At 41.9% G+C, this 121896-nt stretch overlaps 7 protein-coding genes across 9 annotated transcripts in view; 6 read left to right on the forward strand and 1 right to left on the reverse strand.

The window, feature by feature from the left end:
- Positions 1–3504, reverse strand: part of s1pr2 (sphingosine-1-phosphate receptor 2) — a 23290-nt gene extending 19786 nt beyond the window's left edge. Inside the window, exon 1 of the mRNA XM_077559130.1 lies at positions 3077–3504. The gene's annotated coding sequence lies outside the window, so the exon portion shown is untranslated. The remainder of the gene's footprint in view (positions 1–3076) is intronic.
- Positions 3505–40203: 36699 nt separating this feature from the next.
- On the forward strand, positions 40204–56371 carry icam3 (intercellular adhesion molecule 3). The gene is made up of 11 exons (XM_077556995.1): positions 40204–40610; positions 42087–42356; positions 44565–44894; positions 45347–45586; positions 45702–45965; positions 48078–48185; positions 49192–49452; positions 49647–49805; positions 51318–51536; positions 54776–55018; positions 55407–56371. Exons 1-11 carry the CDS (start codon positions 40553–40555, stop codon positions 55607–55609), a joined length of 2355 nt encoding a protein of 784 aa, XP_077413121.1. The 5' UTR covers positions 40204–40552; the 3' UTR covers positions 55610–56371.
- Positions 56372–57814: 1443 nt separating this feature from the next.
- LOC144042727 (vascular cell adhesion protein 1-like) lies at positions 57815–73029 on the forward strand. Its single transcript, XM_077555634.1, has 9 exons — positions 57815–58194; positions 59199–59471; positions 59556–59885; positions 60646–60897; positions 62086–62239; positions 68613–68767; positions 69590–69856; positions 70745–71077; positions 72282–73029. Exons 1-9 carry the CDS (start codon positions 58155–58157, stop codon positions 72551–72553), a joined length of 2076 nt encoding a protein of 691 aa, XP_077411760.1. The 5' UTR covers positions 57815–58154; the 3' UTR covers positions 72554–73029.
- Positions 73030–73163: 134 nt separating this feature from the next.
- On the forward strand, positions 73164–73753 carry cmc4 (C-x(9)-C motif containing 4 homolog (S. cerevisiae)). Its single transcript, XM_077556999.1, has 2 exons — positions 73164–73313; positions 73399–73753. The coding sequence occupies exons 1-2, from the start codon at positions 73256–73258 to the stop codon at positions 73533–73535; spliced, it is 195 nt and encodes a 64-aa protein (XP_077413125.1). The 5' UTR covers positions 73164–73255; the 3' UTR covers positions 73536–73753.
- A 195-nt stretch (positions 73754–73948) lies between these two features.
- Positions 73949–80888, forward strand: LOC144043398 (hsp90 co-chaperone Cdc37-like). The gene is made up of 8 exons (XM_077556998.1): positions 73949–74312; positions 74883–75164; positions 77003–77108; positions 77198–77313; positions 79396–79518; positions 79607–79789; positions 79863–79934; positions 80068–80888. The coding sequence occupies exons 1-8, from the start codon at positions 74205–74207 to the stop codon at positions 80206–80208; spliced, it is 1131 nt and encodes a 376-aa protein (XP_077413124.1). The 5' UTR covers positions 73949–74204; the 3' UTR covers positions 80209–80888.
- Positions 80889–81042: 154 nt separating this feature from the next.
- On the forward strand, positions 81043–100437 carry tyk2 (tyrosine kinase 2). Of its 2 annotated transcripts, none has more exons than XM_077556993.1 (25): positions 81043–82522; positions 85819–86017; positions 86109–86232; positions 86302–86406; positions 86705–86828; positions 86897–87060; positions 88881–89235; positions 89320–89490; positions 90280–90437; positions 90521–90638; positions 90721–90907; positions 92088–92203; positions 92283–92444; positions 92520–92607; positions 95255–95382; positions 96411–96546; positions 97161–97312; positions 97395–97545; positions 97623–97714; positions 97789–97978; positions 99068–99186; positions 99390–99562; positions 99678–99795; positions 99883–99993; positions 100065–100437. In XM_077556993.1, the coding sequence occupies exons 2-25, from the start codon at positions 85831–85833 to the stop codon at positions 100200–100202; spliced, it is 3567 nt and encodes a 1188-aa protein (XP_077413119.1). In that variant the 5' UTR covers positions 81043–82522; positions 85819–85830; the 3' UTR covers positions 100203–100437. The 2 variants fall into 2 exon arrangements, with proteins under 2 accessions (XP_077413119.1, XP_077413120.1); XM_077556994.1 differs by having other exon boundaries at positions 90724–90907.
- On the forward strand, positions 100174–121275 carry raver1 (ribonucleoprotein, PTB-binding 1). 2 transcript variants are annotated; one of them, XM_077556996.1, is made up of 15 exons: positions 100174–100322; positions 100498–101645; positions 102544–102610; positions 103755–104224; positions 106252–106443; positions 108567–108687; positions 108752–108852; positions 113731–113809; positions 113897–114054; positions 114434–114515; positions 114602–114738; positions 115253–115324; positions 115418–115540; positions 115725–115790; positions 120055–121275. In XM_077556996.1, the coding sequence occupies exons 2-15, from the start codon at positions 101268–101270 to the stop codon at positions 120199–120201; spliced, it is 2193 nt and encodes a 730-aa protein (XP_077413122.1). In that variant the 5' UTR covers positions 100174–100322; positions 100498–101267; the 3' UTR covers positions 120202–121275. The 2 variants fall into 2 exon arrangements, with proteins under 2 accessions (XP_077413122.1, XP_077413123.1); XM_077556997.1 differs by having other exon boundaries at positions 100178–100322; positions 101287–101645.
- The last annotated feature ends 621 nt before the right edge of the window (positions 121276–121896 follow it).

Here is a 121896-nt window from a genome sequence, read left to right on the forward strand (position 1 = left end):
TCTCAGACGGGCGACACTCCCTGCTCTTGGCTGTGAATCAGAAAGCAACATGCTGCCGGTGTTGTGTTGTGACTTGTGAGAGGAGAAGACTTTTTTTGCCTGCTGCATCTGACACACCCTAAAAAAAAGTTTTTCAGGCTGTGAATGGGGGCAAACCGGTCAGAACTGTCAGAACACTAACCCGGAAAAAAACTGCATAAACTGCTGCATTGTCTCCTGTGATCTGTCACTCTTGTTTTTTGCCCTCACATCTTGAGCGATGGTTTCACTTAACCAGGTAGATGCCTCTGGCAGTGCAATCCTCAGATCTTACGCTGTTGTTAGCCCTCCGATCTCGCTGCATAAAGTGGTGTGTGTCTACAACAAAAGAGGAGTCACCCTCCCAAAGGAAAAGCCGCCTCACTGCGTCCTGTTACGGACCGCTCCCAGGCTTCGGCTGAAACCCGAGCGTCCTACGAGGGGGGATCGACACCACCCACCCGCTCCGCGTCCCCGCCTTCGACCCCACTCCAGTGACCGGTTCCAGTAGGAAAAAGAAAGTCCCTCGCAAATCCAGTTCCCACCACTCAATTGTCATTTATTTATCCACGCACACACTTAAACATCTGCTTATTTGTTTGACAGATCTATGTGACGCCAATTCTCACGCTAATCCCTGTCTCCGGTTACCCATGAAATGCAGGCAACGCTCTGCAACACAAACATGCAGCATGCAGGCCTGCGCTTCCCTGAAATTGATTACGACTTCTGCCATGTGCTCTCAGACAACATGTGTGCCTTAAATTGACTGTTTTTACAGGTATAACCTTCACATTTGATTTCAGACTTTTGGCCTAGGGCTAGGTACAAAACTGGGTGAAAACTGTACCTTCAGGCTTGTGTCTGGAGTGAGTCTCTCATCTGTTTAACCCTTGACCTTTACAGCTTTGGAGCACACACGTACCATTTTGAGTTAAGACAAGGTACGACATGGCATCTCATACCCAGTCTTATAGGGTACAGACAGTAGATTAGATCTTTAACCGTACACAGGTTTGTCACTGGGGTATTGTACAGTATTGTTTACCATCCTGAAAATGACAGGATACAAAACTTGGGGTCCAACAATTAGGCCTAAGGGTTAAATTTAGGATTAAAATGGCTTGTGTCTGGGGTGTTCTTCAAGAGATACTTCTGTTTTGCCCTTTCACAACTGTCTGTGCTTTTTTCTTTTACCCCAAATGAGGTACAAAATTTGGAGTGTACCCTATATCAGTGGTTGGCAACCCTTAACCTCGAGAGCCACCAAAACACACCTGCTTCATGAACAAGATCGTTATCAGGCTTCTACAGAGCTTGCTGGTTAGCGGATCATTTCAGCCAGCTGTGTTGGAGGAGGGAGACATGGAAAACAGGCAGGACAGCGGCTCTCGAGGACCAGGGTTCCCTATATGGAGATTTTCCTTTTAATGATATATGGGAAATTGCATATTCTGTATATTTTATTACTCTGGAACATTTCTTCACCTTTTGGCTTTGGACCAGATGCTAAATTTCGAGGCTAATACTTTAAATGTACAGTGCTGGTTCAAGCTTTTGACTCATTCACTTTCACAGCTTAAGACCAAACCTCTACCTTTTGGACCCAAAACCAGATACAGAATTAGGAGTGCCTTACATGGAGATTCACTTTCAACTGATCAACACCTAACCTATCCCTTTATATCTCAGTGGGTTCTCTTAACATTACTGCTATTGTATTCTTCATGTTCACAGTTAAATTGAATTTTACACTTTCAAGCTTGGCACAGGATAAAATTAGTAGTTCCAAAAGGCAAAACTTGCGTAGATTTTAGCTAGGGACAGAAATTATTTATTATATTTCTGACAATCTGTTCATTAACATTGCAAGATCAAACACAAAAAGGACAAAGAAATCCCATATATATGAAGAAACCAAAACAGGCCCCGGTGGCACCTTATTGTTTGTTCTAGTGCAATGAGCCATGCAATGACACAAAACCAAAATGCAGAAGGACCATCGGTGTGTCAACTCCGTTCTGTCGGTGATATGTTGGGATTACCCAAGACGGGGAACCCAAAACAAACTGAGCAAGTCTGGCACGGCACTGCCATCAATGAACCTGTCGACAGAGCTTTCGACACTTGATAAGCCCTGGTGCGATGCTGCCGAGTGTGTTTCCTCCTCACCCACGGGCACTTGCGATGTTATCACAAGTGCATTTATTGTCTCATTCCATGCTTTTTTTTTTGGTAGAGTTGATTCTTCGCTCAGGCCACACTTGCTCCTGCTTTGCCTACCACAGCAGACCGAATGATGGATCAGCGCTTTTATCTGAGCAATAAACGTTATTTCCCCCGCCTTATCATCTTATCTCACAGTGATTTGGCGCCTCTCGCCACAGCACTGCCGACACCTCCAGGGCTGTTTTTAATCTTAGGAAACAACGTGCAGCAGTTCAGGCCTTTTTTTAGAGGCAGATACTAGTGATGCCTTTTTAAGAAAGTAGTGATGGTCTTTGTGTGCCATTTCCACAACAGGAGCGTGTTAAGTCTGCCATTGTTTGAGCTCTGAGTTGCCTTTCTCTGGGGAGGACATCTCTGACCCAAGAGATTTAGCCAGAACATGGGGGGGGCAGGGGGGCATGGTGCTGGTGATAATGGAGGCTTTTGTCTTATTAATACATCCTTTCAATACAATGCCTTCTTTAGAGTGACGGATGAACAAGCCTCAACAACATCGGAGGGGTCATAGCAGTAGGGGAGGGGGGGGGGGGGGGGGCACAGCAGGCTGCGCAACGGCTTTAAGGAGCCCCCCTTCACTCACCCTTCAACACCACCCCCATGTACGTGCATGCACAAGACAGATGCATTGAGCCCACTGTACACCCATCGCCATCTATTTAATGTTTAACGACACCGTGTTAGCCATTAAACACGCACAAAGACACACGCAATGACGCGCAATTGCAGTGGTCGCCACATCTGCGCTTCGACTTTCACTTTAGCGCCAAAGTTTAGGGGGAAAAAACTTTCTTTGTTAAGCAGCGTCACTCTTAAATGTTCTAAAACTCACCCCATGGGAGAGAAGAGATGACTTTGGTCCCAAGTGGCGCTCACGCGTAGTCATCAACTTGTAGATTAAAAAAAAAATAACAACACACAACTCAAAGTTCAGCTCTCCTGCTCCAATCCAGCGGATGACAATCACGACCGTTTTGGTGGCAAGACGCGCCGTCTGGTCCGTGCTGGTAGACGATCCATAGCGGACCGAAGTTCAGCGGACTCCGGTGCAAGTCCAATCAACTCTCGGGGAGCGTGTCCGGCAGCGGTCTCGCTTTCTCGGATCCAGCAGTACGTCTGCCGCAGCACGAGTGCACGTCCTCCTGCCGCCGCCGCTGTTGTTGCTGCTGCTGACTGAACACACGCACTCACACGCTGACACACACGCACACGCTCCAGAGGCAGGGAGGCGCGCGTATGACGCCATCTCCACGCACGCACGCGCACATACACACAAACGCAGATGCGTTCTCTTACGTACAAATACGTGATATATGAACACACACATGATGTAGATGTTGTTGTTGTTTTTTTTTTTAAACAGAAATTCTAATATTCCGCTCTACAGTCTACATTTGGGGCAGCCCTTGTTGCATGAACCGACGTACCCTTCTCGGATGAGAGGCAAAACGTTCTCTAAGACAAAAAGAGCAGTCCAGTTGCAATCAATACAGCCCAGAGAAAGCAATGACCTGGACGAATGGGAATATCCACAAGCATGTCAGCAACAATGTTAAAAAAAAAGTGACTGACTAAATAACTAAAGGTGCATGAGCACATGCATCCCTTCACCTTCACTGATAAAAAAGTACTTTACATTTATTTAATTTGAACATGATTAGAATGTGGTATAAATAACATTTATTATTTTGTACTCATTTGAGTTAAAGAGGAGTAAATTACACTTTACCACATGCAGGAAGGCATTGCTGTACAGATAAATGAGCAAAACGTTCTACTAAACAAAACAGGATGCTAAATATGTTGTACTTGAATGGAACAATCTCGGGCAGTGGCGTGGTGACCATTGGGAAATTCGAGAGAAGTTACGAACGACTGGTCCAAACCAGACCGTGTAACAATCCGTAGTATGGCACCGTGGTGGCGCCTCTTTGTTTTGTTTTTATATTGATGCAACTCTTTTTCATCTTGCCTTCAGTGTATTTTACCCCATGGACCTGAGTGGCGGTCGTGTTCACAATTGTCCACTTATTCATGACGCGTGATAATATCTTTTTTGGGCTTCTCAAGTGTGGACATTCAGCCCATTTTTGCTCTCTATTTTTGGCTAACCAGCAGCGCCGTTCATGGCGTTACAACTGACATGGCCCAGCGTTTATTATTTTTTTGTAAAGGTTTTAACAAAATGTAATTATGCTGCTGTTGAACAGTAACATTGCATTTTAAGCACTTAAGGGATATTTACATTGTATTTGATATATGTATTGCTTTTGATTATAGAACGTAACATATAATACATTATGCTTGTTGTTGTTGTTATTATTCACAGCAGCAACATCAGTGATGATTGTGACTACCAGAGAGGTTGCTGAGTGACCAGGTGACCCCAGTGAAGGCGGAGAAGGATGTGGTGGTCTTGGTGGAGAAGGAAGAGAATGAAGCAGGAACAAGCAATAACAAGACAGGTAGAGATGTGTGTCGGACTGCCCAACTGTAGACAGGTATGCGCTGTAGTGTAAAAAAAAAAATGAAATGTCAAATCACTGTTTCAAAGCTTATGGGATAGTATTTGGGGCTTTGTGATGCAGCAAGAGGGGAAAAAATGTTCGGCCCTTGGTCGCATACACCAGGGGTCTCTCCATCTCAAATTATTGGGCTGAATTTCGGGCCCAGTACGTCCCTGTTTGAAGATACACCAAAAGGTTATCCTTTACAAATTAGACAAGTAAAAAGTCACATTGCTATCAGATAAGATGATAACCACATTGCATGCTAAACCAAAGACATGCTTGGTCAATCACTAGTTTTATCAGTTCAATATCCGTTCCATAGTTTTTGCATAACGCTGCGAGTAATCAACTAACATGGTAAATAATTCATAGAATGGCGCCTCCGCCAAGACAAAATAATCCTTCACGCACTTTCATGGAGTCCCACATCTTAACTGATTGAAATTCCTCACTGTGAAATTGAGTCAAATTATTCTGTTTAAGGCCTCTAACTAACAAACAAATAAACATAGTGGAAGTATAACCTTGGCTGAGGTAATGTTTTTTACAGCCTATTTTTGGGGCTGTTTTCCTGGGTCGGATCGTAGCACAAATCAAGTCCAGATGTTCCACCTCCTCACTTCCTCTCCCCCTGATGTAGATCCCAGCGTGCCGCCGTGTCCGAGTCCTCGCTTTTCCCATCTAATCTTGCTTCCTCTGTGAGCAGCCCAAAGAAGCATCGGGGCTCTTTGCGCTTTCAAACTGTGACCCACAGCAGCGTTTCACATGTCAATTCAGTCCACTTACTGACCAAACATTATGAACATTAGTGTGTGACCCCTGTGATACCGTGCTATGTTCACCACTGGGCCTCCAGGGCTTGTCAGTCATCATCATTCGCTGGGGCAGGTGCTAATAACTTCTTCATAGTCATTACTAGGCAAGTCATCTCGTGCGGTTGTGATGTCATGTCTCAGGTGTATTGCGGTTATAGATTTTCACCACGCTCATAAGCAGAGTTCTGTCCAGTGAATTCATGTTACTTGAAGCCCTAATGATATTTGATTTTTAGTGATATTTTCACATTGAAACCAACAGGAATTTCTTCCCTTTCCTCCCTAAGGTGTTTGACTGGGCTGAGGTCAGGGGCTCTTGAGTCCTTCCGCATCCCAAGCATGTATTAATTTCTTGGCATGTAGATGGGTGCATTTTATTAGTGAGTAGACTAACAGGAGTAAGGATACAGAATCCATCAGATTAGTGATGAAGTGCTGCTGCCATGAGCGAAAATACAATCCAGAGTTTTACTGTATTTGTAGGGGGTATTGTACTTTTTTTTTTTTTGACTTGGTGCTCAATTCATAGTAGCCCCCCTATCTGTGCCCATAATTGCCACAGTGTTACATTGGTTCTACAGTAGAGAGGAACAGGGTGAGCAGTGGTTCATTTGCATGAGAGAGGACCACTCCCTCGAAACAGGCTAATTTTAGAAAAGCAAAAATAGGGGTGAAAATTGTGCTTGATTTCTTCATCTTTGGGGTATTTTGACAAAAAAATATGTCACAGACAGCTTATTAAGTCACTTCGGAGAAGGGGGGGGGGGGGTATTGCACATACAGTAAGTAACTCCACAAGCATCAATGCCAGGCAATGACAACACAAAAGTAAACAATACACAGTATGCAAATATTACAGAAATTAATCATTACACAGCATTTAGTTTAGTTGATTGTTATTTTGCTAGTTTAATTATTTACACATCTCTAATGTATCATATTCTATTTGTCTATCCTTTTACTGTACTTTATATTTAGAGTGGGATTTTATGTGATAATTTATGTTAGTTGGGCAGACAATCACTGACTGTTGCACGTAGATGACATCAAGTGTGTATTGAGTGCTATTTCTGATCTGTGGAGGAGCTATCTGATACGATAAGAGATTTTCATCCACATATTATTAGTTCACTGACCAAACGGTGTGTCTCTGCGTCTTTACTATAACTTATCATTTACAGTACAATTGACACTTGCCTTTTACAGTACCTTTTTGTTTCTGCATGGAAAAGGTGCAAATAGTGTAGTAATCACTTGGGTAGACTCCCTCTAATTATGACTGCATATGGAGTATTCCCTCTGAGACAGGTGGTTTTCTCATACCTGGCTGAGTGACATCACAACACTTACATTACGTCTGACAGCATCCACCTGCGGCGCTGAGCGAGAGTTCAGCAGTGCAAACAAAAAAGCAGACGAGTCTGTGCTGAGGCGTTTCGGCTACTTTGACTCATGTCGTGTCTGCCCGTGGTTGACTCGGGGGAGAACGGCAACCAGATTGTGCAACGCACACTTCCCGCCGCCCCCGCAGCAGCTGGTATGTGGAAAGTAGTCAGGCTGCAAAGAAGCTTGTTTTTAGGACTCTTTTTTTTTTTCACACGTTTTAGGTTGCAAGCACGGCAGGGGGTGTCACAGACGGCACTTTACCGAGTGTCGTTTTACGACGGCACGCTCTCAGGAGTTTGTCCACTGGAGTTGCCTGCTGCGGCACTTATAGTTTAAGGGAGGGGGCATGAGCCCTGACCTCACTTCCTGTCGGGGCTCCTCACAAGCATTCCATTGTCTGTGAGAATGTACACGGGCTCAAGGGACTCCGCACATCTGGCAGCTCTTATTAGCAGCCTTCTACAGCAACCAACCCAGCAGCACCAGCACACACTTCCCAACCTTGCCATGAGAGAAGATGGTGGTCGTGTACCTCGGATGTGCTAATGTTTCACAAGCGTGCATTTCACAAGACAGGTGGATCATCTTATGTCACCTGTGACTGCGAGGGCACATCTCGAGGGGAGAGAATTACAACAAACAGTAGTTTGACAGTCTGTTAGCGTAGCCAGATAGCTTATCTTAGCATTAGTTTGAGCATTTGAGCTACAGCCAGTTAGCTTACCTCTTTCTGTTAGCCTAGCCGGTAGTCTTGGATTAGCGTCATCTTGTGCGGGGCTCCCATCTAACGATATCTTAACTGTTTTTTACAAAGTGACATACGCCACACATGATGACGAAAAATTCAGTGTTTACTCACTGCTCTTACAGTTTGTGATGTACTTGAGATAACCAACACAGCACACCGCACAGATAACAACATCAACACTGACAATCATGAGTCTCCTCCCCCAAACCAGAAGTCTGGTGCAGTACCAGGACTAACCTGTGAGAGGCAGCACAGTGCCACAGGGCATCCTGTCTGCCATAAACTACAAAGAGGAAGATCGAGAAGCAGCTAAATTTGAGGAAGCGAGCTCTTTTCCTGATGAAATGAATTGTGAGGCGTGCTATACAGTACAAACACTCAACACAACTAATTGTTCCTCGATTGACAATTCCGAAATTACGTCACAAGTCAAAATGGCGGTCTTATGCTGCATTCAAGCAGGGTTTGAAGTCGGATTTATCGCACTCTTGAGTCAGTTAGCTGAGTTTAGCATTACCTTACTAGCATTTCTCATACAGTGCACCATTTGACGGTCAAAGAGTTTGGAATTTGACCTCAAATTTGAAGCAAGGTATGGTCCGAAACTCATAACAAAAACTCTTCTCCTTCCATTCAGTCCATCCATTTGCGCTTGTCCGAACACAAAATCAAAAGTCACGAGTGGGAAAACTTTTGACCTCAAGAGTTACATTTGATTTTCAAATTTGTCATTTGTAGATGTGATACCAAAAAAAGTGAAAATGGATGTTAAATAGTGGATTTTGATGGTAAATTAATTTATAAAACAATTAAATACAAATGTTAAACTTATGTTTTTTTATTTTTTATTTTGCTAATACTTTATTATTTGCAACAAATGATTTAACAAATTATCTATTTAGATAAATGAATGTGATAATTATTTAATGAATTAATTTTAGGAAAAGACATTCAGGCAACAATTATTACAGTACTCTTGATCATGTAATCCTCACTGGGCCAGATAAAACGGCATGGGCCTACTCAATACTTTGCTCACCCAAGGTGTGGGCACCTGAACCACATTTTCCTTGCTATTGCTTTAAAGCTTGCAAAATGGTTTCAAGGGAATTAATGAATACACTTGGGCAACAACATGGCTCAAGAGTGTCAAAAGTTGATGAGTCAGCGTCAACACCTAAAGGCCTCAGCAGGTTCTTCAACATGAGCGCTAAGGGAGGGGTGATAGATATTTACTCGGTAGCCATTCTACAGTGTAACTAATCCTTTCACTTGGGACATTCAAGGAATAGTTTGGCCCATGAAGACATTTCAGCATTTGTATACAGGAAGTTTGCAACGGCCTTAAGGCATCAGTCATGGGATGCATCTCAGCAAAACATAACTTTCATCACCAGCAACACATGATTTGGTTCTTACTTCAACTTCCCTGCAGAAATGCCGTAATGACCTATATTTAACTGATTACGTCGTAAAGCTGTAAAATTCACTTACGGCCGCTCATGTGAGTGGGCACAAGACGGAGGTGGGGTCTGTCACTGCCTTGCTTCTTGTGTGCAATAATCCACATAATGGACATAACAACTGGTTAGTGTGTGGAGAGAAGTGGGATCGGGGGTGGAGAAAAAAAAAAGTCCCAACTTTGGAGATGGTGATGTGTATCACAAAGACCCCTCGATAGTGTAAAGTTCTTGTGGCTTGGAGTCGGGCTGGCTTATCTCTGTCTGCACTCTAAACAGCGGGTTCAGAGCTGCCTGTGCCACATGTCTCTGCTGTTCACACGTTTTTGGAAGGAATCCGTGCACCCACGCACCGAGACTGCAGTGTTGTCTTACCGCTTATCTCTCTCTCTCTCTCTCTCTCTCTCTCTCTCTCTCTCTCTCTCTCTCTCTCTCTCTCTCTCTCTCTCTCTCTCTCTCTCTCATATATAGGAATACTTGAAATGTGCTAATTACTAAATGTGCGAGAGAAAATTATCTCACATAAACAAATTCATTCCAATTCAAAAGTGGAAATGTGTCAAAACAGAACAAAAAAGCATTAAAAAGCAGTCTTCTAGCATCTTTTTTTATGCACCCACATAGCTAAATATATGAGCCGCAAAAATATATCCCGGAATATATCTCACCAGGTTGTCTCAAGGTTTTCTACGCAGCCACGATGAGGCCTTCTACCACATTAGCACAAAGCCCCACCTGGGCTTTTTTTTATTTTTTTTTATTTTAAATCTCCATTATTTTCCACTCCCCTCATTTCCACCTTTCTCACTGTAATGTGCATACACTCATGGCCAACAATGAGGCGTTCTAAAGCAGCAATGCCAGAATACTATCTGACGGGAAGATGCATTTTCGTAGCCACTAGGATTTAACGCTAACGGCGCAATATCATATCATGATATTTAAACTGCCACGTTATTGTCGTCATCATGTTACAATATTAAAAGTAGTACATCTCCGTCCAAATAAACATTACTTTTCACACGCTTCAGTCAAAGCACTGAGCCAAGAGTTATTCAAGATGGCGGAGAACAGTGAACCTACTGGCAAAAAAAAACTCAGAGGTTGAGATACATAGCATCGTGAGCTTTTTTCGGTTACGGTTTTTGGCCAAGCATTTCTCATTTTCGGTTTCGGCCCAAAAAGTTTATTTCAGTGCATCCATAATTGTGACATTTGGATATTGTTGCATCCCTTACAGCCACTAATGTGAATAAAGGCTCTTAAGGGGAGGCACAAGTCATGCGGGAAGTCCAAGTATGTAATTGGCCATCATTTTAGTGACGCCCAAAGAATCAGGAAAATTGAAACAGCGAAGAACCGTTTAACACAACTGAATGACAGTACATAGCTCTCGTGTTAACAACAATTATTTTTTAAACATGAAGGCTATATTGTGTTTAGAAACAAATCTCTGAATTCACTTTATGGGTTCTTTACCACTCATATGTTCCATCCATTTTTACATGCATTTTTTTTATTTTGACAGAAACAGAAGAGTTTAACTTCTCCAGAATTTAAACAAATGGTCAAAATGACGATTGTCCATTAAAAATAGCTTTGTGTAGGCAGCCCCTCAATATGTTGCTTTTGCAACCCATATTACAACCCCCTTGGCAGGAGCATCCTGATTGAGTATTGGATGTCGGATGTGTTTATTGTATTGTGCTGCACTAAGGCAAAGGAGGGGGTCTGAGGGGATAGTAAAGTGGACCACATGGTTTGAAGTTGGCGGTGTGGAGGGGGAGAGTCATGACTTTTGCGGCTTCCTACAGATTAGGCCGTGTTTACAAGTGCCTCGCAGAAGTAGCCTTAGCAAAACACGTTCAAATCCGCACTTCCATCACAAGTCTAAACCATTATCATTGCCATAATGACGCTCTGTGTTTGCAGCGCAAGTCGTCGGAAAGAGCGCCTGTCGGCCCTGCGGTCCAACAGTCATTAGCTGGTTGGCTAGTTTGTCTTTCTTTTTTTTCTTTTAAAGAGGTGCAGAAACACTACAAAGGCTTCAGTGTCGTGACACAATCGCACACATGCAAGTCGCTCGGCATTTAATCTTCTCGGGCATCACCATATGGCTCCCATCAGCGGCCAGAAAGCCGAGCCTGACGTTTGTGACGCTAAATCACAGAGCAGAGGGGAAGTTCAAAAGGTGAGTCATCGCTTTGCGTCAAGCATTGCCGGACCTTCAAACGTAGCTCTGAAATTGCCATTTACGTGAACATTTTTGACTCCTGGCAAGGCAACGATGAAAATTTGACACTGAGGGGGAAAAAAAGCATTACCACAAGTAGACGGAAATTTTGGCTTACAGTAGCGTTAGCATGAATTCTTGTCTCATCATTCACACAATGTGAAGAAATGTTTTTTAAGGCATTGTTGCATTTGTCTTAGCAATGGACTCAGCATTTACTCAATAATAAAAATAAATAAAACTAATTAAAAATAAGAAGGAAAATCTTTCAATGCAAAATAGCATTTGTGTGAATGTCAACAGTACCTCAGAATTTTGTCACTTTGAATCAGTTACCACTCATTATTTTATTTTTTTAATGATTGAACAATTATGCAAATGCTTGTCTCTAAGCATTCACGCATTAATGAAACAATACTAAGATGCTCAATAGCCGTTATGTTCCATATTGAGATCATTCAGAGGTGCTTCGCCCTCTTTGTCAACATCTGTGAGCGCTCAGCAACATCTGTGCTCATGCTTTGGCCTCAGCGTGAATGAAATGCTTAATGCTAGTTGAGAAAATTATCCTTAAAGAAAAAAATGTAAGAGGTAATGATCGTACGAGAAACCAGAAAGAGGATGACGTGCGTAAGGCGGAGGAAGTGAAGTCGGTCAGTAGAGGGTAAAATAAGCTTTGGGTAAACAGGTCAAGCGTGTGCCCGATGGAATCTGGCCCGGAGAGGCCGGCATGCCGCCTGCCCGGAGGACTTTGTCCGTGTTGATCTTTGTGTATTTTTACTAGAGGCACGGTGCTCGCTATTTGTTTAAAAGCCGGCGAACAATAGGCAGTTTGTGCAAACACGTGCGTCAAAGGTGCACATTTCTCCTCTTCCGCTTACCAAAGCAACGCTGGCTGCCGCTTGGCTGCCGAGTGATGGGGTAGGGGGTGGTCAGTGTTTAGTGGGAGTGGGAGGTCATCAGATCAGAAGGATCAGGGTCAGGCCATTACTTTAATCCAAGGTGTGTGCATGTGTGTGTATGTTTCTTTTGTTAGCTGACCAGGAATCCTTGCCACTGTCTCACACTCAAACCACAAGGCACACACAGACATAGGCTTTGTGGTCAAAGCGGTGAAATGTAGCACGGAAATAGACAAAGAGTGTGAGGAGGGATGACAAGTGAACAGCAGGGGCCTAAAACACACATTGGTCTGATATAGCCTGGAGCACAAAACACAGCTAACACTGGAAGGGAAGCAATTAGATAGCTAGATCATAAGTTATATCACATTTAAAATAAGTGCTAGGATAGATAGATAGATAGATAGATAGATAGATAGATAGATAGATAGATAGATAGATAGATAGATAGATAGATAGATAGATAGATAGATAGATAGATAGATAGATAGATAGATAGATAGATAGATAGATAGATAGATAGATAGATAGAATGGAATGGTAGCTGACTGGCTAGCTAACTAGCATGCTATATGTCGCAAGTACTGTACTGTAGGTTGCTACAAGTGACACAGGAAGTACAACCAATAAACAGGAAGTGAGGCAGAGTTACAAAGAAACACATAGGTGAGCAGAGGGGGAAATAAACATCTGAACTGAAGACCTCATGGAGCAAAATGCATCAAACTCAGAGGCAGATGGTGAAACAAGCTTGAATTTGTAACATACCGGCTGATATATGGCACATGATGGGAATAACATTCTCCTCTCTCCTGCTTGGAAGCTGTTTCTTGATGGAGAATCATTCCTAAGAAAAGCTAAGTGATGTTCCTTCTGCCCTTGTTCCAGCACAAACCTGTTGTAAACTTCAACTCGATACTTTTTTACTGCATGACGCCCATTTTATGCCAAACGAGAACTTGTCTTCCCCACTGAGTTATTTAAAATGTTCTTCTTTTTTTTGTGAACTGATGGACTATACCTTGGGAAATTATTACATTTAATTTTATGACCATTTATGTAACCTTGCTCTTGGTGAAATAACAAACATTCTAATTGACTAGATGCCACGAACTTCCGACTTTCGTAAACCACACAGCAATATGTTGTTTCCGGTTACTGTTGGCCGCGTCCCAATACTGGCTTTCCACCTTCCTCATGCAATAAATCATATTAATGACAACTAATGTGGACATATACTGCACGCACATCATCGCGCCGCGCAACAAACGTGCCTACAGTAATTTCAACCGCCCGTTGGTACAAATGTCATTTCAGTATAAAAGGTTAGATTAAACTATTCGTGCGAGTATTGGGACGCGGCCAATTACGTCATAACCGGAAACGGAAACAAAGTTGATGGGTGAAAACCCTTAAGTCGGAAGTCCCGCCTCCTCCGCGGCATATAGTCCATAGCACTGTTATTTATCTATTGACAATTCTGAGCTTTCGCCACAAGTCAAAATGGCGGTCAACGCATTGAAAAACAATGGATTTTGGATTATTGTAATTTAATTTGTGAGGATTATATTGATTTGAAAATGTGATGAAATGTCATTTGACTACAATAACAAGTTGCCTGACTTGTATGATAGTCACAGGCAAAAGTAATAGCCTACAATATGCAGTTTGTTTTCACCGTGTAAAGGAAGCATTTGTATTATGTTGCATTGCGGAAATGCTGCCATATTTGATTTTACATGATGCTAGTCCAGCTAGGGTTGCATATAAACCAGAGTGCGGTTGACCGTCGCGCCCATGCGGTCAAGCTTAACACACCGCCCGGGAAGCGATGCTTTGATCCGCATCCTGCACGCATTCTTCGTCACAATTCCCCAGCCGGATTTTTTTTTTTATTGGCTGCAGCTGGAACACCTCTTGGTCCTTTGCTTCAACTAACTCCCATCCTAGCTCACCTCTGTTTGACTGAACCTGAAGTAATTATATGCAAGCACAGCAGCACAACGAGGGGAATATTATGTATGTGTGTGTGTATAATATAATATGTCATGACGCAATGGCAAGTCCGCTGTAGGCTAACCCGGCCAACGCACTGCATGCCGCGCTGGATCATTCCTCTCCTAAATGAGCTTTTAAAGAGGGTTCGCCTTCCTGCAGCTGCAATAAATCTTTTCCTTTTCCCGCGACCCTTAACCTCGGCATGAGAGGGGCACCAGTGATAAGGCCTCGCGCTGAACCTGAGCAGCCACACGGCTCTCTCGCAGGAATCAACTCGCATAAGGGAGGACAAGGAAAGAAAATAGACTGCAGCATGTCATGTTCTTGAAGGGACAGCATTGGTTCACCTGCAAATTCAGACCATGTGTCAGTGAAAATAAAGTGGCTCCTTATGAAGAGATAGCATATTCATTCATATTTCATATTCATATTCATACGTATGTATCCTTAATTGGAAATTTGCTAAATCATAACTGCTTCTTCGGCTGATTAAATTATTATTTCGGTAATGTGTCCAAAACCAGCATAATTATGTTAACGTCTTAGTTGAATAGCTGCTCTGTATTAATTATAAAACCTATGTTGGAACGAAAAACTAAACATTTTTGGTGACTTTAGAGCACAGTTCGTAGCTTTTACTATAGTAAGAAAAATGTGGTAGAAGGTGGTTTGGTGAAGTGATGGGAGTTTAGTATTATTGATTCAGCTGCCACAGTGACTGCATGCGCGTGATGACCTCATCGGCCACAGCCAATCAACTTGTGAATGCCATCTCAGCGCTGCCAGGCTGTAATAGCCTCTTCAATTAAAGGCCAGTTAGCATGTACCACAGATGGGTTTGCACTTATTCCTTTCATAAAAATAAAAAATGAGAACTGCTCCAGCAGAAACTCAATACGACATGATTATTATAATTGCTCAGCAACCGGCAACATCCGACGGCAAAATAATTCCAAATGAAATCCAGTCTTCCTTAAGAGCCACATTGACTCAAGAGCGCCGCCCTCTATTATGAAGAGTCTCGCTCGCCGTAACGTCAGCGCGGGAGCTTTTCACATGATGATGAGTGTGAGCGCACGCTGATGCTTGCCAGCTGGGGCTCGGCTCAGCTTCGACGTGTGCGTGAGTCACACTGTCCGAGCCTTGAGCGTCATTATCTCAGCCCTCGGAAGAAGCGCTATCCGCCTCTAAGGGAATATAAACAATTGTCAATTAAATGGGGAAAGTAAAAGCATCATTGCTAACATGTTAACGACAATGCAGCAACCAGATGCTAAACACTGTAAGAACCAAAGCAGTAAATTAATCAACGATCCATTGATTCATCCATCCATTCGTTTTCTACAGTGCTGTAGCCTCATTAGGGTCAAGGGTGAGCTGAAGTCTGTTCCAGCTGACTTTTGGGGGTCTTCAATAAAGAAAACATCATCTCCCATTTAGTTCCCCAATGTCCAGCCACTTGCTGTTCCAAAGCCGGGATGAAAATGGGTGGGTTGTATAAGAAAGAGTATCCGGCGTAAAAGATTGTACCAAACAAATCATGCAAGTGAATCAGTGCATGCGCTGCCCTTTGTCATTTCTTTCTCGCTAGTAGAAATTCGTGAGGAGTGTTGACATAAAATATTTCAAGGAGGCAAACGTCATGCATTGAATTAGTTCGTGCAGTGGTGCAAAAATATGTCATAAAAATATTTCCACTATTTTGACATTGCATATATAAAGTACCAAGGTACTGATTGTCACACCCACCTAAGTGGGGTGAAATTCATTGTCCGCATTTGACCCAGCCACTGAGGGAGCGGTGAGCAGCAGCAGGGGCTTTCGCTCAGGGATCATGTAACCCCCCCCCCCCCCCAATTCTAACCCGTAATGCTGAGTAACAAGCAGGTAGGCAAATGGGTCTCATTTTTAATAGTCTTTGGTATGACCCGGCCGGGGATTGAACCCACAACCGCACAGTCTCAGGGCGGTCACTCTACTAGGCCACTGGCTGGTACTAATGCATTAGCATAAGTTAGTGATTGTCACCGCCATAGGAACAGAACTCTCATAGTAAACCTGAGGATTCCCCTTTATTCCAAAATAAGCAGCTCCCTCAAGAGTGGGTGTCAAGATTGGAAGACACAAGAGACCGGGTTGACAAGCACAGATGGAAAGACGAACAGGACAAGACATGAATCACAAGAAAACAAATCTAAACAAAAACACGGATTATGACAGGTTGTAAATGGGAGGTCAAAAGGCGATGTAACTTTCATAATTGTTTTGGAATTCACTCGGTAAAGTAGGTGTACCTATTTTTGTCGCCAGAATATGCTTCCATTATGTGTTGCCAAGTATTGCTTTGTGGTGTCACCTGCTTGCCATGTTTTCATCTTTTTGCGTCTGGAAAACAGATCAAACACTTGACCTTGATTACTGTTTGGAACTCTTTACACCGTCTTGACATCCAGCTTTCTTCATCTCTTTCTTCAGCTGGCAATCACTAAATGGTTTGCACTACCTGCTCCAACAAGTTGAAATAACACTGTTAAAATTGTGTGACTCCCGCCTGGGCAAATAACCCTTTGACCATTAGTCAAAGTAAAAGAGTGCCGCAATAGGAAAAGTCAATTGGTTCCCGTTTTCCTTCCTGAAGTAGGTTGAGGTTGGAGGTCCTGGTGAAATATTGCTTCATTTCCAACTTTGGACCACTCTTGACCCCTGACCTCTTCCTCGGTCATCTGCCCCCTCCCTCAGAAAAGCCCAGATTCCTGGAAAAGTTGTAGTGAAGTTCTGGCTTCCACAAATCACCCTCCCCAGACCACTCCCTGCAGTGCATGAAGGGAAAAACATCATCCCCTTTCCTTTTGTTGAACCCCACCACCCTTCCTCCCCCACCTCTCTGTCTGTTATACTGCACTGGAAGTATTAGAACTTCCTCACTGTTTTACCACCTTCTTTTAGCAAATGTCTGTTTCACTTTGAGCCGCTCACCGGGCGTTCAGATCTTTACGACGCCGTCTGTCACACCACGTTGGCGTAAAGTGGCGCCGCTTTAGTCAGCCCCACCGTTGCATTTACCTGTCAGTGTTTTCAGCTTGTGGTCAGGGTGTTGTTTTGCTTTTATAGCCTGCAATACAAGGTGACGGTGCCAGTCAGTCAGTCAAGTCTAGGTGTCTACAGTCTGAAAAGCAACACAAAAACGTGACCACAAAATTGGTGCTCCCGCATTTTTGCAAATAATGTGCAAAGTGCAGACAACGGCGATGTGTCATTTGGTGGTGGGAAAGTCACCCATGACAAGCGATGTTATGTAAGAGCTGGGGGGTTTTTGTTTAGTTTTTTTGTACAAGGCCAGTGGAAAATCTTTTTATTGATTGGCCCATCCCGTGTGAGCAACAGGCATGTAAGCTCTTGCAAACCTCCTAGGACATGCAAAGGTTAGGTTTACATACTGTATAACTCTTCGTTTAGGGCAGCGGTAGGGAACCCTCATCCTTGAGAGCTACTCTCCTGCCTGTTTTCTGTCCCCCTCCTCCAACACAGCTGACTCAAATGATCTGCTGGTGGAGGGAGACATGAAAACAGGCAGGACAGTGGCTCTCGAGGACCAGGGTTCCCTACCCCTGTTTTAAGGGATCTTGTCACTGTAATGGTATCCTCAAAAGCCCTGCTTTTTCACCCATTCGAACATAATTGTACGTCTTTGGCCCTCTTGTTCACTACCTTTTGAATGGGAGAAACTGACATGTACTCTACATTCCACTACTGTAAGTATGTGATTGTGCCTGTTGGAGGTCGAGTGCATGTGATTGGGCAGTATCCTCAGAGGTTCTTCTTTTGTAACCTTTCCTTTTGCCATTTGGGGACCATACATCTGTTAGCTGTTTTGGCCCTGAAAAAGGTGCAAATGGTTAAACTTGGTGTCCACTAATTAGCAGTGTTTGTACAGATTACGTTACAAGGAAATGATCACACCATTCTTCCTCTGGAGGCACAATGTCTGGATGCCACTGGGGCAACACTCTCAAAGAGGTGGATTGCGTTTCGGGGTTGCAAACATGTACTCCTTCTATGCTCCCATTTTGTAAGTCTCTTCTGGAATCTTCACAGACAATCAACTTTTACAGCTCAAGAACATACCTTTTCAGTTCTGGGAAAGTATGTAATTGTGCCTTTTAGGGGAAAGATATCAGTCATTGAGGTGGTACTCTCAAAATTTCTGCTTCTGTACTTTGGCCTTATGGTGTGGTGGGGGGGAAAAAGCCATTTTGGCCCTGTAAAAGATATAAAAAATTAACTTTGGCTTCTGTTAGATATTATTAACATTTAAATTCTTTATTTTCATATATTAACCATTGTTATACATCATTAACATCTTAATTCTTTATATTAACCATGTTGAAAGGTTTTATAGACGTGTAAAGCAAGTAGTGTTGAACTCAGTATAATTTGACCTTAAGCTGGGACATATTATTTGGTCTAGAAGTTCCTTCTCTGTGGGAAAACACATTTGGTCCTTGAGAACAGAATCTGTTTCGAACACGCACCCCTGACTCTGTTTTCGCCATCGCTCATGGAAAAGTACCCAGTACCCAGAGTATGTTTTGTCTGCAAATGAAAGAGAGGCGGTCGGTTTTAACTATAAGAAGCCATTTTACACGCGGAAGAGGCACATTCGGCGCTCTGAATTCCACCTGTTAAGTGATGAATTGGAGTCTGTTACGATGTCCAGAGATCTCTGTTAGATTAAAAGTCATTTTTGCAAAGGTGTTTTTTCTTACATTAAATCTGTCTTCAAGTTTTGGAACACGCAAAGAGGACAAATATTTTGTATTCCTCTTTTACTTCCAGTAATTAGAGCTTTGTAAAGGTATATATTTTCATTAAAGGGAACTACTTAGACGCTGGGGGAGTATACTCAAAGATGTTGATTGTACCTTGTGGGACAGAGATGGTCTATGACTCTGCTTTCATTTATGTAATTCTCTTGTGTAATCTCTGTGAAGGATTTGTTTTTGCGCTAATGATGTTCATTTTTTACAGCTTGAGAACACTACTGTTTGTACTTTTGCATTGAATGTGTACATTGGAGTACATTCGTTTGAAGATAGATTATTCCTTGGGGGGGAGGGAATGAACTCTCACTGCATCCCGATTCCTGACAGTTGACAAATTTTGTATTGATCACACGGCTAACATTCATGAAGGCAAGGCCCAGAGCTCTGGCGGGAACTCCATCACATAAACAGAGAACATCCGTAAACAGTTCCAAAAAGGACCGTTTGGACTTCCAGAGGGGTGGTGGGTGGGAAGGAGGACTGGGACAAACTCAGGGGTGAGAGCGTGAAGCACTGCAGCTGATATTCCCTCCATGGCGGCCAAGTTGGGAGGAGCAACAGCAGGCCGCCTCTGCTTTCCCCCTTTGGGACTTGCTGCCTGTACAAACAAAGTGATCCAGGGCCTCTGGTCTAATGGGAACCAGACCTGCTCAAGGACCAAAGCTCTCGCCTTTGGTCCTCTCTCTTCTTCTCTTTCGCCCTTTTCCTTATGACCAAACTGAAGGACGCACTTCAATTATCCCAAACAGACCTGAAAATGTCACCCCCTCCCCTTTCCCAACCCGTGATCCTTTTCCAGGCGTTCCCACACGACAACAGTTGATGACGATCCTGTCTGAGCGCTGACATCCATAACATGCATTACAGCCAGACTCCACTGACCCACACTTATCTCCATTTTCTCTCATTTCTAAATGCTTTCTCTATCACTACTCCTCTCTCACACTTTCTATTAATAAAGCACTCATGTAAAGCTTTCAATTCGCTTCTGATCATGCTGATGACCTTTAGCCACCCAATCCATATCTTTCCAAAGAAGCATACGACAAGACCCTCAGACTTTGAATGACTCAGCACTCACACAAAATATGGTCCAAAAACATCACAAATATGTCCCTTCAGTTGACATGGTCTTTCTTCCCGGTTCGTAAAATGTGGGGGTGGGCGTCTAGTTTGTTATATGCTAAACAGATTGTACGTCAGTTCCCATGTAACAGATGACTGAAGTGCATCATCATTTACTGTTCCATGTCTCAAGGCTTCATGCTCTCCAGCCGACCGTTCATTGAGCTCATCCCGGGCTTCGTCTGAATGTTGTCATTGTGAGAGGGTTCAGAGTTTATCAGTCAATGTCCTCCCAGTCTTCAGTGCAGCCTCTATCTTGTTGAATGTTGTCTTTCACCCAGCTACGAATGCAGACGGAGGCTCTTGAAAAACACACACACGCAGCCCATTGTGATATTGCCTGGTGACAGTGGGCCTCTCTGACATGTGGTGCTGTTTAGATTTCACCATTTAATCTCTGCATTCTTTGTTGCTTTGTGATAAGTCAAATATTTTTTTTTTAAAGCATGTTAATGCTTCCTTATGTTGCTGGTTTTTAGTGTTGTTTTCCCAAGGGGTGCGCTAATGCTATCGCTAAGCTATTTGTGTGTGTTTATGCCTATATGCTCTTTTTAACAAGATTTTCTATAAAATAGTCGTCAATTTTTGTCTATCCCAGGGAAGCTTTTCAGCACGAACTGGCTTTTGCAAGCACGATTGTCAAATATGAGGAGGCACAACTAGGTAAGACATAAACTTGCTTAAACACAACAGCATTAGCTAAAGCCCGTATCGCATTAAGACTTGTTCAAAATTTCTTGGTGACAAGAAAAACTGTTTGCGGCCGTTAAAACTTTGGGAATGTCTGGTGATTGGCAAACGACCGTTTGCGACCTTGAACGAACCCTGACGCAAAACCAACATTCACTACTTTCGCAAACACTCGTAAACCTTCGCCGCTCAGTGAGATACAAGCTAAATATGCATTGCCTGAAGACGTAGCAGTATTATATTCCACAATCTCCAATTTGCTGCAGCACTCGGTTTTCTCTCAGCCTTCAGTTTCCTCTTGAATTAGTCTGGTTCTGGCTGATGGATTAAATTTGGTGGTTTTTTTTTGGTTTCCCACATGAAATGGAAAAGTAGCTTTACAGTTGGTACCGTGCAGTTGATTGATCAATTGATCAATAAGGTGTCTCATCACTTTTGTCCTTAGAAGTGCTTTAAACATCAGCAGTGACCAAAGCAGGCCATATGTTTTTCAGCTAAGTCATCAAAGAGCTATCAAACTTTCTCTTGGGTTTTTCACTGTGTGCGGTAGGTGAAATAAATTAGATGGGGAGCGTGTTTTCCTCTACAGCCAGTCATTGGACTGCAACATGAGTCTCTTGGACGCAGGAGGAGGTTGTGAGCGCTTTGGGATGGTGTTCGTCTGTGACCCCGTGCGTGATGTTGCCCGAGGTTACATCAAATTGTTGCTATTGATCCACTGTAAACAAGCGCTCGCAACTTTCTGGCCTGAATTGAAAATGGATCAATGCCTTAGCCACAGACTTACAACAAGGAACAGAACAAAGCAAATGTTTTCCCTAATTTACATTTCTTGACTTAAAGTCTACCACACAACTCCAAGACCAGGTGGGCGTGCTGAGTCCGTGTGGCTTTATATTCCCTCTGATGTCATTGGTGAAGACCACAGGAAGGGACAGACAAAGAGTCAAGGTCGTTGACCCATTGTAGCGAGAAAAAAAAAAAAAAAAAACTCCAATCGTTTGTGTGTCCCTGTTTCACATTAATGATTATTCCCTGATGTCATGCTGCAGAGGGGGGAGTAAGTGGGGGACGGCTTTTGTCTATGAACGGTCACATACATACAACATCTTTATCCGTTAATGGTTGAATATACTATTGTCAAAATGCCCCCATCCCCTCTCTTCTTCCCCTGTATTGTTCCACTGCCACGTTGGAACCGGGAAGTTGGAGACACCTGGATCCAGCTGGTTTCCCTCTGAGATTGTTCTCCTTCGTCCTCGCATTACGTAAGCCGTCGTCATGTGATGACAGTGATGATGTGGCAAGGTCTCTCTGCGAGCCCCCCAGCCCTTACCCCATGCACTCTCCCCTTCTGCGGGGCTGTGTGGGATCGCTCTCGCAAGAGGGGAACTTGAACCCTCTGACTTCCTGCCCGCTGATGAGGTCACTTGGTCTCAGTGGGAGCGTCTGTGAAATTCCTGCTCAATAACAGCAGACTTGACTGTAGGGCACAGTGGGAGGGAGGGGAGGCAAAGCAGATGATGGTTTGATGTGAGGGGGTGCAAGCATAGGGAGGGGGTTATGACCATGTAGTGTTTGTCTCTTGTGAGCCCCGGGGCACTTTGTGGAGCACAGCATGTGCTCTTGTTATGGAGGCTCACTCCTTTTTAAAGAATCAGTGGCAAGGGTGCGAAAACTACCTAGACTACAATCTCACACCACTGCAGAAAAATACTATACAAAAATTTACAGTTGATCTTGTATGAAGTTCAATAGTATATACTGTAGTTCAATAGGCAGCATGGTGTCCCAGGGGTTACAACACCTCACAATTCTCAGGTTCGGGATTTGAATCATAGCTCCGGCTTTCCTCTTTGAAGACTATAAATTGTCTACATGTGTGAATGTCAGTCTGAGTTGTCCATGTTTACCCTGCAGTTGGCTCGCGACCAATCTAGGGTGTACATTGCCTCTCGCCCAAAGTCATCTGGGAAAGGCTTCAAGTCACCTGTGACCATAATGTGGAAAAGTGCGGATTGAGATTTTCAGAGGAAGCAAGCTGTTTTTGTGGTTAGCACATCTGCCTCACAGTCCAGAGGTCTTGGGCTCAAATCTCTGTGGAGTTTGCATGTTCTCCCTGTGCTTGTGTGGGTTTCCAACGGGTATGCTGGCTTCCTCCAACATTTCCAAAATACTACCTGCATATGATGTTCATCGAAGACTCTTTATTAAGTCAATGGTCCCCTACCACCGGGCCGCGGCCCTGTGCCGGGCCATGGGCCACTGTGGACCGGGCCGTGGCGGGCCGCACAGTTGAAAAAGAATAAAATTACTGTACTTCCGGTTAATTGATTAGCCCAAATATTTTATTTTGAAAAGTGACCGGAGTCTCTCTGTTTACGATGGACTCTTGACGCACGTCAAGATGCTAATTATCTCACTCACGCTGAGTAGTGCTGATCGGCAAGTTAGCAAAACGAGTAAAAAACAGACATATTTGGAAAGTTTATTTGCAATGAAGAAAAAGCCCAGTGATGAGACAACACAGGAGCCTAGAAGAAGAAAAAGAAAGGTGCATGGACTTACAGCTATAGGTGATTCCCACGCATGATGGCCCGCTCTGTGGCGAGCGGCTCTTAATTTAGAGTTTTGGCAAATTAGTTACTCATAGACTTCTGTGGTGCCTGTTATGTTGGCGCTGCTAATATAGTTACATAAAAATGTGGCTTCACATTTATTGTTGTATCTACAAAATACCCCAGTTTTTGTATTGCTTGTATCATTCATAAGCATTACCTTAGTGACTTCAGCATATTAAAGCATTGTTGTTACCCTTGTTATGGTGTTTGTGCTGCTAGTACGGGTACATAAAAATACATAGTGGATTTGCGTTTGTTGTTGCAGCCTTTTATTAATCAGCCGCCGAACAGCCAAGCCCGAACATGCTGTAAATGCATGAATAATTGTAAATAGCGACAAGAGTCTTAAGCTGGGAATAGTAAAATTATTAAAACCCATCAAACTTAATGGGCAATAAAGATAAAAGACCACAAACAACAGCATCTGCAGTAAACTATTGATCGTATATCAGTAGTTCCCCAAATTGAACCCCAGATTAGAAATGTAGTTCCTCTTTGGGAGTCAAATTTATCCAAAACCAAAATATATCTGGCATTGCCACAACACTGACATACATGCAGATAAATTAATGATTACGACCATAACAGACATTCATTTATGACTACAAACATGAATCAAATAGACATTCGCCAAACAAAATGTAGCTGGAGATCAGTGAAAAATAATTTTCTAACTCTGACAACCAAATAAAATGTTTGGGACAATATCTTGTCTAGTAAATCACAAGACAAGCTGATTAATACATGCCAGCGAGGGCTGTGCAAGTCTCATGTGATGCAGTAATGTGCTTTAGCTAAGTATCAGGACTCCATATGCTCTCCTCTCCCCTGAGGCCCAGCTTCATTTATGACCAAGAAAATGAGGCTGTCAACAATCCAGATGATCGTCAGTGGAGTGTTTAGAGCGGTTGCAGCGTCTCATTAGGATGTTGTACACAAAGCTCCTCGTCAGTACATGCGGTACAAGGAACACATTTGTGGTATGCTGCGCTCCCTTGACTTTCTCCCACTAGCTTCTGGCGAGCTTCATGTCACACACATGAAGGCTTGCGTGAAGGTCAGATTGGGGCTGAGGTGACTTGTGGTTGTGAGGGCAAAGGGAGGTGAAGGCGGGGGTTCCGATCTAAGATGCCTGAGGTGGCGGCAGCGGAGCTCTAGGTAAGTCCAACAGGAGGAAGGGAGGGGCAGCGTTGAAGACTGCACATACAAAGACAGCTTGTTTTAGGCCGCCTGGTCCTCAAACAAAGAGCTGTACTGTATGAAGTGGCTTACAGTAGGGAGTCAATTTGTGTTCCCCCTACACTCAAATATCCCATTGGGAAAGTGATTGAACTCCGGAATGGCTGTTTAGGCCTTTCTCAGATCATTAGCAGTATACAGTATGTTCTGTAAGAGAGTTTGATTCTTTTTATACCACACTTAATAGGAAGGTATCCGTTGGCTCTCCGAAAAGCAAAGGTCAGTTTAACCAGTCAGAAGCCTGAAGAAAGTCCTTCCAGCCACCAATTTTCTACATTCCTTTTGGACAATTTAGAGTCTTCAATGAACCGAACATGCATCTAGTAACTTTGGAACGTGGGAAGAAAACTGGTACCTGAAGTCCCTAAAGAAAACCAACACAAGTAGAGGGAGAACAATGAAAGTCCACACAAGAGGGAATGAGATGAGATTTGAACCCAGGACCTCGCGACTTTGACGCAGATGTGCTAACCATTACTCCGCCATACTGCCCATGGAAAAAACTCCACCCATCTATTTTCTTTAACACTTTTCCTCGTTAGGATTTGGGGTGAGCGGAAGCCTATCTCAGCTGACTTTAGGAACACCGTCTGAACTGGTCCCACTCCACAGCCAATCGCAAAGTCCATACTGTATAGACAAACCAGCATTCACACTCACATTTACTTTAATGTACAATTTAGAGTCCTCAATAAGCCTAACATGCATATTTTGGGATTGTGGCAGCACGATTCAAATCAAGAACTTCACTTCCCTGAGCTGGACCTGCAAACCACTAGGACCACTGCGCTGCCTCTGAAAAAAGTAATTTCTTGGAAAATGGTGAATCGAGGAAAAGGGGAATCATAAACATCCTGGGATGACAGTCCCAGTTGTGTAGTTTTCCCATCCATGCACATGAAGACATAGTTTTGTGAAGTCCTCATCCTTGATGGGGTTTTCCCCCAAAAAATGTTTTTTAGAGACCTGAAATAGAGTAAGACGTAAGGCGTGACAAATGGACAGGCAGTATCACTAGCGGCATAATGACTCAAACTGTGAAATACTTCAATTTAATGGGTTCTGGAGTGAATAGATGGACACGACTGTAACATTTCCATTCGCCCTGCTGGACTGTACCATTTTCACCAACATCCCAGTGCCTCAGTCTTTTTTTTTTTTCAAGCCTTACCAAACTTTAATAGATGATTCCCTCAGTACCTTTTACACTACTTTACAACGTTCTGGAAATAGGTTGTAGTGTAGTGCTCCTCATAGCTGGCTATTATGCAATTGGCACGGTATCGGTTCCCACACAACATCCCATTATGCGATTGACTGGTGACCACTCAAGGACGCAGTCAGCTGGTGACGACCTCGGTCCCTCACGTCACGCTTGCTTAACAGGATATAACGCCATAAAATGTTTGTTGTGTAATCCTGCTAACTAACAAATCATCGGTAATCAAAAAAATACGTCCTGCTTTCGTGCGAAGGACGCCAGCATCTCCTTTTTTTCTAATGAATTGCAGATGCCAACCTCAATCGGCTGAATCTGTTAGGTTTCTTCCAGAAAGTCTCTGAGAAGCACACGCTCACACCCGCGTCATCATTCTGGAGTTTCACCTGCGGCCAACAACAGCTTGATGCCTTCCAGATGTGGACACGCTGTACTCTCCGCTCTTAGCAAACCTTGGAAGCTGGTCACCCTCTCTAGTGGTGTTTCTTTACAGTGCCCAGGAGGTTTCTCTGAATGGGCGGAGAGGGGGTTGGGGGTCTCCGTCCCTTTTTAAGCTCCTGCTGAGCCCACAATAAAAAGAAGTCCTTAGCATCCTTTCCCTTTCACACGTAAATGGCTCGCCGATCTTCAAGCAGAGTCAGGAATGAAAAGCCGCCCAAGGAAGCACGGGTGTGGTTTAAAAAGACATCCTGGTTCTGTCATAAGGAGAGGTGTGCTTCGGTCCAGATGGGTCAAGTTGGGTTGTGTTATTAGGTTTCAATTGTGTCCTCACGCTGGGCTTGTGAATTTCTTGTGTCAGCCTGTGACAGCCTCGCATGAATTTTCTTCTCTTCCTCTTCCCTAGCCAGCCGCTAACATATTAAATCAATGACCTGGTGTCCCATGGTCAGACTAACATGATCCCAAGTTTTGCGGGTCATGCGGACCCTGTTTGTTTCACAATACTGACTCTGGAATGTCACATGCTTGTGTTCAGCTTCTCCACTATGGCCGCTGTAGAATTTAAATAAGAGACTAAGGAGTTTTGCGTTGTTTGCATGATCCACGGCCATTTTCTGTGTAGCTTTTGTTTGTTACCAGGGTTGCACACAAAAAACTTTAACATTTAAATGCATGGTATTTACTTGCATTGTTGCAGATGAGATCAATGAATTTACTCTACTATGGCTCAAATGGTACCCAATTGACACTTTTCCACTTGCAAAACCAGGTACAATATCTAGTAACTCGTGTTGCCAGATAGCTGAGTTAAAACATTGCCGATTGCTCATTGGTAGGATGCAAATCTAGAAATGACTAAAATATAAATAAAATATATGATGGCTTACTATGTTACTCATTGCCTTATGTGTAAATGTTATCAGTTAGATTTTTTTTTTGGGGGGGGGGGGCTGTACTGTGTACAATTATTTTTTTTTTTTTTAAAGAAACACAAGTACAAACCTTTTGATCAATAATTTTACTAATTCTGTACCCTTGCTCATTCATTTGTTTGCTAGTCTAATGCCCAGCATATATTTTTCCATGGTTTCAGCAAAGTTTCTGAAGTACAGGTCAGAACGAGACCGCGGGGTTTCCCAACATGAGTGTTCCCGCGAGTGCATGACAAATGATTGACAGCTTGTCAGTTATGCTGTCTGTCCCTGATTGGTTGTTTTTAAAAATCAAAATAGACGCACACAATGGAGCCGGAATGGGCATGTTTTTTTTCACTGATTAATTTATTAATGTACCACTGTCAGGTCTTACAACAGTTTGAACAAATCTGAGGGTTTTTTTTTATACTCTAATCTCCGCCTCTATAAGTAAATAAAGAAGTTCTCGTTCTCCTCCATCATTGTTGTCTTGTTCCAACTGATATGTTCACTGTGTTTTTCTGGAATGCAGTTTTGAAGTGACCGATATCTTGTCATCCTCTGAACCAGAAAGAAGCCTGCTAACCAACAAACAGACAGACCAACAAACATAAATATTTGTTTCTGCTTTTGTTAACAGTTTGGTCTTGGCTGAGGTCAGCCTTCTACTACTTTAGGACAATTTTGTTGTTGTAGTTTGTTAATATTAGACAACAAACGGGACTACGACATTCTGGCTTCCCAGCAAGCCCGCTGAGACAGAACGTCAGTCCCCCCCTCCCCAATCTGACCCCGACAAAGACGCTGCGAGCTGGAAAAAGCTCCAGACCCCTGTGAGAAAGTGCCCATCTGCAGCACACGCTGGAGGCGGCCCAAAGCAAACAAGTTAAAATTAAACCACAGCGCAGACATCCAATAGTCTCCAAGTTTGAAGTCTTCGCAAACAGAGAATCGTTACCATTTCAAAGAGCGGAGAAATTGTCAGTTTTGTGGTTTGCTTTGCCACAAATGGACCGATAATGTGAGCAACAGCTGCAAGGTTGAGGCACAATGGCGCAAAACAGCTGATAGATGTTTGGAAGACATTAACTTGTCCACAGGTGGATGATAAGCTCCGTTTCTTGACGGACAATATTATTGCAGTTGTATTTTGCGCTGGTTTATTGGTTTATTAAACATACAAACACATTACAAAATATTAAAGTTGAAGAAAGAAAAGAATCATCAGTAATGTCATAATTTACGTCAAAGGGAGTAGGAAGAAGAACTAACGTGTCATTAAAATAGAAAAGAAAACAATGGAAAAAATAAAGATGAATAATTAAAAAATAAACAGAACATGCTTTTCTTAAATGCACAGATAATATTAGTGTGAGTTGTAAACCCTTATCCAGCATACACATATACATAAAAAATAAAGTAAAGCGCTACATTTTATACATACAATATATATTTTTGTAACAGTGTATTTTTTTTAACCTTTTTTTAACACAGCAGGAAGTGATTCACACTTTTTAAATTCAATTTCATATTATTTATGTTTGTTCCTGTCATTGTTTTTTATTTTTTATTTTTTTAAGTTGTTTCTTATATCTGATCCTTTTCTTGTAGATATATAAGGTGCATTTCGATGACTTAGAATATGGTAGTTTTTTCCCCTTTAGGCTACTGTAGAAGCCCACATTAAAAAGATTAATTAAACACAGGGAAATAGTTTTCAGAAGACCAATTTCTACCAAATTTCTTTGTTAAAGATTTATTTGATTGTTTCTTATCTAATACAGTGATATCGTAATTGATTGTTTTGAGAGTTAGTACATTCCATTATAGGGCGAGACCAAATAAAAAAACAAACATGATAGTTTAAGCCTTAACATACACCATGGACTTTAAACACATTAAGACATGTGAAATCACACTTTTAAAGCACATTATAAACACATTTGAGGACAACAAAAATGCAAGCATGAAATGTATAGAAAATAATACATAATGAAAGAATTGTTTACCTTAAAATACCCTGTCCACATACTGTAATCCCATTGAAACTAATTTAAACACACTGTTTAAATGCAACCACAAAAAAAAACTGTTTTTGTGAATTCAGCAACTCATGAAATGTTTCTATTTTTTAATTGGACCAATTAAATTAAAAAAAAAAAAAACTTCAAATATATTGAGGTGATATTTCTTAAAATATTAGAAATAACCTTTGCTATGATGCAGCACACCACTACAACCATACAACTCTTGTATTGGATCTTATAGATTATACATGTTGAGTAGAATGATTGACGCTTGTCAGGACATACATGCTTGGATTAAAAAAAAATGTCTGCATGCAAATATTGATTAGTTGTTGACGCCCAGTACTCTTTACCCTGCAGTATCTTACCACTCCAAGCTAAAAAGTCCCTTCAGGGGTAACTGAAACAGAAAGAAATGGGTCAATTCTAAAGTTGTCGGAAAAGGCCGCTCGAAAGTGTGACGCGAGTTCAAAGAGTGACACAATGTGTCGCACACATCGGCGCCTGACTCACATTTCCTGCTAAATGTAGTTTAGAAAGTTCATGGCAACCTTTCTAGTGCTTTCTGTGGTGGCCGTGTTTCCGTTCTTTCAAGATTGTCAACAAGGTCAAGTAAGCCTACTGCCAACATAACAAAGGCTACATTCATTTCTGATTTAGTCGATGTATATATGTCTAAAGCAACATTACAATTTATGCCTTTTGACATATATGGCTTCAAGTAACAGACTTCCAAGTTATAAGGCATAGGTCAGAACTTCCTGTGTAAGACAAAAAACACACACTTTCTCTTTTCCATTTTTAGCTAATACAAAAACAAAATTTGGATTTGTCTCATTTCATTTCAACACAGAGGCTTTTTGGGGCCTTTGTTAATTGAGCTGTCCCAGTAGCTCTGCTTAGCCGCAAAGCGAGTTTGTGGTCGCTGTGGTTACCAGCCCTCACCCATCTGCTACCTGTTTAAAGCAGACCTGACCACCACCCCTCGCCCCCACTTTATTTCTTCTACATAGGCAGGCACATGAGATGACATTCAGTTGAATGCTATGAGAGCATGTGCCTAGCTTTTGGCTTTTTCACGTGACGCCATGTTGCCATCTAGTGGTGACCAGGCATGTGCATTTGAGTCACACACATTGCCTTATTTATAAGGGCACCTGTATTGCTAACTCACGTGTGTGGTTTTCACATTAAAGCGAAAGCCAAAATTAATTAATTAATTAAATAAATACCTGAAATAAATGTTTTGTTTATTCCACTAAACTCAAATCAAACAAAATGCATCAAATGATATAAAAGATATAACGCCATGTTTGGAGGGGTGTTTTAATGTTGATTAATGATGCAATGTATGGGATTGGTTGGCGTGTGTAGCCATTCATTGGGCAATGAACCACGTTCACATGGTGCCACTGGGTATCCAGAAGAAAATAAACAAAGAAAAAGTAGTTAGAAAGTATGACGTTAAAATGGATGCACACTAAAAAGTCATAGAACCAACAGGATTACAAAATTGTACAATAAAGACCTGAGTTATCGCTGTATGTACTTGTTACAATTGTCCGTTATCACCCCAACACACGCAAGCACGCACGCACACACACGCGCGCGCACACACACACACACACACACACGCACACGCACACGCACACACACAGAGGAGAATATGTAAAACTGTATTCATTCAATATAAATTGTGTCAAAAAGGATGCCTCACTGCTGCAAGGTCACAGGTTTCATCAGCAATCAAAGATTGTAATTAAAATCTGAACTAACAATAGCAAAATAAAACAATTATTTGCATATGGAAAATACTAACAAAAAATAAGACGAACGGAAGATTGGTATTTCCAATTAAAAATAATAAGGAAAACATTTTGTCAAAATAGTTGGTTTTAAGGTGATAGACCCACCCAATCAGCGAAGAGAAATAAATTGTAATTGTATAATTTTAAAATGGGTATTTTAATAGTATATTTGTATTATAACTGTTTAAAAGGAAAAGTTAAGTAAATCAGCACTTTTAGAAGTATTTCTAAGGTCCTCGGAAAGGGGCTGTTGTCACAGTATCATCTGTACTGTTACATGTATTATATGTACTTCATTTATTGGACATTAAAGCAGTCGAGGTGTTCACCTCGCATTGTGCAGAAATGTTGTACTGTACACATGTATTTAGAATACAATCCTAGATTACATAAATGTGCTTAATATTAACATAAAATACTCTTAACCATGAAGTGCAATTTTTACAAATAACTCCTTAGGCCTGCCTCTCAAACTAACGAAATGTTCTTGTAATTTTTCTCAAGCTTTTGTTAGAGATTCTTCAACTGAACAGACGGTGGCACCATAGAGTCCAACATTACAACATGCAGTCCATGCAAACACATGAGATTCAAATCTTGTGAACAGATGTCATTGCATTAACAACCCCCCCCCCCCCCCCCCATCAGTCCAACTGAAAAACATTTACCATTTATGACTCCCAGAATGCATGACATCATCCATTGCTCAGTGCTTACCCCACCTTAACCCACATTTCTCACACATAATCGAACACAGAGATGAAAAGAAAAAATAATAATTGATGCACCCCAACCACCCACCCCACCTCGCCATTCTCTTCAAGTAATCTTAATTTCCATTGTGGACAGAGTGCTAAATATTCACATATGCTGATGATGTCATTACATTGTACTCCTCTCCAGCTACGATAGGACTTCAAGACATGTTAAATTCAAGCGTGCTGTTTAAAAATACCTGTTGAGATCCACTGCAATTCGGCCTTTACAAGGAGAATGGTGATGAGTTTTGAGGTTGAAGTTTAACAGCAAAGATGACTTTTGAATTACTTGTATACAAAGTTAGGCATCTGGACTGCTTGTCCACCCATCAAGTATGGAATTAAATAACCAAAGTTTTACTGACCTATTTCTGAAAATGTCTCTGTGAGGGAGCCATTCTGGAATTCCTAGGGAGAGAGAAGTAATAAAACAGGCCTACATGTTGTTTAATGGACTATATGCCACGGAGGAGGCGGGACTTCCGACTTCCGGGTTTTCACCCATCAACTTTGTTTCCGTTTCCAGTTTGCGACGTGTGGTCCGTGTCCCAATACTTGCGCTTCCGCCTTTGTGCCCCTCGGTTGCGCTTTCCCATCGACGGGTGCGAGGCTGCGAGTGTGTAGTGTCTGTCTCAGTGTCGGAAGCATCTCAGATAGCCGAGACGCCCTCGCGCCGAAATGGCCGGAAGTCCGTGGCACCTACCCCATTAAATGCAAGAGTATAAGTCTCAAGTCAAGATTTAAATACTTTTACTGAGGTATTGGCTCTAATCGAAGGCATTCCAGAGCACTGGAGCCCGCATAGAGAAGGACACCCATTATTTAATGTCAGCAAGGCGTGCCTCCAGATTACAGCAATCACGCAGGTACAGTAGGTTAGTTCTTAAGGCATATTCAGTCAGGTATCATCAGCTGATACAGTGGTGGGCAAACTCGGTCCTCAAGGGCCGGAGTCCTGCAGGTTTTGGAGGTTTCCCTGCTGCAACGCAGCTGATTCCAATCAACAGGATCATGACCAGGCTTATGCAGAGCTTGCTGATGAGCTGATCATATATCAAGCTGTGTTAGAGAAGGGAAACATCCAAAGCCTACAGGACTCCGGCTCTCGAGGACCGAGTGAGCCCACCCCTGAGCTAATGTGAAGTTTTTGTATAATATCGGCAAGCGGAAGCATGTAAATGCTAAATAATAGAGGGCCGAGTACTGATCCCTGTGGAACTCCACAGGTGACATTACAATACTTAGAGATCACATTACCATCCTCTCTGATAAGATCAAAACTAAGAAAGTGCTGAGCCACTAGGGTTGTGCTTGCTCTGTCTTGGCCAGGGTCGACGGCTCCCCTCTCTGGTGGAGGTTTTCATGCATGCCAGATCCACCACACCAGCATCTACCAAAATTCAAACACAATCTGCTTCTTCCTCTGGTCGTTGAATCGGTGGAGGCTGATGTCTGTGGATCTCACTTTGCTTCATCTGTCCTTCCTTCCTTTCCTCAGTCTTTCCTTTGGTCTCTTGAGGTCTCCCTAACTCTTTGACTGCCAAAAACGTTAAATAACGTTTAGTAAAATCCTATGAAGGAGTGCCAAAGACGTTAAAAGACGTTTTTTTCAAAACAGGTGAAACTAACCATTTTCTATTGTTGATTACTGAAAAACAGAATAAGGTAGAAACAAACTTTTTTTTCTGATGAAAGATGAGAGTCCAATCTTTCATTTGGTAGTAAGTGTGTTTCCATAGTCCAAACACATCATTTTCTGTGGACCTTGAAAGATCAGTCAAAAATGCTTAAATCGGTTGGCACCCACGGCATCCCTTTTCTGAAAACGTCTGGCAGTCAAAGTTAATTGGTTGGAATTTAGATGTTTCTGGGGTTGATGAAAGATTCTGGTTGGTAACCCAGTGGGTAGTGGATTTCACTTTCCTTTCTTTTCTTTGATCCTTCCTCGGGTCTCCTGACAACCTCACGACTATAGCTGGATTTTGACGTATTCGGGTTAGTTGAACGGTATGGGATTTTTAATAGGTTTTAGGTGAACTAATGAGTACACACTCACACCTCACGCACATGCACATTCTCAAGCACATACTCACGCACATAAAAAAGGGAAAAAAGAGAGAGAGAGAGAGAGAGAGAGAGAGAGAGAGAGAGCAATGATGATGACATGTTGAATCTGTAAGATTACCGAATGAACAATACTGAGCTTTTTCTAAAAAAAGAAGAAAGTGCTGAGCCCCATAATACAGGTGACACCTGCATTATTACCTTATGACACTTGCCTTCTAGGGGCACCTGCCTTGCAACATGTTGCTACTGTATGCAAACAGCACTATCCAGAACTGCTGAATCGTCCTTCTAGAAGACATTGGCCTCATCCCCCGAGAGCCAACAAGACAAGGGAGTCCTGAAGAAAGAAAACAAAACAATTCAATTACAGTGAAATGACCTCTTTCTGAATCTCGGGACAAACTCTGGCTCATTTCCACGTCAAGAGGGTGTTTGCATGAGAAAAGGAAATTAGTAGAAAGGAGCAGACAGAAAGTGAAAGAGAGGAAAGGGAAGATGTGGTGTCCAAAAAAGCGGGGGAGTTGGGAGCAGGGTGAGCTGGGACAACAACAATTGAACTAACTTCACCCTGGCGCCACAGGAAGTCTCTGCAAATAAGCAGCGTCGCAAGCCCGAGTTTGCAAGTAGAACACGTTTGGATTACTTCAAGTTAAATCCTTTTAATCATTCAGGAAGCGAGAGCAGAGGAGGAACGGGGGTTGGGGGCGGTTTCGGTTGTCTGCTGGACGGAGTGCGTGTCCAGTGAGCAGGTCAGGAGGTCATCAGATAGCAAGAAGTAACACCAGGAAGTCCAGCTCTCACCTCGGAACACACTTCCTGCTCTTTTGTGTGTGTCATTATTTCCAGAGGAAATCTGCACACTTTCAGAACGGAGACTGGATAAACGGTCTTCTGGATGAATGGACAAAAATCTGGTGCAAAGTCTTCCCATAAGAGTGGAAGCTATAAAAGCTGTGTCCTCCTCCGTTTTTATTTCCTGTGGATGTAAAAGCTGTGGTTCACAGCGGGGAGGTATTGTCAGGAAAGAAAGATGAGGGGGAGCTGCACCTGCATGTCAAGAGCTAAAAATAATAATAATAATTACTTAAAATTATTTTTATTTTAGCGCTCTGTTCTGTGCTTTATCTTGATTTGATTTTTTAATTCATTAATAACCATGATACCTTTTTCTATTTCCTGTTTAATTACATGTGAAAGATGGACGTGTGGCAGCGAACAGCCAGCCTCACTTCAGATTGCATAATGCTACAGTACATAAAAAAACAGAAAGTAACAGCTCCATTTATTGCCCAAAATGTCTACTCTTACTACAGAAGAGGAGGCTATTGACAAGTACCTGTTTTGTCTCTATTCATGTCTCCTTGATAAGTTAAGTTTTCAGACCCTTATAATATAGGCTACATTCAGATTTTTCATTGTCAGGCTAGCACATTTAATATTTTTATGTTATATATGTTTTGCTGCTGATGGCATAAAACCACAGATAAAAATCCGAGGTGAGGCAGGCGGGATTCTGCCTCTGCACTGTGGAAGACAGCCTCCACTTATTTGGCTGAGAAAGATTTGATCCAGACTCTAGTGGAGGTGACAAAGTTACTCCACCTTGTGAAGAGATCATTTGGGCCACTCAAAACATTTATTTGGAATAGAAGCGATGCTGCTGATTTAAATGAGACAACTAAATATAAGAAAACATTACATTTCCAATTTAACGTAAAATGAGAACGGACTATGAAACAAATGATCACGATTTAAAATGAAAGACTAGATTTTAATCTTAAATATTTGTTGTTATTCTTTTGTTGAACAGTCTGTCTTTTAAGATATTTCAGCCCAATAGTGGACGGAATATTTTATCATAGCTCCTAAGTTAAAGTGGTTTTGCAACTCTTAGTAATTTAATGGATTGCCTTTTAAATATTGTAAGTAAAAATTGCGATGCCTTATGCAATCCAACAAACACTGAAAATAATTTGTAGAAAGCCTTTATATATATATATATATATATATATGTGTGTGTGTGTGTGTGTATATATATATATATGTATGTGTATATATATATATATATATGTATGTGTATATATGTCTATGTATATATATATTGGTTGGGTTGTAATACTCATCTCACCCCATCTCCAGTTTATTATATTCATAATGCTATTTAGAACACACATGGGAGAGATGATATGCAACAAACGGATTTTTGTTCTTCTGGACGAAAATTACAAACCCTATTTTCTTTACTTCTTCGTTCCTGTGAGTGTAATAGCCATTTCACCCAATACTAACCTTTCCATATGGCTGTTTTCATATTGCGACATTAGAAAGCTGTAAAGTATGGAATGGGACCTTTCCTAAAAGCATACATGCATTCCAGTAAAGGTTCCTCCCTGCTTTAATGATGGACAGCAGCAACAATGGAATCATTTTGGCAGATGTGCTTAAGTCATCTTTAATCTTTTGAAATGTTGACCAGGAAGTGTTAGACCCGAAGGCTCTGCAAAGAATCACAGGAAATGCGCTGAATTAAACAAACGAAAGGTGGTTTGGTTTCAAATAGCATTACGAAACTATTTTAGTGACTCAACTGGTTGTACGTTCCCTAAACATGTCAAAAGAAATGATTTATAGGCCACAATGTTGTTTACAACTAAGTGGAAGCATTAAAACACACACACACAACAAAAGGTTGCCTCTAAAGTGACACAAAAAACATCATATTTCATGAGTCTTCTACTTAAGATGACCAATCGGAAAATTGGGACTATGGAACAGGAATGATTCAACTTGACATATAAACACAACACGCCTCTCTTTACAGGCTGCTCAGTACAACATCGACATATCGTAAACTGAGGATTTCCCAAGTTCCAATCAAAGTCAACAAAGGTCCAATTATCAGATGTTCCCAAAGATGGACCTGAGAAGCCTTTGGTGTGAGATGCAATGAAAGGGATTTGTCTTTCCTTTTCTGTTTGGAAAAAGGTCTATTAACCTGATAAATGCTTACAATAGGAAATCATTGTGTGCGCGTGTATGTGGTCCGACCCATCCACAGTGATTGTGTTGTGAAACGTCTTACTGCTTTTTCTTTATCTATTTTCTTCTGATTACCCTGTGGCACCATGCTGCCTCTCACAGGTCAGTCTTGGTACTACAACAGAATTTTTTTTTTTGTAGGAGATTGTGGAGATATCGTTGTAATACAGAACACACTAAAGAAACAGGAAGCACATCCATGGCAATTCTTACTGCAATTGACTTTGATTATCTGAAGTTCTCTGCACACCCTGGTGTACATTTCTTGTTTTTGTTTTTTTATTGACAAGGAAAGAAGAAAAATGCCTGTATGCGTTAGTCAAAGTTTGTGATGGCAGCATTTTGAGCCTTTAATTATTTTTTCATATTTTTGCATTATATGTGGTACTTACACTTTATGTAGTGGTATATCAATCACTGCCTATAGTTCAGTTGTATTTAACTTTTGTGTTCAGTAAATTTTCATTCAGTCTTTAAAAACTGTTTGTTTGTTTTTTACATGTAGGTCGCAGTTTTATTTAACTTTATGTATAATGCATTTTAATTGAGAAGTCAGGCCAACGAGGTTTTTTTAAGTTGGCAATCTCACACTTCCTGATATCGCAGTTTGGATGAGGTGGCAGTATATATATTTAGCTGATATTTGAGCCATCCCGCTTTTGAAAAGCTGATGAGTAATGAGAAGCGTACACTATGATTTATCGTTCAGTTTTTACAGTATTTTGGATAGCATTTGAAGGAAAAAGGGAGTCAAGAAAGACACTTGGATGATTTCCTCCCTGTTGCACAAGAGGCTCAACAGACACGCAACAATGTGCGCACACAGAAGGACCACTGTTGCTACGATCACATTACACTCTGCCTTGTTTCACTAAGTCACTAATGTTCTGGATTTTTTTCTTCTTTTTTTTTTAAAGAGGGGGGTAGGGGGTGATATTGGAGCAAGGCATCTGGCCACCAAATGCTGACGTCAGTCTGAAACATACAAGTGGCTTGGATTCAGGGCCGCGCTATCTGGCAACACATTCCTCATTACTCATTCGGGGTCTGCATTCTGTTTTGCTTGCAATCTTGCTTGCAAGCCTGTTCCATTGTTAATCTTTCACAACTCTTTCCAAAGAAAATGTTTGTTCCTTGACAACACTTTCACAACAATATCTTGGTGACATGGCATGTGCATAAGCACAAAACATGTCATTTTTATTTGAATATTTTTATTATTATTACTGTTAGTCACCTCTTAGAGTTTTTGAAAATTTGGGTCTCCAGTTAAGAGAATGTTATTATGATTTCTGGTAAATATTTACTCTCTCTTTACTATGAAACTCTGCCTAGCAACAACCCAGCAACAAGTGACTGTTACTGGGAAAATGAATCACTTCCATGTTTTTGTGTCCAATATGAGTATAATTTGTCGAGTTTTACAATGAATGTCTTCTCCAATAGCCAGTCATTAGACAAGATGGCAATTCTTTAGTTTCACATGCACACAGAAATGGTGGATGGTTAACGCTCATTAATGTGGACATTTTCAGTATCTTATCGAAAAGCTTGTATAAACCATCTTGCAGCTAAAGGGCAGGGTGGAGAAAAGGGCACGCAATGTGATGTGATGGAGTGAGAAGGTTTCAGCAACATGGCCGAGATTTCAACATTTTCTCACAGTAACGACTGCACCTCTAGCCTGGGCCTCCCCTTGTTGCACATGTTTGGCTTTAATTTAAAATAAATAAATAAATAAATGTTTTCATGCTGAGTTTGTTTGACGCTGACAGAGAGCTTTGTGGAACTTGTGATCCAGCGGGTATTGGATCTCATGATGTCCCCCCAAATTCATCCAAAGGTGACTCATCAAAAGCGCCCAAAACCCACACCCCTCACCCCCCCCCCCACCCCCGTCCCCCTTCCCGAACTTCCATTAATGGCAAACATATCCTGCGTTTCCTGGAAATTCCTGTCCTTTTTCTTTTTCTACTGGTGAATGCGCTACAAACAGGAAGTGAATGGACTAGGTGGGGGTGCGCAAAGTACACATTTTATGCTGGCGCCATCCTCAAAGCAACACAATAGGCTTTTACTTTCATTATAAACCCACTTATTTCAAAAGTACTCTCATATCTTGTTATCATAAGTGTTCTCCCATAGGAAATGCTGATAACAGAAACATCCAGTTCCAGTTTCTGTCACCATTATTAATTGTACAAGATATTTATTATGTGGCAAATATATAGGTGTAAAACTGAGCAACTACTGTAAATTTGGGCAATAAAACACATTCTACCAACCTTAAATGAGGCATATGAATTTTTTTTCCCACACACAAATATTCCAACTCATTGAAGCAGCAGTCGGTGACTGTGTTGTATGAGCACATCACCAAACACAAATAACACCAACATGTCCTTGCATACAAATGTATGTGCTTCTGCCAGACTTCTTCCCTTCTATTTCTATTATTCCTACTTTTTAATCTATTCTAATCTTATTTTTTATTTTTATGTGTATTTAAGTGTTCCTTATTTGATTTATGATGCCTGTCTACCTGTGTGGTTACTGGGGTGGTTTACACTGGATGGATGGTGGTACAAAGAAGCTCTTTAAAGTCATTTTTTTAAATGTGGGGAAAAATAAACACTAACATTAATTTCAGCGACGAATCAGGAGTGTGTAATTCAAAAGACGCATTGATTTTTTTTCTTATGGCAAAGTCATGTACAATTAATTGTAAAGTAAAATGTTCTAAACATAAAACACTCAAGACTCCAAGATCTACAAGTACAAGAACTAAAATTTCCTAAAACTTTCAGTGGAATAGTAGCTGTGCCAGAAAAATAAACAAACAAACAAAAAGAAAAAAGAAAACAAGCTCCCCCTGTCAATTTACCGTGGTCAGCAGAGCTCTATGATCTTTTATTGTAAATATTTCTGAATAATCAAAATAGCAACACTCTCCTTGGTACAACTTTTTTTTAAAGAACCAAATACATTACAATACAATATTTAACAGAAAATAATTAATAGTCTTGAGGTTGTAATCTCAAACAACCCTTACATAGCCAGGGAAACAGGGAAACCCTAATGTACAGCTATAGCTTCTTCCACCCATCGAGAAAAACTGATTGCGTTATTAGTGTCATTAAGAAGTTTGATTGGATATGTTTGCCTTCAGTGTGTCTACAAACAATACATTTGACATTTAACAACTGCGTGTTTGTGACATGGGTGGTCATTTTGATGTCCCAATCTGCACGCGAATGCAGCTGGCGTGTTGGCTTTGCAGCGTAAGACTCATTGGAGACAGGAATCTCTCGCTCTCTCACACACACATATCAAGTGAAAGCACCTCCTTTTCTCTCTCTCTTTCTGTTGCTCCTTCTCCTGTACTTGACATTTGTGCAAGGCAGTAAGTAGAGTGGTACACAAGTGGAGCTGAGCCGGCCGGGAAAGGAATCACTCAAGAAGGAACTTTTTTTTGCCATCGTAAAATGGGCAAAAGGACAACATTTGTGCGGCTCTTGGTGGGACTTCTGCTCAGTGCCACAGGTAGGCACACCTCTTTGCTTTTTAGTTTAGCATGCTCTTCTTAACAATTGCCCCAAATATTCAATAAAGAATTAGATACATAAATAATTGTATATATCATTATTTTCTCTCTGCAAGTGTATCTGCTAAGAACCATAATTTGGAACATAAGACCCAGCTACAGTTGAACCTTCAAATTGGTGGTGTCAATTGACTACAACGTGGCTTCAATTTCTTTCTTAAAAAAAAGTACTGTAGATAGATAGATAGATAGATAGATAGATAGATAGATAGATAGATAGATAGATAGATAGATAGATAGATAGATAGATAGATAGATAGATAGATAGACAGATAGATAGATAGATAGATAGATACTTATCCACAAGGGAAAACAAGTATGCCAAATTACAAATTGTGTTGCAAAATGTTTTGCTGACTGATATTTAAACAATCGGCGGGGATTACTGATGTGTTGATGAGGAGGGGCTAGGGCGTGTGGAGCTTCACAGGGGCTCCCAACATGCTTGGGAGCCCCAAGAAAGTCTTGCTCTCTGTTCTTGTCATGCTTTTCCTTACTTGTTAATTATTATGCTTTTACCTACATGCAAACAGTTAGTTTTGATAGTTGCGGTTTTGCAACTCAAATAGTAGAACAGCACATACACAGCGAAAAATGGTACCCAATTTTATTTCATCAAGTGGTTGCACAAAATTACGGAAGCGTATTGCTGCCACACCAAGAATAAAAAACAAGAGCCATATCACGTTTTAACATGATAATTTTCAAATTTTTACATGATAAGTTTCATATTTTTACATGAGAAGTTTCATGTTTTAACATATTTATCATGTTAAAACATGATATGGCTCTTGTTTTTTTCTTGGTGTGGCAGCAATACGCTTCCGTACAAAATAAAATCTGGCTCCAGATAATTTTGTTTAAGTAAACTATACTTTGTACATATAAAAAAATGTTATATACAGATAATAACAATACTCACAGGCATATATTCTTTATCCAGTACGAGAAATGACAAATATTACAGATGCATGCTGAGGAGTAGTAAAAGAAGAATTCTATTCTTTGTTTGTCTGCATGACTGTTCAGTATTACGCTGCCTCCCAGTGGCCAAGGTGGACATACCGGAAGCAAGAGCAGCACAATGAGTTGGATTGCAGCATTAAATCGTGATGCACAAACTGTTTAATATTTTACAGTGCATTTAATTAAACTACTTTTGTTTATATAAAATACAATATTATAGAGTGAACATTTCCTTATTAAAAACAAAAAAAACATCAAAATTAGTTTGTGGTGAAGTCTGTAATGGATTAATGGCATTTTGTCATTTCAGTGGGGAAAAACTATTTAAGATCCCTGTGTTTTGAGTTACAAGCATAGTCACGTTATGAATTCAACTCATATCTCACAGCACTACTGCATATTTCTACAATAACTGCGGACTGAAGCAATAATCATATCACTTCATGCAGGTACCTGCTGCCCCATCGAGTTGAGCCCCCCCAGGGTGGCGGTGCGATACGGAGACCCCGTATCGATCACCTGCAGCACATCCGACCCCCTGTACAAAGGGATGGGTTGGGAGGCTCCGCTAGGTGGCACGGGCCTGAAGCCTGTGCACCATTTGACTTGGAGTGTGGACGCACTCAAGTCGTGGAACATCTCGCCCGCATGCTTCCTCAGCCCGGCGCCACAAAGCGGGCGAGCGCAGTGCTCCAAGAAGCCAAGCGTGGTTGTTTACAGTGAGTACTGCTATACACTATGGCTGGCCTGGCATGGGCAATTAATCCATTTTTTATTTGGCTACGTTCATAAAGACATTAAAATCTAAGGAAAGCTATTCATATGCCAAACTGCTCAGTATGCAAGTTCCTGCATTGCGAAAGGACACTGATTGTGTTGCTTGCACAGCATGCGTGTGATGAATGTTATTCTGCCCTAACATGAAATCATTGTAACTGTAAACACACAATATTTCTGTTCTTTAAAAAAATAAAAATAATAATCCATTAGAAATACATATATTGATTGTTAAAATACATTCGCAAATGTATCGGAATTCCACCAAATTAATGGAATAAAATGTAAAATTCACCTTAAAAAAAAAAAACATGTATATTTACAGACGCTCCCCAACTTACGAACGAGTTACGTTCCGAGCGATCGTTCGTAAGGTGAATTTGTTCGTAAGTTGCTTCAGTGCTATATTTTGTATTATAATTTATGTTTAAAGAGAATACGTACAGTACTGTACTACGTATGTTAGAGAGAGAGAGCGAGAGACACACACAGTATGTACATGTACGTAATAAGATAAATAAAATGAAGTTTAACTTACTTTTGGAAGAAGTACTCGATGCTTAAGGATTTGATGGAGGAGGAGGATTTTATATCATGAGAGGTTCTTCGTCGTCGCTGGAATGGGCTTCAAAAGTTACTTCCTCCTCCGTAACTTCAATGTAGGAAGAAGTTGAGGGTCGCGGAGAAGAAGATGAGGGTTGATGAGTATCTTCCTTGGAGGATTTACTAGAAACTGGCCGAAAGAAGCGATCTAACGACGATTGCACAGTTTTCTTCTTTTTTTCATCATAAATGATGCGGTAGCACTGTATGGCATCATTCAATTGATTTGCAACCTTTGTGCAACGTTCAATATTTGGGTCTTGCTGCTCGAAGAGTGCGATGGCTTTATCTATGAGCGACAGGCGTTTCTTCTTCTTCCTCCTCCTCGACACGTTGCTGAGCCTCCAATGCTGGGTGAGCTCTCACAGCGCCAAGCGTCGGTATTAGCGGCGGAGAGAAGCACTACAGTACTCGGAAAAAGGTGCGCAATACAAAATCTAACTTACAGCATCTCTTTCCGAACATTTTTTGACATGCGCGCATGCGCGCAGACATGTTCGTATGTACCGTTGTTCGTAACTCGAATGTTCGTAAGTAGGGGAGCGTCTATACTGAGAAACTTACAGTAAAAAATCAATATTTTATTTATTTTAAAGGACATCTAATGATATATAGGTAAAGGAGAAAACTTGAGAGGATGAATAATACGCAAAGCAAAGAATTGGACTTCTGGATGCTGCCTCTGCTGAGGCATCACTAGCGCATATACATTTCATAAGTTCTAAAATTATAAACAAAAGTGATAGCGTGGATCAGTGGTAGCGTGGTCATCTGGTATCCCTGAGGTTGTGGGTTCAATCTTCCTTGGTAGACATGTTAAAGTTTCCTTAAGCAAAATGCAGAACTTCTAATTCTGTGTCATCAAAAGGTGAATGACTAGTCTAAACACACACAACAAATTACACACACTGCATATTACATTTACAACACATACTCTACAAACATGCTCAGTGCTAATGCTAGCAGTCAATATAAAATCCTATAAAAAATTAGCATTGAGTTCTGGGTGTGATATTCCTTCAAAGTAACCAATATTCACACACAAGTATTGTTGAAACACATAAAAAAGAGGTAATATAACAATACTGAGGGCCATAGCGATATTTATCCTAATATGTGAAAAAAACGAGTTACAATAATAATGTTGAACCACAACTTTCTTCTTCTAATCTTCTTATCTCATTGTAAGTATAGACTCCATGCATGTACTGTGCCACACTGCCCCTAAGAGGCCAAGGCACACACAGCAGAAACACCCGGTATTTCATATTATTACTTATTGCTTTGTTTGTTTTTTTGTTACTTAATATACTATTCTGCTTTGTCACTAACTCATTTTGTGGTTGTTCTTTTAAGCTATATTTCAAATTGAGTTTTGGTAGTTGAATAAATAGTACGTTTTGGAATCAGTGAGTAATCGTGTTTATCAACCGTGATTTCAACATCAATAAAAAATTATTGTGATTATTATCTTCCCCATTATCGCCCAGCCCACTGGAATCAAATTATATGACTGTCTGATCCCTTTTATTTTCTTCCTTCTCCAGCGTTTCCAAAAAAGATCTTCATCGAAGCCAACAATTCTGTTGTAAAAGAAGGAGAGTCGATTGAACTGAAATGCGTCATCAGCACGATAGCGCCGATTCAAAGAGTCACAGTGCGGTGGTATAAAGGCGAAACAGTCATCATGGAAAGACGCCCTGAGGGGTCCAATAAGGGACCCGTTGATCTTGTCTTGGGCTACGACTATCAATACTTTGAACCATCTTCAGAACAGCAGCAGCTTGTCAAGCTCAAATGCGAGGCAGTGTTGGACCTGACACCTGAGGGGCCGCAACTCAGTGTATTTTCACCCGAGTTCAACCTCACTGTTGAATGTAAGTATGTGTATAGTATTCATTGAGACACAGGATTTTTTGAACAGCTTTTCCTAATATGTGTTTACAAAAAGGTTGTCTCTAAAGTCTCTGCCCTCTGCAGTATGTATACCAGTGGGGTGAATCTGATTTACATAACAACTGCACCCAGAGCCACTTTCAAGCAACTAAACTGTCTGGCACACTGTTACTTTTGTGCAGAAACTGCCAAGGTGCAATGCCCTGCTATCATATCGAAACTAGTAAAGGGCAGATTAGCGTTAGCTTCTGGTAATTGGCACCTGGATATTGGAAGCAGGTATCATAGACAGATGGGTGATGCAAAATCGACATCTATGCCATCTAATGTGGGCTTAGCATGGCATCAAATTTTGGTCTTCTTTTTAAGATATCACCATGAAAAAGAGGGTTCCAAGAGCCATTTGGCACTCATTTTGGTCTTCCTTTTTCAGATGACACGGAAGACATAGAGCTAACGTGTCCAAATAACTACACTGCGGTGGAGTACGCTCCTCACAACCTCTCCTGTTCCGTGAGGGGTGGGTCTTCCGAACCTCTGATCACCTGGTACAAAGACGGAGAGGAGGTGGACTTGCCGGAGACGCTGACGAGATACGACACGGGGCAGTATGTTGTTGTTGCCACCTTGTTTACAAGCATGGTCAATGCCACAGTGGACCTCAATGTTGTATGTGAGTCTGTCTGTTGTATTTTCTTCTGTTGCCATTGACCACTATGTCTGCTGTTCAGAATGTTGAAATGCTGTTAGAGAAAACTGAAGTCCTCTCCACGAATTGTTGTGGTCAGATCCACCCTCCCCGATAGAGGAGCTGGAAGACGTTGAAGTAGAGCTGGGCTCAGAAGTATGGCTCAAGTGCTCCACCAGAGGCAACCCGCGACCCGAGTACTCCTGGAGTGCGCCCCCTTTCCTCAACCTAGATCAGTTCAATGAAGACGGAGTTTCCCGTCTGCTGATCCCAAATGTGGCTTCACACAACACAGGCGTCTACACGTGCCACGCCAGTAACGAAAGAGGGACCGTCTTTAAACATGTCACAGTGAGTGTAAAAGGTGAGGTTCATACACACTCCTGAAGCAAGTCAAGTTTATTTATATAGCTCTGAATCATAAAAGACTCTCAAAGTGCTTCTCAGGCACACAGTTCACAAACGGCATCCGTAGTCTAGAACCCTCATGCAGGGAAGGGAAAACTCGAAGATAAGCTATTTAGAAAAAACAATCAATCTTCCAGGATGACCAGGCTAATAGATGACGAGTGGGCGACATTTATCACATGATATGTCACAAAGTTAAAACAGCTTGAGAGTCTATGAAATTAAATAAAGTGCTACATGTCAACTCCTCTGGCAGAATTGTCCTCCTCAGGACCTGTCCCGGTCGGTCGATGCAGAGTCCTTACGAACAGCCTCACTTGGAGCACCTAAAGACCGAACAGGAGAGGGGAAGGAGCAGAGCAACAGACCAAAAATTCAAATGTCAGGGGTTAAGGCCGAGCAAAAGACTATTTGCATTCTAATTGTGGTTTAACCAAAGGTCAGAAGTCATGCCAAAACATGTCTTTACAATAATATGTTGTACAGACGCTCCCCTACTTACGAACATTCGAGTTACGAACAACGGTACATACGAACATGTCTGCGCGCATGCGCGCATGTCAAAAAATGTTCGGAAAGAGATGCTGTAAGTTAGATTTTTTATTGCGCACCTTTTTCCGAGTACTGTAGTGCTTCTTTCCGCCGCTAATACCGACGCTTGGCGCTGTGAGAGCTCACCCAGCATTGGAGGCTCAGCAACGTGTCGAGGAGGAGGAAGAAGAAGAAACGCCTGTCGCTCATAGATAAAGCCATCGCACTCTTCGAGCAGCAAGACCCAAATATTGAACGTTGCACAAAGGTTGCAAATCAATTGAATGATGCCATACAGTGCTACCGCATCATTTATGATGAAAAAAGAAGAAAACTGTGCAATCGTCGTTAGATCGCTTCTTTCGGCCAGTTTCTAGTAAATCCTCCAAGGAAGATACTCATCAACCCTCATCTTCTTCTCCTCGACCCTCAACTTCTTCCTACATTGAAGTTACGGAGGAGGAAGTAACTTTTGAAGCCCATTCCAGCGACGACGAAGAACCTCTCATGATATAAAATCCTCCTCTTCCTCCTCCCCCCCCTTTCCATCAAATCCTTAAGCATCGAGTACATCTTCCAAAAGTAAGTTAAACTTCATTTTATTTATCTTATTACGTACATGTACATACTGTGTGTGTCTCTCGCTCTCTCTCTCTAACATACGTAGTACAGTACTGTACGTATTCTCTTTAAACATAAATTATAATACAAAATATAGCACTGAAGCAACTTACGAACAAATTCACCTTACGAACGATCGCTCGGAACGTAACTCGTTCGTAAGTTGGGGAGCGTCTGTATGTACCCCCACCAACCTTGTTTTTATTTCCCTCAGGGAGCGGCCATTTTGCCACTTGCTGACAAGTGAAAATTACATTAGTTGCTCAGGGTTCAGGTAGGCCCAATGACCAACAGCTTACCTGTTTTCTGAAGCTGAGTCATGATTGGTTGTTACCTGAGCCCTAAGTAACTGTGATATCATTTTTAGTCGACAGCAAGTGGCAAAATGGCCGCCCTCTGAGAAGGATAAAAATGGTTGGATTTAGCTGCTTAACTCATATCCCACAAACGCAATATTAATCAGAATACCGTGTTTAGACTAGTGGGGCTGCATAGGAAAACTTGGGGGGCTGCCTTCCACTTTAAATTGACATTTTAACAATTCTACAGAGGTAGTCTATAATTTAGGTCAGCAACAAATTTCACACAGCAGACAGATGCATACATTATCCATCCATCCAACCATTTGCATTTACTGTATTGCCTGTCCTCACTAGAGAGGACGATAACTGGAGCCAGCTTTGGGTTAGTGGTCCAGTGCACCCTGGACTAGTTGATGATTGGCCAACTTCTATCGCACCTTGTGTTCGGCTATTCACCGACAAATAAAGATAAATGTGGAAATCTTTGAATTCTAAGTGAAGAAACTACAGCAGCACATCGAAGGGGAATTTCCTTCGCCCTGAAATTTGTTCTATATATATGTGTGTGTGACATTGAAGGGTTGTTTGTATTTGTGTGTGCGTATGTGTGACAGGGTGCGAGCCAGGCTGGTTTCGGTGTGCTAGTGGAACCTGCATCTTGTCTCGTCAGAAGTGTGACGGAGAGAACGACTGCGATGATGGGAGCGACGAAGTCTTATGTGGTAACAAAAATACTAATTGTGTTAGTAGTATCCACATAATGACCATTAATAAATGTAAATTCAGTCGTTGGACAGTTCACGTTCCATGTTCGTAACTGTGGCGTGATTGCGCATGCACAGCACAGCACTGGCAGTCACTCTGAATAAGGAGGTGGGGTGGGTCAGCAGGCAGGACCACTGTCATGTTTCCTCTCCGGCGGGAGGAGCACGGAATAGCCGAGCATGTAGCTTTTAGCTTTTAGCTCGGTCGCTCAGCTGCCTCCGGGAGAAGCTGAAACACGCACACGGGAGAGGGACGCCGCCCGGCCGGAGCCACCCCTGGCTAGCTAACGGAAGCCGGGAGAGAGCCGTTACGAGAGGGGGCGAGAAAAACAAAAAGTCAAATGGATGATTTCAAGTGGTGTCTACTTATTTCAGTCTTCCTGACTTTTGAGCTATCGCTGTCGAACGGAGCACAGCCGAGTGAGTAAAACGGTTGCTAATGTGAATGATAAAAATATGACAGTTTTCTAAAAATAATCTTGCGGTTGTTTGCTGTTTTGGTTAGCAGAGGAAGACCACACACATTTGAAATGCTTCTTTAATCGGAAGAACAAATACGCACTGTGTTTGCAATGAAGGGTTTTAACTGTGTTATCGTTTTTATATTAAAACAACACCACATAATAACCCTTGGAAGGTTTGAGTTTGTGTGAATTGAGGAATGTGGACCGAGGTGGTGGATGTTGGGTTCAAGTCCAGCACGAAGACCACAGGAGCAGACTTGGGAGGGTCTTTCCTTCCTGACTGCCTTCCTTTCCTGTTGAACCTTGACAAACAGCTTTTGTTTTACAAACTCCCAAATGTCAGCGCTACATTGCACTGCAGCACTGCATGTGTGTATGGAAAGGCCCCTTGTTGCCATACATCCCATTCTCGAGTCAAATTGTAGCACCTGTACACAATCCATCTTTTTTTTTCTCGATGTTGTTGTGATATTTCTATTTATCTCCCATTGATTCTACAGGTGAGCACCATGAATGCCCCATTAGGATACACCCAGAGACCTTGGTGCTAAAATACAAAGGCGAAAGCCAGAATGCCACGTGCCTGTTCACCAGCTCCAATGCCCATCGAGCCATGGCCTGGCTGGATGGGCATGCTTTGCGCTTCAACGAAACAACTTGGACTCCTGACACCTACAAAGACTGGGACTCTGCTCCTCTCTGCACTGCCTTCCTCCAGGGGCAAGTCATTTGCCAGAAGCCTCTGAACTTCACCCTCTACAGTGTGTATCATTTTATTCTCTAAATCTAAAAAATAAATGAAATTAATGGTAGAAATTTACTTATTTGGCGTGAGTGAGTAAAATTGGACAATTTTGAGAAGCTTATCTAATATACTCTCACTGCAGAGTGGTTGGGAGTCACTACGTTAATGTGTGCTTCTGTCTTTTTCCCTTTTTTCAATGGCCACAACCAGAAATGCCAGACAGTGTCACCGTCCGTCCAATCAACAAGGCCATCTTTTTGGAGGGCAAGCTGTGCCAGCTACATTGTGACATCACTAACGTGGCTCCGGCACAAAGCCTCGTTGTGCGCTGGTTTCACGGCAATCGAACCATTGAGCCGTCAGTCAAAGGTAAGGAAAAATAAAGCCAAAGAATCTTCCAATTCCAAAGTATGCTAAACCTATAACCATATTTAGAGAGAGAAAAAAAGTCTAAATCTCAATTTGGTGTTATCGTTGACAAAGCAAATAGTTGTAGATATCACACATACACACACACACACATGTATATATACTTTATGCGTACCATCTTGTAATGTTAAATTATATATAAAAAGTAACAGATTTTCCCAAAAAATTTATACAAATGTGATCTTGTAATATTATTTTGTTGTTAAATTGGTATTTGTCTTTTTTGTTGTTGAACTTTTTATTTTCCATTTTCACAATTAACACAACATTATGCTTAACCGATAACAAACAACAAAACAAACCCCTTAATCAAAAGAATAAAACTGAGTTCGAGGAAAAAAATAAAATAAAATGCGTACACTGTAACAAGAATTCAAACATCAGAGTTAAATATTCCAAGATACATCATTCTGCTTTTCTAAAGAGAGTTCAGATAAGACACCACATCTTTCCATCCACGAGTAAAAAGAGCCATTGTCATTTGCAGCCTCGCAGTCATTTGTTCCATGGTGTAAACCTGCTTAAGTCTCTGTCTCCACTCTGCTATATTTGGTGCAGAAATAGTTCTCAAATTCACCGTTATAATTTTCTTAGCAATCAATAACAGAATCCGTAAAATATTCCTTTGTCTTGAATCATATTGACCCTTTGTCACATCGCCAAGTACGTACACCACCGGATCTAACGAAACATTTACTTTTTACAATTTTTTCCATTTCTACCTTAACATTTTTCCAAAATCTTTCAATTATAGGACAGTCCCAAAAGATATGTAGATAGTCACCAATTCCCCCACAATTCCTCCAGCACCTACCAGGTAAGGGTGCCTTTACAAATTTAGAAATCTTAAGAGGAGTATTAAAATACCTAATTTTTTATTTCCAATCAAATTCATTCCATAATTGACTTCTCAATCCTTTGTGACTGTCCCTACACAACTCTTCCCATATATTGTCTTGATTTATAGTATTCAGTTCCATTTCCCACTTTTCCTTGATATCTAGTGTATTTAATGAAGTGTCATAACATATCCTTTTATATAAATGAGAAAGATGTTTCTTATTTGGACTGCCTGACTGTGCCACAGAAATGAAATATTCCTCTACTTTGTTTGGGCTTCTACTTAGTATCTCTCGCTCTTTATGGCTCATAAGATAGTGTCTTATTTGAAGGTGTATAAATCGTTAGGTTCAAGCCCAAATTGTTGTTTAAGTTGTTCGAATGATCTGACCATTGTCCCATCAAACATTTGATTGATTATAGTAAGGCCGGTATTTGTCATTTAAAAAAAATTGTGTGTTATCTTTCATATTTTGACTTAACCTCATACACTTTTCATATAAGATGTGGTTAGTTTGAAATCTTGCAAGATAGACTTGCGATGTCAACACTGCTTTTTTGTGGAAATTCAAATAGCAAGATTCATTTTCCCCCCCAAAAAATGTCCTTCAGAGCCTCTACGATTGGCCGACTGCCTGCAAGATTCGAACATGTCGTGTGAACCGGGCACGACCAGGATGCCGGTGAACGTATCTGCCAGTGCAAGTTTCCTCCTCAATCGAACGCATCATCAAGCCGCTTTAAGTTGCGAGGCCCTCTTGGAGTTGGGACCGGCCGGACCGCGGCTATTACCCTCCGTGATGTCACATGCTATCAGCCTCAGCGTCAACTGTGAGTCATCTTTCATGCCCCCATGACAGTTTGCTCCTGCTATATTGCAGATTTTTTTAGCGACCATTTTTTATGTTTTTTTTAAAAGCGATTTACATGAATACAATATAGCGGTGGTTCTCTAACTTATTACACCAAGCGTCACCTAACAAATCAGAGTAATGACCAATATTACGATATAGCAACGTAGTAGATGCAGGAGTTTTATTCCTAAAAAGTCTATTTATCATAAGCCACTCTTAACACAGGGATGTGATTTTTCCGCTAATTCGCGGAATTCCGCTTTTTTTATCTCCAAAAATAAAAATTTAAAATTTCCGATTTCGTCTCTACAGCATTCCATTTTAGTGTTTCCGTAACTGAAATGAAACGGATCTTGCGATTGGCTGAAGTGAAACGGATCTTGCGATTGGCTGAAGTCTCCGTGTTGACCAATAAACGCGCTTGTTATAAAGGCATAGGAGTACAGACGCTCCCCAACTTATGAACGAGTTACGTTCCGAGCGATCGTTTGTAAGGTGAATTTGTTCGTAAGTTGCTTCAGTGCTATATTTTGTATTATAATTTATGTTTAAAGAGAATACGTACAGTACTGTACTACGTATGTTAGAGAGAGAGAGCGAGAGACACACACAGTATGTACATGTACGTAATAAGATAAATAAAATGAAGTTTAACTTACTTTTGGAAGATGTACTCGATGCTTAAGGATTTGATGGAGGAGGAAGAGGAGGATTTTATATCATGAGAGGTTTTTCGTCGTCACTGGAATGGGCTTCAAAAGTTACTTCCTCCTCCGTAACTTCAATGTAGGAAGAAGTTGAGAGTCGCGGAGAAGAAGATGAGGGTTGATGAGTATCTTCCTTGGAGGATTTACTAGAAACTGGCCGAAAGAAGCGATCTAACTACGATTGCACTGTTTTCTTCTTTTTTCATCATAAATGATGCGGTAGCACTGTATGGCATCATTCAATTGATTTGCAACCTTTGTGCAACGTTCAATATTTGGGTCTTGCTGCTCGAAGAGTGCGATGGCTTTATCTATGAGCGACAGGCGTTTCTTCTTCTTCCTCCTCCTCGACACGTTGCTGAGCCTCCAATGCTGGGTGAGCTCTCACAGCGCCAAGCGTCGGTATTAGCGGCGGAAAGAAGCACTACAGTACTCGGAAAAAGGTGCGCAATAAAAAATCTAACTTATAGCATCTCTTTCCGAACATTTCTTGACATGCGCGCATGCGCGCAGACATGTTCGTATGTACCGTTGTTCGTAACACGAATGTTCGTAAGTAGGGGAGCGTCTGTATGCCATTGTTCATTTCTCACACGTTTTTGCCGGGTGTTTAAAGAAAGATGTCCGTGATTGAACGCAAAGATGCTCCGCGACTTAAGGAAATTGACAAGATCGTAAAAAACAAGTTTCGATGGGACTGGTTAGAGAAGGATATATCTACAAATGTTGGAAAGAAGATTGTTACGAATTTGTTCAGTGACTTTATTCGGAAGATCCATCGTGCCGGGAAAGCGCTTTGCATTTGGTGCCATGATACCATTGACTATGGTGGGAGAGGTTTCAAAGCTCTTGAAAGTCACGCAAAGAGCAAAAAACACGTGAAAGAACTCCAGTCAAGAACAACAAATTATTCCATCGCTGGAGGATTCGGTGCCCAAACGAAAACTCCAAAACTTTACGGCCTCCATCCCTTATTGACATCACAATCGGAAGCAGTAATAGAGAGACGTGATCCACCCCAACAACCTGTACCAGTTGCTGATAGAGTCGTGAATTTTGAGGTAGGTGGTAAACTTTTCAAATTAATTTGACAGTTTTCCCCTTTTTTTCGAAAATATTATAACATAATAATGATCATGTTTGCACTTTTCAGGTTTCAATACGTTGATATGCGGCCCCCAGACCCCCGGCTAAATTTTCAGATAATTTCACTTTGGTCAAATCACATCCCTGTTAGCATCGTTTGAATGTTAACAGAAAAATACCTAAATAACAATTCAATTAAAATGTATTACCGGTAAGTTAAATTAACAAAATATACAGTATTTAAGTAAATGTAAAATTAACAGAACAGTTGTCAAAGATTAAATGCAAATGTATTGTACCAAAGTTAAATACAAATTAGCTATACTTTAAAAAGTTGTACTTTACTGTATTTGAAAAGTCCAAAATGAACAGTACTGGATTTTAAAAAGTTTAAACATGCTGTATGCATTGCTGGACGTTTCTGTTTGATTGCATTGTGTGTTTTAAATGTTGTAAATTTGATTTGTATATCATTGAATGATTCTGGATACCAATAGAAAGAGTACACATACCTCTCGTGGTACTTGTACCACACTTTGAGAATCACTCTTTTATATTATTGAAAACATCAATCCATTATGCATGCATTATCTGAACCGTTTATCCTCACGAGGGTTGCAGGCGTGCTGGAGTCTATCCCAGCTGACTTCGGTCAGTAAGGGCGGTTAAAAACGTGAAGATTAAAATGCAGTACTGTCATTGCGTACGAAAATTTAAGGCGCGTCACATGAATTGTCATTTTCTTGGGTTAGGGTTACACATCGCCCCAAACATTTAGCTCAGTTTCAAGGCCTATAGTAAGCTCCAAGTGTAATGCATCTTCGAATTTTGGTAGTACTGTATTGCTGCATTCAAGAAAGATGGCAAGTCGAACTCATCCCACTTGAACTGTCGCAGTTCCGACCTTAAAGCGTTCGAAGCAAATGTAAACGGCAAAGATGGCTGATTCCAATAAATTGTTTGTTGTTCTAGTTAACGCAGTCATTCCAAATCACGTTGTGCTACGTGAACATATGTTAAATAACAAAGTAACAATCAGGATAAATACATATCTGTTTAAATTTTGAACGTTGTTTTGCCATTTACGATTGGTCTCTCCTAGGGGGTCACCACTATCAAGCAACCTCATGGGTGTTCTCTTACACACTTTCTAGTTTGAAGTCGGAAAAGTCAGACTTTCCACTTTCCTCAAATGCGGCATACGCTTGAAGCGCTAGAGAAGTGGTGTCCAAACTCGGTCCTCGAGGGCCAGAGTCCTGCAGGTTTTGGATGTTTCCCTCCGCCAACGCACTTGTTTCCAATGAACAGGATTGCTAATTTTGTGAGTCTGGAACATATTTCCAATGATTCACAAGGGTTTACTGTATTCAAAATAACGATTAGGTGTATGTTTTCAAACTATGCCTACTCTTGCCTCGAACAGACAAGCCGGTCATCAACACCACAAAGCTCCCGAGAGTCGTCCCGCTGTTCCGAGGTTACCCCGAGGAGCTTGTGTGTGAAGCAGACGGTCAGCCACCACCCGCCATCTACTGGTCAAACGTCGCCGAAAAGACCTCTTGGGAGTCCAGAGACAACATCTCTGTTGTGGAGGCAGGCCGCTACATCTGCATGGCCGTCAACAACGTGGCTTCGGTCACCCACGAGGTTGAAGTGGTCCCAAAAGGTAGTGCCACTATTAAAACAAAAAAAAAAACCTTAATGTCATCTTCCTCAACTCTTTTTCAAAGGTCTTACAGCTTCATGTATACGGTACAAACATGAATGAGTTATCTTTTCCCTTTGACGCAAATGGCGTCCAGCAAAGATATATTGTGTCTGTTTTATGATATCAGAGAGATACAAGGAGTGCAAACAGTTTTCATGTGCGTGCAGTAAGAAATGTGGGGATAGCCAAAATGTTAAAATTGGCAAAACCACACATAACAATTTGTCCCTCTGCTTAAGAATTGTAGTATTATTTAAAACAAGTTAAGTCATTAATAAAAAATTTATATATATATATAAAAGAACAAACTGACAGTCTTTGCTGGGTTCTGTTGTTGCCACTGCAGAGGACTACCTGCCCCTCATCGCCGGCTTTGTGGCAGCCACTGTGGTGGTCATCTCAGCTATTTTCCTCTTCATATACTCCATCTACTACAAGAACACCAAAATGCGCCGCTACAGCCTGAAGAACCCGAAACTCAGCAGCCACAGCGCCAACGTGGCACACAACGGCTGGGACTCGCAGTTCCCTATGACCAAGCTGTCGTGATGGGACAGCGTCACCCCCCCATCCCACAAGGACGAAATGTCTGGTGGCTGACTCACACTGGATTCACAGTCATGCCTTCTTCCAGATTTGACTCTTTATCAGATCCTTTTAAAGGCTCTGCCTTGCGCTGTACGCGTCAGTATTTACTATCTGGTTCACTGGAAGGAGAGGTAGAAAAAAAGAAAAGGAGACCGCATAAGCTGGCTCTTGAATGTTTAATGAGCACAAAAGGGAGTTTAATATAATTATGAAATGGATGGATGGATGTTTGCTTTCTTACCCTAACTGGTGTGGTGTGGTTTGTATGACATTGTTTCACTAACTGACACAAGCGTGCGGTGGCTTTTAGGCCTTTGCGGTTTGAACTGAGAAAGTGCACTACTTTTCTTGACTAATCAACTGTGCTTGATTTGCGAAACAACGTGACGTGTGTCAATCACTGAGGCTTTTGTCCTTTCACGGTCCTCTCCGTTACCCACTGTGCACTTGTGCTTCTGTAGCCTCTCTCTCTTTCTCTGTGCCTGGTGCAGTTTAGGGAATTCTGTGTCTGCTTTGAGACGCTTTTCTATGAATGAATGTTTTTTTTCATGCTTTATTGAATATTGTATGTGTTTTAAAACTTTGTATTTGAAGAGTGGACAAAACACTGCAATGTGAAAGTGGTGTCCACATTTGTGAATCTTGCTGTACATATTTATAACTGAGAGGATTTTTATTATTAAATTTGTGGCTTTTTAAACAAAATTGCTTTTGAAATCACTACTCACTACTAGTGTTTTGCACTAGTTTGTCAAGCCCAAAATTTAATTTTGTATGTAGGTGAGAGCAGGGTAATTTGTGTCAAGGGGCAAGCAGTTCCACCCCAATTATTTAGAAAACCATAGAAGAAGTTGGTCATGTGACCACATTTTTGAAGGGACATCCATTTCGCTCATCCGGTAAAAAAGGGAGACACATGGCTTGAGGGGGAAGCACATATAAGTTAAATATGTTGGGGGGGGGGGGGGGTTGCCTCCAAAGTAAAATTTCTATAATTACACTATTTTTTACTTGAACAATTATAGACAACTTTGAAAACAGTTCACACGTGTTTTAGTGCTTTAGTAAGTGACATCATGAGTCTATATGGTTAGCATGATGCTGGCTCAAAACAGCTGAGGATGCTTTTTTTTTTTCAAAATGGTGGGCTTGGGATAATGTGTGCCCTAAAGTATGATTATTTACTCTATATTACTTCATTGTATTTTATTGTTGTTGTAAACTGTATTCTTACATTTGATCACTAAAAGTATGTGGCATTCTTAATTTTTGACCAAAATTAATCATACCACCAGATACAAGAGGAAGACAGAGAGGGTTTCAATTTACCTTGAGGAATTGGAAAGAGCAGTTAAAGAAGGGAAGACCATACTCCAGGTTGGAAAGGAGATGGCCATAAAAAAAACAGGGATAAGAAAAAAATACGCTCAGTTATCCTCCCGACCACTCACCAAGTGACAAATCTGGTTGTTATGCTCACTTGGGTTATGTGTCTTCGGAAGTTATTTTTCCCTTGCCAAAATCCACAGAAAGAAAGAACAGAATTGTTAAAAAAAAGAAAGTGAAAAAAAGAATTGTGACTGACACACCTGAGTAGATGGAGTTAGGGAAGGCTAACAAAAAGCGGAACAGGAAAAGAAAAATAATGAAAGAAAAGGCCTCTGAAACCTGCAAATCAAATTTTGTATTGAATTTGTCTTCCTGTTATATAGCATTATCGTTTTTTCGATTAAAAATGTGCTTTTTTTACTTCAGTTGTCAATGGCACAATTTACCCCACTAAATTCTGACTAATGGCACAAGCACTGGGGGCAAACAGTGCTACAAAACCACTTTTATTCTAAAGCTATATTTCTCAAACAGTTTATTGAAAATGCAAAGTGATTCCTCCCAGGGATGCGCAACATCCTTAACATATTTTAGTTGGAGAGTTTTCTGTAATCCCCTTGCGTAAAAGACACTTTAGGTAAAAGTTGTTACTACTTATCCCACTCTCCCCTATGTGGGGTACACAGAGAACAATAAAAATGTGCTTGGACGTATAACTATTATAATACATGATCAGAATCCATGTTTTTGATCCAGAAGTGTTTTGGATAATGGGAATCCCCATGGTCTTGAACTCGTTCCCGTGCTGCTTTCAGAGTCATCGGGAGGAATGCCGTGCTGAAAAGCAGCAGAGGAGCTAGTACACTCATGACGTGTTGACACAATGACGCAGTTGGCCGGATTTTTTAATCTGTCGAAACATTATTTTGCGCAAATGTTAACACTGACGCACCGTGAATTGACGTGTTGTGGCACGGGCTGTACTTACCGATTACTCCTGGCGTTGTATCATTACTGAACAACTCTTGAACGCAGCTCGCAGCTCTAGTTTTATTTTGGTGCTTTTTTTTTGTCCTGCGACGGCGAGGGAACCCCTTTACCATCTTTAAAAAACATCAACATCAACAAAACAAAAACAGAATATAGTCTTAATAGTCTCTGTTTTGTGGCATTGACGATGATTTTCATCTTGTTCAGCTGCTTAGTAACGTATGCAGGTAAGAGTTATTTCTCCCCCTTCCTGTGTATTTATTCACGTGTTAGCGTAGTTTAGCCGCTTCGTAAATGCTTGCTTGTTTTATGAAGTTTTTGTGAGCTGTGAGCACGGAATACCGGTGTAAGCATCCATACTATCTATGAAATACTTTGTGTGTGTTAAAACAGTAGTGGCACTCGTGGTCACCAACCGTGTGTGATTTAAAGTTTAAAGTACACGCCCACCTTAGGGTGTTTTCCAACCATTTATCCAGCCAAGGCATATGCAGTGTTTTTCATCAGAAACAAACAATGTCAAAAAAATAATATACACTGAAGTGATAATTGTCTTAACTTACTCTCATTTGCTCAAAAGCGTGTGAATGGCAACAGGTGGACACACAGGTTATGTATGTATGTACGTATGTAAACTATATTTTATGTTAAAACTAACGAAAACTAAAATTATAGTTTTTATATATAGTAATGATCAATTATCAAGTGGAAGAGTGAGGTTACAGGGAGAAGAGACCAAGAAGATGGAGGAGTTTAAGTATTTAGGGTCAACAGTCCAGAGCAATGGAGAGCAATGGAAAAGAAGTGAAGAAGCGTGTGCAGGCAGGCTGGAACGGGTGAAGAAAAGTGTCACGTGAGATAGAAGAGTTTCAGCTAAAATGAAAGGAAAAGTTTATAAAACTGTGGTGAGACTAGAACGAAGGAAAACTAACTACAGTAGATTTAAAAACAAAGCTCAAAACAAAATATAAACTAAAACCCTAAACTATTATAACCCTGTTGTGCACACCAGAAAGGGCTACACATTCGCAATGATTTTATCACCTACTGTACTTACTAAAGCACAGATACCTGAAAATTTTACTTATGTACACAGTAATAAAGATAGCTTTGTTATTTCCCACCACCACTGCTAAGATACGCAGAAGATGAGAGAAAAAGTGTAGTTCTTCATTTTTACAATGCATTGAACTATTACGTTTGATCACATTGTGCGTGTGTATTCTTCCAGCAAAGGCTGCGAACACCTCCTGTCCACTGGAAATGAGTCCTGCCCGTGTGGTGGTGCCTTTCGGCGGCCCCGTCTCGGCGGTATGCAAGTCGTTATCCGATCAAGCAAAGGGAATGGGCTGGGAGTCGCCATACGGAGGAACAGGACTGGTGAAGGGCGTGACCAACCTCACATTGCAAATAGATTCGTTGCAATATTGGCGTGTGCGTCCCATCTGCTTTGTCAATCTCAACGGTTCTCAGTGTACGAAGGTGTTACCCGTCACCGCCTACAGTAAGTTTTATGTGGACGTGATGATCCTTCACCAGCTCGACGTCAACGTCCCTGTGTGCCTCACTTTGTCACTTCTGCTTGCAGAAATGGCGGACAATGTGACCATATCGTTGGAAGATCATGTTGGCCCCTTCAAGGAGTGGGACATCTTTGTAATGCTGTGTGATGTCATTCAGGTTGCGCCAATACAAAATGTCTCTTTGGAATTGCTCTATCGCAATGAGCGCATGGACAAAGTGTGGTTCTACGATATTCCCATTGATGAGCCAGTTTCCAGATCGCTTCGCATCGCAATGTTAGCCAAGAGAGAGTATAACGGAGAGCATTTCCGCTGTGTGGCAAGGATGGACTTTGGTCCATTGGGGCCAAATCTTCCAGAGATATCGTCGGAGCCACTCGAGCTGATTGTGCATTGTAAGTCTACAAATAGTGAGGAAGGATAGTAACTAGAAAAGGAAAGGACAGGACAAGAGCAGTGTCCCATGCAGTGCTACGCCCCGTGAGAAGGGATGTGGCGAATAATGGACAGGATGAGAGCATTTAGGACAAGAGTAAATAGGACAGGACAGCAGGACAGGATTTGAGGGCTAGGCAGTCCTACACCCTGTGTAAAAAGGAGGCAGCAAGTAGCAAATAGGACAGAACAAGGCAAAGCTGGAGCATAGAATAAAAAAAGAAAAGAAGCAATTAGTACAAGACAGGAGCATATAGAACAGGACACAAGCATCTAAGATGTGGCAAGTAGCAAACAGGACAGGATTAGACAGGACGGAAGCACATCGGATGTGGAAAGTAGTAAATAGGACAGGGCAGAAGCACAAAGGACAAGAGCAAATGGGTCAGGACAGGAGCAGTCAGCCAGGCAGTGGTACGCCGTATGAGGAAGGGTTGCAACCGGTTGCAACGAGAACAGGACGAGACAGATGGGCGTAGTGTGCAGGATGCAGGAGCTAGCAAATAGGAATAGACAGGACAGGAGAAAATTGAATGGGTAAAGTAGCAAATAGGACAGTCACAGGACTTGAGCAAATTGTACAAGACGAGACAGTATTTTAGCAGTGAGCCAGGCAGTGCTATATACTGTAAGGAGAGGACAAGATAGGAGCTAATCAGGGCTAACGTGTGCTGAGAATGGATATCGTCTGGAACTGTAAATGTAATCTTGTATCAACAGACCCGCCGACCTTCATCCAACCAAAGGATGAGGCAGTGACACTTCCCGTTGGCAGCCGAATGAGTTTAAATTGCAGCGCCTCAGGGAACCCAGCGCCGGAATACAGCTGGAAGATTCCTTACACATCCCAAGTGCCAAATGGAACGCAAGCTATTTTCGACTCTTCTTTCAAGCATCCAGGCACTTATGAGTGCACCGCCGTTAATTCTGAGGGGACCGCCACCAAACGTTTCACAGTCACCCAAGCTGCAAGTAAGCTCTTCAGCATCTTCACTAGGGCCTGATCGAATTTTGTAATATTAGACTTTAATGCTTTTCATTAGGTATGGGCAAGAAGTGAAAAAGTTGCATGGCATTTGACATTGGCTCCTCCTTCTGTACACGCAATTGCAACTCTGTAAAAGGGGACATGTTTTTTTTTTACATGCAACGAGGCCTTTAGAAAGGTGTCTGCAGTCATCACTTCATGGCAAAAGAAATAATGGAGTAGAAGAAATGTGATTGAACGTCAAAGGACATCATGCAAAAATTATCTTTTGAAAAGTAAGCAAATGAAAAGCAAATAAAAAGTTTTTTGCGCGTAATTCATGTTATTGTTGTTGTAAGCAGTAGGGGTGGGAATCTTTTAATGTCTCCCGATTCGATTCGATTCAGATTTCTGGGTCTGTGATCCGATTCAGAAGCGATTTTCGATTAAGAATGATTAGATTGACAATGTTTTTTGCTTCAATCTATACATGTGCAAGGAATTGTAATGATCTACTCCAGTCTGACTTGCTAATGCTAATTAGCACGCTATTCGCGGCACATTTATAAAAGAACGGCTCCACTCCACAAAAAAACAACTTTTATTGTAATAACTTGATCATGACTTTTTCCTTCTACTCTAATGTGGCTACAACTTAACAGTGTGGAACCACACTGCTCCTTAGTGGCCAAATTGGGTACAACATGAACAGCGCTCCAAATAAAGGCACACACAAAGGCAAGACAGCATAACATAATTTAAATATAATCGATTTTGGGACATTTAAAATCGATTCTGAATCGTACTAAATGAGAATCGCGATTCTCATGAGAATAGATTTTTTTGGCACACCCCTAGTAAGCAGTAAGGGACAAAAACAGGCGATTCGGGCAATTGATCAGTTAACAACCCCCTGCCCCCGGAATCGGCATTTCATTCCATATCGGTCGGGCCCTAATATTCACCTTCCAGTCTGGCTCAATGTTGTGTAACTTTCACCTGGTTATTGCTGTTTTCCTCCCTCATCAGGTAGTCGCTCCGGGACCACTGCTGGGATTGCAATTGCTGTGTTTTTTATCATCATGCTCGTTGTGGCATGCGGGGTGTGTCTCAGACAGAAAATTTATGGGACCACACCGTCGCAGAGTGAGAATTCTTGACCAGACAATAACAAAAACTCCCGTCTCCCGCAGGGACTCGAACAACCTTGACGGCAGTTCTCGGAGTGTTTGTGGCCCTGGCAGTCGTGCTCGGCATTCTGGGGCTTTTTTTTGTCACTCCCCAAGGGACATTTTCTTGCAACAAGGGCAGCTATCTTCCTGGACGCACTACGTCAGGTCCTGTATGAGCCTTGTTTGACCCCCCCCCCCCCCCATACATTTCTCCAACTACAATTTCACAATGAAAGTGTGTCTCTGCATGCGCTGTTGTTTCACCACTTGCTTGACTGAGTTGTGTAGGTACCGAATGTGTCTGTACTTAGATACAAATGCCTATTTTTAGCTAATTTGCATAAGAGTAGTAAACCGGCTGCTAAGAGAGCAAGTCAAGTCCATTGTTTGCTACTTAACAACGATTTATGGATTCCAAATTGCACGTCCACATTTTAAGGTGCAGCTGTACACAGTATAGCTGCTGGTTTTGCAGTATGTGCGCCGTAATTGTTTGTATTTTGCGTGGTGTATTTTCTATTTGTGTTTGCTCCTTTTATATGCCTGTGAAGCTATTTTAATCACTGGATGATTTGCATAAGTTCTCGTCCCCTTCTGTGAAATAGTATTTATTTATGCACTGCAAGCCAGTGACGTGCGGTGAGGATCAGGACTTGTGAGGCACTGACTCCTCTGGAGTCGGATATAAAAATATGAAGCCAAATGCTTCGATCAATTTCACACTCTTCAAAAATGTGATAGCATGCAAGAAAAACAAAATAAAATATGTATGTTCTGATCTCACTTTTTTTTTTTTATTAAAAAGCATTTGGTCTTTTTCCTTTATATTTAATGTGCCATGAAAGCCCAAATTACAAAATGTCTGGTATCATAACTGTATGTCTGATGTTTCTAACGAACCGATCCGTGAACATCAATATGCGCGGTTCATTTGTGATGGGTTTAAACACTTACTGTATTTGGGCGACATAAAGGCAAACAAGCAATGTGTCTTGTGTGAGAGCTCCCTCAAATTACAAAACACTCAGAATATTTCATACTCTGTCCCCTTTATTATGTCACTTACAGTAAAAATATCATTTTTATCAATCCCTGCAATACTTAAAAAATGGCATATGCTATATATAGTATTGCTCTAAATGTCATTGTCTTCAAAAGTTGAGTAGTTTTTGCTTTTTATTTTAGTTTTTTTTTACCGTACTTTTTTTTTACACAATAGCTTCACTTTATTTTAAAGTAATGATGTTAATGTTAAATATTACTCAGATCAGATTATTTAACTCTGCAGTACCCAAAAAGTCCACTAGGTTACAGTAGTGCACTGAATGCTTCCTGTTTGCCTCTGTCTCTATTGCGTGGTGTCTTAAAAGGGTGAGTAGTTTTACCTTATTTGAGTTTTATCATTCAGTGAATATATATTTATATATATTGCACGTGTGTGACAGCTAATAATGTTAAATGTTATTGTGTCCGTCCGTCCGTCCGTCTTCTTCCGCTTATCCGGGGTCGGGTCGCGGGGGCAGCAGCTTTAGCAGGGAAGCCCAGACTTCCCTCTCCCCAGCCACTTCAGCCAGCTCATCCGACGGGACCCCAAGGCGTTCCCAGGACAGCCGAGAGACATAGTCTCTCCGGCGTGTCCTGGGTCGTCCCCGGGGCCTCCTGCCGGTAGGACATGCCCGGAACACTGGAGGCGTCCAGGAGGCATCCGAACCAGATGCCCAAGCCACCTCAACTGGTTCCTCTCAACGTGGAGGAGCAGCGACTCGACGCTGAGTCCATCTCGGATGACCGAGCTTCTCACCCTATCTCTAAGGGAGAGCCCGGCTACCCTGCGGAGGAAACTCATTTCGGCCGCTTGTATCCGGGATCTTGTTCTTTCGGTAACGACCCACAGCTCGTGACCATAGGTGAGGGAAGGAACGTAGATCGACCGGTAAATCGAGAGCTTTGCCTTTCGGCTCAGCTCCTTCTTCACCACAACGGACCGATACAGCGTCCGCATCACTACAGACGCTGCACCGATCCGCCTGTCGATCTCCCGCTCTAACCTACCCTCACTCGTGAACAAGACCCCAAGATACTTGAACTCCTCCACTTGGGGCAGGACCTCCTCCCCAACCCGGAGAGGGCACTCCACCCTTTTCCGACTGAGGACCATGGTCTCGGATTTGGAGGTGCTGATCCTCATCCTAACCGCTTCACACTCGGCTGCGAACCGCTCCAGTGAGAGCTGGAGGTCACGGCTTGAAGAAGTCAACAGCACCACATCATCTGCAAAAAGCAGAGATGCAATGCTGAGGCCACCAAACCGGACCCCCTCAACGCCTCGGCTACGCCTAGAAATTCTGTCCATAAAAGTTATGAACAGAATCGGTGACAAAGGGCAACCTTGGCGGAGTCCAACCCTCACAGGAAACAAATTCGACTTACTGCCGGCAATGTGGACCAGACTCTGACATCGGTCGTACAGGGACCGAATAGCCCGTATCAGGGGGCTCGGTAACCCATACTCCCGAAGCACCCCCCACAGAACTCCCCGAGGGACACGGTCAAACGCCTTCTCCAAGTCCACAAAGCACATGTGGACTGGTTGGGCGAATTCCCACGCACCCTCGAGGACCCTGCTGAGGGTGTAGAGCTGGTCCACTGTTCCACGGCCGGGACGAAAACCACACTGCTCCTCCTGGATCCGAGATTCGACCTCCCGACGGACCCCCCTCTCCAGCACCCCTGAATAGACCTTACCTGGGAGGCTGAGGAGTGTGATCCCTCTAAAGTTGGAACACACCCTCCGGTCCCCCTTCTTAAAAAGGGGAACCACCACCCCGATCTGCCAATCCAGAGGCACCGTCCCCGATGTCCACGCGATCCTGCAGAGATGTGTCAACCACGACAGCCCCACAACATCCAGAGCCTTTAGGAACTCCGGGTGGATCTCATCCACCCCCGAGGCCCTGCCACCGAGAAGCTTTCCAACCACCTCGGCGACTTCGACCCCAGAGATAGGGGAGCCCACCTCAGAGTCCCCAGACCCTGCTTCCTCAAAGGAAGGCGTGTTGGTGGAATTGAGGAGGTCTTCGAAGTACTCTCCCCACCGGCTCACGACGTCCCGAGTCGAGGTCAACAGCACCCCGTCTCCACTATACACAGTGTTAACGGTGCACTGCTTTCCTCTCCTGAGACGCCGGATGGTGGACCAGAATTTCCTCGAAGCCGTCCGGAAGTCATTTTCCATGGCCTCACCGAACTCCTCCCATGTCCGAGTTTTTGCCTCAGCGACCGCCAAAGCCGCATTCCGCTTGGCCAGCCGGTACCCGTCAGCAGCCTCCGGAGTCCCACAGGCCAAAAAGGCCCGATAGGACTCCTTCTTCAGCTTGACAGCATCCCTTGCCGCTGGTGTCCACCAGCGGGTTCGAGGATTGCCGCCACGACAGGCACCAACCACCTTACGGCCACAGCTCCGATCGGCCGCCTCAACAATTGAAGCGCGGAACATGGTCCACTCGGACTAAATGTCCCCCGCCTCCCAATGGAGAAGCTCTGCCGGAGATGGGCGTTGAAACTCTTTCTGACAGGGGGTTCTGCCAGACGTTCCCAGCAGACCCTCACAGTACGTTTGGGCCTGCCTGGTCGGACCGGCATCTTACCCCGCCATCGGAGCCAACACACCACCAGGTGGTGATCAGTTGACAGCTCCGCCCCTCTCTTAACCCGAGTGTCCAACACATACGGCCGCAAGTCCGATGACACGACTACAAAGTCGATCATCGAACTACGGCCTAGGGTGTCCTGGTGCCAGGTGCACATATGGACACTCTTGTGCTTGAACATGGTGTTCGTTATGGACAGTCCGTGGCGAGCACAGAAGTCCAATAACAAAACACCACTCGGGTTTCGATTGGGGGGGGGCATTCCTCCCAATCACGCCCCTCCAGGTCTCACTGTCATTACCCACGTGAGCGTTGAAGTCCCCCAGTAGAACGAGGGAGTCCCCAGGGGGTGCGCTCTCCAGCACACCCTCCAAGGACTCCAGAAAGGGTGGGTACTCTGAGCTGCTGTTCGGTGCATAAGCACAAACAACAGTCATGACCCGTCCCCCCACCCGAAGGCAGAGGGAGGCTACCCTCTCATTCACCGGGGTAAACCCCAACGTACAGGCGGCTAGTTTGGGGGCAATGAGTATGCCCACACCTGCTCTGTGCCTCTCACCGTGGGCAACTCCAGAGTGGAAGAGGGTCCAGCCCCTCTCGAGAGGATTGGTACCAGAACCCAAGCCGTGTGTGGAGGTGAGTCCGACTATATCTAGTCGGAACTTCTCAGCCTCGCACACCAGCTCGAGCTCCTTCCCTGTCAGAGAGGTGACATTCCATGTCCCCAGAGCTAGCTTCAGTAGCCAGGGGTCAGACTGCCAAGGCCCCCGCCTTTGGCTGCCACCCAACTCACTGCGCACCCGACCCCTTTGGCCCTTTCCACCGGTGGTGAGCCCATGGGAAGGGGGACCCACGTTGCCTTTTCGGGCTGTGCCCGGCCGGTCCCCATGGGTATAGGCCCGGCCACCAGACGCTCACCTTCGAGCCCCACTCCAGGCCTAGCTCCAGAGGGGGGCCCCGGTGACCCGCGTCCGGGCAAGGGAAACGAAGATCCAAGGTTTGTGTTCATCATTGGGGTCGTTCAAGCCATGCTTTGTCTGGTCCCTCACCTAGGACCTGTTTGCCTTGGGTGGCCCTACCAGGGGCATGAAGCCCCGGACAACATAGCTCCCAGGCTCATTGGGACACACAAACCCCTCCACCACGATAAGGTGATGACTCACGGAGGGGGTTATTGTGTGTGTGGAATATAAGCTAAGTAGCAAAATCTTAGCCTGGCAATTTTGTGCTTCACTCGAGGCAGTGCTCCACAATATCGGTCTGGGACTGCTCCGCGTTGATTTGCTCGGGAAAGGCGAGGCATGCCGTACAACACTTTGAGCTGATTGGACGAAGCAGAATCGTGTGTACTACATAACTTAGGTTTTGACCAATCATGGCAAAGGATGAAAATGTCGTCACCGACATGCGACTGTTGTGACTAGCTGATATCATGGCGTTGAGTTTATGTTGTTGGTTTTGCAATGTTGATATGCGGATACAAGAGACTAATTCAACGAGAACAGAATTAATTGCAGCATCCACACATTTGTCCACCGGTGTCGCCATGTTTGGTTTGTTTCTTCCCACGGCTTCGGCGCTTCTTGTTTTCGTCACAGCTGCATATCCCGCCCCCATATACAATGTCGCTCTGTGATTGGTCCCAACCACAAGTGGTTCGTATTGGTGGAAATCTCTGGGGCAGCCCTTTTGATACTTTCTGTTGACTGAGAATAACATCACAGTTGCTCAGGGCTCAGGAAACAACCAATCACAGTCACGGCTCCCCCTGTTTGTTTGTTTTAAGCTTAGCCGTGTTTAGTCGTTACCTGAGCCCTGGGCAACTGTGATATCATTTTCAGTCGACAGCAAGTGGCAAAATGGCCGTCCCATGCGATGGATAAAAGCGGTGGATCTTGCTGCTTAATTCATATTCCATACATGCAACATTGTTCAGAATACTCTGTTTAGAGTAGTGTGGGGGCACATACAACATATTATTGTAAAGAACATCTTTGGGTAGACTTCCCCTTTAAGTAGAATACAGATTTGACTTGCTAGTTTTTAACTGTTTCCGTGCCAGACTATACTTTGCTTCTTCGGCCCCCTCTTGGCCCGCTGCTGTTCTCATTCACCCACACATTGTGAGGCTGCCATACTAATGAAGTGAATGTAAAGTCTGCTCATTTGCCTCGTTCTTTACATTCCGCTCCCGTCCACAACAGCCTGGCGAGGTTTATCCTGCTCATTTAAAATGGAGAAAATTGGTTTGGAGTTGCAAGCGTGGTCACGGGACAAATCAAACGTGTATCTCAAGGTACCACTGTATAAAACCAGTCTTTATTAGATTATTCAAAACATTTCAAATTGGCCCTTGAATGCTTCAATTTTTTTTTTGTATGTGGCCCTCACAGAAGAAAAAGTTTGTCGGGTAGTACACTACTTAAAAAAATCTGTTTTGTTTTGTTTTTAATATAACTGTACTGTATGCTTCCTTTGTTTTCATTGTTTCCATTTTACATAAATGAACTGATACCAACCTCATTTCATTGCATTTTTTTCTTGTTGGGTTGTGTTTTGCAGCTGCGCACAGTGTAAATACACCACAGAGCATCCAATGGCGCTGCAGTCATGCAGCATTCTGATCACAGTGTGAGCCTGGGAAACAACAGCAACACTCCCGCCGGCTGGGCTGAGCTGGCAGGCCATGAACGCACATATAAGTGAAAATAATCATATTCAATTCAAGATTTGACTGCCTAGCATTTTGTAACTACATTAACTTCATGTCTAAAATTTGACAAGGCAGTGGGGATCTCCTTGCACCTGTCAAATCACCATTTTTCTCTTCTCTACCCCCGCTACACACACACACACACACACACGCACACACACACACTGAAGTCGGCTGGGATGAAGGGGGCCCTTGTGTCCAACAAGCATTGTTCCCTGCAGAGTTTGCCAAGCTTGTGTAACTTGGGTTTTTTCTTATCCAGGGCTCCTTCGCCATCAAGTGAACATGGCCAATGTGGCGCCTCTGCAGTGGATTGTGGCACTGTGCATGTTTTGCTCAGGTAGGATGCTGTTTTATCCTTTTATACAGCTTCGGGGTTTAGTGGCACGGTAGTCGATAATGATTGTTGATGTCAACTGATGTATTACGTAAGGTTATGTGCATTCTTCATCTGCATCTTTGCAGCCTTAAATAAGTCATTGAGGTGATTACTCTTCATTTTGCAGCATAAATTGTCTACACAAAATCCCCCTATAGCTTAATGTGTTTTTTTGGGGGCATGTTGTGAAATTCCTCTGGAGCTTGTGCACTCGTGTTTTTTTACCCTATTGGCACATTTTGCTGTAACTCGTGACCCCTTTAAATCACTCAATGTAGAAACAGCACTCTCAAGTGGTGTATTTGTTAGAAACAGCTCCAAACAGTGGTACCTTGACTTACAAGTGGCCGATCTTACAAGTTTTTAAAGCTGCAAGTGCAAACAGCAAAACACTTTAAAAAAACATAAAACAAAAATGAATACACTCTTAAGGAGCATTGAGGGGAGATAAAAAAAAAAGCCACACACTGATGCACTTTCAGCCATTTATTGAACATAACAAATAGTAAAACAAACCAACACAAAACGAAAACACTTGCAAGGAGAATGGATCAGATCTTCTGATGTCACTCACTAGGCCCCGTCCTTTTTAAAAGCACATACACATAAACAGGCTCCTGTGTGTGTTACTTTTGGCTTAGCTACATTTCACAACAATCTATTTTTATTGTGCTTTTATATCTATATTTTACAAGAGCGATATTTTTTTATTCAAAACACGTAACAAAAAGGTCACAATCCCCCTGAGCTATTTGGATTTGAGTTGACTTCTTTTTGTATCAGTTTCAGGTGACGGCTGCTCCCTCATCCTCAAGCCCGCCAGGGTGGTGGTAGGTTTCGGGGAGCCGGTGTCGGTGATTTGCGAGGCCACCCGGCCGGTGCGCGTGCTGGGCTGGGAGTCGGCCATCAGCGCCGCGCACACGCAGCAGGGTCCGAGCGTCCAATGGAAGGTGGACAGCCTCATCGACTGGATCGAGGAGCCCATCTGCTACGGGGTGTTCTTCACCACGCCGCGCCAGTGCGAGGAGAAGCTCAACCTCGTCCTCTTCAGTGAGATCAACACTTGATATCATATAGATCAGCTTTTACTTACTTTTTAAATATTATTTTTTTTGTTTGCAATTGATTATTTATGTTCATGTTATAAATTTGTTTTTTCTTATTTATTTTTGTTTTTTTACGATTTTGTTTTGGTCCTATACTGTATTTGTTTTTGAAAATTTATTTTTAGATCATTTCATTTCTTGTTTAACCAATTCATTTTCCTTCTTCCTTTCTTTTAAATGATTTTAAGAATTTACACTTTTTTTGTTTTATTATTATGCCTATTTATTTTGTTTTTGTCTCACCGTATTTTTTGTTACAATTTAATTGTTTAATATTTGTAATGATTTCATATTTTTTGTCTTTCTGTATTTGTTTTTACAATTTGTTTATTTTTTCTTATTATTCTAATGTATTATTGTAAATATAGAGTAATTTAGTATATTTTTAATTTGTTTAAGTTCTGTTTGATTTTTGTGGTGTTTTATTTTATTCATATTATGTTACAATTTATTTGTTCAAAAGTTTTCTTATTTTTACCATGTGTTTTAATTTTTTTGTTTTTCAAGTAAGTTTTTACAATATTTTTTTTTATTAAAATCTGTATAATTCATTTTCTATAGATTTTTTAAATTGTTTAATTCTGTTTTCATCTTGTTTTACAATGGGTTATTTTTTCATTTTTTGTAATTGTTTTATTTTGTCATATTCTCATCATTTGCTTTTACTTTTTCCCTTGGTTTATTAGCTTTCAGTTTAATGTACAGAATATATTTTAGTATTTATTGTCATATGTATTTGTATTAAATGTATTGTGGTTATTGTTTATTTGTTTTTAACTTACAAATTTGTAGTTAAGCATTTTTTAAATTTGTGGGGTTTTTTCTCTCACAGAAAGCCCAGACAGCGTCACTATCACAGTGGCTAATCATACCGGACCAATGGTGGCAGGAAAGGAGTACCAGCTGCTGTGTGAAGTCCAAAACGTCGCTCCCGTTCAGTACCTCAACTTAAAGTGGTACAGGGGGCACAGCGAGGTGTACAACCGCTCCTTTACTGACCTGACTTCTCCCTCGCCGGTGCAAGTCTCCTCCATCCTCGTCATCACGCCCTCCGAGGCCGACAACGGTGCTCTGTACAGCTGCGTGGCCGAGCTGGAACTCGGACCGGAGGGACCGCAACCGCTCCCAACTGTTACCTCTGAGTCGCTGAGAGCATCTGTGTACTGTGAGTTGAAATCCTCTAAAATAGCAGTGGGGGGTACTTCTGGCCTAGCATCTAATTCTCATCAGTATTACGCCCCCCCTGTTAAAAAGTGTTTTAATAACATATCAGTGACAGGCTTACGTCAAAATAACCCAAAGATAAACTATTTTCACACAATCTGTACGCCCTATTTCTTGCTTTGATGAAATTAGTCTCTTTTAAGGGGGCGGTTCTGTGTCCAGCAATTGAACCAGCCAGCCCTCATCTTGCCTCATAAATTGCTGTGCCGATTCGTGTTACCAGCACTAACTAACAGTATCACACTCTTAGCTAAGGCCAATCTGTGAACCGCAAAAAAAACCATCATTGCAGCTCTGCTTACCCTCATGGGCCATGTGAGGGTTTCTACATGATAGTGTCACTGCATGTTGTGTTTCAGACATTGTCGTCCAGGAAACGGGAACTAGCTGTTGCTTAAAATTAATGTTGATCTTCACCCAGCCGGGCTAGTCATGGGTGAAGAAACTCAGGAGATGGTTATCGTGTAAAATGAGTGCAGATTTATTTATTCATTTTAAATTCCCTTTGTTATGTTTTGTTTTTAATTGTACGGTGTGTTCATAATTAATGTTTTGACTTGTTTGTATTTGATTAATTTAGCATTTCTCTGTTTTTACAATTCATTATTACTATATTGTATTTTGTATTTTTTATTTTATTTAAATCACTACTAGATGTTTTCAAAGCAGATTTCCCTATATTTCCAGTCATTTTAAAGCATTTTGGCTAATCTGTCAAGACCCAAAGCAAAGTATGTTCTATGACAATAACACAGAACCTACCAAAAGAAAAAATATTTCAGCCCAAAAAATAATAATTACTAGCCTTTTCTGTTCTTCAGTAATCAGTAGTAGAGCATGGGTTGGTTTTACCAAAAACATTGGTTTCTGATATAAAAAAAAAAGGGGGGGGCAGGCTTTTTGTGAAAAGTAACATGTCAAACAGAAGAGTAAATTTAATACTTCTAGTTGACAAACATAAATATCCATGGCCGTAATTTAGTTAAAGTGCAGAACAGATCCCTCATGGACACATTTTCAGAAATAGGCAGATAGCTAAACATTCACTTGGAAGTTTTTTTTTGTTTTAATTTAACATTCATTCAATTTTCCATAATATGGCCTCCTCTCAAACATTTGATGCATATTATTCCCCCCCATTGTAGTTCCTCCGACGTTCCAAAGTGCCGAGGCAGAAAGCGTGGAGGTGCCAGAAGGTGGTGATACAACATTAAACTGCACCGCTGCAGGGAACCCGGCACCTGTCTACAGTTGGCAACCTGAGCTGGAGCAAAAAAAGGAGAACGACCAAGAAGCCGTGCTTACCTCCTCCTCGCTGCTGCCCGGAACCTACACCTGCACCGCCTCCAATGCGCTAGGGAAAAAGAGCAAGCAGTTCACTGTCAAAGCCAAGAGCAAAGGTAGACAGAAGGTGTGAACCAACCACCAGACATTTTTAGAACGCATTCAGTATTTATGCTAAATTTGTCCTGAATATTTTTAATATAGATAGATGTGTAGTGCAGTACAGTTAGCATATTTCATCAAATAGTTGCTGATGTCCTTAGCCATGATATGTTCCATTACCACAACAGTCTGCACAGTTGCATCTATAAATCTGAAATTCAACATGTGGATTTATCCATCCATCCATTTTCTAAAAAAGTGCTAAATTTTTACCTTCAATAGTCAAATGGCTTGTCACTGGGGCAGTCCACCGATTGGCACAAATTAGGATCCTTACAATTTGTACAATTTCTGGAAAATAAAAAAATATTGTCATTGTAATCATTTAGAATGAATAAACAAATGTGTCAGTCTTTGGAGAAAACACATTTTATTTAAAAATAAAATAGAAGCAAAGATTATATGCTTTCTTTGCAGAATTTTACAACCATTCACTGTACAGTATGTATAATATAATACATAAATTGGTTGAATGTCATGTAAATAAATTAAGTTCAATAAAACAGTAAAACGAAAAGTGTTATGACGATGTCTCTCGAATAACTTGCTACACTGCCATACCATCAATAGTCAACCGATGTCGCTGTGACACTTCTAAGAAACTCCATTGGCTCGCTGTGCGTCACGTGATCAAAACATTACAGGCGAATGCGGAAGACGTTTCCTCTCAGCAATGCCAGCAAAAGACCCTTGCAAAAAGCACGCTTGTGCCATCCAGGCATGTTTACAAGGTATATCGCGATCGAAATGCGTCTTTATAAACGACATGTTTCCAAACGACGTGTGCACAATGCTAACTTGGTTCCATTCGGGCAGCTAACAAGTATGTGGAGAGCTTGTGCACGGATGTGATCGAGGACATGCGGCGATGCTGCCGGATACATGGCGCAAACTCCCTCTGCTGCTCTGGTTTTAAAGACCCCGAACACACGGAGAGGAAACCCAGCACGTAGCCTCCACCTTGATGTCTTGTTTATGTGGACCAACGGCTGGAAGCATGATTGGTTGGATTATGGTTTATTCAATAAAATATTAATATATTAGATAATCGTTTACAATGTGATTTATTCATATTATGAGATTAATCGATTACATGTTATACAGACTAGACGTGATCTTCCTTTTTAAGGGGAGGAGCAACCCAACTCGTCTCGCGACGTCAGACGCACAACGTATAACAGAACCAAAGGGCAGCCATGAGATGAATTATTACATTGCGATAATTTACCATCTTAGCTTGTTTATGTTTTATGCTATTAAGAAAACACTGAATTGCTGTATTGTAAAATACAAATCTCGGCGGGGGTTTCATGAAAGGGAGGAGCTAAACACGTAAGGGCGCCATGATGTGACGTAAAGACGTACGACGTACACGGGAAATGAACAGCAGTACTTTCTAGAAATTCTAGGCAGGCTAACGTTAGCTTTTTCTTAGTATTTTAAATTGTCTATTTAGTTGAGGCAAAAACGACGGCTCTTTGCAATCCAACGTGCTTCAGAGTTTAGCATCTTCCTCGATTTATGCTTATCAGTTCAACTTAGATTCGTCAGACCTTCGCTGTTTCAACGGGAACCCACTAGCCCTTCAAAGCTAACGCTACCTGCTTTGACATTCTTCAAACATGTCCGGAATAGACTACAGCGTGTGGGACCACATTGAGGTGTCGGACGACGAAGATGACACCCACCCAAACATCGACACACCGAGTCTCTTCAGGTGGAGACACCAGGTACAAATTGATGCCAGGATACGACAGTGAAGGAATAATAGTAATAGATCAGTAGTTAGGCTTTTAGTGAGGTCGCGAGGATTTTTGCAATCCATGAAGTGCTACTTGATGAGAATTAATTCAGCACACAAGAGTATAATCGCTATAATGTGAACAGACAAAGATCAGTCTTGTTTGACTCTGCCAGAGATGTATATCACTATGCAGTATTAGACATCTTAAAATTACTAGATGGGGCCATGGTATGGCACTCTCATATCAGTAAATGCAGCAAAAACACATGACAAAATTCAGATTTGATACCATTATTTATTTTATTTATTTATTTATTTATATGTGGATGGGTTTTTCTATTAGCATTTCATTTGACACAAAATATGTTGATACAAACTACATGCACAAGGTAATCTCGTCTTTATTTCACTGGCCACTGTCATTAAAAATGTTGTTTTTGTTCTTGTCTAATTCAAGGTGTTTTCTCATTATGCTGCTACTTATGCCTCAGATTTACAATGTCACTAACAAGTAGTAAATCCAGCCTGAAGCCAACAGTGAACGTGTCATTTCCAGGCCCGTGTGGAGCGAATGGACGAATTCCAGCAAAAAACAAAAGACCTAAACAAGGGACTCACGGAGTGCCGCCGCAAGATATCAGAAGCACAAAAGAAAATCCAGGAGCTGAGCCTGTCGACAACGGACGAAAGCAAGCCTGACCTGAGCAAAGCGCAGGTGGAGGAGAAGAAACTGAAGAAGGAGCAGCGCGACTGGGAGAGGAAGCTTGAAGATCACTCCCGGGAAGAGAAGAAGATGCCATGGAACGTGGACACGCTCAGCAAAGAAGGCTTCAGCAAGGTGGGGCAACCCTTGGCCAATACATGTACTGCAGTGGTTCTCAAACCTTTTACATTAAGGGCCACGTCAAAAAAATGCTTTGTTGTCCACTACAAAGACCAACGAAGCAGAGGTTTTATTCTTAAAATTTGTATTTATTAATAATGTAAACCACTGTAACATTCATTCAACAGTCATTGATATAACTATACATAGCATACAAGGCACGTTTGATTTTTCAGCTGCATGTTCTACCCCTCCGGCCGGCTCAGTGTCACCGACAGAATTTTGAAGCAATATTTATTTAAAGTAAAATGCATATGAAGTATCAAACATTTTATCCTTTAATAAATGTGAATTTAATCCAAATGGATTATCTTTGATATTATACTCTGGCCTGACAATTCACTAATGACACGTTTATTTTATTCGTGAACATGTTAAAATAAGTCATTTAGCTGCTGCTGCTGCACGTTTCTTCATTTGTGGTTAATATGAGTGATTGACTTTGGGGGCAAAAAAAGCTGGAAATTGTTACATTTTCTTTCACAGAAGCTCGTTGACCAACTAAATAGTCCCTTTATATAAATAAAGATGTCTTGACTTGTTAGATAGTGAAGTAAAAATCACACATAGGTATCTTGGTTTTTATCATTTGGATCTCATCAAAAGGTTAGATTAGATTCATTGGTTCCCGTAGGGAAATTAATCTTCGCTGACTGTTTACAGAGGGGACATTATTGCACCTTAGACAAAAAAAAAAAAAAACAGTTGACAACAATAAACCACATAAGACAAAGATGAAGCAATATCAGACTGGCAGGCTAGCTGTTCAGGGCTGCAAGAACAGCAAAGATCAGGCTTTTCCCAAGGCGAGCCCTCCTTAATTTAATTGTATTACCCACCCTTACTAATTGCATTCTGTTAAGGAAGTTGTGGATGAGGTGGCTCAGATGGTATTGAAGTGACGTTGTTTCTCCATCAGTAGGTGTTTCTGTAGCGTGTTGAGGCCGGAACTGTAGCCCAAAAGAGGATCCTGGCAAAGTTACCCTGGGAGTCCAAGTGATTAGTGAGGGTTATTGTGCAGGGATTATGGTGGCGGTTTTCCATGGCATGGGTATAATGGCAGTCCGGTAAGACTGGCAGAAGAGGGAATGAAATATTGGAGAGAGCTCCGTAGCATAAGTCTTAAGCACAACAACAACAAAACAATTGAAGTGTCGTCGTTGAACTTTTAATTTAAGTTAGTTCTCACAAAAAGCGACATTTATGTTTATGAGTGACAGTCATTTTGTGGCGAATATCTCAAAGTTAAAATACTTTTGAACCCGGGAAATGGTGATAAAATAGGCTGTAATTACATTCAACCATCTTTTTTCTATTGTGCTTGTTCTCATTACGGTCACCTATCCCAGCTGACTTTTGTCATCAAATGCTAGGCACATATAGACAAACAATTGTTCACATTTACAGCTGTGGACAATTATGCGTCCTCAATTAAATGTTGATTGTTTTACTTAAAATCTATTGTAGTGGTGTATGAAGGCAAAATCACCAAAACTCTGGTCGTTGGCCAACTTGTGGCCAGCTCTACTAAAAAAAATAAAATAAAATAAAAAATCGCCCATTTTGATTAAAATTAGTATTATTAATAAAGCACTTTTTGGCGATGTAATACAAAATTACATCTCTGTGTACTGTGCCTGTAAGAGTGCTTGAATTAGACCTCATCTGTGCTTCTTCAAATAACGCAATAGTGTGATGCATCTTTTCACTGGAAATTTTTACCAGTGGCTGATCAAGTTCTCAAAACCAAACGTTTGTGGTTTCCTGAAATATTTCTGGGTCTGTTTTTGCAGAGTGTTGTCAACCTCAAACCCGAAGTGGTAGAAGAGTCTGAAGAGGACAAAGAGAAGAAGCACAAGACCTTTGTGGAGCAACATGAGAAGCAAATCAAACACTTTGGTGAGGATTGGCGTCGGCCTCGCCGCTGGTCGCGTACTTCCCGCTGAGAGGTGTGCTAAATCCTCCCGCCGTGTTGTCTTCCCCCTCAGGCATGCTACGGCGCTGGGATGACAGCCAGAAGTACTTGTCTGACAACCCTCATCTGGTGTGCGAGGAGACGGCCAACTATCTGGTCATTATGTGCATTGACCTTGAAGTGGAGGAGGTAATACGCTCTCGTTTTTTTAAACTCGGCTATATTTATATGTTATGGATGGATGGTTGGCGATATATGCCTGGAAATGTTTGCACATCAAAGGGAATGTTTAGCTTTCTAATAAGCATTATGATGTTAAGCAATCAGTCAATATAGCCCATACAGGTGGTGTATCAATTCATTTGTCGCTACTTTGCAGTAATGAGTTTAATTTAACAATTTTACAAGATGAAACGCCATTTTCTCCGCGTTATTTATTTACCATTTGCGCAGTGTCACAAGAGAGAATCCAGAAGACTGGAAACTTGTTAACTTCCAATAGAGCTGCTCCCGTTGGCTGACTTTTTTTTACAATAAATCAGGAAACTGCCAACTACAGCAGCAGGATAACTGTTATCAGAATTCCAATATCATAGATGTCTTCCACAATGGACAGGATAGATAGGCACACCATCTTCCATTAGTTCCAGGAATCCAAGGTGCATGTAGCCGCAATCGTCCCCTTGGGACAAACCGACTCCCGTCTACCAGCTCTTCTTTTTTTTGTCAATTATGTCGAGAGACCTGCTGTCCAAATCCAGGGTTAGATTTTTGGAAGAAATGGAGTAATAAATTAAGACACAACACGAGACAAAGGCAGCAGGGAGCATAAGGAGAAGGGAGAGGAGCACATTTTAACACTTTAAAAGGTCAATAATTTGTTAAAAATAATAACAATAATAGATAAATCCCATGCGTGTGGACTGACCAGTGCTATAGATTTGTGAAAAAATGAAAGTTACAAAATTGTAACTTTGGAGGTTTCAGCCCTACACCAGTGATACAACCACAAGCTTTGCCTTTGGGAAGTCAGCTTTGCTCAATGATGACAAACAATGCAAAATGGCTTTGATATGCTTCTTTACCATCTATTTGATTATTACTCTGTTTGCATAAAGTACAGTATTATAGAGTGCTGTTTTTCCTTTTTAAAAACATTTTTATTTTGCTAACTTGTATCCCACGCAGGGTTGGGAGGGTTACTTTTAAAATGTAATCCGTTACAGTTACAAGTTACCTGTTAAAAAATGTAGTTAGTAACGTCATCCAAGTACCATAATATCAAAGTAATGTAACTCGCTTACTTTTCGATTACTCCAATATTGAGTATGCGCATGAAGACAAAATAAAAATAAATATCACCACTATATATATTCTATACAATGTGCCCTTGCTATTTGCGGGTGATAGGGACCCGGGCAGCCTACAAATAACAAAACCCCTTAATTAATTAAAAAGCATGTAGGTTATTGATTGATTGATTGAATGCTATATGCTGTTTTCGAACAGAAAGCAACCACACCTCGCAGTTTGATGGATGGATGGATGGATGGATGGATAGATAGATAGATAGATAGATAGATAGATAGATAGATAGATTGATAGCAACGGTCCCACTTGGGCGGGCGTGCACGCGCTCTCTCGCTCTGTCTCTCTCTTACACTGTCTCTCTCGCTCGCCCTCTTTTGCACTCTCTCTCATCGTAGAAATTGTAATCCCTCTAAGTAATCCCCATTTTTAATAAATGTACCTGTAATCTGATTAAATGTTTTTTTCATGTAACTGTAACAGAATACAGTTACATAAAAATAAAAAAAAATAGTAATCTGATTACGTAACGGCGATACATGTATTCCGTTACTCCCCAAGCCTGATCCCAAGGCACCATTGTATGTGGAATCCATTTCCCCCAGTAAAATGTGTTGCCCCCTGAAAAGTTTGAGAAAATCAATCGCCCCTGGCACCTGTTTTACCAATCAATTGTAAATTCACTGGCAATGTCTATACTAGGACACATGGAAAAAGTCTCAAGGACCTATGCCCAAAATTGATAACAGAAAGTCGTCCATTTTAATTAGAATCATCCAATGTGAGCAAATTTAGGGTTTGCACTTTGGCAAAATCCGACAGGGGAACAAACCTCAATCTGAAACAGATATCCTAAACTGTTGTACCATGATAAATTGCAATACTTTTATTATGGCTACAGTATTTACCGACACACAAATGTCCTTTAAAGAACAACACATCTGTTTTGGCTCCTTTCAATAGAAACATGCATTGATGGAGCAAGTGGCTCATCAGACCATCGTCATGCAGTTTATTCTGGAGTTGGCAAAAAGCCTCAAGGTGGACCCCCGAGGATGCTTTCGTCAGTTTTTTGCCAAGATCAAGGTGGGCTGCTGTGCCTCAAGCTGCTACTGAAAATAATTTTTGGCCCTAAAAAAAAATTACAAATCTTTGGCACTCTGTTGTTCCACAGACATCAGATCAACAGTATCAGGACGCGTTCAACGACGAGCTGGAGTCTTTTAAGGGGCGCGTACGCGGCAGGGCCAAGATCCGCATCGAGAAAGCCATGAAGGAGTACGAGGAAGAAGAGCGACACAAGCGCTTAGGACCAGGGGGACTCGATCCTGTTGATGTGTACGAGAGTCTGCCACAGGTCAGTCCTTTAGCATTCTATGAAGGTCTGACTTTGAAATGCCTCACACTTATTTATTTCTTTACAACTGCAGGAGATGCAGAAATGCTTTGACGACAAGAATATCCAAATGTTACAAGATGTTATTAGCAAGATGGATCCAACGGTAAGCGACTTTTTGGTTGTACCTGATTGGACCAGGTGATGGTGCCTGAGCTGTCCACCCATGCTAGAAAGAAGGGACTCCTCATGCTGTATTTGTTTTGTATCCATTTTTTTGTGGGGGGGCTGGGATTCAGGAGGCCAAGGTGCACATGAAGCGCTGCATCGACTCCGGCCTTTGGGTACCCAACTCCAAGCCGGACGACGGGGACGAGAAAGAGGAAGACGTCACTTACGAGGATGTTAAAGAAGAGCCGGAAGAAGTCAAAAAGGACTGACCAACAGGGAGACCGTTGGCGAATGTACTTGTACTTGTACGTAACCTGCTACAAACTCACGGCAACCCAATTAGGTGTGCAACTAGCTTGCCTTGTGAGAAAATGAGCTAGACACACATATTGAGCTTATCTGCTGTCCTTTATTATTGATGAATTATGCTTGGGAAATAACCACAGCTTGTCTTTTGAGGTCTTTTTCTTTGACATAATACTTGGACACAAAATGTGTTCTGTACACTTGACTAATATTTTTTACTCTCACTTTCCCTTCAAACACATTGGTTTGTTTGACTTTAGATGTATAACTTCAGCAGTCACTCTAGTCTGGTTTTGTGTCCCACCAGTTTACCCAAATTCTTGAGACCAGTGTTTAGTTTTTTTATAAAGCATTTCCAAATCACAAACTAAATTTCCCATAGAAAATAATTGAACGTCAATGAATGAGTTTGTTTTATGACCTGCGCAGGTGATTTTTAAGTAACATTAACAAATGAAGCTGCTTGAAGATAGACATGAGCATCTCTAGAAACCGCTGGGCCAATGGCAAGCCTGGCTTCGATGACCGTGATGACCAGGGGCGGCACCTTGACAACTGCGACTTGTACTTGCGATAGCCAAGCCCGTAGCGGAATGGGAAAAAGAGAGCCCACACAAACAATAAAAGCATTTTCATTCATGGAGACAGCACTTCATTTACTACACTATGGGTATGTGGCACATCACCCAATATCCACCATCGCCGAGCAATAAAGCCTATGCTGCTTATCAGAAGCTCGTGTTGTACTGGTGTGGCTTTACCTTCACATCTATTTCATAAATTGGACTAAGCGGTTCGGAAAATGGATGGTTGGGTCTACCAGGTTTACGTTTTATTATGTACATTTTCCCATCAAAACCCCAAAACAAAAAGGAGGAAAATGTTTAGTTAATGCTTGACCTGCTCACTGAAGCTGTGTCAAAGTTCAAAGGTTGTTTACTACATTGACCTACAGGGCGTTTCGCGCCATTCCAAGGGATGGCACATGTCCACAAATGACAGGTGTGCTTGGTTTCACTTTCTGCTATTACCGCCATAAAGCAAGTAAACACAGTATAAATATGACAACTTTTAATTGAAATAATTTTAAAACCTTTTCAAAAAGAGAGGTTGAACAAATCGGCTATTGAACAGCCATAAGAAGGTAATTCCTGGAAATGTTCTGTTTTGTTTTAACACAGACATTTTAAAAGGCAGTAAACATCGCTAAACACAACACAACCCTGTCGTTAACAACCTTTTGAGTTACATTGAGAGGAAGAGAAAAGAAAAAAAGTAAAACCACATGACTCGGTAGCTATTACATCAAGTTGATTGTGCTGACCGTTTTTTTTATGTTCTGCTTTCATGGAGTGTCACTCAAACCAACTAACACAATCAGAAAAATATCAATATCAAAGTGTCATTTTATTACATAGTTGTTGTTTGTGACCAGTTAGCATAGCAGTTTTTCAGGTCCCTATGGTTTAGTAAGTATGTATGGTTGATTTGAGGTGAGCCTGATGACACTGCACGCAAAACGCGTTGTTTCCCTCAATTAAACACTTATTAGAGTGAAGTCCTGTCACTGTGCAGGGGATTATTTTTTTTCTAGTTGCCATACGAGCTCCTGCTGCCTACCAGCATGACCACTGGCCACATGACCATTTTATGAAATACTATATTTTTAGTTATTATTTTTTTCTATGAAATGCAACAAAATATTTATTTATTTTTTATGTCAGTGCCTAAATTGTCAGAACTTACATTTTCCCATAAAATTCTGTGTTTGCGTCCATGGTTGACACAGGAAATCCTTCCCCATGATAGCCTACCATTCGTTTGTATTGCACCCTCTTTACTGTCAACATTTGATACTTTGTTCACCCTTTTGGACTTTCAGGCGCCATTCAAATTACATGACCTTTGTTTTTAATCAAACAAAAAGACTTTTATGGGTGCAATGTTTAATAATTTTCTTGTTTTTGACATTAGTAATACGTCATGCCTGCGTTGCCTTGTGTTGTTTTCATTTTGGAGACTGCTGGAACAATGATTTTCCCTTGTGGGTTATCAAAGTATTGATCTTGTATTACCGGTTGTGCGTGGGTGGCTTTAAGGCTACTGCTTGTACGTCACTTCCGGGATTGATTTGAGGAAGTAAACTTTCGAGGGTACGAAATTAGAGTGTGTGAGAGAAATGCAAATGGTGTAATATGCTAGCGATTTGATGGAAGTCTTAACATCGATTTACAACGTCTATAAGCGGATATTCCTTTAAAAGGTCGCCGTTGAAAGGTAAACTTCTCGACTTGATCTCGTTCTGTCCTTTCCGTCATGACGTAGTTACTACAACAACGTTGAGATAAAATGACGAGGACCTGTTTGCCACCCTTAGTTAGTCGTTGACATACCACCACAATCTTTCCGGATACTGCCGAAACCTCTTTTTTTGCCCCCCGCCCTTTTTTTTTCTTATAGTAACTAATCATATATCACCTTGGTTCGTTTATGTATTTTTTTCCTTCTGAATGCTTAACTTACATGTGTCCTGACGCCATGTAGTCTAATCACAATGTAAAAAGATACATATTATATTTCTTTCATCTCTTTCGTTAAAAAATATATTTCTCTCATTAGTTTTTGTAATCAAGTAGTGATTTTTTTTCTTATCAATTAGTGAAATTTTAAAGAAAATTTGATGAACACCAATTTGATGTATACTGTAGGCGTCATCGATTTATGACAGTTCCGTTCCGACTAATGTTTGCGAAGGTTACATGTCGTGTCGTTGTTTATCACTATACGCTAGTAGTGAAGTCATAATAGAATATTTGCATCAAATAAGTCACGGCTCCAGTTTTTTCCAGTTTTTTTCTCTGTTGGTGCTAATTGGGGGGCTTGGCTGGTACGTGGAGGAGGGGGCGTGACTGAGAAAGTAATTCATAAATATGTTTTATAATATCAACAAAATATTGGAGGAGCTTATCTGGGGCGACCAGATATTTCTGTTGGGGCTGTAGCAACCCTGTGTTTCGCCATCTCTCTATCAAATACACTTATGGGCCATAAATACAAATCCATCAACTTAAAAACAAGCGTTACTTGGAAAAAAATAAATAAAAATAATTTAAACAAAATATGTACATATGTTAATGAATAATAGATGAATGATGGATAGATATTATGCACATGAAGGCATATGTGCGTCCCAGCTATTATTATATAAAGCATTTCACGCACCCCAACTCTCCGCCGCCACTATAAATAGTATTATTTGTCTAGAAAAATCATATTAGTACAGCTCTGCATAACAACATCCATCCATTTTCTTAACTGCTTAGTCCTCAAAAGGGTCGCGGGGGACGCTGGAGCCTATCCCATCTGGCTTCGGGCAGTAGGCGGGGTACACCCTGAACTGGTTGCCAGACAATCCAGGGCACACAGAGACGAACAACAATCCACACTCACAATCACACCTAGGAACAATTTAGAGTGTTCAATTGACCTGACATGCATGTCTTTGGAATGTGGGGGGAAACCGGAGCACCCGGAGAAAACCCACGCAGGCACGGGGAGAACATGCAAACTCCATGCAGGAAGGCCGAAGCCCAGACTCAATCTCACATCCTCTGGCCTGGGAGGCAGACATGCTGACCAGTCAGCCTCCGTGCCGACCCCTTACATACACCAGTATGAGTAGCACTGGAAGCAATGTGTTTGACGGGCCTTGCCCAAGGACACGACACATGACTTGGGGAGAGCAGGGATTGAACAGCCGACCTTCTGGTTACTGAACGACCATCTCTACACCCTGAGCCACGGCCGCCAACAACAACATTCCATGTATCCTTAATAACATGAAATAAAACGGGAAACAATATAGACAACTTAAGCGAAGAATATCTTGCATTGTTGGGTTTTTTAGCCTGCCACAAAAAATTTAAAGTGCATCAATTTGCCTGAAATTCAATTATGATTATTTTTTGATCGGGTAATTGAAGCTGAAAAACTACTTTTATTTTGTGTTGAATAGGGCCAGATATGATATGTTTTAAGTCTTTCTGCCCCCTTTCTTTTCTTGTAAAGAGGAAATACATAAATCAATAAATAAAATTAAGTGAAAATTAAAATGCAACACGATCTATGATAATAAATACAAATTGATCAGCAACATTAACTCAGAAACACAATATATTAAACACTTTTACTTACAATAACAAAAGCGAATGAACAAACAAATAAAACAAGTTATGATGTTTTTTGAACATGTCAGGATTAATGGCTACAATGATACAATGAACAAGTTTTGCAGTTGAAGAGGAATAAAATATTTGTCCTCTTTGCGCGTTCCAAAACTTGAAGACAGATTTAATGTAAGAAAAAACACCTTTGCAAAAATGATTTTAATCTAACAGAGATCTCTGGACATCGTGACAGTCTCCAATTCATCACTTAACAGGTGGAATTCAGAGCGCCGAATGTGCCTCTTCTGCGTGTAAAATGGCTTATTATAGTTAAAACCGACCGCCTCTCTTTCATTTGTAGACAAAACATACTCTCTGGGTACTTTTCCATGAGCAATGGCGAAAACAGAGTCAGGGGTGCGTGTTTGAAACAGATTCTGTTCTCAAGGACCAAATGTGTTTTCCCACAGAGAAGGAACTTCTAGACCAAATAATATGTCCCAGCTTAAGGTCAAATTATACTGAGTTCAACACTACTTGCTTTACACGTCTATAAAACCTTTCAACATGGTTAATATAAAGAATTAAGACGTTAATAATGTATAACAATGGTTAATATTTGAAATGAAGTATTAAAAATGTTAATAATATCTAACACAGTGCACAGATACTCACCACTGTCATCTCACAATAGTTGTAAAAAGCACTCCTGGTGGTTGATAGGGATCTGTAATACCCAACCTGTCCAGCTTGCACATGTATCATTGTGTCCTTTTCATCAAAAAGAGATGTGAATTCACTTGGATGGAATACGGGGATTAGTCACGTGATGTCCAGAGTTCTCAAATTGACTCCCTGGGCACACGCTGACAATGAGAGTGCCACCGCCATTGACTGTGTAGTAGTAGTAGTAGTGCAATTACACTTAACGAGTGGGGTGGAGGGAAGGAGCACGCCTGCAGTCAGGCCCCCCCACTATATGCTTATATATGTCGCTGTGTGCAAACTAGTTTAAAACGAGACCTATGTGCTAGTATAATGCATTTGTTGTATTATTTTTTTTTAAAGCACAAGTTAGCAATATTGCACTGGTTTATGATGGGCCTTCGTTACTTTTAGTAAACTGTCCTACCTACATGATAAAATCAAATACAGTAAAACTATTCAACCTTTGATGGTGGAGATTCAGCATACCCACTTCAACCCCCCCACCCCACAAACCGCCACCCACGCACACCGCTGACTGCAGTGCCCAGACACAACCCACACAAGCATGTGTACAGCTCAGATTCAAACCTCCAACCCCGGAACTGTGAAGCAGATTTGCTATACACTGTGCAGGTTGAGATTTTTACATGTCAATAATGTGTGTGTGTGTGTGTGTGTGTGTGTGCTTGCGTGAATCAGGTGTCTTCCATCATGCCTGTCAAGAGCTGGTCCAAGCTTTCCAAGCGAAGGACCTCAGCGCAACCCCTGGTAAACCCTCAGAATGGCGGCATCCACGTGTACCTCTTCTGGAGCCCCAACGAGGAGTGTTATTTGTCACACACGGCCGCGGAACCCATCACCGCAGAGGAGCTGTGCATTTCAGCTGCAGAGGCAGTCGGTGAGAAGAATGGCTTTGACCCAGATGAAAATGAATAATGTATAAAATGAGGTTATGTGAAGTGTGTAACCTAACTGTGTGCCTTAAACAGGGATAACGCCTCTATTCCATGTGTTGTTTGCGCTGTATGACCCCCTGTCATGCTGCTGGTACAGTCCAAATCACATTTTTCACCCAGAGGACGCTTCTTGTCTTATTCTCCACTACCGAATGAGGTAGGTAATGCCATTGCACACAAAAAGGCGCCATTGTGTCACTGCAAATACCTGTTTCCTTGTGTGCAGGTTCTACTTTCGCAATTGGCACGGACTTAATAACAAAGAGCCAGTTGTGACTCGTTTCACTGTCAAGAGCGAGACAACAGTGACGTGCGGCGAGGTTCATGACTGGTGAGGCACCAACTCCTCTGGAGTCGGATATAAACATGAATCTAAACTAGACGATTAGCCTCTTATTTTAATTTTGACCTCAGTTGAAACATTTGTTCTCACGGCTTTGTCATACAATTCAACAACGTGATAGCAAGAAAAACTATTGAATATTTATGTTATTTTATTCATTTTAACAATGAACTCATTGACATAAGTGGATTGGAAATCAATGCAAAGCATGGAGCGGGTAACTAAAAGGGAAAATAATTTAATGTAACCATTAGGTTGTTGATGTTTTTTTTGTCTTTACGTGCAGGGGAGGAGGGGAGAGGGAGGTTGTGCCTTCCCTGACTGCACGTCTCTGCGAGACAGATGGCGCCACCGTTGCCCTCGGCAAACCGCTGCTGGAAATCCAATCAGTGGAGTATTTATACGCCCAGGTGTGTGTCGGACTTCTCACAGTGCATTGCCTCGTCGGTCCCCTGACAGAGCCGTGTCTTCCCGACAGGCTAAATCTGACTTTGTGAACGAACTCATTCCCATGGAGAACTTTAGCTCAGAGGAGGAGCTAAGTCACTTTAAAACCGAGAGCTTGGGCATGGCCATGCTCAACCTCATTCAGCTGGCGCTGCAGACGGGCAGCACCTTGCAGCATGTTGCAAAAAAGACCAGGTAATATGTTTACACCCGCGACACGTGCACAATCGAATCCGCTATATCCAAAGGCCTGTCCTTATGAAGATAATCATCCGTATTTTATAGACAGTTTTCCAGTGTCAATCAAAACTGATCTGCAATATCCACAAAGGTACATTCTTAGTTGATTGTAAGAAGTATTAAAAGTAGTGTAGGAAAGGTTGTAAAGTCTTAATATTAAATAATATTACACATATAGTCTTTTTTTTTTCTCAGAAAAATATTGTGAAATTACGATACAGAATCCATAATATTGCAAGGAGAAAGTCATTATAATATTACAAGAAAAAGTCATAATATTGCAAGGATGAAGTCATATATTTTCAAGAAAAAGTTATAGTATTACAAGAAATAAGTAGTAATATTGCAAAAATATAATAATATTACAAGAATGAAGTTTTATATTATAATGTACTTTTTAGAAAACAATATTACAAGAAATAAGTAATACCACTACAAGAATAAAGTTATAATATTAAACGGATAGTCATATTTTTTTTAAAGAAAAAAGTCAGGGTTATATTGCAAGAATTTTGTCATTCATATTAAGGTTGAAGTCGTATTCTTGAAGGAAATATATTGCAAAAATGAAATCATATTTTTTGAATTTTTTTTTTTAAAACAAAAAAGTCACAATATTTCAGGGAAAGGCCATAATACAGGAATTAAATACAGTGGTAAAATGCAATTAATCCATCCCAAGCTCGCAAAACAGAAAATTCCTATTTAAATTTTTTTAAATGTTTTTTACATTTAGACCCTGTACAGTATTTAAACAATAAAAAAATATCGGACCTTTTTTGTTGTGGTGTGCTGGCATCAGTAGATGATAAATGCTATGTTAATGCTTGCTTTAGTTCAGTGCTGAGTTTGTATATTTTACATTGGGCATTCTGTTAGACTAATAAGCGGTCCTTGCGTGCGTTGTTTAACGTCAGGCACGTTGTGGAACAGCTAAGGGGGGTACTCGTGCCAGTATTTATAGAAGTAGTCACGGTAGTTACAACGGCGCGATAATCTCTTTCCTAATTCCACTGTGGCTCGTAGCACTGTATGTTTTTCTTTGCTGCCACTGGCACGCTTGTCTTTCTTTGGGCCCATGGCGAAGAAAATTGTCGTGGAAAAATCAAAATGCACTCGCGAGTATGGAGCACCTCCGGGAGTATTCACGATCTGACTGGAAATGAGCAGTGCATCGTCTCAACTACCGCAACGTGAGCATTCGGCATTGTTTGGCTTCGCTCGGCTTCACTCGGCTTCACTCGGCTACCCGTTTTCAAGGTGCGTTTGGCCTAGCTTGCTTTGCTTGGGTGTTCCAACTCCAAAAATGAGTTCAAACTCCGAGGCATTTTTTACTCCGATTGTTTGGTTGAAGTCCGATTTGTACAAGTTCCGAGACGTTCAAGCTCCGAGGTTCCACTGTACAGGTATAATATTGCAAGAATACAAAGTTTTTTGGGGGTTTTCAGCGCAATAAGGTAAAATTATAAAGACAAGATGGAAAATACATGCCAAAACAAAAAAACAAGATTTTCAAAAAACTTAAGTCATCATTACATTAATGTATTGTTTGGGGAATAAGAAGGCAAAATGATAGGACCAAGAAATGTTGGGAGAAAAAATGTGTCAATATTATGAGGATAAAGCAGTAATTTTAGAGTGAATATCGACATTCTCCATGAGACCAGCACACACGGTCTCCCCCAACTTCATTATTGTCTTATTTCAATGCTGTACTTTGTAATTCTGTGAGTGATATCTAAGACCAGGTCCCATAACATTGTTGTCCCTTCCAGCTTTGTAAAATGCATCCCGAAGTCTTACGCCAAGTTCATATCAGAAGACAACGTTCTTACAAAACTAAGGCTCCGCTGGATGTTTCAACAATCCATGCGCAAAAACCAGAACATCATGGAAGCAAAGCAGCCGGACGTTAAGGAGATTATTTGCAAGTACCTCTGCGCTCTCGAGTGCTTGGTGCCGCGTTTCGGTACGGAGACCTTCGCCGTGTGTCGCCTGAGACTGAGCAGGGACGACGAAGACGCAAATCAGGATGCTTGGAGAGGGGATAGCGAGGCCGCAACCGCGCACGAGTTGATGGTATCTTCCGCCATGGGGCTACAGTGGAGGGAAACGACGTGCTGTGAGAAGGTTTGTCATATTGTCGCAAGAAGCGTTGCTCCTTCCTCTTTCTTTCTCACTCCGTTTTTGCACATGTTTTGTTTTGTCACGCAGCCTAATAGCATCCTGAGCAGCGACTACGGAAGAAAAACGAAGCGCCGGCCCAGCCAACAGAGAGCTGTCACTCCCGTTGAGTGGACAACCTTCTGTGACTTCCCAGATATAATTCACGTAGCCATCAGCGATGCTAATGTTTGCATTAGCACTCAGGACAATAAATGCATGGTGAGAGCGCTGCTTCATATTTCTGTTATATATCTGCTGCATCGTTTGAGATGTATCAGCATCACTCATCTTGATTGGCCAAGTATGTTAAAAGCATACCAGAAAGTTGTCTTTGGCAGTTGGAGCTACTTGAGCACTGAAATAATAAGTGGGGTGTCCCCCCCTCCTTTTTTCATGCAGAGTTTCCGCTAGTTAGCCAATGCCTTTTTTTATCGGGGAAGTCAACACCCCCAAAATTTTCTTGACAATAATATGTTCTATGCAGCCCCACTAGTCTAAATACGGTATTCTGGTTAATATTGCATTAGTGGAATATGAGTTAAACAGTAAAATCCAGCCGTTTTGATCAATTTCAGAAGGCAGCCATTTTGCCACCTGCTGTCAAGTGAAAATGACATCAGACAGGTCTCAAGTAACAACCAATCACAGCTCATCTTCAGAAAACAGCTTAGCTGTGATTGGTCATTGCTCGAGCCCTGAGCAACTGTGATTTCATCTTCAACGGCTGCATTTTGCTGCATAAATCATTTTCCACAAATGTAATATTAATCAGAATGTCATGTTTAGACTAGTGAGGTCACATATAACATATTATTGCCAAGAAATGTTTCAGGTTGACCGCCCCTTTACTCGTTTATAAGTCATTCATCCGCCAAACCCATTTCCAAGCCTCTCCGCGAGGTCGCTATATGCCTTCTGGCAATTTTGTGTCTTTAGAATGTGAATGCGTCTGTAGGTGGCAGCTGTGCTGGTAAGCGCCACTTGTTGTCTTTGTGACTGTGCATGTAGGAGGTTGAGATGAGCTCCAGCCATGAGGCCCGCTCCTTCATCTCCCTGCTCGATGGATACTACCGGCTGACTGCGGACGCCCACCACTATCTTTGTCATGAGGTGGCGCCCCCCAGGGTGCTGCTGAGTGTAGCTAATGGACTGCATGGACCGATGCAGTGAGTTTTTGTCTTCAACCCCTTTGTGGTACTCTGTAAGCACCGCACAAACATGCTTTGTTGCAACTGTGGTGTGTTTCCAGTGATGACTTTGTGCTACACAAGCTGAAAAAGGAGGAAGCAGAAGAAGAAGCTTGTCTCGTACGCTGGAGCATTCTCAACTATCATCAACTAGTCCTGGCTGTGCCAAACAAAACCCAGGTGAGTGCTCTCCCTATGTCTGAGTTATCGCAGCTCAGTGGAGGTGACAGTGTTTTTTAAACAAAGAATTATTGATGGCCAGCAGAACGGATCGATGGTGAGCCACAAGCTGTTTTGCATCCAGCATAAAGATTCCGTCTTCTCATTGGACGGCTGGCAGGAGAAATTCTCCAGTGTGAAGGAGCTCATAGTAACTCTGAAGGACTACATACTCAAGTCCGACACCGAGAGCTATACTATTAAAAAGTGCTGTCGGCCCCAGCAAGGAGGTTTGTGTTTATTTAACGTATGCTTAATTAATTTGTACTGCCATCTTACATGGCTCCACAGTCAAGTGCAGATTTTTTTTTGCACACTTTTTGGCCTTTAGAGTTTTTTAGGGCCTCTTAAATGGGTAAGGGTGGGGCAGCCGACAGAGTCAGCTCTGAACTAAGAAACATTTTTTAAGCCCACTATCTATCTATCTATCTATCTATCTATCTATCTATCTATCTATCTATCTATCTATCTATCTATCTATCTATCTATCTGTGTATGTGTGTATGTATGTATGCATGTATATATGTGTATATATATATATATATGTGTGTATATATATATATATATATATATATATATGTATGTATGTATGTATGTATATATATATATATATATATATATATATGTATGTATGTATGTATATATATATATATATATATATGTATGTATGTATGTATATATATATATATATATATATGTATGTAAGGCATTTTTTACTATAAGAAGCCTGTTTCTGCTAGTGGAATTTTATTTATTCATTTATTTTATTAATATTATTATTTTAATTGCAGTCAGAAGCCCGTTTCTGTCAGTGGATTTTTTAAATCAAATTTTAATTGGGGAAGATCTTTCCTGATGATCTAACAACAAAAAAAACACACACAAAAAAAAAACCTCAGTCAGACCATCACTACTTACTTTTGCTAAATGGCCAGTCACTTGGGAAACGGGCTTCTGAGATTGATTTTTTTTAAATCCACTAACAGAAAGGGGCATCCAACATGGAACAAATTTTTATTTATTTATTTATTTATACAAGCGTGAGTGGGCTTACATAGCAATTAGCATTAAAATAAAGTTTTAAAATGAATTGTTTAACTTTCCCCATTTTGAACGAATTAATTTCAACTTAACGGCTATCCCTAACTACTGCTAATAATAAAAAGACTGGATTGAATTGGCAGAATGGAGATTTTTCCATTGGCTGTTGATATAAATCCGCTGTCTTAATGGGCTTTATGACCTTTTGTCCGAACAGATTTGGATACATTAGAGTTTATTTTTCAGTTTGACATGCATCTGATGCCTTTTGTCGTACTGGTGACTTTTAATGAACACTAAACAATGAAGGCCAAATGTCTTTGACTGTGTAGTTTGTGTTGTGCCGCTGACCACGTTCATCTGCCGCAGAGCTTTCCAATCTCCTTGTTAAGAGACACGGTGTGGATGGCGGCGACAACGCGCGCACTCTATCGCCAAACAAGTTGGAGCTATGCTTCCAGATCAAGTACAGAGACCTCATTCTGGTTAGAAGCTTGTTTGTTGCACTATTGAAGCTTTGTGAATTCCGTGCTACGTGGCTGACTCCTGGGTATTTACGGACAGGGGCAGCATTTGGGTTTTGGCACTAGAACTCACATTTACTTGGCACATCTGAAAGTGGGGCGAGCAGCTGATGAGCAGGAGGACAACTTGAACGGCAATGAATACAAGAAGGACCAAGTGGTGCTCAAGGTTCTCGAGCAAAGCCAGGAAGATATCACATCTGTAAGCGCTCGTCACACCGTGACCGCTCTGTGAATGACTGTCAACTATTGATTGAAAATCAATGCTTTGTTTCAGGCTTTCTTTGAGCTGGCAAGTGTCATGAGGCAGGTGTCTCACAGTCACCTGGTGTTTGTCCATGGTTTGTCTGTCAACGGATCTGAAAGTGAGAGCACACACCACAGAGTCTTCTACTTCCCTCTTTGATAATTCCTCAACACACACACACACGGACGCACGCACGCACGCACGCACGCAAACCTAAACTCTAAAGTCTTCACCCTCAAAAAGAGGTCTAAACTTGTGGAGCCCAGCAAAATGGCCCCACAAGGACGGGGGGGGCCCACAACTCTGTGAAATCCCGATATATTGGCCCTACCATGTAACAAAACACATACATACACACACGCACACATACAAGATGCTCTTTCTCAATGTGTCACTTGACCTTAATGCTCAGTGATGCTTTAACTAGTGTTAATTTCGTTAAATAAAAATATTTGCGTCAACACACATTATTCACTGGACAAAATCTAGACTAGACCAAAAACCCTCATTAATAAACAGTAGCAGGGACTAAATCTGTATGCATTTTTGTTGACTAATAAAGACGAGACGAAAATATACTTCACTAATCAAAGAACATTTTAGTTCATAAACAAAGATTAGACAGATTTTGTAAAATCCTGTCTCTTCTAATCTGTCACCGTGACACTGTGATGTGACACACCCTCTTTGAAATCTGCAGCTTCAGCGAGTGCAACATGCACAAACACATGGGACAGACAGGAGGTGGAAAAAGTAAATTATAGTTATAACGTAACGTTAATCCAACGGCTATAACGTTCCAACAATAATGTTAATCCAACCGCTAACTAATGCTGTTTTATTTACAAGCTCGTAGCATGGAGCCATAGTAGCCACTGAAATTGTGTGTGAAGTTGTTTGTCATAAAAAAATATGAGAAAATTTTATGTGAAATAGTTTTATATCCGAAAAGGTCAACATTATCGGCTGACCAAAAATATATATACAGGGGTAAAATGATTGTCCTGATTAAAACTAGACTAAAACGACGTTTTTGTTGACTAAAACACCCAGAGCCTTTAGGAATTCTGGGCGGATCTCATCCACCCCCAGGGCCTTGCCAACGAGGAGCTTTCTAACCACCTCAGTGACTTCAACCCCAGAGATAGGGGAGCCCACCTCAGAGTCCCCAGACCGGCTTCCTCAAAGGAAGACGTGTCGGTGGAATTGAGGAGGTCTTCGAAGTATTCTCCCCACCGATTCACGACATCCCAGGTCGAGGTCAGCAGCACCCCATCTCCACTATACACCGTGTTAATGGTGCACTGCTTTCCTCTCCTAAGTCGCCGGATAGTGGACCAGAATTTCTTCGAAGCCGTCCGGTAGTCGTTTTCCATGGCCTCACCAAACTCCTCCCATGTCCGACCGCCGAAGCTGCATTCCGCTTGGCCAGCCGAAAAATGTCAGCTGCCTCCGGAGTCCCACAGGCCAAAAAGGGCACGATAGGAATCTTTCTTCAGCTTCAGCTTGTCCACCAGCGGGTTAGAGGATTGCCGACACGACATGCACCAAACACCTTACGGCCACAGCTCCCATCAGCTGCCTCAACAATGGAGGCACGGAACATGGTCCACTCTGACTCAATGTCCCCCGCCTCCCCCGGGACATGGGAGAAGTTCCGCCGGAGGTGGGTGTTGAAACTCTTTCTGACAGGAGATTCTGCCAGACGTTCCCAGCAGACCCTCACAATACGTTTGGGTCTGCAAGGGCGGGCCAGCATCTTACCCTGCCATCAGAGCCAACACACCACCAGGTTGTGATCAGTTGACAGCTCCGCCCCTCTCTTCACCCGAGTGTCCAACACATGCGGCCGCAAATCCAATGACACGAAAGTCGATCATCGAAATGCGGCCTAAGATGTCCTGGTGCACATATGGACACTAGCTTCAGTAGCCGGGGGTCGGACCGCCAAGGTCCCCGCCTTTGGCTGCCTCCCAGCTCACTGCACACCCTAACCCCTGATGATGGTGATGAGCCCATGGGAAGAGGGACCCACGTTGCCTTTTCGGGCTGTGCCCGGCCGGGCCCCATGGGTATAGGCCTTAGCTACCAGACGCGCACCTTCGAGCCCCACCTCCAGCCCTGCCTCCAGAAGGGGGCCCCGGTGACCCGTGTCCGGGCAAAGGAAACTGCAATCCAAAATTGACGTTCATCATAGGGGTCTTTTTAAACCATTCTTTGTCTGGTCCCTCACGTAGGACTTGTTTGCCATGGGTGACCCTACTAGGGGCATGAAGCCCCAGACAACATAGCTCATTGGGATACGCAAACCCCTCCACCACGATAAGGTGATGACTCACAGAGGAGTGACTAAAACTAAACGAATAAAATTGTTTTTTTGGACTAAAATAAAGACAAAAATGCTACATTTATAGTCGACTAAAAGTTGACTAAATAAAAACGGGGTGAGGTTGTCTAACTATGATAAAAACTAACAAGTGTGATTGAAACTGTACTAAAACTGAGACCAAATTAAAAAATGTCTGAAAAAATTAACACTAGCAAGCTTGAACATTGACCTGACTGACATGACTTATTCCCTTACCACCCCTCATTAAAGCTGCTGCTTCTTTTGGAGGAAAAAAAATAACACAGAAACAAAAAGACAAAGAAAAAGACTTTGAACTAATGCTGTGATGTTCATATTGATCTTCACGTAGGTCTGATCACTAGAGGTTGATGTGTTAGCGTTAAAAGTAAACCTCTTGTGCCTTCTTCCCTTGCAGACATCATGGTGGAGGAGTTTGTGGAATTTGGGCCTTTGGACGTTTTCCTTCGCAGAGAAAAAGCCAAGTTGACTTCTCGGTGGAAATTTATTGTAGCCAAACAAGTTCTGTGTGCCTTGAACTATCTAGTAAGTTGCGCTTCATTTGTATGCTTCGTCTTTCTACGTCAGTTCGTGTCACTTTACTGGCCGCAAGGCTATAGTGAACTTTTTGAAGAGGGATGTTTCATTTCCAGCCAGTCTGGAAATTAGCCCTCATTTAAGGCGGGACTTGCACTACTGGTCTACAGTAAATGCCCTATTCTGATTTAACGTGTATTTTCATGTCCAGGTGGCACATAACTGATATGTCATTGACGGAACATATGAATAACTTCTAAAAACGTTTTACAATTATACAATTACAATTATTTTGATTATTTGATATGTTGGAATGATAATGGCAGCGATAGATTGGATTTTTAGCCACATTTTAAAGGGGAGGTCAACACCACCCCTCCCCCCAAAAGGTATTGACAATAATATGTTGTATGCAGTCCCACTAGTCTAAATATAGTATTATGGTTAATATTGGTTTAGTGGAATATGAGTTAAGCAGCAAAATCCAGCAGTTTTTAGAAGGTGGCCATTTCGCCACTTGCTGTCGAGTGAAAATGACATCAGAGTTGCATAGGTCTCAGGTACCAACCAATTACAGCTCCGTTTCAGAAAACAGGTGAACCCTGAGCAACTGTGATGTCATTTTCAGTCGACAGTAAGTGGCAAAATGGCCGCCCCTGAGATGGATAATAACGGCTGGATTTTGCTTCATAACTCATTCCACAAATGTGATATTAATCAGAATGCCATGTTTAGACTAGGGAGGTCATATATAACATATTATTGTAAAAAATTACGGTTAACTCCCCCTTTAAAATGTTTTTCATTTTTTCTTCTTTCTGCTGCCATGACACGTCATGCAAAAAAACAAAAAACATGCAGTGCAAATGCCGCCCAAGTAGAATCAACACTGACCGTGTATGCAGCTGCATAGCAGGAGCATAGAGCACACACCCTGCGATAGATCATGTGATGTGGTGCTAATTTGTCTCGTGACAGATGTCAAATTTTGCGTGCCTGACAGGTAGCTAACTCCAACGGGATCTGAATTTTTGTAGGCCACTAAAGGCGTCACCCACGGAAATGTTTGTGCCAGGAATGTCCTTGTGGCGAGACGAGGTCTGGGTCAAGGTGCATCTCCTTTAGTCAAGCTGAGTGACCCAGGCATTGCCGTCAATATACTTTTCCAGGAAGGTCAGTACCATAAATGATGACACTGTGGGTGAAATGTACTGTATTTAAATGTTGTATGTTTAAAGTGTACCACCAGCTTAGAGTGCAAATTCTTGGAGAGTACATTTTGTTACATGTTCATAGGAATTTTGTAGGGGATACCAATACTTATGTATGGACCGTTTAGAGAATTTATTTCCCAACCTCTGCTGTGTCTAATCAGTATACAGTAAAAGAGTGCTACTGGAGATTATCTAATTTCACAGCTTTGGTCCCAAAAATGTTACATTAACATTATTTAGTATCTTGCCGTGTGTCTTTCTTCAATTCCTGCAAGTATGGCTGCTTTGTGTTCAACTAATCCGGCCCATCTTTCACACTGAGAAAGTATATTTGTGAGTAAATTGAGCCAAGAGCATCGTTTATTTAATTCTATATACTTTTTGTGACTGGAAATCTCATCTATTGACTGTTGTCCTATTTGCACCTAATCCCCCGCTTAGCCAAAATACGGCTCAGTCTTTTCTAGTTTTGGAAAGTTACATTAAATAAACTGATAAATATAGTAAAATTCTCATGCCTAGTCACACAAAAATCTTACCAAGTACTTTTATGTCATCGCCCCCTTGCTCCAGAGCGACTCGAGCGTATTCCCTGGATCGCTCCTGAGTGCGTTTACAGCAAGGCGCCCGTCGGCATCGGCGCTGACCAGTGGGGCTTCGGTGTCACGCTGCTGGAAATCTGCAATGACGGCCATCTCCCCATTAGTGGCGCCACGTTGATGGAGGTCAGCCCCGAGCCCTCATTTACGGGATATACCGTAGTGGCCGCTAAGAGTCGAATCACCTCCATTCGTCTCCTTTCCACAGAAAGAGCGCTTCTATCAGCAAAAGGGCAAGTTGTTGGAGCCGTCCTCCCAGGACCTGGCCATCTTCATCAACAAGTGTCTCGTCTACGAGCCCTTGGAGAGGCCTTCCTTCAGTTCTTTGCTCAGAGACCTCATCGACATCATGAGAAAAAGTACGTTCCAAAACATGTTCAAATTTAAATGACAATTATTCTTCATCTTGGCGTTTATTGTTTTATCCTCTGCACAGATCCTGATATAGCCCCCACTGAAACACTTCCTCAGGCTCAATCCACCACATTTTTCAAGCGTCATTTGAAAAAGAGGAACATTTTAGGAAAGGTGAGTTAATCCCCCAATGGGCCTTTTGTTCCTTCCATGTAGCTGAACTAACGGATCACGCCGTCCATCTTAAGGGTAATTTTGGAACGGTGACGCTGTACATGTACGACCCCGGCAACGATGGCACTGGAGAGCTCGTGGCCGTCAAGGCTTTAAAACAAGAGAACGGCCCCTTGCCCAGGTATTGGCTGAAGGAGATCGAGACCCTCAAGTCCCTCGATCACTGCAACATTGTCAAGTACAAAGGATGCTGCACTGAAATGGGTGAGACCTCAGCTGTTTCATGTAAATAGGTTTCAGTCATACAATTTTGACATCCAGCACAAACTGTCTTTCCCACATTAATTGTATAGACATTGTGTTGAATGAGATATATAGTGCCTTTAAAAATGGTCTGGCATTCTTCAGTCAAAAAAGGGTTATTATAGTTTTGGAATTTTCATTTTAGCTAGTTTTTATTTCGTTTTGAGTTTTTTTTTTTTTTTTTTAGTTGGTTTTAATTAATTTGTTGTTATTAGGGCGGTTCTGTTAGTTTTTATTAGTTGTAGTTATTTAAAAAAAACAAACAAAAAAAAAAAACTTAGCTTTAGTTATTTTCAGTGTTAATTTTTTTAAAACGTGTATTACAGTACGTGTGTGCAATATTTAATAAAGACCATGCTAAAATGAAAAAAAGTCAAGCATTTCTTAACTAGCGTTGCATTTTGTCTGAGTTCAATGAAAAAGCAGGCTATTACGGTCCGCCACAAAGCGGAGTTGAGTCTTTCGGCGTGTGAGGTGGAGGACCCAAAATGCAGGGAGGCAGGAGAACCACAGCAGGAGTGCGGGCGAGACTGGCGTGCTTTATTTGACAGAAAACACTAACCAGGGTACTGGTTAATGCTAACCAAACAAGGAACTGAAAAGATACAAACTCAAAGTGACAGACAGAACTCCAGGGGGTGGGGTGGGGTGACAAGCGGCAATGATCCCACGCCGACTGATGACCACCCGGGAATTAAATACACCCACACTAATTAGGTACCTAGTCACACCTGGGGCCAGGCACAAGTGGCTGAGGGCCCGGATTGGTCAACCCGCGGAAGGGCAGGAACCCACTCAGGACCAATCGGGACCCTCAACCAAAACCGGATCTTCCCAGACATGACACAGGCAAGCCGTGCAATTGGAGCCAAAAGTCAAGCACGCAAAATAGTCGCCTGTACAATTGTGCAAAGATGACAAACACTTAATAGAAACAGGAAAAATGTTGGTCAAGCCCAAAAATGGTCCTAACTGTAGGGTCAACTTGGACTTGCAGGTTCCATTCTGAAACGCAAGATTTCTAACTTCCTTAGTGTGATCTGTTGACAGGAGGACAGGTGGTGCAGCTCATAATGGAGTTCCTCCCGTTAGGCAGCCTGGAAAAATACCTTCGAAAACAAGAACTCAGTATGTCCCAGTGCGTGCTGTTTGCTCAGCAGATCTGCCAGGTGAGCTGTTCACTTGACTTTGCTATGCCGCGTAATTTCATAACTGTTGTATGGAAATGAGAATTTCATTTTATGCTCACGATGCCCATGAGTCCAAAAACAAAATTCACCTCTTAAAGTGAATCCCTTTTGCCATTCAGTTTTAGTTTGAAATGTACTGTAATATGATAAGTCGTCATATTTTATCTGATAAATTTTCATAGGGGATGGAATACTTGCACTCAAAGCGATACATCCATCGGGACCTCGCCGCACGTAACATCTTAGTGAAAAACAACAGCTTGGTAAAGATTGCAGACTTTGGCCTTTCCAAACATATCCCTGAGAATGACACCTACTACCGCGTGTCCGAAGACGGTGACAGTCCAGTGTTCTGGTGAGTTTGTGACACGCACATTGAGAACACACACTCGGCGACCAATCGGGGCATGGTGTCTATTAAAAGGGATGGCCAACATGATGCCAGTTATTTGATGATTGGTGTTTTACAGGTATGCCCTCGAGTGCCTGAAAATAAGCAAATTTTCATTTCAATCCGATGTTTGGTCCTTTGGCGTGACGCTGTACGAGATCCTGACCCGCTGCGACCCGAACCAAAGCCCACCAACGGTATGTCGTCCTCGTGGAGCCAGCCAGCCCTAAATGCACATTTGCGTGTGACTCTGTTTCAAACGCAGCACGTCTTCTGCTTTGTAGAAGTTTAGCCAGATGGCGGGAATTAATCCCAGTGAGATGAACGTGAATGTTCTTATTGGCTTGTTGACGCGGCAGCAGCGCTTGCCTTGCCCCAAACGCTGCTCACCCGAGGTAAAGAATATCATGACATTTATTTTTGGGCTTCAAGGGGTATCTAATACTCTATTTTTCCCTGATGACAGCTGAGGAGTATAACCATGCAGTGTTGGGATCAAGATCCTGCAAAAAGACCGTCGTTCCATTCCCTCTTTGAGAAGCTGGAGGATATCCGCTCGCAGCCAACTGTTGACTTTTTTAGCTCTGGATTCCAATCTGCTTGAATACCACTTAGAAATACATTTACAATTGTCAGCTTCCTCCATAAATTGTGGTCTGGCATCAATATGACGCACAAGGAGCATCATGAAAAAAAGGTCAACAGACCGAAATACTGTAAACTTGTAAGTACACATTTGGTTGTTGAATTTTTGTACATTTTACATGGTTGTTAGATTTTTGCATTCGATTTTTACCAAACCTAACATAGTTTATTGGTTTAATAAATAATTTATCAGATTCCCCTTGGGTTTTCCCTTTTTTTCTCCCCATCATTGCGTGTACAATGCACATTCACAGTGGTTGGCACCAGCAATACATCTACAGGATCATTCGGACCATGCTTTAACAGTAAATGGTTTCAGAAGGGTCCCTGATTAAAGCCAGCATCTGATTGACCACCCTGGAATTCTACCGAAGTGGCTGAGCTTTCTTGTTTGTCTGTGTCCCTGTGTGGTGGAGTACTCATGGGGATTGGGGACTTACTAATTTTTTTGCTAAGTAGCTAATACTGCTTCTCGGCCTTTTCAACAAGTTGGAAATCTACACTGAAAGCGAAATAGTACAGACAATTTAAAATAAAAATACCCCTTAAAACTGGCGGTGCAAAAGTAGGTATACATTTGTAAGAGTTATGAGGAGGCTTTTAATAAACATTTTCAGCACACAATTTGACAATCGTCTTCAGAACACCATGCACTGTCTATTAATGAAGTGTGTAAATGTGGAAGAAAAGCATGCCAAGATACTAATAAAGTGTGCTTATGAAGCTAGACTAGTACAATCATGACCCCCCCCCCCCCCCCAACTATACCTGCTTCAGTTCAAATACTGCCTATGTAGTCAACCTAGTAAACCTCAAATATTAAAAATAATAATTTTATAGATAGTATAATATTAGAAAGAAAGAAAAAAAGGAAAGACTCGAAGCTTGTCCTTGACCGTCACATTGGGTCATTTCCGCTTTGGGCATGGCTCAAACACCCGTAACCCCACCCACTGACGTCACGTAACTCTCGTCCAATCGCAGACGGCGTTAGGCCCATGTGTGTATTGTTTAAACTGCTCAAATGCGACTGGCTTTTCCAGAGCGACCAAAACTTCCACCAAGTCGAGCGATGGCGGCCGTCGTGTCTGTGAGCGCAAACGCCAAAGAAGCAAGCACAGACACAGCACTCGGCTTCGTCTCCCGTCCGCTCCACGAAAAGTACAACGTCGCTGCACCCGCCGACTGCGAAAAGTGGAGACCCGGAGAACGCCGGCATCCCGAGTTCGAAGCCGGCGAAGAGGTCCAAACAGCGGGACGCGAGGGTCAGCGGAGGGCCGACGAAGACTGGACATCACTGAGCCCCCAAGAGATTCAAAGACGCTTGGAGAAAACTCGCCGGGAGTTTTACAACCGCAGGAAGATTATCATCAAAAATCTGCCGTCTGACATCACCAATCAAGTAGGGATGAATACTTTGACTGACTGACTGAGTGAGTGACAGGGTTCGTTTGGCTAGTGTTAACATAGCCGTGCCATGCTACTCTTGTTAGCCCCCTGGCCATTAAACACAACAGTAGTTTATTAACGACATTTAGCGCCATCAATGCGCATATTGAAAATGCGCTCTCTTGAAAATAGCCGTACTTTACAGCACGAACAAAGTTATGAGTTGTTAATTGTACAACTAATGTGATCGTGTTTAACTTAAGTAAACTCCAGCCGTTCAGTTAACTGTCAAGTGTGGTCCGAGTTGTCAGTCAGGCCTCACGAACGTCCGCGTCGGTCCGGGCATTTATGTAAGTTAACTGGACGACAGTCCCAGTCACAATTGTGCATTGATCACACTTTACACACCTAATTATTCCCTTTACGTTGGCCCAAAGTCAAATCTAACCACATCAACTCGTCTGATAAACTCATGATGTCATCTGCCCTCTCCCCTCCTCCTCCCCTCGTTTTGGAACGTGCCTGACTCGTGCGGAGCAGTGGGGCCTGCGGGCGATACCATTGTTCAGGTAAAAGGGGGACGTTTAGTAGTTGGTGGGGTTTCGAGATGCGAGTTTCGTTCTAACAAAAGGTGGAAGGCGTGTGGACAAAACGCTTCAGAAAGTGCTCGACAGCATCGCCGTTCGTTTGTGAATGGACAAACGCAGCGTAGAACAATTTTCTCCTCCCAACAAAGAGTCAGTCATTAGCCTCTGCAGACCCCATCCCCCTTCCCAGTACCCCACAGGTGCACTTTCCTTGTCTCCCATCAGAATGTATCTATTTATGGATGTGTGATTATTTGCATTTGATTACTTTTTTTATTTTTAATAGGTAAATGTATCAATTATTTTTTGCTCTTTCTGTTCCAGGAGGTTCATGAGCTGCTGGGGAACTATGACCTGAAGTACTGCTTTGTAGACAAATACAAGGGCACAGGTTGGTAATATGTGGTTTAAAAAATTTTTTTAAAAAAAGCATAATATGAAAGTTTTTGACTGATAAAGCACCCGATGTCAGCTGGGAAAGGATTACTTTTTTCCTCGCATGTCAGTTTTTTTAGAGATTTTTTTTTTTGTAAGTTTGACCTATAATGGCTTGCACAATACTTTATAGCTTTTACTACGTCGCTATCTGTAGCTATGACATTAAAAGAAAATCCACTTGTTGCTAAACAACCCTTAATTCATAAATAGTGCTAAGTATAATGCATGTCATTGTTATATTAGAAAACCTGATGTGCTAGACAGAAAAACGAGGTCAGATTTTGAATTACTACTACTACAAATAAAATATCTACAGGGTGTCTAAAGTGTGGTTGTGGGTACATAGTAAAAAAAAAACAACAACAACAAAACAACATACTTCTTAAAACAAAACAGTTTTGTTAAATTCTAATGCTGATAAAGACACTTTTCAACATGATCTCCATCATTTTCAACGCATAATTTGATGTGCTTTGTAAAATGCAGGTGAACTCTGGAATAGTCAAAGGTTAAATTGTTCTGCAATTTTGCGATAAGACCATCCTTGTCGTCCACTTAAGAGTACCAAAACGATTCGTTCTTCTTTAGACAGAGCCATCTTCATTAAACAAAAGAGTGAAAATCCCCAATGTACCCAGACTTTGTGGACACCCTGTAGAGAATTTAATTTTCCTCTCTGACTAAAAAAAAAAGAAAAAAGTGTTGATCAGTGTAGTTATTCAATATTCTCATATTTGCTCTCTAACAAATTCACATAAAAAAAAAGATTACTTAAGTAAATGACCTATACTACTGTCAACACAGCTCTTCTCATGAATAAGGTTAAATTTGCGCTATTTAAGTAAAGTATTTCGGGCAAGAGGCCCCGTTTGAATTTTGCCACATACAAGCTTATTGGTAGATACTGTATTTTTAACTGAACCTTGTCAGCAAATCGGAGAAGCAGCTGTAAAGTACCAAATCAGAAATTGATTTTTTTAGGGGTAGGGGAAAACATTGGATTATATTTTAAGGGCATATTACCCAGCCCATGTTAAATATTAACTCTGTTGCTATGCTACTGTATACTAACATTTTATCGCTCCCCTTGCCCGCAGCTTTTGTGACGCTGCTCAACGGTGAGCAGGCACAGAGTGCTATCAAGGAGTTTCACCAGCACGCACTTCGCAATCGGGAAATCTCCGTGCAGCTGCAGCCCACTGACGCCCTGCTGTGCATCGCCAACCTCCCGCGCTCCTTCACCCAGCAGCAGTTCGAGGAGCTGGTGCGCCCCTTCGGCAACCTGGAACGCTGCTTCCTAGTGTACCGAGCGTCCAGCGGCCACTCCAAGGGCTACGGCTTTGTGGAGTACATGAAAAAGGACTCTGCGGCCCGTGCCAAGTCGGAGCTGCTCGGGAAGCAGCTGGGCTCGCGCATGCTCTACGTGCACTGGACCGAGGTGGGCTCGCTCACGTACCCGCTGCTGCACTCAAAGTGTCTCTGTGTGGACCGCCTGCCTCAGAGTCTTCTGACCGCCCAAGACCTGCGCAATGCGCTGGCTGATGCCCACCCACCAGTCTTCTGTCAGGTCAGAATCTCCACCGATTACATGAGTGATGCTTTTCATCAACGATGAGTATAAAAATGGTTGAAAGGGTAAACTTACATTTAATGTTGAATGATGTTATTACTAGTAATTACCGTAAAAGTGCTGAGTGCTTGCTCGATAATAATCATCAAATCTTTACATAGCTGGGTAACTATGAGAATTTTTTTCAAATTTACATATTTAAATGATGATTAACATTAAGATTAAAAATATTTGGTGGTAAATATTAGGAGGCTAACTTACGCTGTCAGATCATTTTTAGCAGATTTAAAAAGCAGGACAAAATGCCCTATAAGAAGTACATAACTCACAGTTTGACCAACATTAGCAACATTTAGGGGGGGGGGGGGGGGTGGATTGTGGGAGCTTTGACTACTGTCCGTTTGCCTTGTGCATCCAAATGACTTGCTGGCCCTGGACTGAGCCAGCCAAAGTGTGCTCATTCGCACATCATGCATTGATGACGAACGCAGTTCGGAGTTGCAAGAACTCTTCCAATAAACTTTAAATATCCGGTTAATGAGCATTGGGGGCGTAATGAGTTTGTGTAGGCTATACTGCACTTGTCACCATGGTAACAAGCAAGTCACAAATCAATGGTAGTCATAATAACAGCCCAAGCCCTCCGCAGGGGTAATGTTATATTATTAAGGTACATGAACATTAATATCACTGTAAAGAAGCTGCACATAGGACCCGAGACTAGGTCAAATTAACCTAGGCAGAGAGCATGGTCCATGTGACAATAGGTTACATGGTGCGAATTTCCGTCATGCTCCCATACTTTTACCATTCTTACCGCTCCGTCAACTGCATATGCCAAATCAACTTCAATTTATTGACGCATTTCAGCTCTGGTTTGAATTTTTATTTTTTATTTTTTTATTGCTGCAATGTAAATATTTGCTGTACGGCGAGAGGGTGAAAGCAGTGCACAATTGCACACGTTAGCAGCTTAGGGAACATTGCTTACCACACTGATGCAACATTTAGAACATTTGGATCCCCCTTTGCCACTTCATGGTGACTCATTTTCTGCCCACATGTTCTGTACTGTATTTGGACAGTGACAGGTATCTATAAATATTCACGCGTGTGATGTGGTGTATTTTGTTCTCCACAATTGTTTTCTCCCAATTCTTTGGCTACAATCTGGATTTCCTATTCTTGAAAGTTACTAGTTACGAGTTTATAAATGCTAATATAAGGATCCCCTTAAAACTACAGGTCAACATTTCAGTTTTGCTTGACTTTATATTTCATATTTGTGCTGGTCTGGAAGGCAAAAGTTATAGGTTCTTTCTGCCACTGTCCAGTATTTCTAGGCTACCATGGAAGTGAAACATTCCAGTAATGTGTTCCATCCACATTGCATTGTTGTTCATTTGTGCCCGCTCTTCATCTCTTTAGGGGTGATGGCGCCACCTGCCTCTTTGGTATGCACTTTATAGCCAAATGTATTTTCATGTGGACAGACAAAAAACTGTGTGTATTTGACCTGATTGTAGAGGATGTTTTTTTTTTTTTTGCTGGGGAGATCAATTGGTCATCTCCATTCACCTTTAGCCCAGATTGCAAGTGGCCACCCGGAGCATTGCTGGTTTCCATGGTGATGACCGCCTGACTCCCCTAGGTGCTGTCATCCAGCAGACGTTTCTGGAATCATAGCATGTGTCTCTTTACGGCACATGTATGGCCGCTCATTTTCTGGTGCCTTTTAGTTTTCATTCTGCAAATTGCAGCCAAAATGCTTCCATTCAGGGTCATAGTAGTTTTTATGTGGTTTATTCTTGTCTTCACAATTGTAATGCTCCTGAGGCACTCGCATATTCATACGCTGAACTCTTGTGTTAAGGTAGGCTGTGTTTCATTGTGCTTGTAACAACGCTGAACAAAGGCAAGACTTGCTTACTCCACTTTTTTATTTTTATCTTTTCATAACAAGCTCGTGTTCAAGGGGTAGTGGTTGCTTGTAGATTTGTTTTGAAATGGCCTCCTCCCCACAGTTGGCTCAGGGACAAGATGCAAGTTTCCGTCGCTTCGCGGTGCTGGAGTTTGCCACGACTGAGATGGCTGAGGAGGCTCAGCAGCTGTCAGATGGCCGTTTGCTGGGCGGCACGCACATCAGGGCGTCCTTCTGTGCCCCTGGCCCACCTGGCCGGAGCATGCTTGCCGCTTTGATTGCAGCCCAGACCATGGTAAGTGCAACAAAACCACTCTTTAATACAGTCAACTATAGTCTCTATAGATGTGCATGGGGAAATGGATGCTGGTTGACCTCCAATTTGTTCATAATGGCCATTTTTCCATAGGAAATAATCATCATAAAAACTTTTTAAATTTGCCATGTAGACAAGGGATACTTCAATCTTCCTTTTTCAATACAGATACTGTACCTTGGATGAACTGCCGACACCGATCCATCCCACTCCAACTTTATAAATGGGCGTGGGGGATTATAAGTATTATGAATTGTTTATTCAATAACTGAGCAACAGTTGTAAATGAACTAACAGCTCCCCTAGCTTGGTATCACAAACAAAACCTCTTTATAATGGATTTGTCCGTGCAAATAGGGATTTTAAAACCATTGTAAAATTAAAATGCAGATGCTGTAACTGAGAATACGACAAAATAGAGTCATGAAACCTTTTAGCTAATGTGGCTAAACAGTATAAAAATCTCCTAGCCATATTTGAGTGTAGCTAGCCACAATATCACATGTTTATGTGACGGCAGTGCCGCTTGTTTTGCCACAATCTCACTCGTGTGCCGCTCATGCATGCACATGGCAGAGACTTGATTGTAGTCAATATAACAAACACAACGCTTCTGAGCAGATGCATTTTTCGGGTTCTAGGCATAGCTTGATGGCGAACTGCACATTGCAGTGGTAGAAATGGGTGATGTTCTTATCAATAACAAAGTGGCAGTTGCGCCGAATCGCCACAGATGAAATAACGGGCATTTATATACTGCTCCTTGGTTGCATCAGCTCGTCACCGTTTTAGCCCCACCCAACAAATCAGGACAACTGATTTGAGTTTCCCGGAATACCTCAGCAATTGAGTAATAAATTGTCTTTGCACATAAATTACTCACAAAAAGTTAGGGATATTTGGCTTTCAAGTGAAATTTCAGGATGAGCCTGAAATGCATTCAAACCTTTACAGGTGAACTTAATGTGACCTTCTCTACGCTTTTGAATGCATGTTCAATGTTTCAGTACTTTTTGCACAAGTTACTGTTCTCTAACAAGGAGCTTAACGACCACCTTCACAAACGACAACGCTCCAGCTCATGGAGGTGGCATCATCAGGGAACGGCTGTTGGAGACTGCTGTACCTCAAATGGAATGGTCTGCAATTTGTCTGAGTCGCCATGACGTCATCGTCTTCAAGCTCTATTTGATGCTCAAGGGCACACGACGAGTTATTGAGACGTTGAAATTTTTTTGTTGTGGTGTACGCACCATTGTTGTTGACTTTTCTTTCAAATAATTGTTTGAGATGAGGAAATCACCAGTGCATGATATATCATTGTAGCGTCAACTTTACATTTTCCATAAATTTGACCTAAAAGCCAAATATCCCAAACTTTATGTGAGTAGTATATATTTTTTTTTCTTCCAAAATAGTCAATGTACAAGGTGATCCAAAAAAGAATATGCCAAAATCATCACGCCGATGTTTCAAAAATGAAAAACTATAGAAATCTCTAACTTGGACACATGCGTTATATAAACCTTCAAGTTTTTATTTCATGTTTTAAAATTGCTCAATGTGGCCACCACTGGACAAGCACGGACAACATCGAACCAATATGAGAATTGAACTAATATGAGAATTTCTCCCAAATTTGCCTCAGGATGTCCCGACTCACCGTGTTGATTGCAGCTGTTACTTTTGACCTTTTATGTCAATGTTAATGTAACTGACTGAATCCGTGGTTATTTGACAGAGGCGTTTTCCAAGTTTGCTTGGTTGTCACTGTCCGCATCAACGATTGTCGGATTACTGTATGCAATTTGCATACGGACACTTATGCCTGGTATAGCGATGTTCCCCCAGTGCAATTCTAACAGACAAATCTGCCGCGCAAATGTGGCAATTTTGCAAAATATTTAACTCCTCGTTTCACGTCGTAATTGGTGAGTCTCTGTGGATCAAGACCATTGCCACAGATACCAATCCAATTTATTTTCCAACATCTGGGCTGATAACCCATCCAAGTATCGGATTGTGGCATCTCTAATGTCAACAAAGGTTTAGTTGTTTGGTGTGTCCTGACTCCTCACTGTCTAATGATCCAACCCTCACAGTCTGTGAATAGGGGCAAGGGTCTCCTCCCGGACCCCACCGCCATGCAGATCCTGTCGGGCCTCAACAACCCGGCCGCCCTCCAGATGCTGCTCCACCCGCTGTCACAGGGCCACAAACAAGGTGACGAGAACGTCCTCCCACCCTATTGTTTTTGTACCGCCAAGCTTGACATCCTGCCGCACAGGTCTCCTCGGGGCGCCACCCGCCATGCCGCTGCTCACCAACCCGGCCCTACCCGCTATGCTGCTCCAGTTGCTGCTACAAAATCAGGCGAAAGCCCAGCAGGTGCCAACCACTTTTTTATTTTATTTTTTTCCCCCCCATCCTCCTCCCGAAACCTCTCGACCCTTAAGCACTCAGACGGTTTTGATTCATTCTTATGACGCACTCATCCCTTCGTCTCCTTCCCACTTTGCCATCAGCAAGTCTTTCTGGGAAATCCTCTTCTTTGGGCTCAGGTGCTGTACAGTCATGAAGGCCCTCTAGTGCCCTGTGTGAGTGCTAATGGTGTTTGTCCCCGTCTGTGTGAAGTGCTCTCTTCCTGTTCACGCCCCAAAACACCTTCATGTAACAAACTAGGACATGCACTCACCTGCTGCTTCATTAGGTATGCAGGCTCCGCCTCATGAGATCAAAACAAGAGCTGTAGCAAATAAGATGATAATGCTCAATTTACATTTACATTTAAAAACTCCTGGATAGAGCTGAATGATTATGGACAATCTAATTGCGTTTTTTTCCCCCCCCTCAAAATTGCAATTGACCTTTCGCAAACCACACCCCCAAACGGCCAAGGTCCGTCAAGTTCGTCTCCGCTAAATCGGTCCTCAAAACTTTGGGCGGCTTCATTAAAAACCAAACAAAGTTCCCACAAGCAAACTAGTGAAGCGATGTGCCCCGAGATTGTGTAAATTGGACATGAGGAATCCACAAAGTAGAGCGACGTCTTCAATGGATTGATTACACGTTGTGGACGGCTCTCTCATAGCTAAATGTCTCCAAGATAAACAAGCATTCCTACGTTTGCTCCAAGGTAAGAACCTTTAAAGTAGCTATAATGGGCTAGGCTAAAGCCAGCTTTGACCTGTGTTTTTAAATTCACTTTAGCTCTCGAGGCATTATCATCCACAAAACTGGACATCAAAGTTAGGCCATTCATCACCAAAATCGGTGAATGACTCGTTGCCTCATAAAAATACATAGACTGAGAAAGACCATCTTTAGCCCAATCGACGGACGTAAACCTGCATCAGTCTGTGCTCAGTCACTGTATTTTTTACAAATCTTTGAGTCATACATAACTTGCTAAGTTGATCTTGATAATAGTTGTTGATGTCAGCAAGGTAACTTTACGTCCTACTAGTTAGTTTACGCATGGTCTCATACTGGGAGCTCTCTGACGTTTCATCGATTTACACAAAGTGAGCATAGTATCGTAACAGGCACTTTGAACTTATTTTGTTTTCACCTTTCACGGAGCGTTTTGTTACGTCAAAATAAACCATTCTGTTACAAAGAAAACAACACAATCAGTTTACAGGTATGTTTATTAAGAATAGGAATTATTTTGCGTGATTACAACAGGGATGTGATTTTTCCGCTAATTCGCGGAATTCCGCTTTTTTTTTTATCTCCCCCCCCAAAAAAAAAAATAATTCAGATTTTTTTTTTATTTTTTTTTTTATTTTTTATTTTTTTATAGTAGTTCATTGTGTATGCACATGACTCCGACAGATAACATCTTCTGCGATAACAAAGACATTTGTGGTATGCTCTAATATGAGTTACTTTTCATTTGGTCATGATACAATTATTTGTTCATGAAATTTGAACTCTTCAACATTATTTATGTGTTAACTTAGTAATCACATTAGTTAGATATGATGATATTCTCAGTGATAGTTTTTAAAAGCAAAGGCAGTCCAATGTTTTTGAATGTGACTGCTTTTGAGTTGACTAAAACTGCCATTTTATATGGGATAGTTCAATATACATTGAAAATTTATGCTGTTGTTTTGTCTATTTCTTTGTCATGTGAGTGCATTGAAAGTACTTAAAAACACGGAAAACCCATGAGCTCCGCCCCCCTTGTCCCCCCACCAGGGCACTGCCCTGGACCTAGCTGGGTGCCAGCAGCCCCCAGACCCCCGGCTAAATTTTCAGATAATTTCGCTTTGGTCAAATCACATCCCTGTTACAATTTAAAAAAAAAAAAAAAAAAAAAAAGTTGTGGTTTACTTCAAACTTATCTTGAAACTTGTATGCTTTAGCCTGGATAGTTGTGAAGTACGCTTTTCTGCATATTTTAATATGATGAATATTTCCTTTCACTGCATACTGAAAACCATTTTGCCTCAATCTGGAAGACAACTAGCGCTGTTTTCCCAGGGCTGATATTGATTCATAAAACAATGACTCTATTATTTTAATATCTAATTTTCCCATAAATTCATAAGAAAATAGAATTTTAAATTCCTTTTTTTATTTTATTTACTTTTTTCTTGAAATTTACTGTTCACATTAATTGAAAAGTATTTTCATACATTTAGGAAATACCTGCCTTATTACACTTTCTAAAAATCGGAATATTTTTAATTTATATTAACAATTATTAAATTATGAAAATATTTTCGTCTCATCCTTGCTGATGCTAATCAGGGTTTTTTCCTGGCTCAAAATGGGGCCAGAGGTGTTATCACCCTGACTATGATGGATGACTACGGATACCAGGTATCGTATTGGTGTTAATACCAGTCTTATTTTAAGGTATCAAACAGTAATCGCGGCGGTGACAGATACCATTATGGGCCGCCCTCTTGCAGCCATTTTACGATCAGGAACCAGAAATGAGAAATTATATGAACGCAAAGTTGACATTTTTGAACTACAATCATGTGCCGGAGTGGTCACTATTTTTTTAACAAGTAAAAAAAATGGACGGTATGAGCTTCTTTGAAGACCCTCTTTTTCTCTTATCGCTCAGTTCTTTAGACCCCAATATTAGATTTGGCACAGGCATCTTTTGTTGAATTACAGTTAGAATTCTTTAACAAACAAAATATACAAGTTTCTTCCTGTGAACATAATTAAGCATATAATTTATACATGTATTTAAGGCAAATTGTACAATGTCTTAAGTCCTCTTGTTTATGTTTAATATATTTAAAACACCATAAATCATGCTGTTTCTACTAAGTACCGTCTCAAATCTTCTCCAATTTTTATACTGTAAATGTATACGATCGTATGCCGAGAACGTTTCTTGAGAAGAGCAATATGGCGGCCTCGCGACTTCAAAAGTCTTGGCATATCGGCTATCCAGTCATATATATTCAGATCGGTGGTACATAATGTCCATAGGGGAAATGTGTGGGTGTGCCTTAGCACAGAGAAGGGATCATACTGAAAATACAATAATAGCAAACGTAACAATAACATGAACCGCTACACTATGCAGTTTCGAATGACTATACAACAGAAATGTTCAAATTCAAACTCAAAATAAAATAAATGTCCTTCATATTTAAGAAGAATTGATGTTCCATAATTAATCACTATCGGATTGAAGTGAATCAAATCGAATCGGGGGGGGGAATCAAAATCTAATTGAATTGAACTCTTGTGAATCAAAATCTAATCGTTTTGAGTAAATTAGAATCGATACACACCCAGCTCTACCAAAAACACTCACTGACATGCTCTGGTACGTTCATTTACAGTGTCCAGAAGGATGTCTGACCTGGAAGCGTCAACGAGACTTTTGCGAAAGGTCAATTGCCATTTCATTTGCAAATTTTTTTTTTCCAAGGCCCCATTATTATAGGCTACAACGATGAAGGCAAATGAAGCATTAATATGAGAGACAGTGTATCGACTGCAATTACAGGTATAAAGTGTATGTACTAAATACGTGCAATAATTCTGCCACACAGGTGTGGCGTAAACATAAGTATATAGCTACTATAAATGAGTAAGACACAAACTAAAATGTAGATTACAACAATAATGCAAACAAATCTGGCTTTACCACTTCCTACATATCACAAAGTTTCAGGCGTGACAACTCGATGGCGTCTCATCCATTGATTTAAGAGTAACATATTTAAGTCTGTCTTTGGTTTAATTAATGAAACATACAGCTGAATTTCTCATCTTAATATTTCACCGCTTGGTACTAAAAAAAACCACACGGTAAAAATAAAAAAAAAAGTCTTGTCAAGTGAAAAGGATAAAGCATGTTGGATACTTGCCTCAATGTCTTGTGAAATAAAAAACGCACTTTTGCCGAGATCATAGACGTCACTCAGGTTTGCTTCAAATATAAAGACCAAAAGTGCATTTGACGAGTAACACAAAGAAAAAAAAAAAAGGTTCACTTCGCCAGTCCTCTTTAGTCATATCTCGCACATCACTTGACTTTTATAACTCCGACTGTCATTGCGCTCTACATCTTCACCGGGACACACTTTGCTCCGCATTGACAACACTCCCTGAGTCACAGCTCTTCCAGCCGTACCATTCATGACAGCAGTCACTTTCCGCTGAACCAAAAATAGCTGCCGTACCATCATAATAAAGCTGACATATTCCTCAACAAAAACTGTGCTGACGCAAACGCGCTGTCGTGAATGTGCAACCACCAAGCGGTGATGTTCTCCTCCAATGAATGTCACGGCTAAAAACGGTCCTCAACGGGGCCTGCATGATGTACGATAACCATGAAATGGCAAAAACGAAGACAAAAAAACACAGAACATTTTGTGGAGCTTAGTATCAAGCTTCCGACTCAAATTTGCCATACATAGTATTATTAGTAGAGCTTTTTACAACCGCAAAAACAAATTCAATCTTTGTCTGTGCCAATCTAAAAGAGCATTGGCTTTGTAAAGGGTTTATTTTGTAGATTTGGCACTTTAGCTGGCATACCTTAAGTTAGTAGGTGATTGAGTGTATTTACATATCATCTTGGTGTTTTTGGTGATTCTTGCGTTTATACATTATCAGTATAAATTGCTACAAGCAACGAAAAAGTGGTGAGTATGTAATGTTTCTGTGTGTTTGTGGTGTGTGTGTGTGTGTGAGTTGAGTGCTTTAGCATCGCTGGCCTGCTTGTGACCTTCCAATGCAACTCAGCCTCTGCTTTTTCGCTCCTATGCCCAACAGGCAGGACTGCTGGCGGAGAATCCTCTGGCTCCGCTGCCTGTCCAGCAGGGAATCCATCTGCTCGGAGATCTGCCCCAAGGTCTGACACAGCCCAATGTCACCCCTTGATCTGATTTTAAAAAATGAAAATGTCTTCATTTTATGTATTGCATAATGTAACAAACAGGTGGGGTAGTCTCAGGTCTGGACCCGCTGCCCCCGTTGAATCCGGCGCCTTTGAGCAGAGCGATGGCAAGGGACCAGGAGTCTCCCAGCTTCCCGCAGACTCCCTCTCCCACGCTGCTGGGCGGCATGATGGGGCCAGACGGCCTCGTGGCGCAAGCGGTGAGGCATCCGCATCGCACCCCATGATACATCATGCCTCATTTGGCTTTTAATCTTCCATAATTCCCTCTATATAGACTCAAAACCACATGACGTGCATTTGAAATGGTCTTCATTAAAAATAGAAAATGAGCGTGTGTTGTTTGATGAAACGATAAATATGTTGTCGACATTAGATCCATCTGTTTGGTTTTTAGGTCAGTTAAGAATCCAATGCTTTAATGAAGCCCCACAAGTTGTAGGTGGCCATAAAGATCATGCACAAAATCTATCATAATTTGTATTGAACAATACCAACTAAAAGGTAATATATATTAGTTTTGATCCAGGAATGTTAGTCTTGTTAACATTACTTGGGATTTTCCTCCCCCCCTGCCAGGTCTCCATTTTAGGAGACCCGACCAAAAGTGTGACTCCTCCCCAGAGTTCCTTTGTCTCCGTCAACAATACATTTCCCTCAGGTGAGTATCCCCAGTCTGTCCCCGTGCTGGGTTCAGAGTGCAATATCTCATGGCCGGCTCTCTCCACATTGACTCATCTCCTCCAGGAGCGAACTGCAGACCTCACCCGTACAGGAAGAGACCCATGCTAAGTAATGTTTCCAACCAGCACCTCAGCATGCACCCTTGCTACAACCTGCGCTACCAGGACTCTTACAGTGATGAATATCCTCCTCTCCACCAGGTAAGCAAGCACAGTTTCTGTTTTCAGTCGAAAAAGATGTAACGTTGCCTTGTGGGCTACTTCCTTTCTGGAAAATTCTATGGCCACCACTAAATTTGATTTCATGGGGAACTACAGTATTTGGCCAATTGCATTGCAAGGTTTCCCCCAGTGTTTTATTCGCCAGGCTTTCAGGAAGTAGCCTGCTAACTTGTTGGCAGTCCGCTCTCAAATGTTTTAGCAGTGCTACAACAACGAAAAAAATCTTTGCCTAAAGACCTTTGCATCTTTTTAGTAAATCATGTGCCACACTTGTTAAACACAAGAGTGGGCACAGAAGGTTTATCCTCAATCTCTCTGTGGATGCATGAAGTATATTTTACCCCATTTGAGCAAATAGGATATCTAATCTCACTGTGAATCCAGTTGTACATGCTGGTGTTCTTATCTCTAGCTTTTGACATCCTCCATGTTCGCTAATGATTAAGTGGTTGTAGACGATATCTGAGTTGGTCAACATGATGTTTGTGGTCAGGATCAGCTGCAGCACTTGTACGAGGAGCAGGAGAATCACCATATGGGTGACTTGACTGGCTTCGGGCAGCAGGTAGCTGCACACTTTAATTATCTGAATGAGATGAAATGGATGGTGCCTTGGCAGCAGTGTGACACGCCCCCCACCCCCTTCTGTTTTCCACAGCTCTCTTGTCCATCAGACTTGAGTCAGCGCCACTTCACTTTGCCGCCCAGCCCGCCCCCATCCTCGTATTTCAGCTCGGACGCCTCCGCTAATGGCTGCCTGCCTCCCAGTCAGCTCAACAGGGTGAGTCCGAAGCTGATGTCACGTTGTTGTTTTTTTTAAGCCTTCTCTTTAAATGCAGCGCTATTGATTTTTACTTGTCAGTGTGTGCGCGCTCTGTAGCAAAGAAAAAGGCCATGTTCAATCACCATTGCAGATGTTTGTGTACTAAAGTGCGCACACTCAAAGTAGCTTGGTTTGTCCTCAGGCTGTGGGGATGCCTCCTGTGAGCAACACCTCTGGCTACCCTCCAGGATTTGTCAACACAATAAAGGTGATTCTGTTTTTAATAATAATAGAGCACAGACCTTTGCAACACACAAAAAAAAGCATGATTAAATAGTGTGTGCGTTGGAAATGAGGACACCCAACCAGTAGGGATTGCAATAAAGTGTGCTTCAAGCAGCTTTGTAAATGGGAAGGGTTGCACCAGGAAGATAATTTAGAGTAAGCAGATTTGTGTGCAGATTAATTTTATATAAAAATAAATAAAACTCACAAAAAAATAACTAGAAATATATGATATGTGAAAATAAAATCCCCTCCATCGCAAATTATTTTTGTATTTTTAATTTATGAGTTTCAATTTTCACTTTAAGACAACTTTAATTTTGGTGGTGGAGTATTGCACTGTATTACGGCAGCTTCTTCACCATCATTGTTGTGGGTACACATCACATTGCTGCATTATTTGTACAGTATTTTTATTCATTGATTTTGCTCTCAACATATTATACGAATGCATCTTTAAATGAATTTGTATTGTTTTAAGTGTTCAAAGACCTTAAAAATGTATGCAAGTGCTATAACATGCCTATTGTGTATTTCTATTTTGCAAATTTCACTTATTATGGGTGTTCAAAAAGTAACCCCCATGTTGGAGGGGGATTTACTGTATAAACAGTAACACAGATAAAAATTGGTTAACATAAAATTCATAAAGTTGAAATAAATACCAAAATAATAAAAATACATCATAAAAAAATTAATAGAATCTACGTGAATAAATAAAAACAAAGCAAATAGAAATTCAAAAAATAAAGTAAGAAAAATGAATGAAATACAAATGTGTTAATTTGGAAGTACGGGGTACCAATCTCCCTGATTCAGGCTGTTCGGTCCCTGTACGACCGGTGTCAGTTTGGGCCGCATTGCCGGCAGTAAGTCGAATTAGTTTCCAATGAGGGTTGGACTCCGCCAAGGATGCCCTTTGTCGCCGAATTTGTTCATAACTTTTATGGACAGAATTTCTAGGTGCAACCGAGGCGTTGAGGGGGTCCGGTTTGGTGGCCTCAACATCGCATCTCGGCTTTCTGCAGATGATGTGGTGCTGTTGGCTTCTTCAAGCCGTGATCTCCAACTCTCACTGGAGCAGTTCGCAGCAGAGTGTGAAGCGGTTAGGATAAAAATCAACACTTCTAAATCCAAGACCAAAGTCCTCAGTCAGTATAGGGTGGAGTGGCCTCTCCTGGTCAGGTACGAGATCCTGCCCTAAGTGGAGGAGTTCAAGTATCTTGGGGTCTTGTTCACGAGTGAGGGCAGGATGGAGCGGGAGATGGACATTCGGACTGGTGCAGCGTCTGCAGTGATGCGGACTCTGTATCGGTCCGTTGTGGTGAAGGAGCGGAGTCGAAAGGCGAAGCTCTCGATTTACCGGTCGAGCTACGTTCCTACCCTCACCTGTGACCGAAAGAACAAGATCCCGGATACAAGCGGCCGAAATGAGTTTCCTCCGCAGGGTAGCCGGGCTCTCCCTTAGAGATAGGGTGAGAAGCTCGGTCATCCGGAAGGAACTCGGGGTCGAGCCGCTACTTCTCCGTGTTGAGATGAACTAGTTGAGGTGGCTCGGACATCTGGTTCGGACGCCTCCCCGGTGAGGTGTTCCAGGCATGTGCCACCGGCGGGAGGCCCCGGGGACGACCCAGGACACGCTGGAGAGACTGTGGTTGTGTCCAAATTCACGGGTCCTCCGAGGGCCAAATTTGTCGGCTGCATGACATCCTTCCCGGCGCGACTCCATCGCAAGCACGGATTTACACATGAATGGACTGTCGGTCAATGCACTACCGACAAGCAGCATCGACAGTCCATTCATATGTACAAACCCAATTCCCAAAAAGTTGGTGAAAATTATGAATAAAAACTGAATGCAATTTTGTGGAAGTTCCAAATTTCAATATTTTGTTCAGAATAGAACATAGGTCAAAAGTTTAAACTGAGAAAATGTATAATTTTAAGGGGAACATATGTTGATTGTAAATATCATGGTGCCAACAAATCAAAAAAAAAATAGGAACAGGTAGCAAAAAGAGGCTGGAAAAGTCAATTGCACTTACTAAAAAAAGCAGCTGGAAGACCAGTTAGCACTAATGAGATCCATTGGCAACTTGATTGGAGTCTAAAAAGAGCTTCTCGGAGTGGCAGTGTCTCTCAGAAGCCAAGATGGGTAGAGAATCAACAATTCCTCCAATGTTGCGCAGAAAGATAGTGGAGAAATATCAAAAAAGATGTTTACCAGCGAAAAATTGCGAAAAGGTTGAAGTCATCATCATCTACAGTGCATAACATCATCCAAAGATTCAGAGAATCTGGAACAATGTCTGTGTGTAAGGGTCAAGGCGGAAAAAACCCACTGGATGCCCTTAAACGGCACTGCACCGCAAACAGGAATGTGCACCGTAAGGGAAATCACAGAAAGGGCTCAGCAATACTTCCAGAAAACATTGTGGGTGAACACAATCCACCGGCCCAGCCGCCGTTGCCAGATGAAACGCCACAGTACAAAGAAGAAGCCATTTCTAAAGCAGACCAAGAAGCGCAGGCGTTTCTCTGGGCCAAAATGGAGTCTGGCAAAGTGGAAACCTGTTGTGTGGTCAGACCGATCACGATTCCAAGATCTTTGTGGAAAACTGGGGCGCTCTGTCATACTGACTCAAGAGGACAAGCCAAGTTGTTATCAGCACTCCGTTTATAAGCCTGCATCTGTGATGGTATAGGGTTCGTCAATGCAGAAAGGTAAATTGAGATTGGAGAACAACATATGCTCCCATCCAGGCATCATCACTTTCAGAGAAGATCTTGCATTTCTCAACACGATAATGCCAGACCACATGCAGCATCATGGCTGCGTAGGAAAAGGATCCGGCCGGGTATTGAAATGGCCAGCCTGCAGTCCACTTCTTTCACTTCTAGAGCACAATTGGCGCATCATAAAGAGGAAGGTGCAACAAGGAAAGCCCAAGACAGTTGAAGAGTTTGAGACGCGTGTTAGACAAGAATGGGACAGCATTCCTATTTGTAAACTTGAGAAACTTGTCTCCTCGATCCCCAGACGTTTGCAGACTTGTAAGAAGAAGAGGGGATGCCTCAGAGTGGTGAAAATGGCCTTGTCCCAACTTTTTGGAGATTTGTTGACACCATGGAATTTACAATCAACATAGTTTTCCCTTAAAATGATACATTTTCTCCGTTTAAACTTTTGACCTGTTCTACTCTGAATAAAATATTAAAATTTGGCACTTCCACATAATTGCATTCAGTTTTTATTCACAATTTGTAAGTCCTGTCAAGTCACGCTGGGAGTGACATCATCCAGCCCACAAATTTGGACCCAGCCTTGTCAATTTGGACACAGGCTGTGTCTTTCGGCTGGACCTTGGAGCTGAACGAAGTGGCTGGGGAAAGAGAAGTCTGGGTTTCCCTTCTCAAGCTGCAGCCGCCGCGACCCCAGATAAGCAGTAAATATTGGATGGATGGATTTGTTTAGTAGTACAAATGTGAATTTTATTAATTAATATTATTTTATTAATAAAAATACAATTTTAAACTATTTTTGGGGAAAAAGAATCCGAACTCAGTGTAGTACAAGCACAGTACCGTTAGTGGTATGTGTGCTCCCTCTAGTGGTACATAAAACAATTACTGAATTAAAGTTTACTACGTGCGCTTACTGTGACAAACTTTGTATTTATTTTTATCCAATACAGTTCAGATGCATTTGATCTTTTAGAAGTTTTGTTTTCAAATGTTTCTTAACGTACAATTTTTAACTAGTTTGAATGAATACCCAACCCGCCCCCTCTCCGTATTTAATGGTGTTAATGTGAGCAATTATGCCTACTAGGCACTAGGTATTTTTATGTTGTCATGATGGTAGTTCTTGGAGAGCCAAGGTTGTTTTTTTTTCGTACTTAGTGTACAAATGTTTGAGAACCACTTGCTTTAAGATGTTTCAAATTTCTATAAGTAAAATAATAATGAGAATTTGAAAGTTGATTTAATGTGACTGTGCCAGAAGTATGTTTACCTTAAGCAGATATTGCCAATGGTAAAAATTTCCACGATTTAACTTTTTAATTGGGGTCGCATCAACAAAATGGTCACCTTTGCCACTGAAACTAAATCCAAAAGATGTGGGATATTGCTGACACAGCATCCACAATTGGATTATGTAAAGGATGAACCCCCCCCCCCCTTTTTTTTTTTGTTGTTGTTGTTTTTCATGCCGCTCAACACCTACTTTGACAATCCCACTTTAGACCCCCATCGGGAGCCACAAGCGTGTCTTCTCCCGCCTCATCCCGTCTCCAGAGCCAAGCCCTGAGGGAGGTTACGTGGGCCAGCACTCCCAGGGCCTGGGCGGCCATTACGCAGACTCCTACCTGAAACGCAAGCGCATCTTCTAAAAGGGAAAATTATAACACAAAATGGCGTCGTGAGAAGCCAGTACGTGATGGGATCTCGTACACGGAATGGCACTCGTTTCAATTGTTTCCTATTGGAATTTTTGGTTGTTTTTTTTCCCTCCCTTCTTTTTGTGTTTTGTATATATAATTTTAGTGTGTTGCCATTTTTATTTTTTAAATAGCCCTTTAAATTTCTTGTTAGTGGACTTTGCAAAGTTAAGCTTAATCAAGTCCGAATTTTCCTTTTTTTGTGTGTGGCAAGTAAGCAGATGGTTTGGCCATTATTTTGATTATGTCACTGAAGTGATGTCCCTGTTCTGACAAAGGGACGCCTTCATTGTCAACGTACACCACCCAACTCACATCCCCCACCTGTTTTATGGTACCCGTCTTCCTCGCTGTCCACCCCACACTGCTGCCTTGACAGAACTGATAAAAAAGAAAAGAAAATCTCCCCAACCTTGTTCTATGTTGTTTTCTTGTCTTTGGATAGGCACTCTTGAGTTGTCTTGTTCCCCACCCCGCCTCCACTAGTTGAGTGCATTTGAAGCGCACGGATCACAATGCTTGTTTTTTGTTTTGAGGCGTTTAAGTCCAGATGTTGTAAAATGGGTCTCTGGCAGTCCAAACAATTCACCATGGTGTGTACCCTCCCACCCACCTTCCTTTTTACATTGTTTTTTTTTTTAACATGTTTTAGTTCAAATGAAGAGTTTGATTATAAAGAACCCATTACCTCCTTGCAAGAAGATGACTGACTGTCCTCAGCCTCGACGCCGTTCCTGCCCAGTGTTGGCCGTTGCCGCCTTTGTCTTTTATTTGCAGTGTAAATAGTTTGATCCCTTTCTCTCTCTAACAGAAATGTTTGTCTTTCACAACCAGATTGTCCTCTGGTCCTGTGCTTATGAGAGAATTTGCAGCTTGTTGTTGATAGACCGAGAGACACGGTCCAAAACTCTTGATGGTCAATTACCTCCATTGGCTTGATTGTAACTGCTGTCTCTTCCATGGTCAACTTTGTAATTTGTGTGTGTGTGTTTGTAAGAGAGAGAAAGTAAATGTTATTTAAACTCACTCAATCTGCTGTCACTTCATTTTTTTTGGGGGGGGGCTTAAAGGGACGGGGACTTCCCATACTGTAGCATTAACAGTTGGCATACCTGCTAGTTGACCTCACTGTAATATCCTATTGCTAATGCAGCAAGTAAAAAAATAAAAATAATGTGCTTTTGAAATGAAAAATTTTTGATTACCATTTAAGTGCTTCGGTTAGCACTTGACAGGCTGTAATCTTCCCCTTCCACCTGTAGGGGGACCTCTGGTGCAAAACAATTGACAGTGTAAAGCCAATGGAACGTTTAGACTTTGACAAGTGAGGCGGTGTCACGCAAAAACAAAAAGGCTGGTAAAAATAGAGCATCTTGAAGGAATATTAAATTACTATATTAAGTGTAATCTTTGCGTGTCCAAATAATTGTATTCAGGATCTGATGAAGAAGTTTTCTTGCAAGAATTTATTTAGAGGCCTCTAAAGACACAGTCAGGACACCACATCAGAATGCAACGTGATGATCCCAAGTGTGTGACAATTTACAGAACATCGACTCATTTATACAAAAAAAATAAAATGTTCCTCCTCCCGGCTCTTGATTGAACAAAGGGCAGACATGTCATCTCCTAGATTGAACAAAGGTG

The sequence above is a fragment of the Vanacampus margaritifer genome, chromosome 2 (assembly GCF_051991255.1).
Source record: "Vanacampus margaritifer isolate UIUO_Vmar chromosome 2, RoL_Vmar_1.0, whole genome shotgun sequence".
In the NCBI taxonomy this organism is placed as follows: domain Eukaryota; kingdom Metazoa; phylum Chordata; class Actinopteri; order Syngnathiformes; family Syngnathidae; genus Vanacampus; species Vanacampus margaritifer.

Excerpts from the sequence above, each read along its gene's own strand:
- LOC144042727 (XM_077555634.1), top strand. The coding sequence starts at position 58,155 with ATGATTTTCATCTTGTTCAGCTGCTTAGTAACGTATGCAG. Across the intron at positions 58,195-59,198 it reads CTGCTTAGTAACGTATGCAG|CAAAGGCTGCGAACACCTCC; the intron begins GTAAGAGTTATT and ends GTATTCTTCCAG. Across the intron at positions 69,857-70,744 it reads GCTCAACCTCGTCCTCTTCA|AAAGCCCAGACAGCGTCACT; the intron begins GTGAGATCAACA and ends TTTCTCTCACAG.
- cmc4 (XM_077556999.1), top strand. The coding sequence starts at position 73,256 with ATGCCAGCAAAAGACCCTTGCAAAAAGCACGCTTGTGCCATCCAGGCA. Across the intron at positions 73,314-73,398 it reads CATCCAGGCATGTTTACAAG|CTAACAAGTATGTGGAGAGC; the intron begins GTATATCGCGAT and ends CCATTCGGGCAG.
- icam3 (XM_077556995.1), top strand. The coding sequence starts at position 40,553 with ATGGGCAAAAGGACAACATTTGTGCGGCTCTTGGTGGGACTTCTGCTC. Across the intron at positions 40,611-42,086 it reads ACTTCTGCTCAGTGCCACAG|GTACCTGCTGCCCCATCGAG; the intron begins GTAGGCACACCT and ends CACTTCATGCAG. Across the intron at positions 44,895-45,346 it reads GTTCAACCTCACTGTTGAAT|ATGACACGGAAGACATAGAG; the intron begins GTAAGTATGTGT and ends TTCCTTTTTCAG.
- tyk2 (XM_077556993.1), top strand. The coding sequence starts at position 85,831 with ATGCCTGTCAAGAGCTGGTCCAAGCTTTCCAAGCGAAGGACCTCAGCG. Across the intron at positions 89,236-89,319 it reads AAACGACGTGCTGTGAGAAG|CCTAATAGCATCCTGAGCAG; the intron begins GTTTGTCATATT and ends TTTGTCACGCAG. Across the intron at positions 95,383-96,410 it reads TGTGTGCCTTGAACTATCTA|GCCACTAAAGGCGTCACCCA; the intron begins GTAAGTTGCGCT and ends GAATTTTTGTAG.
- LOC144043398 (XM_077556998.1), top strand. The coding sequence starts at position 74,205 with ATGTCCGGAATAGACTACAGCGTGTGGGACCACATTGAGGTGTCGGAC. Across the intron at positions 77,314-79,395 it reads TTGACCTTGAAGTGGAGGAG|AAACATGCATTGATGGAGCA; the intron begins GTAATACGCTCT and ends TCCTTTCAATAG. Across the intron at positions 79,935-80,067 it reads TTAGCAAGATGGATCCAACG|GAGGCCAAGGTGCACATGAA; the intron begins GTAAGCGACTTT and ends GCTGGGATTCAG.
- raver1 (XM_077556996.1), top strand. The coding sequence starts at position 101,268 with ATGCGACTGGCTTTTCCAGAGCGACCAAAACTTCCACCAAGTCGAGCG. Across the intron at positions 114,739-115,252 it reads AATATCCTCCTCTCCACCAG|GATCAGCTGCAGCACTTGTA; the intron begins GTAAGCAAGCAC and ends GTTTGTGGTCAG. Across the intron at positions 115,541-115,724 it reads CTCCCAGTCAGCTCAACAGG|GCTGTGGGGATGCCTCCTGT; the intron begins GTGAGTCCGAAG and ends GTTTGTCCTCAG.